Below are 144,179 nucleotides of genomic sequence, written 5' to 3'. Positions count from 1 at the left end.
TTGGTTATTGGATATCTTTTTCATTTAGGAAATTATATTTGACTTATTTCTCTTATGTCGTCTCTCTTGTCCTGAACTTTTGGTACTAAATGGAATCATTTAATTTTCTAGAAAGTTACCTTACAAGAAAACACACCAGGAAAAGATGGTTTTGAGTATGTCTTATCCTGCACAGTCTCTGCACAGAACCTTAAAGAAAAGATCGAACCATTGGAGATTCCTTTCTTGTTCTATAATGGTAAGTCAATAAAGATTATTATATTATATATATTTGTATGTGGAGGCGCAATGGCCCAGTGGTTAGGGCAGCGGACTCGCAGTCGTAGGACGCGGTTTCGATTCACAGACCGGGCGTTGTGAGTGTTTATTGAGCGAAAACACCTAAAAGCCCCACGAGGCTCCGGCAGGGGGTGGTGATCCCTGCTGTACTCTTTCACCACTCTTTCTTCTGTTGGCCTGCTCGCTTAGCCAGCGGGGTGGCGTCATTCGATGGCTAAAACAATGCGAACGCATTGTGACCAGCGATGTGTAACAACATCTGATGGTCTGGTCGGTCACGTGATCACGTGATATATATGTATATATAAAGATTATATATATTATGATATATATTGTGTTTGCTGTACAGAAGGAGTTGGTGCACTCTATAAGAAACCTTTTTGGTATTCTACAAAATGTATAGTATTTGGGAATATTCTTTATGGTGGAAATCTGTTCACTATAAGTCTTAGCCATTTCAAAATCCATCTCTGCAATCTCTGACATTGCTTTTCATTTATTTCTGGTCAACAAGTTCCTGACATATCCTTAGTATCAATCATATATAGTCATCTTGTTCAATCCTGGGACCTTAATACCAATGTAACGAATCAAAATTGTGATTATCTTTAATTATCAACAGGTTTCTTACTCGTTATAACCTGTGTGAGTTTCAATAAATTGAATTTGGTCGAGGGAACGATTTTGTTGAAACAAATTAAATTAAAAGAAAAGAAAAAAAGAGAAGCATTTATTTTGTTGCTAAATTTTGTGTCTTTAGAATTTAATTAAAATAGAATAAAGCCTCAGCTGACTTCTGTCTTAAGTTTAGTTTCCATTCTTCGTGTTTCCATCTTCAGGACAAAATCATCATCAGCAGACTTTCGGTGCATTTACAGGCCTTATATTGGCATTTTGATCTGGTCATTACTGCAACTTTCCTGTGTTAAAACACACAAAAACAACATTGATAAACTTGTGGTGTGTGAATCAGTTGATATCGTTTTGTTGTGCTTTATATGGATTGTTCAGTTTTACACATGTCTTTTTTTTGAAGCATGTCATCAAATAATAATAATAATAATAATGTACCAATTATTGTTGGGTCCTTGGGAACAGTATCAAAAGCAGGTACATGCCATCAGTAATTACTCAGGGTAGGCAGTTGGTAACCTTTATGTAGTAAAACACACAAAAAATAAGTAAAACACGGGTGTGCAACTGAGTTGTAGGTAGATTTACATCTGCCTTTATAGCACATAAAGAAAATGTTCTATGAATGTATGCAGCATGTGTACTATAGCAGTATTATGCATAGCTTAGATATTGAGATTGAAAAGCAGGGACGAATTATGCTTACCTAATCTACAAAATATTATATTTTTTGTATAGTAATCAGAGTAACCTACATAATTTTATTGAATTAAGTACATATTTTGCCATAAAAGGAAAATGATGTTGCTATCAATCTATTTTATGAAGGTAGGTACTGTCTACCTAGGCAGCACATCCCTGATTAGAGGGCATCAAGAGGAATATAAAGGAAATGGGAATAGAATGCCCAGTAGAACTGTTGCAAAAGGTTTGCCACCTTGAAATGGCCAAAATCATCAGGAAAGTCTTAGGTAATGGAAAAGAACAGACAGCGTGGTGCCATATCCTGCAGGCAGCAAGCCTGCTACAAATGCAAGACTCCAAGAGTTCCATCAAAACCTGATCTGAAAGAAATAATATAGTATTATCTGCTCCAAGCCATAAGCATATGATTGTATTTGAAAACTTTTCTGATGATTTTTCAATAAAATCTTTGGCATTGAATGGGGTTATATGTTTGAGGAAGAGAAGTATGCATTTTAATTAATGTGCAGTATGAATGGTGATTCTTGAGAAGAAATTACTCATAACAATGAGCCAAAATTTCAAATCACTTTGTCCCATTCTAAGAACTGCAGGACACATCAGTGCATGGTGCACTCTTGATGCAATGTCTGAAAAAGCTGGTCACAGAACGTTATTTTTTTTTTTTAATCATGGATCTGTACAATTAAGGCTGGCCTGCAGTTAATTAACAATCAGAGATATTCACTTAAATATATGCAAGAGATTTCTAGTCTAGACCAACAGTCGATCGTATCTTAAAAGTACAATGATCATCATCATCATCACATGTCTGGCTTCCATTATATTTTGATAATTAAACATTCTTAGGAATTGTAGAAATAAGTGTTACAATATTTTGTGTATTGTCGAAGTGTAACTAATTCATTGCAGATAAATTTTAACAAGATCTTATATGGATCCCCAAAGATCATATGGGCCCCTGTTGAGAACCCCAGCACTAAATCATTATGTACCTGACTATTTTAGCCCAATTTAAGTAATAAAGAACATCACAAAGGCCACACCCTGCATTAATCTAAAATGTATTGTATTTTTTGAAAAAGTGTTCAGACCTCAACTCATAGAAAATATTCACTGACAGAAAACCTTTGAAAGTATGAAGGAAAGCATTCTCCAACCCTTAATTAGCAAACTTTTATTCTTTCCTAAGTTTCTACTTTTTCATGTTTTAAATCTTTGATTAAGGCAATTGCCACAACTTATCACTGATACAGTCTCTAATTTATAACATTCTTGCATTAATATTGCTGTGAATAGTGGAACTATATGAACAGGCAAGCACAAGTGTAGATGCCTTCCAGTAAAAATATTGATATTATTTTGTGAGTGTGGGGGATAAGTCATTGTCTGTGAGTGGTAATTGATGCTATTAGTGCACCATTGAAAGTGTTGTGGCTCAACATTTGCAGGAAAGACAAGATTTCAGAAGGTTGATGTTACGAGAAGAAAGGACTAGAAATAATGGTTAGGACCAAGTGGAATGAATACAGCAAGAGTGGCAAGAGGTTAGGGGTGGCTGGGTGGCAAGGATAGGAGACAAGCCAGCTCTGAAGAAGAGAGGCATTAGAGTGACATTAGAAAAGACAAAGAGAGGAGGAAGCACGCATGTGGGCCAGAAGGTGGAGTATGTCTGTAAATAATTGAATAACAATTAAGTGGGTAGCTCTTCTCTGAATGCAATCCAGGATATCTGTGTGTGTGTAGATACGGGAATGTTACTCCACTGTAGCCATCAGTTGAGTCTCTAATAAGACAGAGGTTCTCAATGTGAGCAGTATTGCCCCCAAGAAGGCACTAGGCTTTAGTGGGCAGTGAGGTAACATAATTGTACATAACTTACCTAAAGTAAATAATTATATTATACCTGATAAAACTGGTAATGGTTATTAACACAAAAATGAGATCTCATCTGGCACAGAGCAGTGATTAATTTGTTAGGTATAAAGTAAACTTTCAACTTTTGTCTGTATCATTTTTTTATCATTTCACTGTTAAAAGCTTATACAATCCATTTTTAGAGTAAAACTAGCAGTATTGCTCAGGCTTGTTTTCTTTCCAACCCTTTAGAATTGGAATTATTGAAAAGTAAAACTTTTGCATTATGTAGCTTGTTATTCTCTTTAAGTGAACATTTTTCTGGTTGAAATACTCCGAAAAATGGCGACACAGCAGTCAAAAAATCATTAAAAAAAAATAAGGATTTTCATAGAAAAAAAAGCAGCTTTTTGATGCAAATAATTTTTGGTGTTAACAAGGTCCGATTTGAATTTTTTCTTCTACGGAAGGAAGAGCAAGCCTTCTTCTATCATACTCTCAATTTTGGTCAACTTGCGCCGCAGGGTCTCGGAGGAGATAGTGTTAGTTGAAGGTTATCAAACCTGCCATACACAGACAACTTCAGCTTTATATACAGAGAGAGATTTATAAATTATCATCCATGTGAAGTTAGTTTAGTCATGATACCTCACTCACCACTTAGTGGGGGGTGCTACACAAAAAAGGTTAAGGCCCACTGGTCTACTTCTTCACTAAATCCATACATCAGATAATATCCAGAATCCTTTTAATCTCATATGAATACTTTTTTTTGTCTGTCATAACCTTCTTAAATCTACATCTTAAAAAAATAATCTGTCCTACATTTAGCAATAATTTCAGATCATCTTCAGGTTAAGGCTTGACTTGCTTCAAAAAAAAAAAGAAAAAACTCTTCCAGACATGTGCTTTGTTAGAAAAAAATTAAATGACACTGAAACATTTATATGTTTATGCCTAGTTGAACATGTGTAAGCTTGCTCTCTTAAGCTGGATTTCAACTAATATTTGTTCAGAATTAGTTGCAGAGCTGCTCACAATGTTAATCAATAAATTTTCCCCATATAGCTTCGTTACAGTGCACCAGTTATAACGATGAAAACTTAAAGAAAGAAAGGAAATGTAACAATTCCCAGTTACTGATTTGGTTTCCAATGTCAGCTTAGTGTTGTTAGTGGAGTACAATTACAAAGCAAGTGTTGTGAGTTGGGGACTTAACACCTCTCGGCTTTGTTAGAACATTAAAACAGAAGTGCTATGTAACTATGTAACCTGACGGATGCATTCAGAAGCAAGCACACATCACATCTAACAATAGAAGCTAATCACTGCAGTACTGTAAGTTTAGCAAAAGAAAATACCTTAACCCATTCATGCCGATTGTCAGTCCGTTACACACCCGACCGTGTCTGTTGCCAGCGCCGCCCCGACTGGCCTCCGTGCCGGTGGCACGTAAAAAGCACCATCCGTCCGTGGCCGTTTGCCAGCCTTGCCTGGCCCCCGTGCCGGTGGCATGTAAAAAGCACCATCCATCCATGGCCGTTTGCCAGCCCCGTCTGGCACCTGTGCGGGTGGCACGTAAAAAGCACCCACTACACTCACGGAGTGGTTGGCGTTAGGAAGGGCATCCAGCCATAGAAACACTGCCAGATCAGATTAGGCCTGGTGCAGCCTTCTGGCTTCCCAGACCCCAGTTGAACCGTCCAACCCATGCTAGCATGGAAAGCGGACGCTAAATGATGATGATGATGATAACAAATGCTTGACACAAATTGTGACTTGTGTGTGTAGTCTCTATCAAATGGATTTCAATGAAATTCTTGTTTTAGTTATTTAGGTCAAAATAATAGTATCTGAATTTTCAGGCAATTTCATTCACTAGAAAAATTTCAGTATAAATCATCATCATCGTTTAACGTCCGTTTTCCATGCTAGCATGGGTTGGACAGTTTGACCAGGGTCTGGGAAGCCAGATGGCTGCACCAGGCTCCAGTCTGATCTGGCAGTGTTTCTACAGCTGGATACCCTTCCTAACGCCAACCATTCCGTGAGTGTAGTGGGTGCTTTTTAGGTGCCACCGGCACAGGGGCCAGGGGAGGCTGGAAATGGCCACAATCGGTTAGTGTTTTTTACGTGCCACCGGCACAGAAGCCACTCAAGGTGGCGCTGGCATCAGCCATGTACATTGTTGTTGTGAGTTAGTATTAAATATTTTAACTCAAGTAAGCCTCTAGATGGGAATTACCAACTGATTGAATGTCCCTGTCTTTTCAGTCTGTCATTTCCTCTTTATTATTGGGTATTTTATCCTAAAATTTAGGATTTAAATGAATGCTTCTCAATATAAATTGAGAGTAAGGCAACGAGCTGGCAGAATCGTTAGCACACCCGGCAAAATGCTTAGTGGCATTTCATTTGCCTTTATGTTCTGAGTTCAAATTCAACCAAAGTTGGCTTTGCCTTTTATCCTTTTGGGGTCAATAAAATAAGTACCAGTTGAGCACTGGGATCAATGTAATCAACTTACTCCTCCCCCTCCCCTGAACTTGCTGGCCTTGTGCCAAAATTTGAAACCAACATAGAGAGTTTGTTAGAGGAAATTCATACCACTCTGTTGAGTACGTTGAAGACTAATATAAGATATTTTGAATTGTGAGGTGGGGATGGTTTAAATGTCTGTAAATTGTTTTTTTTTATTTATGACAAATAATGAAATGTTCACTCACCCTGCTAAGTGGTAGGTTTGTAAGGTTATGTATCCATTTTCCAGAGTATAATTTCTAAAGAAAGGAGTACAGGTGTTGTCGTTCTTTGCCGTCAGCACGTGTAAACAGCCACTGACTTCGTTGTCTTCCAGTGTCGGTGGTGCTGGCAGGTTGATGGTTATAGGAATGGTAAATGGAACGTCAGTGTTGGGCGTTAGCATCACAATAACACTTACGGAAAGTATGTTGTTCAGGAGAGGGTCTTGGATTTGAGCCGACAGAATGGCGTCTTCACTGATACTAATTACCTGCATTAATCACCAACAAAAAAAAATAAAAGGCAAGACATGCATGTAATCAGTTTATCAGCTGCTCAAATATTAATAGCAAATGTAATATAAGGTACTTTCAGGAAGCTATACTCTATCATTCTAAGGACCACAATTGAGATATTTGCTTGTGAAAACTTTTACTTTTATCGTCTCAAATGCTAGCTAAAGCATAAAAACTTTCACTCACAAAAACTTATTCACACCACCGCAAAGCATTTCATCTCAATCCTGTCTTCTTTCTGCCGCCTAAAACCTCATCTCCCAATTCTCTCTCTCGCTATGTGGTGTCGGTTCTCCCTCTGTTTTCACTGTCTCTCTCTCACTCCCTCTCTCTCTCTCTCTCTCTCTCTCTCTCTCTCTCTCTCTGTATATATCTCACCTTCACTCGCTTCCACAGGCTTAGCAAAATACCGCAGGATGAAAAAACATCAGCTAAGTTCCCGACCTGTTTCCTCTTTTCATTGTTTTTGCAAGCCTTATTATTATTGTATCCCCATCTAATAGCGTTATCGTTGTCTTTCGTCTCAAATGCTAGCTGAAGCATAAAAACTTTCACTCACAAAAACTTATTCACACCACCGCAAAGCATTTCATCTCAATCCTGTCTTCTTTCTGCCGCCTAAAACCTCATCTCCCAATGCGCGGTGCGACCGCCCTCCCACCCCCCACCACCAATACCGGATATCTCTATATTTTGCTCCATCTATACCGGATGTCGCTTGTCCCACCACCATTATAGGTGTCTACTCTTCGAACCCCCCTCTTCAATACGCTATTTCACCATGCATTACCCCTCTGTCGATATCCTACGTTCTACTTGCCTAGAACCTGTCATCATTTCTCTGAACCACCCCTCCCCACTGGTGCTCCCCTATATTTCTGCACCCCCCCCCCACATAAAAAGCACCATCCGAACGTGGCCGATGCCAGACCCCTCTGGCACCTGTGCAGGTGGCACGTAAAAAGCACCCACTACACTCGCGGAGTGGTTGGCGTTAGGAAGGCATCCAGCTGTAGAACACTGCCAGACTAGACTGGAGCCTGGGGCAGTCCCGAGCTCCCCAGACCCCGGTCGAAATCGTCCAAACCGTGCTAGCGCGGAAAACGGACGTTAAACGATGATGATGATGATGATGATGATGATTATATATATATATATATATATATATAACCGTGCCGGTGGCACATAAAAAGCACCATCCATCCGTGGCCGTTTGCCAGCCCCATCTGGCACCTGTGCGGGTGGCACGTAAAAAGCACCCACTACACTCACGGAGTGGTTGGCGTTAGGAAGGGCATCCAGCTGTAGAAACACTGCCAGATCAGACTGGGCCTGATGCAGCCTTCTGGCTTCCCAGACCCCAGTTGAACCATCCAATCCATGCTAGCATGGAAAGCGGACGCTAAATGATGATGATGATGATGATGATATATATATATATATATATGTATATATATATATATATAATTATTGCTTCAGTTAGATTTCTGTTTATATACTGGGGGTTTTTTTCCTTAAATATTTTAAATTCAAATTTCTGATGAAACATTGTCTTGGAATCTCTTCTGGCAGTCTACCCTTTTGAGAAGAAAATCTTTAAACTGAATTAAGTTCTAAAATCTAAATATATCATCATTTATTATTGTTTAAATACTCTGGATTGCCAATTCAGTCTTCATCTTATTCTAAGGAACTGAACATTACAACTGGGGTATTCTGGATTCTTGTTGGAGAGGTTCTTGTTTATAAACCAACTCACATTTGGCAATACCTGTACTGTAGCTGACTTGACCCATCAACAATGTGGTTGTGTGCTTGAAGGATTAGTTTGTGAATCATTTAATTTACTGTAAATGTGGTGAAACAACTGCTGAGTAAGACACCATATCTAGCATTTTTTTTTAATTTGGAGAAGGCTTTTGATAGGATGCCATGCTCAGTAATCTGGTGGTCATTAAAGAAACTAGGTGTAGACGAATGGCTTGCTAGGGTTGTACAATTTATGTATGTGTGTGCAGTTAGTAAAATGAGTCTGCAATACGTTGAGCAATTAATTTGGCATGAAGACAGGAACACATTTAGGTTCAATCCTCATTCATAGTCTTACAGGCCATCAGAGAGGAGTTCAAGACCTACTATCAATGGGAACTCCTATATGCTGATGATTTGGTTCCTGTAGAAGAATTAGAGATGAAATTCCTGGGTTGGAAACAAAACCTCGAACTTGAGTGGCTTCCCTTTTTTTTTTTTTTCAATGATCCCCAGATGTTGCATTTGTCTTTCCATCATATTGTGAATGAAATTTTAAAAAAAAAAAAAAGAGTGGGGCAAATTTATCTTTTGCTTGTTTCAGTCATTAGACTGCAGCCATGCTAGGGCACCACCCTGAAGAATTTTGAACAAATCACCCCAGTACATTTTTTTTTTCAGCCTGGTACTTATTCTATCAGGGTCACTTTTGCCAAACTGCTAAGTTGAGTGATAACGATGTACTTGTCTGACATTGGAAACATTTGCAAGATTTTCTTGTTGTATGTAACCTAATCTGAAACCCTTGAGGTTCTCTTCTAATTCTAAAAGAAAATAGCAACATCTTTGCACAAATTGGATTTTAGATGCATTTTTACACACTACAGAGTGCAGTACATGCTTGTATTGCACACGTTATCGGCTGGCTCTATCCATGATCTGAAAGAATTTATAGGCTCAACAGGCAAATAATTTCATCTTTAGGTCCAGGTTGAACCACCATTATTATTTTGTGAATAAATTTGGTAGATGCAAGTTGTGTGGGTTTCTTTACATCCTTAGAACTTTATTATCATCATCATTTAACATCCGCTTTCCATGCTAGCATGGGTTGGACGATTTGACTGAGGACTGGCGAACCAGATTCCAATCTGATCTGGCAGAGTTTCTACAGCTGGATGCCCTTCCTAATGCCAACCACTCTGAGAGTGTAGTGGGTGCTATTAGGTGCCACCGGCATGAGGGCCACTTTGGTGGTACTGGCAACAGCCACACTCAAATGGTGCTTTTTATGTGCCACCTGCACAAGAGCCAGTCCAGCGGCACTGGCAATGACCTCGCTCGAATAGCAAAAACAGAAACTAATAGAACAAGTACCAATCTTAAATAATCTCTGGGAACAATTTGATTGACTAAAGAATAAAGTTTTGAAAGTGGTGCTATAGCATGGCCATAGTCTAGCAATCTAACTAATCATTCCCTGTTGTGTAAGTTGTTTGAGAATTATCTGAGTACAAAGAAGACAACTGAGGAATGAAATTTTCCTCAAGTGCATCCATGTAGAAATGTCCAGTTAATGGATTATATGGCATCTATTTTAAACAGTCACAAAATTTCATGTATTCTAAAATTGAAGATTTTGAATGGAATTTCATAATCTATAAAAATGTTTCCACTCACCTGCATGATAACCTGTAGGTGTTGTTCCACATTATTGTCACTTGGTATATTTAAAGAGATGTTAGAGTTGTCTGAGGAGACAAACTCTCCTCCGGCCTCTGTTATGCTGAATATCTCTTTAAATACCTTCACCAGACCATGTGCTCTTGGATTGGCCACTGTTGCATTAGAATCACTACAGCCACATGAAATAGTTTCATCAAAGCTGAACTGGACTGTCGGCCTGCAATGGAATTTATGTTTCAGGTTTTGCTTTTAACCCATTTAAAAGAGTTTGGTTAAAGAGTTATTTTCTTATGTCTCTCAGTTTCTCACTTCTAATATAGATGAAGGCGCATGGCTTAGTGGTCAGGGCAGTGTTTCTATACCATATCTTTCTTGTATTTTTTTCATTGTAGTTCAAGTGGTAAATATCATATATATATATATTATGGTTGTTATATTTTTCGATAACGTAATAGGTTAGATAGGATGATGTCTATATTACAATAACCAATAATATGTTGTGCATGTATAGTAAGTAATATTAAGATCATGAAATTAGCATTAGCCTATCTCACTCTTTCTTGCGGAACCCTAGTGTCCCTGAGGAACTCCAGTTGAGAAATGCTGGGTTAGGGTATTTGGCTCACGATTGTAAGATCAAGAGTTCAATCCCCAGCAGTATGTTGTGTCCCTGAGCAGGTCACTTTATTTCCCATTGCTCCTGTCCACTCAGCTGGAAGAAAGGATTTGTATTTCAAATGACCGGCCCCTTCGCATTCTGTGTCACGCTGAATCTCCTTGAGAACTGCATCAAGGGTACACATGTCCATGGAATGCCCAGCCACTTGCCTGTTAATTATTTGACAAGCAGGCTGTTCTGTTGATACAGGAACACTTGTCATCGTAATTAATAGAGTATCAGTTTGTTTGTTTTTTTTCCTCTCCTTCCACTAAGCCTCTCTACTCCAAGATTTCTAATTTAAATGAAACATACTTTATCCTATTGTTCTCAAATAAGATTTCAGTGGAAATCTTTATCTTTTACTTGCTCCAGTCAGACTGCACCCATGCTGGGTCACCGCCTTGAAAAAATTTTTTGTACAACATATCAACATTAGTACTTTTTTTTTTTAAGCTTGGTAGTTATTCCATCAGTGTGTAAGTTACAAGGGTGTAAACAAACCAACACTGATTACCAAGCAGTTGTGGGGGACAAACACAGACACAAAGGCAATCATACCTATCATCATCACCATCATCATTTAACATCTGTTGTCCATGCTGGCATGGTTTTCTACAGCTGGATACCCTTCCTAACACCAACCACTCCAAGAGTGTAATGTGTGGTTTTATGTGCCATTTGCTTGACACTGGGGTGCTTTTATGTGCCACTAGCATGGGTGCCAATTTGCATAACACCGGTATCTGCCACAACTGGGATTTTGCTTGGCTTGGCTTGATGGGTCTTCTTCTCAAGCATGACATAATGCCAAAGGTCTTGGTCATTGCTTCCGTGAGGCCCAATGGTTGAAAGGTGTTCTTTATATATACACACACAACAGGCTTCTTTCAGTTTCCATCTATTAAGTCCACTCACAAGGCTTTGGCCAACCCAAAACTAGTAGAAGATACTTGCTCAAGGTGCCACGCAGTGGGACTGAACCCAGAACCAGGTTGGGAAACAAGCTTCTTACTAAACACCTGCACCTACAATGCTTATATAATTATTTTTCTTTTCACCTTCAAGGTTATATTGTTTCTGAAACTAATCTAGAAATGTAATTATGTACTAATTATCAGAAAAATTCCTGTTTATAACATCTGTTGTACTTACCAGTTGGTATTCCTGTGTTCTGGTTCTGGTTCCAACCAGTCGTGAATGGTCATCATTGCTGGATCATTTGAAGAGACATCACTGGCAATACTGACCTCAATCTCATCAGCAAAACCACTCGTGCTGTCGCTTGTGTGAAGGTTTCGTTTGCTGTCCGTGCTTTTAGAGTAAGCATGGAGCCATTGGCTTCCTCCTCTATTTAAGATTTGCCTTTGATTGGATACATTTGATATGGAGTTGGCATCTGTGTTATTCCATGCCTGAGCCTTATATGATGGCATTGTGTAATGGGTTGTGTCGTATTCTAATAAAGCCGTGTTCTTCAACAATGTCCCCGTCTGGCATTGGAAGCGTTTGCACTGTTTTCTTTTTGTATATTGGTTATCCCCAGTAAAACTTTTCACTGAGGAATATTGCTTTGGAGGTTTCGCTTCGAGGCACTTCTTCTGAATTAAGTTGCTTTCGTGTTTTTTCATAAAGTGTTTCTTTGCTGTGATGAATTCGTTTCTCTGTGAGTTTGTCTCTTGTTCTCCGTTACAGTTTTCTGTATTGAAATATTCCAAACTTGTAATTTGAGGAATATATGGGGGTACGCTCGTTAACCTGTTGTTGCTAATATCCAGTGTGCGTAGGTGTTTTAGTCTTACTATTTCATAAGGTATGGACTTTATGTGATTGTCGTTAACAATCAGGTGTTCCAGTCGTTTCAGCTGATAGAAGCCGTGAGGTAATTGACTCAATCTGTTGTGACTGACGTTCAGTGATAACAAATTCTTCATTTTTCCTATTGTAAAATTATAGATTTGATTGTTAGAAAGATTCAGGTACATTAAACTCGTGAAGCCATTTGGTACATGCTTAATTTTATTTCCTTGAATGTGAAGTATTCTCAGGTATGGCAGCTGCTGTAGAGATGTTGGCACTTCCGTCAGTTGATTGTAACTCAGGTTCAGATACTTCATCTTCTTTAATTTGTTCATCGATAAACACACAGACATTAAGTTATTGTATGAGACGTTGAGTTCTTGCAAGTTCTTCAAATTATCCAAACAAGGTATTATATAAGTCAATAAGTTTCTACTAAAATTTAAGGATTTAGTGTTGCATAACGAGCATATAACTGGAGGAAGCTGCTCAAAAAGATTCTCTGATAAATCTAATTCTTGCAATTTTTTGAGACTTGCCATTGAATTTGGCAGATTCTGTAAATTGTTTTTATGAATGTCGAATTTGCACAATTTATCTAAATAACTAATTTGATATGGAATGTCTTTGATTTGGTTGTTTGCTATTTTGAGGATTTTGAGTTGTTTTAAGAAAATAATGGCTTGTGGAAAAGAGATGAAATTGTTACTAGTGAGATCCAAATACCGCAGTTGGCGGCAGTATGTTATTTCTCTGGGGATGGTCATTAGTCTGTTTTTCTGTAATTGCAAAACACTTAATGATGCTAACATGGCAATGTCACTTGGTAGATATTCCAGAAAGTTCTCTTGTAAAATTAATACTTTGATTGCTGGATACCTGAACACACTGGATGGTATTGCAACTAATCGATGCCTTCGTAAGTCAAGCTCCAAATTACCATTTAGATTATATCTCAGTTGATACCTGATAGAATCCATGTTAATATATAAAATATCAGCTTGTTATAACGTAATGGTACTTGATAAAAGAAGCATTTTCAAATGCCCTGAGGTGAAACAAAAAAATTGTTTGCTCTTCTCAAAATATAAACAAAATAGTGAAAACCAGTCCTACAAAGAAAACTGAAGGAAGCAAATGAGATCTTTTTGTGGGGAGACCCTCAAGAAACGAACTGTTACGTCAAGGGAAAAGCAAAGAAGTGACAAGAAGAATTTCTGTTATGGTGAACAGGATTGTATAAGTGTAAGACAAGATTACGACTGTACACTGTGACTTGTCTGTTTTATCATCTCTTGGTACTTGTGTTGTTGATTCCAAATCAGAATGAAATACTTTAGAATAATTTTTAAAGAATATGTTCCTCAATAACTTTGTTTGATTCACATAGCAATATAAAATGTGTTGTCTCTGGCTAACTTCAGAGTTAATTCCACATTTCTGACGAAAGGTTACAATTACAGTAAATCTTTTTATGCCTGTTCATCTCCTCATTTTTCATTCCAACTTAAACATGAACTTCCCTGTATTCCATAACTTACAATAGTATCCATTATTTCACTGGCAGGTATTATATTTTATTTGGGTCCATATCTAAATTACTAAAACATTATTCAGAAATTTTAATAGGTTTGTTTTAAATAGAGGCACTTACTAAAAAGAAAAATATTGTGAAAACCACAGAAAAACTGGTATTTTGACTACAAAGCATTCATGTCAATTGATTTTAAGATTTTAGAAACTGTTTGTTGTATTGTGTATTTTAGTACTTTGCATTTAGTAAATATTAAAAGAAATAGTCAAACTATTTGGAGACCATTTCTCTATTTTAGTATCATATTGTCAGTTGTAAAGTTTTGCTTGAAAGCTTCATCTTCATTATAATTCCTTGATAAAATTTTTTTTTTAGAATTCTGAAATTGGTTATTGAGATTCTTAAATTTTCATCATTGGTATTAATATTGTTGTATATTTAATAAATTATTATAATTCAGTGTTTCAGGTCACGTATTAGAGACATTCTTACAAAAAAAATTTTAAATAAAACATAATTTTTTCTCTTCATTTCAACTGAATAAAGTAAAACCGATTATTACAGCACAAACTCATCTTTGACATTTGATATTTATCTTCCGTGGACTTGTTGTGGATAATCTATTGTTTCTTTAACATTTGAAAATATGAAATCAACAATGTGTGTGTGTGTGTTGGATGTGTGTGTGCAAAAACCATACGTTCTTACCTCATTCAACTGGTTATTTACTACTCTCAGCATCTGAAAGCCTCCGTCTCTGACAACATTTTTAACTTTAATTCATATCTTGCATTTTGTTTTCTCTTGTACTTTTTAAATTCCTATTTCAACTACATTTCGACTCTCCGTTTATCTGTGTTCCAACTGTTTGCAGTCTCCATGACAATGTCAGCTGAACAATTTGCCAACCAACTTTCCCAGCTTGTTCTGTTTATTTAATCTCACCAGCAAAATAGAAAAAACAAAGCCTCAAATAGGATTACTTGTAATGATCTCCTTACAAAAATGACTCTTATTTACTGGTTCCAGGCTTGTTTGTTTTGACTCACCAAGTGAGAATGGATTTTTTACTACCTCCACACTATTATATTTAACGGATGTAATTTTATTATTGACTTAGGAGAGTTAATAATATCTTTATTGCCCCTTTTTACTGATTTGCCCTTGTAATATTGGTTTCCCTTCGACCCTATCTGACTTCAAAAAAAAAAAAAAAACCAAGGCGGCGAGCTGGCAGAAACGTTAGCACGCTGGGCGAAATGCGTAGCCGTATTTCGTCTGGTGTTACATTCTGAGTTCAAATTCCACCGAGGTCGACTTTGCCTTTCATCCTTTCGGGGTCGATAAATTAAGTACCAGTTACACACTGGAGTCGATGTAATCAACTTAATACTTTTGTCTGTCCTTGTTTGTCCCCTCTGTGTTTAGCCTCTTTGTGGGCAATAAAGAAACAAATATTGGTTTTACATCAAATTTAGCCCCTTAAAAACAATAAACATACTTGTTTCAAATGCTTGACAAAATCTTTTTTTTATTATTTTAGATTCAGATTAATTTATAAAATTATTTCTTCACACGAAATTTTAATTTTTTTTATCTTCTAGATTGCAAGAAGCAATCTCGTATGGCCAGTCTCTCTAAAGAAAGAGATACCATTCAAATTGCTATCAGAGCCTACAAATCAATGTTTGAAACCACAGAACAGCTTATAAATGAATTAAAAAGTAAGTATGCCTTTGTATATAACTGCTAATAACAACTTTCATTTTATTAAATCTCAGAGGAATGTGTCATTCTTTGGGAGGTGGAGTAACATCTTAGATTTCCATTTTTTATGTTATTTCAAGTTCATCATTTATTAATGAATTTCTTGTGATTTAATTTACTCTCAATTAAAGAAGTGAATGTCTTAATGGCATTTGATTGTAGAGATTTTGAATCAAAGGTTTGGATCTGGCATTGTGTTCATTTTCCAACCACTTCGTTCTGGACCTGATATCAAAGTGTACCATTAGAAATGTTGTGAAGGCGGCAAGCTGGCAGAAGCGTTAGCATGCCAGGTGAAATACTTAGTGGTATTTCGTCTGCTGTTATGTTCTGAGTTTAAATTTCACCGAGGTCGACTTTGCTTTTCATCCTTTCAGGGTCGATAAATTAAGTACCAGTTACACACTGGGGTCGATGTAATCGACTTAGTCCCATTGTCTGTCCTTGTTTGTCCCCTCTGTGTTTAGCCCCTTGTGGGTAATAAAGAAATAAGAAATGTTGTGAACCACTGATGGATTCACTGGGAACCTCTAACATTGCTTAGTATTCACAAATTGTGATACAAACGTGGTGTCCTGTGTAGCAGGAAGCATGTGTTGGAGTTTTCGAAGCATAGTTGAATAAGATATTTCCTATCCTGGATAGCAATGCTAGTCAGCTGCAAGCTTTTATCAAACTGCTACAACAAATCACAAAGAGTCAGCAATTATAGTCCATCTTGCTCCACAATTATCTACACAGATTTAGCTGTACCTCCATGTAACACTTATTAACAGCTAAATGCACTGGAAAGGGAAATTGTTCCAAATGTCATGGTCTCAAATAACAAAATTGGCACCCCGTTGGTTACAAAGGGTTCCAGTTGACTTAATCAGCAGAATAATAGCATGCTCCTAAAATTAACATTCAAGTGGCTGAGCCACATTCTATCAGCTAGAAAGACTAGAATAATATCCTTTGGTTTAAAAGAGTAAACCATAGAAATTACCAGGAATATTTCCAAGATTAGAAGCTTCCTCCTCAGAATGCTGAAAAGAGATCATCTTTAGTTATCAAATAAACTACCATATTCTGTTGTACACGGTCTTTTGTCTTCTACTTGTTTCAGTCATTTTGACAGTGGCCATGCTGGAGCACCGCCTTTAGTTGAGCAAATCGACCCCAGGACTTATTCTTTGTAAGCCTAGTACTTATTCTATTGGTGGTCTCTTTTGCTGAAACACACCAACATCGGTTGTCAGGCGATGTTGGGGGGACAAACACACACATATATACATACGCAAGCTTCTTTCAGTTTCCATCTACCAAATCCACTTACAGGGCTTTGGTCGGCCCAAAGCTATAGTAGAAGACACTTTCCCAAGGTGCCACGCAGTGGGACTGAGCCTGGAATCATGTGGTTGGGAAGCAAGCTACTTACCACACAGCCACTCCTGCGCCCTATGTATGTATAATGAGCTCCTTTCAGTTTCTGCTTACCAAATCCACTCGCAAGGCTTTGGTTGGCTTGGGGCCATGGTAGAAGACACTTTCCCAAGGTGCCACGCAGTGGGACTGAACCTGGAACCATGTAGTTCATAAGCAAGCTACTTACCACACAGCCACTCCTACGCCTATTGAACAAATATATAGGCAGAATCTACAATCAGCTAATGACAATCATAAAAGCTTTTATATTACAACAGTCTTCGTCCAGATGTTTATTCCTTACCTAAAATTGATACGAGTTCTTGATCATCATCGTTTAACGTCTGTTTTCCGCGCTAGCATGGGTTGGACAGTTCGACCGGGGTCTGGGAAGCCAGGGGCTACACCAGGCTCCAGTCTTGATCTGGCAGTGTTTCTACAGCTGGATGCCCTTCCTAACGCCAACCACTCCACGAGTGTAGTGGGTGCTTTTTACGTGCCAGGGGAGTCTGGCATCAGCCACGATAGGTTGGTGCTTTGAAATGTGCCACCAGCACGGACGCCAGTCAGGGCGGCACTGGCATTGGTCAGGCGGCGCTGGAATATATTAAATCTCACCTGGTACAGTTTCTCCCTTCTGTATCTAATCATTGTCCAGCAAATTACTGATTCAAAGCTCCAACCAACCAAAAGACCATGGAATCACCATTGAGTGAAATTATTTTCCTTTTGTTTATTACTTAAAAATATCTCGTTTATTTGTGTATAATTGTGATGGTATCTCTTGTGTCCAGTCTCCAACCATGAAGCCAGCCACTTAGAACAGCAGCTACGCATGGAGTTGAAGAAGCAGAACATTCCGCTCGTACAACTTCAGTCAATTGAGCAAATTGATAATCTTCTTCAGACAAGAATGAAAGAACGAGATGAACTGCTCAGCAGGCCACGCCGACTCTGTGGCCTGGCACAAACGCCTAGTGATCCGGAGATATTGGGAAAAGTGAGTTCAACTATTTTTACTTTAATACGTTCAAAACTAAAGCAGTTAGTGTTATTATCCAATAAATTCTTTTCTTTATAGACCAGAAGAGTATTTATATTTACTCCATAAGAAGCATGGGGCCAGTTTTTCTGGATGGGACACTGACCCATCGCAGGATTGCTCATTTCTACAAGCTGAAATGAAGTGTTTTGCTCAAGAACACAACACCTGACCCCATCCAGGAATCAAAACTACAATCTTACAATCATGAGTACTTCAATAATCACTGCACTATACTATAATATTGCATTGTGGAGGCACATGGCCTAGTGGTTAGAGTAGCAGACTCGTGGTCGAAGGATCGTGGGTTCAAATCTCAACCAGATGATGTGTGTGTTTATGAGCAAAGCACCTAAGCTCCACGTGGCTCCAGCAGAAGGTAATGGTGAACTTCTGCTGACTCTTTCGCCACAACTTTCTCTCACTCTTTCCTCCTGCATCTTGCAACTCACCTGCGACCCGTCCAGGTGGGGAACCTATACGCCAAGAAACTGGCCCTTATGAGCCAGGCATGGCTCGAGAAGGAACAAACAAACAAACAAACAACATAATATTGCATTATACTAAGACAAAGACATAACACTCATTCAGTACAATGTCCTGTAGAAGCCTTTCATGAAACTGTTTACCTTAATAACAACAACAACACAGTCTCCAATTTCCTATTTTTCCTTTATTCTATGTAAAAACCTTCAAAGGAAGTGTTAAAATACAAGTTACAAAAAAAAAAAATTAGGATTTCTGACTATTAAGGCCCAACTAATGAGATCACTCTTATTTCTAATATCCATCACATTATAATTTTATATTAGTCATTCAGGTAACTCTTAATTGATAATCTAATGATATTATATCTGGGGTTTTTTTTCCCAGATTAATCTAGTTTTTAAACAAATTTCAATGTCTTTCATAAATGGAGCAAATGTTTTGCTTTTGCTCGACATTCTCAGCTGTGAAATAAAGCTGCTCTGTATGTTTATAGGACAGAGTAACCGAGTCACTCAGAGCATTGTGTCGTGTTAGTCCATGGTTTCTAATTTGACATCTTACTCTCACGAGTTCATCCTTTTATTTCTATCAATTCTTTTGGCAGATCGGTCAGCTTGCAGAACTTCAAGACCATGATATAGCTCGTGTCCTCTCATGGCACATGTCAGCTGATATGGACTGTGTTGTAACTACAACCACTAAAAAGGTATGTTCCACACTTTGTTTCCGTCCTCACTTATTTGATGCAATGGTTTCTAACCTTTATCTGCTTATATCTTTACAAGTTATGAAAGAAATAGTTTACTCTGTTTAGCACTTCATCATTAGCCCTTTAGCATTTAAACTGGTCATATCTGGCCCAAATATTCTTCCTTTTTCATTTTTCAAAGTGGCCGGATCTGGCCTTTCACACCTACCCCACAATGTCATTCTAAAAATTGAAAAAATCAATTGTCTAAATCTTGAAGCTACATGATTAATGCATGATCAATTCAAAACAGTGTGAATAAATAAGTATTACATCTGACAGAATAATCTGTATGCTAAAGAAGGGTTAATTGTTTAGCATCCATTTTTCAATACTGGTGATTAAGGAATGTCTTTATCTCTCCTGAGTATAACAGCTCTCTCTCTCTCTCTCTCTCTCTCTCTCTCTCTCTGTTCTCAAGTTTGTTTCCCAGAAGACTGCTTGTGTCTGCCTACCACAACCACAAAATTACCAACTCTATGTGGTCTTCTATCTCCATTCTACCACCACTGGCCCTAAATAATTAACCACTTTGCCCATTTGTTTAGGCCAGACATTGCACCAAAGAAAGCTGCACACATCTGCCTGGAATTAAATTGCATACTTCTCTATAAAATAATGGCTTTTATTCATCTCCTCAGGCTTCTACACCTACTTTCAACAAACATCTTTTATTTCCGCACATACACTTAGGATCTGACTACACAACCTTTTGTCTTTTGCATAAAAAAAAAATAGTTTTGAGACTCATTTTCCCGCATGTCAGTCATTTGTTTTTCCTAATCACCTTTTCTAATTTACTCACTTAACTCCCCTTATTTTGTTAAATCTTCTCCATCCCTATTTTAACCACCTTTTTCAAAGGGATCCACCATCAGTTGTCAATAACCATTTCCATCTGCCATGTTAATTCCAAGCTCACCCATACCTTGAGATCCAATAACTTGATCTTTCCTTATTGTTTGTCTCAACAGGCCAAAGAAATCTACAACCAAACCAGTGGCAAACAGCAAGTGTTACCATTAGATTCTATTTATAAGAAAACCCTTCCAGAATGGGACAAGTAAGTATTAATAGCTTTTCTAAGTTTGTTTCAAGAGAGTAATCTCAAGTTCAATTCCAGGCAGTGACCTGGATAATAATAATGATGATAATAATAATAACAATAATAATAATAATAATAATAATAACATCGAAAAATACCTTAGGAATGAGAGCACAGGTTTGAAATTTCCCCAAGACACCTGATGAAGGCTGGAGGGTATATCAGCTGTGTGGTGTCAGTGTCCATGCACGACAGAGTGTAAGCGCCCTGAGAGAAATGTTGGGCATTAGAAGCTTCGGATGCAGCGTGCAGGAGAGATGATTGCATTGGTATGGTCATGTACTAAGGATGGATGAGGAGAGATGTGTGAAGAAGTGCCATTCCCAAACTGTTGAAGGAATCCAGGGTAGAGGTAGACCCAGGAAGACGTGGGACAAGGTGGTCAAGCATGACCTTTGTACATTGAACCTCACAGAGGCTATGACGAAAGACCAAGACCTCTGGAGATATGCTGTGACTTTGAAGACCTGGCAAATGAAGTGAGTTCATGGCTCGCAGGATGGCCTGCTGTGCTAACCTTGGATCGTAGAGTGACCCGCTGTTCTTGAGAAGACCTATTGAGTCAATTACATCAACATCAAAATAAAAATTCAAATGGGAATTGTAGTTGTAACCCGTGCCAGTGACACGTAAAAAGCACCATCCAAACGTGGCAGATGCCAGCGCTGCCTGACTGGCGTCTGTGTCGGTGGCATGTAAAAGCACCAACTGATTGTGGCCGTTTGCCAGCCTGCTCTGGCCCCTATGCCGGTGGTACGTAAAATACACCCACTACACTCACGGAGTGGTTGGCATTAGGAAGGGCATCCAGCTGTAGAAACACTGCCAAATCAGACTAGAGCCTGGTGCAGCCTCTATGGTTTCCAGACCCCGGTCAAACCGTCCAACCCATGCTAGCATGGAAAACAGACATTAAATGATGATGAAGATGAGGACAAATATCCGTCAAATGTACATAATTCCTCATCTCTTAAATATAATATCTGATGATGATTTGAAATTAGACACATCCAAAACTAGGTTCCTACCAAAGTACAAAAACTTGAGATTTCTTTAGATTTCTGAGAAATTATTTCATAATTTACAACATTCCATTCCGCAACTGTTTCTAGAATCAAAATTCAAATGAATGGAAACCCACTAGTGCCATATTTTAATGAGGCACCTAAATATTATACTATTTAGCTAAGATTTTAAAGCCCTTTCTTCAAACTACTGATTTCATCAAAAGATTCAAAATTCTGCTCAAAGGTCATTTTTAAGTCTTTCTCTAAATTTCTCTTTGTTTCTTCTCACTTAACCAACCTTTACATACACCTGTGTGTGTATATATCTTCAAAAACTTTTCTGTTGATATCAAAACTACAGATTCTGTAATACATGTGGTTTGCACCGAGAATGTTACCCTTCGAGGCACAAGTCCAGGCAAGGTTGTTTATGGAAGACCAGAAATCGTCCATGCATACCAGCCTCCCCTTCCCACCAGTGTTATCCAAGAGAAAGGCAGAGGGGCCAATACAGCTTGGCACCAGTAATGTTGCAATTCATTTCTACAGCTGAGGGAACTGGAGCAACGTGAAATAAAGTGTCTTGCTCAAGAACACAACACACAGCCTGGTCTTGGAATCGAACTCACAACCTCATGATTGTGAGCCCAGCGCTCTAACCACTGAGCCAAACCAACAAACAGTATGAAATAGGTGGACTCTGAACCAACCTTCACTCCGTACATCGTTTCCTAGCATATAACCAAACAGCCTTTTCACAAATTTCTTGCCCTTGTCTGTAAGCTCATCTCTGCTGCCTAACCTAACTAAACCCTCTACTCCACTCTGAAATATATGAAACATAATCATCATCATCATCACCATCATTTAACGTCCGTTTTCCATGCTGGCATGGGTTGGCTGGTTTGACAGGAGCTGGCAAGGCCAGGGGCCACACCAGATTCCATTGTCTGCTCTGGCATGGTCTCTATGATTGAATACCCTTCCTAATTGCTTTTTATGTGGCACCAGCATGGATGCTTTCTTACATAGCTCTGGCGTGGGTGTTAGTACACGTAGAGATTCCACTTCCCCATCACTCTCATCTTGATACCAGCCAAAAAGACCTCCAAATTATTTTGGTTTAAAGTCTCTCTCTCTCCTCCACTCATTATTCCCTCTCAACTTCTCCAACCACCTACAACTCATTAATCCTAACCCTCCACCACCATGTGAACAACCCAGTGCCTGCAACCTCAGGGTCACACCATTACTGAAAGTCTGTCTTGGCAGTCTCACATTTAAAACCCAACTAACATTACATTGCTGGCCTTCTTTAGGTCCTACTCCGTCTACCTAACCTCATTAGCTACTAACCCTTTACAAAATTCAAGTGAGACTCCAGTGGAATACTGCTCCCACATCTGGGACTGTGCTACTGCTAGACATAGACACCTTGTCTGAAAATTTCTCTAAGAATTAAGACAGTATGTGAAGACAATATATATTGTTACTTTCAATTCAGAAACTGTTTTTTTTTTTTTTTATGCTCGTTTCAGACTTCTACCTCATGAAAAATTCCGACCTCAATGGAAACCTCCTGGGAATCCAGTCTATGCAAGGAAACTTCTTAAATTCAGTCACCAAGAAGAAAAATGTAAATTGGGTGAGTGAAATTACTTAAGAAATAAGTCTTGTTTTTATTTCATTGGCAATGAGCTGCTGCAGTAGATGCTACTTTAATTTATCCTGGTTGAGTAGACCAATGCTCCATAACCTTTTTTCACTTGTGGTACACTTATATTCTTTTCAAAATTTGGTGGCACACCTGAACTAAAAATATGGCAGCACGTAAAAAGTACCATCTCAACGTGGGTGATGCCAGGCCCATCTGACTGGCTCCCATTCCATGGCACATAAAAAGCTCCATCCAAATGTGGCCGATGCCAATACCCACTGCTTGGCTCTCGTGCCTGTGGCACATAAAAAGCACCAACCAAACGTGCCCGATGCCAGTACCCCTTGACTTGCTCCTGTGTTGGTGGCATGTAAAAAGTACCATCCGAATATGGATGATGCCAAGCCTGCCTGACTGGCTCCCATGCTGGTGGCACATAAAAAGCACCCACTACACTCTGAGAGTGGTTGGTGTCAGGAAGGGCATCCAGCTGTAGAAACATTACCAGATCAGACTGGAGCCTGATGCAGCTTCTAGCTCTCCACACCTCAGTCAAACCGTCCAACCCATGCCAGCATGGAAAGCGGACGTTAAACAATGATGATGAAAAGTATAGAAGAAAAAATTATATTCAGGTTACACTGTGGCACACCATTTGCAGAGCACTGGTTTAGACATCCCAGTAAATCCTGTTTTATTAGCAAAATATTAAACAAAAGCCCATTAGTAGTAATATCTCTGCAAAATATTCCCTATGTTCAATAACTCATCCAATTCAGCTATATATCCTTTTTTAGATTATTGGATTATCTTATAATCCCTCTGTGCCTTTTTATGGCACCAGCACCAGTGAGTTTGCCATGCAGCCCAAAAGATTACAAACCCCAGAGGGAGTGGGGGTTAGCTGTATGCTAGGACAGGAGTGGGTAAACGATGAGGGAAGAGGGCCAAACAGGTTGTTGATGAAGAGGATCTGCAGTTGGTTGGTCAGATTTAGAAGAGGGGCTGAGAATGTTTTAGTGGGAGCTCTGAGAAGATGAATAGTGGTGATGAGGTGTGCAGCAGGTGAGCCCTGAAGGTAGGAGGTGAGTGGGGACAGAGGAGCTAGGAGTGTGGTGACGGGAAGGGAGGTAGGGTTGTTGAAGAGGGTGATGTAGGGAGTGGTGGGAAATGACTAGTGATGTAGGAGTTGGGGGTGGTGGGGGGAGGGGTAAGAAGAGAGCAACAGCAGGGTAATAATGGTAAATCAGGTGACAGAGGGAGATGAAGAAAGAAACGGCATGCGGTTGAGTAGACTGCAGGCATTTGAAGAGAGAGAGAGAGAAGCAGTCATAATGCACACGAGATATAATCTGATGGTTCAATGGCAGTGGCAAAGAGAGAATCTTTTATGTATGAAGAATGGGCAACAAGTGAAATGTTTCCCGGTAGCAAGAAAAAGGGAAGTGGCAACTGGGTAGAGGTGCAGTGAGAGAGATGATAGCAGAGGGATTGATATTGAGAGGTGATTGGATGAGGTGCCCATGTGTGTTTATGTGTGTCCACATCATTATTTAACTCCCACCTTCCATGCTGGCATAGATTGGACAGTTTGACTGGATCTGATAAGTTCAAGAGTTGCATCGTGATTGTCATCTGTTATGGTATGGGTTCTACAGCTGGATGCCCTTCCTTATGTCAACCACTTAACAAAATGTACTGGGTGCTTTTTACGTGGCACCAAATAAGTTGTGAAACAAAGAACCCTCAATTGAGGGCTAAAGTATTGAGGGAGATGGCTTTGTACCAGTTGAGAGCTCCTTGTATCTTATAATATAATAATGAAATTACTGTATACAGTGCTCAGGTGCACCACAACTTGTCAAAAGTGCATATAAAGCATAAGAAGTAATGTACAAATGTCTGGGAAGTGAACAGTGTATGAGTCAGATACATGCTTGTGTGTGTATGGAGGGGAGAATATCAGGAAGAATGGAAGTTTTGAAGGATGCAGTGCTCCAACAACTAACAACTGATGCCGGCAGTTTGTTCCATGCTTCAGCAACTCTTAGCATGAAAAAATGTTTCCGAAAGTCATGGGAGCTGTGCTGTTTTCTGACTTTGTAAACATGTCCATGGGTGTTAGATGGGTGGAGTTTGAAAAGGTGCTCGGAATTATTGTTTGTAAGATGGTTAATAATTTTATGGGTGTCTGCCAAGTCAGCTGCCAGACGTCGGAGTTTCAATGTATCCATGCCCAGAGAAGTAAGGCGTTCAGAATATGGCAAATGCCTGATGGAGGGTATTCTCTTGGTTGCATGTCACTGTAAGGATGTAAAGTGGTCCCTAAAGAAGAGGGGGAGTGTGTGATGATTTCAGGCAAGGTAATGAGAGGAACACGTTTATAGTTGTGAGAGGGTGGTAGTGGGGAGAGAGAGGGGTCAAAATACATTCCTTGAACCCATCTTTGTTCATATTTGAATTAATTGTTCTGTTTTGTGTTTTTGTTCAGTGTTTGGAATGCTGTTGGGAGATACAATGTTCTTGGATTCTTTAGACTATGCGAATTCCTACAGACAAGAGGTGAGTCTTTTATAAAATTACAAGAATTTTTAACCCTCTTCTAATTATTTGGCTGTTGAGACAGTTTAACTGTCTTTGTTATAATACGAAAAATCTCACACTTGAAGAACTTTGCTATATAATAAAAGATGGAAGTTGCATAGAATTAATTTTGCCTTTTTTTGTGTATTCATCCCTTGTTTCTGTTTCCTTCTTAGGTTGTGAAGTTTGCCCATTGCCCAACCATTTTGACAAGAGATGGAGATCGTATCCGCAGTAATGGCAAATTTGGAGGATTAATGAATAAAGCATTGCCTTTAGATAAGCTACGTGGAGCAGTGTTTGGTGAACCCCTACCAGTTGCTTACCATGCAATCTGCACACAAATTGGTGAGTTTATACAGTTGTCTCCCAACAATAACACCATGGTGATGCTAATTACTTTAATTATAAATGACTTTCATTGTATTTTTTGAATTGAGTTATTCTGCATTGAAACTGATGCAAACATTGTAAGGTTTTGGAAGTTGAACCTTTGTGGCTGTCCCACTATTATATACGACTAGTTCCTGTGGAGGGCCCTTCATTAGGCCTTGGGCACAACAATGACACTTCATGCATTGCGTACATCATCATCATCATCATCATCATCGTTTAACATCCGCTTTCCATGCTGGCATGGGTCGGATGATTTGACTGAAGACTGGCAAGCCAGTAGGCTACACCAGACTCCAATCTGATCTGGCAGAGTTTCTACAGCTGGTTGCCCTTCCTAACGCCAACCACTCCAAGAATGTAGTGGGTGCTTTTACGTGCCACCGGCACAGGGGCCAGTCAGGCAGTACTGGCAATGGTCATGCTCAAATGGTGCTTTTTATGTGCCACCTGCACAGGAGCCAGTCCAGCGGCACTGGCAACAACCTCGCTTGAATGATTTTTCCCATGCCACCAGCTCAAGTGCCAATGAGGTGACATAGGTAACGATCATGCTCAAATGGTGCTTTTTACGTGCCATCGGCACGGAGGCCAACTTGTTGCTCTGGCAAAGATCACACTCATATGGTGCTCTTAGCACTCCACCAGCACGGATGCCAGTCATCGAATTTGATTATATTTTATTAAACTTGACCAATATTTATCAAGCAATGAACAATTTTCATCCAAACAATGATATAATTTGTCGACTTGGAACTTATTGCAAAGCTGCATGATAAACAACGGTACCACCACCACCACCACCTCTGCCATACACCATTCAGCCTTTTTGTGAGGGTAATAGTGTGAGCTGCAGTTGTGATAGAGGTGGAGGCGGCAGTGAAGATGGTGGTGGTGGTCGTAGCTGAGGCGGTCAGGGATGATGGTGATAGGAAGCAATGTGAAAGACAATGGTGATGGTGGTGAAGGGGAAGGTGGTGATGTCTATTGAAACTTTTGTCTTGCTATTACAGATACACTCCATAACTACCGGGCTGCTGTGAAGAAGCGCCAGAACTCTGAGACTGATTTAGTTGAACAGCAAAGAGCAATGAACAATCCTGAGATGAAGATGAAGATGAAGGAATGTTCGGAAGCAGAAGAAAGACTACGAGTCATTGAACAGAAATTAGGTTAGTCACGTAACATTCACAACAACAACAACAACAATTGTTATTCTGTTGTAATTAAAAAATATATCAAACGTATCAGAATGGTTGGCATTAGGAAGGGCATCCAGCCATTGAAACGATGCCAAATCAAGCTGGAGTCTGATGCAGCCTTCCAGCTTTGCCAACCCTGGTCAAACCATCCAACTCCAGCCATCATGGACGATGGGCACTAAATGATGAGGATGATGATGATTGTTGACACCACAAACTACTTTTGAACTCTGGACTAAAACTCATCATCATCATCATCATCATACGTCCGCTTTCCATGCTAGCATGGGTTGGACGATTTGACTGAGGTCTGGGGAACCAGATGGCTGCACCAGACTCCAATCTTGATCTGGAAGAGTTTCTACAGCTGGATGCCCTTCATAACGCCAACCACTCGGAGAGTGTAGTGGGTGCTTTTATGTGCCACCGGCACGAGGGCCAATCAGGCAGTATTGGCAACGGCTTTGTCACAAAGCCAGCAATTTCAGCAGGTGGTGGGCGGGAGTGGGGTGCTGATCAATTACATCAGTCTCGTTATTCGACTGGTACTTATTTTATTGATGCTGAAAAGATGAAAGGCTGCATTGACCTCAGTGAAATCTGAACTCAACATTATGTTGATATGCATTTTGCCCAACATGCTAACCACTCTGCCAAGCTCACTGCCTTAGATTATTGCAAATATTGGCTCAAGGCCAGCAGGTTCGGGGAAGGGGTTAAATCGATTACATCAACCCCAGTGCTCAACTGGTACTTAATTTATTGACCCCGAAAGGATGAAAGGCAAAGTCAACCTCAGTGAAATTTGGACCCCAGAATGTAAAGACGGACAAAATGCTGCCAAGAATTTTCCCCAGCCTGCTAATGATTCTGTCAGCTCTCCGCCTTCACTCTGATCTAAATACTGCAATACATTTCTTGCAGCCATTGCTGATCCTTAGTTCTAAAATGAGTTACTGTTGACCAAGGGAAAGATTAGGGCACAATGCCTCCTATTTATTGATGAAAGGGTTAATCCATATTTTCTTAAAGTGCATTTCGAGACAAGAGAAGCCCAACTAGAAATGAAGAAAATGAGTTGGTGGGCTTCATTCATTGCTTTTGGGAATCAATATTAATGTTTGTGGGTGGGGTATAATTTCTCATTAAAAAATATTCCTAAATCAAAGTTGGTTGTTATAAACAATCAGTTGTTGTTTAAACCAAGCCGTGTCTGGCCCAAATGTTCTACTTGTTTTTATGTTCAGACTGGCCAGATCCAGCCTCTCACACCTACCATACCATGTCATTCTAAAAGTAAGCAGTCACGTCATTGAAATCTTAAAGCTACAAGATAATGCATGATTAATTTAAAGCAATATAAATAAATAAGCATTACATTTGATAGAATAATCTGAATCATCATCTTTTAATGTCTGTTTTCCATGCTAGCATGGGTTGGACAGTTCAACCGGGGATCTGGGAAGCCAGAAGGCTGCACCAGGCTCCAGTCTGATCTGGCAGAGTTTCTACAGCTGGATGCCCTTCCTAATGCCAACCACTCTGTGAGTGTAGTGGGTGCTTTTTACATGCCAGGCAAGGCTGGCAGCAGCCACGATCGATTGGTGTTTTTTACGTGCCACTGGCACAGAAGCCAGTCAATGCTAAAGTTAATTAGGTTCTGTGAAATACTTGTATTCTTGCTTTCGTTGGATGAAACCATAATTACTTTAAAAACTATTAATTAATCTTAACAGTTATTTCATTCCTTTATGAATTAATATTATTATTTCTGTTGTCATTTTTTTTTCAGGTATGTGCCTTGCTCAGTCACAATCGTCAGGAATGACTTCAAAAGGAAAATTATACGAACACTATGAGACTCCAGTGAGCACCAAAAAGCCTCGTTTGTCAACATCCTCAATTCCTTTCAGTGTCGATACTGGTAATGTTGAAATGTCATCTCCTGCTTTGAACGGCACCGGAGCTGGTAAATCCCACAATATTATGAATAACAGTGGAATGGCAAGCAACTCGGGGGCAGCGGGTGTCTCGACGCCGACCAACAATAACTTTGCTCCCACGCGACAGAGCAAACGCATTGCTTCCATGACACCAGTCACCTCAGATGATGGTAGAAAGAGGTTGCGTAAGACCTGAGCCGCTCCTTCTTCATATTCTCCTCACCATTATCAACCAACCATCATTGGATTCCCTTTTTCTTAGATCAAATCTGAATAGTTTCATACACACCTCACACACAAGACTCTGGAACTGCCTTTCTTCCCCCATCACCTCTCTTTAATTTTTATTTCTTTCTATTTTACTACATCCCAACACACACACACACACACATATATACACATATACACACATACACATTCAGACACACAAATCAACTTTATTTTATTTTCCCAAGACTATTTTTGACTGGTAACTGTTAAGTACTTGGGCCCTGTTTTTGAATTTAATTACCTACATCACTCCCTCACTTTTAGTAAAGTTATTTACTGCAGTTTTGTTGTCTTTCTTTCTTTCGTCTCTCCTTCTCCCTACCTCTCTCTCTCTCTCTCTCTTTCTCATGTAATATAAACATCAGATTCTAAACTTTTCACTGTTAAGGTAAGAAAATATCTGTTTCTTTTTATTACGTCTACTTATTTCAGTTATTTCAAATTTATTGTCCATTGTTGTGCCAAGGAGAAGTTGACCCCTTTTCTGCATTTTAATATCACCCACACTTAAAAAGCTATCCTCACAATTTGTGTGCAAGGTTTCCTTTTTTCCTTTGTTTTGTTTTGTTTTTTTGTTCAGTTTTTTTTTTTTTTTTTCCATTCCACAAACCATTTTTTTGCCATGTATTAGTTCCTTATGGAACCAAGTATTGTAAATACAGCTTTTCAGACTATTTCGATTTGACTTGTTAATTTGTTTCATTCATTATTCAACATGACATCAATCATCAACAGCCTTTATTCACCTTTCTCAATCTACATGTGATAGACTTACAAGATTCAGCTCCGTATTCAACGGAGTCTGTTACTTAACAAACTTCATACAGTATTTTGACATCCACATTTTTAGTGCATAACAAACACTAAGATAATCATAAAAAATAAACTGGTATTTGTAAAAAAAATAAAAAATAAAATTTTCAGTTTAATACCTGACAGATGTAAACTCATTTATTTTCTTTCATATAAAATATGATAGTTAAAGAAATAGCTCTGAAGATGCCTTTTGAATTTGATAAGTTGTTTTCGATAAAAAGCTAAATTTTGAACAATTTAGAAATTATTTTTCTTTGGAGTAAAGATTGTTTTGCCAACATAACATGGCAGTCCTGGTTCAGGACGAATGTGGAGGCACAATGGCCAAGTGGTTAGGGCAGTAGACTCGCGGTCGGAGGATCGCGGTTTCGTGTGTATTTATTGAGCGAAAACATCAAAAGCTCCACGAGGCTCCGGCAGGGGGTGGTGGCAGCCTCTGTTGTATAAAAAAATACCGTCCAACCCATACTAGCATGGAAAACGGACGTTAAGCAATGATGATGATGATGTTGCTGTAATTTAGCCCCAGAAGACATTGTCTCCAGCTGGCTATACAACAGCTGGAGACAATGTCTCCTGGGGCTAAATTACAGCAACATTCGTCCTAAACCAGGACTGCCATGTTAAATTCGCAAAACAATCTTTACTCCAAAGTACTGTTACTGAATATCTCTTGTTTTGAGATTTACAAATAGTAATTTTCTGGTTTTTCTTTTTGTTTTCCACTTCTTTTCTTCCCATTAATTGTAATGTTCTAGTTTTCTTAATCAGCTTGAATTAAAAATTGAAACATCCTGTCATTCTAGTTAAGTTTCTCTTTCAAAAAGTCATCAACATAGTCTAACTGAATTCTGTATGAAAGCTTTCTTGTATCCTTTTGCCACAAGACGTATCTGAATGAAAGTGTTGGTGAGGAATTCCATGGAATATTAGAATTCAGACTCTGTTGGTTCCTCAAGTAACTTTCGGTACTTTCTGGTCCTAAAAAGAGCTTTAATGAGAGAGGATGAAAAATGTGTAGAAAATAGGAGCAAACTAGATAAAAGATTCTGATAGAAAATGGGAAAATAGACACTAAAATAAATACCTATTTCTTTTACTACCCACAAGGTGCTAAACACAGAGAGGACAAACAAGGACAGACAAACGGATTAAGTCGATTACATCAACCCCAGTGCGTAACTTAATTTATCAACCCCGAAAGGAGGAAAGGCAAAGTTGACCTCTGCGGAATTTGAACTCAGAACGTAACGGTAGACTAAATTATATATCAGTTGAGCACTGGGGTCAATGTGATCAACTAGGCTCCCTCTCCAAAATTCCAGGCTTGTCCCAGGTTTAGCTCCTCTACAGAAAGAACTGTAATTTTAAATGAACAATAATCTACTTCAGTGTGTCAGTTTGTGTGATATATTTGTGTGTGAGTGTGTATACATACATACAGGCATACATACATATAAACATGTATAGAAATGTGTATATTTCTGTACATGTATACATTTCTTATTTTGTTTGTATATGCATGTGTGTTTGTGTGTGTTCTTTTATTTGTTTCAGTCATTTGACTGCGGCCATGCTGGAGCACTGCTTTTAGTCGAACAAATCAATCCCAGAAATTATTCTTTGTAAGCCTAGTGCTTATTCTATCAGTCTCTTTTGCTAAACCACTAAGTTACAAGGTGTAAACACATCATCAGTTGTCAAGCAATAGTGGGAGGGGACAAACACACACACACATATATATACGACGGGCTTCTTTCAGTTTCCATCTACCAAATCCACTCACAAGGCTTTGGTTGGCACAGGGCTATAGTAGAAGACACTCGCCCAATGTGCCACGCAGTGGGACTGAACCCGGAACCATGTGGTTGGTTAGCAAGCTACTTACCACACAGCCACTCCTGCACCTATATATACATATATCTTTTCCTTATTTCAGTTATTAGACCATGGCCATGCTGGGGCACTGCCTTGAAGAATTGTACAAATTGAACAACTCAACCCCAGTACTTGGTTTTTTTTCTTTTTATCATTAAACCTGGTACTTATTCTGTCAGTCTCTTTTGCCAAACTGCTCAGTTAAGGAGGCATGAACACGTCAATGCTGAACTGAGAATTATGAATTAAAAATATCTTTTATTCACTCTTAGACTTATCTTGGAATACTTTAAGTAACTGGATGTAGCTTTCGATTTATCACCCTTGGAATACACTCACACACATTTATTATCGTCATCGTCATCATTTAGCTGGCATGAGTTGGTTTGACAAGAACTACCAACTCAGAAGACTACAACAAGCTCTGCTGTCTGTTCTGGCTTGCTTTCTACAGCTGGATGCCTTTCCTGATGCCAACCACTTCATGGAGTGAACTGGGTGCTTTTTATGTGGCACTAGCAGCAGTCAGGTCACCAAAACCCCTTTCAACTGGAGGGAACAGTATTGAGGGACAGAAATGGCATATTGCATTAGAAGAGGAGATATGGCGACTTCAGATGGAGAGAGAGACAGATGATGAAAATGTGACAGGGAGGAGGCTGGGCCTGTACACCAAAATTACAGGAGTGGTGTATATAGTGAAGTGGCCCCAGGATCGGAGAGGGTGAGTGGGTAGGTAAGTTCACAATACAAATACACATATGAAAGGGATAAGATTTAAAATTACTCTATTTATGTTTCTCACAGGCCAGGGAATTAGTTATAAATTGGGTTTAAAGTATAGAAGAGTTTCACAAACAGAATACAGGCATTTAATCCTCAATTCATCAAATCTCTCTATATATAAAGTTGAAGTTGTCTGTGTGTGGCAGGTTTGGTAGCCTTCAACTAACACTACCTCCTCCGAGACCCTGCTGCGCAAGTTGACCAAAATTGAGAGTATGATAGAAGAAGGCTTGCTCTTCCTTCCGTAGAAGAAAAAATTCAAATCGGACCATGTTAAGACCAAAAATTATTTACATCAAAAAGGTGCTTTTTTTCTATGAAAATCCCTATTTTTTACGATTTTTTTTACTGCTGTGTCACCATTTTTCAGTGTATTTCAACCAGGAAAATGTTCACTTAAAGAGAATAACAAGCTACATAATGCAAAATTTTTACTTTTCAAAAATTCCAATTCTAAAGAGTCGAAACAAACCCGAGCAATGCCGGGTGATACTGCTAGTTTATTAATAAATGTGATCTGAGCTCATTAGCAACATTTTCATACAATAAAGATTGTACCCACAGAAATTGCTAACACAAGGCTTAACATATCTAGTAATAACAGGAATTCTTGTGTTGCTTTTGATGCATGGGGGGGGCCAACAGCTTGTTAGACTATCTTCACAGAGTGTTGGTTTCCAGTCATGAAAGTGTGGGACTAAGCACACCTTTCGGAAATTCTGTTGGGAAGTTGGTGTAAATGTTTGCCACAAACACAGTGAACAATAAACATTACCATAGGTTTTTCTGTTAGTTCTCCATCTCCAGGATTTGTTAAGTAATGATTCAAACTCCTAACCATTCAGTTAAGTATCACGAGTGAGCCACCACAGTTTCACAGGATTGATTTATAAATCAATCAATCGGCTGTGGCATGATATGGCTTCACAGGCGTTCTAGTATTTATCCTCTTGTCGCCCAATTTAAACTAATTGGTGCCTAATTCACCAGGCAGATGACCACCAGCATTCAGACTTTTGCACAGACAACTCTGCATTCAGACAGGCTGATTCTGAAAATTGACCCAATGTCCCATTGGTAGCTTTCTACAGACTTGACAGTTTTCTCTCCTCTCAATCAGCAAAATATATTATTGTCTTTCATTGTAAATAGCCAACACCAAATATGATGTCCAGCAACAAATCTCTATATATATAAACGGCAAAATGTCTGTCTGTGTGTGTGTGTCCTTTATACAAATCCACAATTTTTCAGTTAGAGGGCTCACACTTTCTATGGTCATTCAAAACCGTCCAAGGGTGGTCATGCACATCTTTACATTTCCCCAGTCACCCCGCAAATCTCACTATATATAAACAGCAAAATGTCTGTGTGTGTGTCCTTTATACAAATCCACAATTTTTCAGTTAGAGGGCTCACAGTTTCTATGGTCATTGAAAACCGTCCAAGGGTGGTCGTGCACATCTTTACATTTCCCCAGTCACCCCTCAAAGCCATTAAAAAATCAATAGAAGTGACTTTTTCGTGAATTTTCTATCCAAAACCCAATCAAAATACGCAAACTTGATACGCCAATTGAATACCAGCTAGCTGTATGTGATTGGTCGGAGATTTGGACAGTACTCGCATGTATGTGCGCACGCCCGCAGCTGTATATGCATGCACTAGCACTATGACCCGGTGTTGCTGGGTCATAGTGCTAGTATTAAAGTAAAATGTCTTCCAAGTTTACTTCAGTCATTGTTCATGCAGCCAGCAACAATATGCCACACATACGCTACCACATGGTAATAAAGCCATCTGTGGTGGATCACATGTTTAAAATGTATCATCAAACACGAGCAGCAAACAACCCCATGGCAGCTGCTTTCGACACATTGTAGAGTCCAGCACAACTTGGTAGGCTAAATGTGCACTTTGGTATCAAACCAGAAGTTTCTAGGTCCATCATCATCATTTAATGTCTGCTTTCCATGCTGGTATGGGTTTGACGGTTTGACAGGAGCTGACCAGGCAGAAGGCTGCACCAGGCTTCTGTATCTGTTCTGGCATGGTTTTTACAGCTAGATGCCCTTCCTAACATGAACTACCCTGCAGAAAACTGATCAACGGACTGATTGAGTAAAACAATCAATGAACGAACCTATAATGATTACTGGAAACAGCTGTTAGTCAAATTTACTACAATAAAAGAATATGACCGTTATTTATACCTTGTCCTTTATATATGATGATGATGATATATATATATATACACACACACATACATACATATACACACACAAATTATATGTACGTATCTATATATATATATATATATATATATATATATATATATATAGGCATCCGTGTCAGTGACATGTAAAAGCACCAACTGATCGTGGGTGCTGGTAGCCTCCCCTGGCCCCTGTGCCGATGGCACATAAAAAGCACCCACTACACTCACGGAGTGGTTGGTGTTAGGAAGGGCATCCAGCTGTAGAAACACTGCCAGACCAGAATGGAACTTGGTGCAGCCTCCTGGCTTCCCAGACCCCGGTCGAACCATCCAACCCATGCCAGCATGGAAAACAGACGTTAAACGATGATGATGATGATGATGACATCATACATTGTACCCAGTGCAAGCTTTGGATACATACAAGGTGTAGCAGTATCACAGGAAGGCAAATGGAGAAAAGAGTACAATACAAACAGGGTGATATTTTTTCAAATGCAACATTGCTGTTAGAACAGCAGAGATATTGGGTAAATTACCCTTACAAAGCAGAAAAAGTTGTCAACAACCAGCCATGGGATTCGAACCCATACCCCACAAGACACTGGCTGAGTGCTTTATCATTAATCTAAACTACCCATTGACAACTCATCCGCCAATTATAGATATTAAATAGCTTAGTGAACAACCACATGTGTATCATAAAGGTCCATGGAAGCAAGGGATGCCATGCTTACCTTAAAAATTATAGGAACAAAATTGAAATTATTTATTTTTCATAAGATTGTTCTTCTAATGTTTTCCAAAAACGGTGCCAATTCGCTGGAACTTGAATCATTCGTTGGTAGAAACAGTTGGTGAATATCATGAGCAACTTGCTGATTTATTCCTAAACATCATTGATAATTCGAGTAAATGGGACACAGAAAGCTATACCTATGCTCAGGTGTTGTAATCTAATTTACAAAATTGTGAATTCAATTTTTTGTTTACACTAATGCAACATTTGACATCCTCCAGAAAAAAGAAAAAAAACATTTGACATATCCTACTGTAATTCGTAAAGTAAATGAAATTGTGAAAGTTTTGAAAGAAAAAAGACACATGAATTTTCTAAATTTTGGGCTAACTTTGATGGTATTTATCCTCAAATGAAGAAAAGAAAAAATACGTTTGAAACAGAAGATACAGGCAGCTGTTGTACAAAATTATAGATTCAATTTGCGAGCAAATTGAGTTACGATTTCAAAATTTAAATGAATTACATTTTTTAGTGTCTTTTGATCCAATGAGACAAAATAACGACGTCCAGGAAACATCTCTAACTTGCCTTAACCCTCTAGTATTTAAACCGGTTGTATCTGGCCCGAATATTCTACACATTTTATGCTCAAACTGGCCAGATCCAGACTCTCACACCTACCCTGCGATGTCATTCTAAAAATAAACAATTACATCTTTCAAATCTTGAAGCTACAAGATAATACCAGATTAATTTTTTAAAATGTAAATGAATAAGGATTACTTCTGACATATTAATTTGAACGCTAAAGGGTTAAACATTCTTTTGGAGATTATTTCGACAGCCAAAAGTTAAGAAGCGGACTTACTGCCTTTGTACAAAGATGCTGAACTAAAAGGAAAATCCATTCAAGATTTACTTTACCTTCTGTATAATAGTGGATTAGAGGAAGCTTTGCCCCAGTTAACGAAGCTTTCTGCTACAGTGGATCGCTCCTTTTCATACCTAAGGAGAATTCATAGTTATACGAGAAAGGTTGAGCAGTTTAGCTCTAACTGGCTTAGAAAAAGCCATTTTAAAAATCATTAACCCATCCGTTACTGTATTTCTTTTGAGATGCTCTGTGTTTCTTTCAATCAATTTTAAATATAACAAAGAATTTAGTAAAATAACTTAGCTATCATTAAGCTAGTGTTAGGAACATAAATTGTGACTAAGGTTTGGTGGAAGATTTTAATTCAAAAATTATGGAAACAAGACATTTGTACTCAGTGCCAGAGTCGGTTTCAGCCGGGTTGGTAACAAAAGGGTTAAGAACGATACCTTCTACAATGATGTTATCGACAATTTCAACAAGAGAGACGGATTGAATTAACATTTAAATAAAATGGGTAAGTTTTAATTGTGTATTTTTTATTTTAAAAATAGCTGTATAATATGAACTTGTTAATTTGATTCAAATATCTATGTGACTGAAAATTTTGGTCATTGCTTCCCCAGCCAGAAAGATCACCACACACCTCTCATGTATGTGTGTGTATATATATAAACAAACTTACATTTGTTTTTATTGGAAGGATGAAGGGTTCAAGGATGCCAAAACAACTCTTTCATGGAGAGTTAGCTAAAGGAGAACGACCTCCACATAAACCAAAAAAGAGGTATAAGGACTTGCTGAAGGCTTCCTTAAGAGATGCTTGCATCTCTCCTGACACATGGGAAGGCATAGCTATTGATCGTAGCAGGTGGAGAAGGTTTGTTCATGAGGGGACAGCTACTTTTGAGAAATTTCGAGTTGCGCTTGAGAAAGTAAGGAGGGATGTCAGGAAGGGTGTCGCTGTTATACTTCCAGATGGGAAGGGTTTTCCTATGATGCTGACATACAGTGTCTGTGAAAGACCCTGCCTCAGTAAAGCTGGACTCAAGAGTCATCTTCGTAGTCATAAAGCGAGACGGATGAGTGACAACCTGGCCACTGGTGGTAGTGTAACACACCATACTAATCATATGTGGAAGAGAGTGTAATTCGGCCGGTAAAGTCTTAGCTGTTAATTCTGTACAAGACATTGTAGATCTTTAGCTGGGCTAAAAAGTCACATTCAATCACAGCACCAATAACAGTTAAGCTCCGTGCAATGGCCATATTCGATAACAAGGAGGCAGCCATCATATATATATATATATATGTATATAAACAAACTTACATTTGTTTTTATTGGAGGTATATATATATATACATACACACGTGGTTATTCACTAAGCTATTTAGTAACTAAAATCCTCAGATGAGTTATCAGTAGGCAGTTTAGCTTAATGGAAAAGTCCTCATCCGGTGTCTTGGGGGGTGGGGGGTCAACTCCCATGGCTGTTTGTTGACAACTTTTTCTGCCTTTTAAGGGTAATTTCTGCTGTTCTAATGGCAATGCTGATTCGAAGTAATATCACTTCCTTGTTTAAAAAGCACTACTGACCTTACCTGTGCTTATGCCACGTAAAAAGTCCACTTTGTTGAGTGGTTGGTGTTAGGGAGGGCATCCAGCTGTAAAAATCCTGCCAAAACAGTCACAGAAGTCTGGTGCTGGCTTCTGCCTGGCCAGCTCTTGTGAAACCGTCCCACCCATGCTAGCATGGAAGGTGGACGTTAAACGATGATGATGTTTGTATTGTACAATATACATTCAAACACTTCTAATAAAAACAAATGTAAGTTTATATATATATATATATATATATATACACGTACACACATGGAGAAAATAGCCTTTATGTGTGTGGCAAATGTGTAGGTACTGAAAGCTCTAAAAATGCAAACAATAGACTCTCAAATGTTCAGGGGGATCATTAGAAGTGTTAGCTTTTGTTACTTAGGAGACCAAGTTAGCAGTGGAGAAGGAAGATTTGAAAGTGTAGTTGCTAGAATAAGAATAGGCTGAGAAAAGTTCAGAGAGCAGCTACCTTTGTTGGTAACTAAGGGCCTCTCCTTTAGGGTGAAAAGCAGATTGCATGATGCCTGTGTACATGCGGCTGTGTTACATGGTAGTGAAAGCTTTGATTACAGAGGACTTGCAAAGGCTTGGAAAAAATGAAGCTAGCATGCTCCACTGGATGGGTAATGCCAGTGTGTATACATGACAGAGTGTATATGATTTATGAAGAAAACTGGGTACAAGAGGCATCAGGTGTTGTGTGCAGGAGAGAAGACTGTGCTGGTTTGGTCATGTGATGCGTAGGGATGAGGACTGCAGCATAAGCAAGGGCCAAGCTGTAATTGAGGAGGGATTAGACCCTGGAAGACTTGGGACAAAATGGTGAGCAAAGATCTTCAGATGCTGGGCCTCCTTGAGGAAATGACAAGGGACTGGGAATTATGGGAATGTGCTGCTCTTGAGAAGACCTGTGAAGCTAAGTTAAACCGCTGTCATCCATACATACAGACTTGTCCTTTGCAGGTACTGAGGCCACATTAAAATGCTCTCATGTTGGTGCTGCATAAATACACCCATGCCGGTGGCACAGGAAAAGCACCCAGCACATTCTGTTAAGTGGCTGGTCTTAAGAAGGGCATCCAGCCATAGAAATAATGCCACAACAGACATCTTCATCTGAGAGTGAAGGAACTTCTCCACAAGGTCATACCACCCAGTGCCATATTCCAACACCAGTAAGACTGGTGGAGATTTCTCCACCTGTACACTGGCAAGGAGGACAGACACATTAACCTCAGAATGGTTTGGATAGTTAGGATCCAATGAGTTAAAGAATCAGATTTTGTTCCAATGTCTCAGGTTCTGTGTGTAGTTTATACACCTGGATACTCTTTCTAACTGTAACCACTTCTTTACAGGGTCACAAGGTGTGTTTCTTGTGGCTAAAGAGACCCTTCAGCAAAGCAGAAGATTAGAAGATAGAGTGGCCACCTGTAAACTGTTGAGAATGATGGAAGGAGTAGAAACAGTGTGTGGATGGAGTGGTGCCACAATGGGAGGTAACAGTAGAGGTGACATGACCAAGGAGTTGCAGAGAAGAGAGCATGGAAATAGGAGGTTCAACAGGAGTGGGAAGAAAAATGTCAGAATGTGAGGAGAGAGAGTAAGAGAGGCAGTCAGGTCTATATTGGAGGTGAATGGTGAATGGGACGATGACAAAAAATGATGGATGGATGTCAATTGGGAGTAGATTAGAAATGAGAGAAAGTGATGAATAGCAGTACAGAAATAATGATATGAAATAAGGGCTGTACAGGCCCTTATACAGAGATGCCGTTAGTAGGGTTAGGATTTGCAATAAGTATAGTGAAGAATTCCGGGTAGGTGTCCACCAAGGATCAGCCCTCATCCCCATCTTATTCATCATAGTTCTCCAGGCAATAACAGAGGAATTCAAGACAGGTTGCCCCTAGGAGCTCTTCTATGCTGATGGCTTGGCCCTCATAGCAGAATCACTACCAGAACTAGAGAAGAAATTTCAAGTGTGGGAGCAAGGTTTAGAATTGCAGGACCTTAGAGTCAGTGTTGCAAAAAACAAAGTTCTAGTAAGTAGGAGGGCTCAATCTGTAGAAAAGGTGTAGGTAGAAATTCCATAAGATGTACCCAGTGTAAGCTATGGACACATAAGAGGTGCAGCAGATGCACAGGGGCAATAAACACCACAGATGCTCAGAAAACAGATTCCATCACACACCAGGGGGAGAAACTAGAAGTAGTTGATAGCTTCTGCTACCTAGGTGACCAAGTCTGTAGTGGGAGTGGATGCTCAAAGAGTGTTACCACTAGAATAAGAATAGCCTGGGTAAAGCTCAGAAAGCTTCTACCCCTACTGGTGACAAAGGACCTCTCGCTCAGAGTGAAAAGTAGATTGTATGATGCATGCGTGCAAACTGCCATGCTTCACGGTAGTGAAACATGGGCTGTGACTGCTGAAGACATCCGTAGGCTTGAAAGAAATGAAGCTAGCATGATCCGCTGGATGTGTAATGTCAGCATGCACACACGATAGTGTGTAAGCACCCTGAAAGAAATGCTGGACATAAGAAGCATCGGATGTGATGTGCAAGCGAGATATTTGCATTGGTATGGTCATGTACTGGACGAGCAGAGCTGTGTGAAGAAGTGCCACTTCCAAACAGTGGAAGGAATCCGGGGTAGAGGGAGACCCAGGAAGATATGGGATGAGGTGGTGAAGCATGACCTTCAAACGTTGGGCTTCAAAGAGGCATTGACAAAAGACAGAGACACCAGTGTCGCATAACCAGCCCACTCAAAAGTACCTTGAGTTGTAGGACGACATTCTGTGCTTGAGGAGACCTATTGAGTCAAGTACATTAACATCAACATCAAATCAAATTACAATCAAATGGGAATTGTAGTTGTAACCCCCGTGCCAGTGGCACATAAAAAGCAACATCTGAATGTGGCCGATGTCAGTGCCGCCTTGACTGTTTTCTGTGTCGTGGCACGTAAAAAGCTCTGTCTGATCGTGGTTGATGCCAGCTTCTCTGGCCCCTGTGCCAGTGGCACGTAAAAAGCACTGACTACACTCACAGAGTGGTTGGCGTTAGGAAGGGCATCCAGCTGTAGAAACACTGCCAGATCAGACTGGATCCTGGTGCAGCCTCCTGGCTTCCCAGATCCCAGTTGAACCATCCAACCCATGCCAGCATGGAAAACAGATGTTAAATGATGCTGATATATATGTATCTGCATTGACTGTACATAAGATCCAATTTTACCAGCGTTTAGTCGAGGAGGCATGGAGTTCATAAGTCAGAAGTTCACTAAGTATAAAAATCAATGTGTACCGATGCATCATATCTATATATATATATATATATATGTATATATACTCTCTCTCTTTTACTCTTTTACTTGTTTCAGTCATTTGACTGCGGCCATGCTGGAGCACCGCCTTTTAGTCGAGCAAATCAACCCCGGGACTTATTCTATGTAAGCCTAGTACTTATTCTATCAGTCTCTTTTGCCGAACCGCTAAGTGACAGGGACATAAACACACCAGCATCGGTTGTCAAGCGATGTTAGGGGGGACAAACACAGACACACAAACACACACACATATATACATATATACGACGGGCTTCTTTCAGTTTCCGTCTACCAAATCCACTCACAAGGCATTGGTCGGCCCGGGGCTATAGCAGAAGACACTTGCCCAAGATGCCACGCTGTAGGACTGAACCCGGAACCATGTGGTTGGTTAGCAAGCTACTTACCACACAGCCACTCCTATGTATATTAGTTGTTGCAATATAGAAAATAACTTTTTATAGTTGTTTCTTGTACACAAGTTATTTGTAGATCTCCAGTCCATTCTGTACGATAGTTAGTAGTTTGTTTCATCTCTGTGACTACTAGAGAGAGAAAGTAATAAAGTCTAGGTAAGTAGAGATTGTGATAATTCTACTTTTGCACATTCTGTTGTGCCTGGGGAGAGTCATTTTCTTTTTGTGCCTTATAATTTAACTCACTCACTGGTAAAATTTCCACTTCTTATTTTTATTTTCCCAACATTTTTGTTGCATCTTGAGAGTCAAGACTATTGAAAAGGTTGCAAAACGCAACAAAAATTTTAGGAAAATAAAAATAAGAAAAAAGTGGAAATTTTACCGGTGAGTGTGTTACATTATAAGGCCCAAAAAGAAAATGACTCTCCCCAGACACAACAGAATATGCTTCAACACACGAACTCATATAAAGAATCTTGCAAACCAAATCCAAAAACGAAATACTTTCACACATTAATCAGCATACTAAGACAACTGTACTCTTTGGGTCGATGCCAAGTGAACAAAGATGTGGACTGATATTTGGTTGTGTATTCATATTCTTCATTACTAAATTAGGTCAAAGGATTTTTCCTCTCTAATCTGCTTTGACCACTGGATGACCAAGTGGTCAGTTTTAACTCATAAATTTCTTGGAGTAAGAAGCAAGAACAATTGGCATGGAGAACTTGTTTGAAACTGTGAACTTGATTCTGAATCTTGGCTTAGACATTTGGTAGATGTTCGCTATGTATATATTTCTGGATATGGCAGCAAGCTGGCAGAATCGTTAGCACGCTGGGTGAAATGCTTAGCGGTATTTCGTCTGCCGTTACATTCTGAGTTCAAATTCCGCCGAGGATGACTTTGCCTTTCATCCTTTCAGGGTCGATAAATTAAGTACCAGTTACACACTGGGGTCGATGTAATCGACTTAATCTGTTTGTCTGTCCTTGTTTGTCCCCTCTGTGTTTAGCCCCTTGTGGGTAGTAAAGAAATAGGTATTTCGTCTGCCACTACGTTCCAAGTTCAAATTCCGCCGAGGTCAACTTTGCCTTTCATCCTTTCAGAGTCATTTTTGCTTCAAACCATACAGATCTGCACAGGGACTGAATAGTCATCTGGAGAGTCATGAATGGAAAGTTAGAAAAGCCATTGACAATGAGGAAGCACAAACTGATGGCAAGCATCTCTGAAGACAGAACAATCACCATATATGTATGTGTATGAGAAAAATAAGACACTTCAAATGTATGTTAGAAAATAATTCAATAGTCATATATATATATATTGGCCTGCTCGCTTAGCCAGCGAGGTGGTGTCATTCGAAGGCTAAAACAATGCGAAGTGCATTGTGACCAGCGATGTGTAGCAACATCTGATGGTCTGGTCAGTCACGTGATCACGTGATATATATATATATATATATATATATATATATATACTAGCAGTATCGCCCGGCGTTGCTCAGGTTTGTAAGGGAAATAACTATAAAGCATTTTTAGAGAGTTATAGCCAAAAAATAGAAAAAAAATGGAAAAAAAATTATGGTAAATTTTTTTTGAGAGTTAAAAAAGGTGGAGTTGCGTCCCCTAGACGGTCTGTGGTTTGGGTTTCTGATTCTCGAACCCATGTCGAATTTATCGATTTTTTTCAGAACTGGGGGAACTTTTCAAAACTTTCGCTGCGTTAGTTTTGAATTATGACATTGGGCTATGTGTGTGTCAAGTTTCATCAGAATCGGTTGAAAGCCGTGGTCAGAGTGAGGGTACGAGAAAACAGACACACAGAAAACGCACAGACAAACTGCCGTTTATATAGAGAGAGATATATATAACAGGTGCAGGAGTGGCTGTGTGGTAAGTAGCTTGCTTACCAAACACATGGTTCCACATTCATTCCCACTGCGTGGCACCTTGAGCAAGTGTCTTCTACTATAGCCTCGAGCCAACCAAAGCCTTGTGAGTGGATTTGGTAGACGGAAACTGAAAGAAGCCCGTCGTATATATGTATATATATATATATATATGTGTGTGTGTGTGTGTGTGTGCGTATGTTTGTGTGTCTGTGTTTGTCCCCCCCCCAACATCGCTTGACAACCAATGGTGGCGTATTTACGTCCCCGTAACTTAGCGGTTCGGCCAAAGAGACCGATAGAATAAGTACTAGGCTTCCAAAGAATAAGTCCTGGAGTCGATTTGCGGGGCACAATGAGTAATATTTGCTGCATTTTTTACTTTGAGAACAAATACATTTTTTAATAACTGTTCGCTATTTTACAAAAACTATATCAGCTGAGCAAATGACTTTCTCTAAATGCATTAAAAAGCCTATGACATATTCATAAGACTATTTCAGGAAATTGCCTCTGCTTTCTTTGAGCAAATAAAAGATGAACTTAGGTGAGGCAAAATGAGTCAGCTAAGACAAGGTGAATTTGCCTCTCCAGTTCTAAGAATTACATTCGGAAAACAACTCATACACATCGATATCCATATTTAGACATCAGAAAGATAAAAAAAAATGTAACAAAGATTGGTACTATTTAAGAAGAGTGGTCCCGGTGCGCGCACTCGCGCTAGCTAGGCGTGACTAGTCGATCCTTAATTTGTGTTTTATTTACTTTGTTTAAAAAAAATTTTTATTTTGTGTTTTATTTACTTTGCTAGGTAGTCGATGTAAGATCGACTAGTCACGACTAGCTAGCGCGTGTACGCGAGTGCGCGCACCGGGACCACTCTTCTTAAATAGTACCACAAAGATTTAAAATATCTTGGTCAAATGAAAGAAGCTCGTGGGAAAATGGCACATGATATGAAATTGACAAAACTCTATAGCTTCTTTACGCGCTCTTCGAGCGGCTCTCTTCCCAATATATCTACGCACCGTGGCAGTTAAAAGAAAGAAATTATAGAAATTAATCATTACTCATTTTGTCCCACTTTAGGCACCACTTTTTGAAAATTGAAAATTAGTAAAGTTAGACATTAGTGTGGCGGAAAAATTTACTTGAAATCCAACAGAGAAAAGATTATTTATTGTTAAGCCTCAAAATTTATTCTGATATTTTATTAGCAACCACATTTCAATTGGGTCAAAGCCGAGGGAAAAATTGCTTGAGACAAAAAGTACCTGTCATCTGTGTTTCAAACTCTCTCAACTTCAATAATAATAACTAAGCTGACCAGTTTTTACTCCCAAAGAGGATGCGATAGTAGGGGGGGAATGGTGCAAATACTTGCAACGTTTCAAACGAGAAGAGAGAAAATAGAGAAAAGTCAGAAATTACTCATTTTACCGTACTTGACCATTTTGCTCCGACCCTACATAAATACGTATATATTGATCCGGAAATAAGTCGACCTGCTTACACCCAAGAATATGTGTGGACCCGTCCATCTGTTCTGCAATCCAATTTTACCTCAAGGAAGAACGTTATATTATATTATATTATATTTAATGAATTATTAATTTATTTATTTATTTGTGTAATTGTTTCGAGAATAAATAAGTCAACCTGTTACAGCTGGTGATACGAATGGACTCGTCCACCTGTTGATTAATACAGTTTTTTACCTGAAGGAGAAGAAGTAGGTCAGAGTTTAAAGAATTACAAATATGGCGGGCCGCACCTTGTTTACGTTGAGTTGCATTTGTATAACTTGTGGGTTTTTATGTATGTTCGTGGCCTTTGCTTCTCCTTACTGGATCAAGTCATGGACCCGTGTACACAGCCCCATGGCAAACGTGGGTCTTTGGCACGTTTGTCTTTCGGGTTACATCAAACCTCGAGACCCAACTATGCATGCCTATGTTGGCTGTTGGTGGATTCACTCAACGGTATTTGACGATGCCAGCTATAACATTATGCCACGTAAGAAAAATGTTTCTATGTCTCTTTATTTTCCTTTGAATTACTATTTTCGTCTGTCAAATACAATTAATGGTAATTAATGACTCTAATTAATTAGGTGGCCAATGATCTTTATCATCAGTTCTGCCCTTCATTTCGACGTTTTGGCAATCAATATATAAAAACACATCCAGCTGTATCCCGGCGATATTTAAATATCCGATCTTGGGGTTATCTATTTTATGAATAATATTTGTATAAAACTTATTAAAACTCCCAGTTTCAAAGTTTTTTTCCTACGTTTATGGAAGAAGGCAATTTCCAGGTTGTTTCTAACTGGGTGGCCAGAACTTGATTTCCGTTTCTCTAAATAACAAATGTTCACGAAAACTTTGAAGGAATTTTTTTACGATATTTACAAAATCAAAACAAATTGGTAAAAGGTAATTTTATTAAATGTCTTCAAGCTCAACGAGGAAAGATAAATTAGATAATTAAAAAATTAATTGATTGAATAAATATTGAGAGGACATTATGATGAATGCTTAGAAGAAGCATATTTCCGACGCAATTAAGAGTGCGTGTACACACACAGGTACATAAATACAGACAAGAATTATTTGAAAGAGAAACAAAAGCCAATTATTGTTTACTTTTGATTTAAGAGGAAAAGAAATAGATTTACAAGTATTTAATTCGAAACGTCCTTTAAAATAAACATTAATTAGATGTTCTTTGTAAATTAACAAAAGTTTGGAAAATACGCAAACTTCCTTGTTGTTGCTCCAATTAGTCAAACCACAGAAATTCAAAATTGTACGATGGAAACCTTGAGTGCTCAACATCTTTTTAAGGTTTCTTGTAATTCCATAAACATTCGATTATTCTGTGCGCTGATCTCTTCCTTGCATGGATTGTGTTGTATATAGTGAGAATTTCAAATATAGAAAGAAAGCTCAAAGTATTGGAAACTGTATTACCAAATGCAATAACACCGAAAGATCAAAATTCCAAATCTCGAAATATTGTTGGGAAAAATAATTAGAAAAACGGTTTTAAGACTGTAATAGTTCTGAAAAGGAGTTTATCTGAGAAACATTAAAGGCGTAACTTCGGTATAGGTACCGGATTCATTTAAAAAAAGTGCTTTATATATGTATATATGGGGGGTTAGGAGTGGGAGAAAAGGGTTTCTGGCGATCTTTCGTCTCTAGTAGACCTTTCCGTCGATTTCCGTAAAAAAATATTTTTTTTTACATATGGGCTTGTGGGAACTTTTGAAGTAATATACATACATATACACCGAGTAAAAAATTTCAGTTATCTCTTTCTTTCACACATTAATCTCTCTGTCTCTTCACACACACTAACAGAAGCACTTCACTTACACAACATACTGTCTGTCTCCCACACCCCATCAAACACACACACATGTACGGTAACTTCAAAAGAACTTCCCTCGTCATAAAATGGCTTTCTCTTAGTCTCTTTCGCTCTCATTACTTCAAAAGTTCCCGCAAGCCCATATGTAAACAAAAAAAATTTTTTACGGAAATCGACGGAAAGGTCTACTAGAGACGAAAGATTGCCGGGTTTCTGTTATCTTCAGAAATGTAAACAAAGCTACTTACGGTACCTATACCGAAAGATCGCCTCATTAAAATAAATTGACCTTTAGTGTTTAAACCGGCCATATCCGGCCCAGATATTCTAAATGTTTTATATTCAAACTGGCCATATCTAGCCTCTCACACCTAACCTACATTGATATTCTTAAAATAAACTATCACATCATGGAAACCTCAAAGCTATAACACAATGCATGATTAATTCAAAACAATTTGAGTGAAAAAGTATTACATTTAACAGAGTAATCTGAACACCAAAGGGTTAAATAATATGCATTTACTTTTTAAACAGTATCTGTGGAGTTTCTCCAGCTGTTTTGAAAACTTTGAGATGGTTGCAAGTTTAGAGAGAACTGAAATATATCATTTCTTTTGAAATTGTATTTTGCTTGGAACATTTGATTCTTTGAGACTTTGTGGAAATTCCCCCTAGATAGTATTGAATTCCTTTGTTAGACATTTCTTTCCTCTTTTACCTTGAGACTTGTTATCCATTATTTTTTTCCACTTCGAGTCAAGATGTAAACAATCTTTACTGTGGAATGAAATTTAAAAAGATAATTTATCCGTAATATTATTTGGCAATTGTACGACTATGTTTGTAAAGCTTCAACAAATCTTAATATGAAGCAGTCCTTCATTACTGTATTTATTTTGAGATGCTCTGTGTTTCTTTCAGTTACTTTAAATATAACAAAGAATTTAGTAAAATAATTTAGTTATCATTCAGCTAATGTCAGGAACATAAATTGTGACTAAGGTTTGGTGGAAGATTTTAATTTAAAACTTATGTAAACATGACATTTGTACTCAGAGCTAGAACCGGTTTCAGCCGGGTTGGTAACAAAAGGGTTAATTTTTGATATCAGCAAAAAGTTTGTGTGGTTAGACTTGAATTTGCAGTCCTAGTGATTGAAATATAGTTGCAGATTCACTGAGCTGTGGATTCTTTAAAACAACAACAAAGAAAAACCTGTCAGTGACAATGACAAAGGCATGCGTGGTGTGGCCGGATGGTTTTGTAAGTTTATTTTATAACCATTTGCTTCTGGATTTGGTCTCAATGCATAGCGCTTTGGGCAAGTATGTCTGCTACTGCTTGAGTCAATTAATGCCTTTAGTAAAAATTGATAGCAGGGAAACGATACAGAAGCTGATTTCTTGTGTGTGAGTTGGCATGTTTATACCACTTAAAAATAACTACTGGAGTCAATGTGTTCAACCAAACACTCGAAGATGATGTCCCAACATGTTCTCAATCTAATAATTGGTAAATGAATAAAAGAATACTTTTGCCGTACTTAATTTTAAATATTTATTTATATTATAGTTTCAGCAATTATGATATTTACAAATATTGTTGACTTGGTCAGTAAAGCCAGACTCCTGCTTATCCTTTATATATATTTGTGTATGATTTATTTACTTATTTAATCATTTCTTGAAGGCAGTAGATGGGTTCTAACCAAGAAACAAATGCTCTATCATTGCAGTTTGGATAATAACAGGATAATTTTTACATAGTGAACTTGATGAAAGTTTTGTATATTTTAACTGTTCCACTTATAGGCTATATCTGTAAAGTTTATTTTAGCCAGTTTCTTGCCTCTCCGGATTGTCATTTAGACATTTCCTAACATAACTGAGTGTACCAATGTTTATTGGTATGAATGTGAATTTATAATCAGAGTAGATGGTGCTGGTGCCACATAAAAAGCACTGGTGATGGTGTTGTATAAAAAGCACTAATGCTGGCACCACATAAAATGCACCCAGAACTCAGCATCACCTTACAGGCACCTGTGCCAGTGGCATGTGTAAAAAGATTTGAGCAAGGTCGTTGCCAGTACCGCCTGACTGGCCCTCGTGCCGGTGGCATGTAAAAGCACCCACTACACTCGCGGAGTGGTTGGCATTAGGAAGGGCATCCAGCTGTAGAAACTCTGCCAGATCAGACTGGAGCCTGGTACAGCCATCTGGTTCACCAGCCCTCAGTCAAATTGTCCCGCCCATGCTAGCATGGAAAGCGGACGTTAAACGATGATGATGATGAACACTGTAAAGTGGTTAGCATTAGGGAAGGCATCCAACTGTAGAACTTGTGCCAAAACAGACAATGGAACCTGGTGAGGCTTCTGGCCACTGCTGCTCCTTTCAAACCATCCAACCCATGCCAGCATGGAAGTTGTACATTAAATGATGATGAATAAAGAAACTGTAATTTTCAAAATAGTGACCCATAAATTTTCTTCTTCTATTTAATCTTTTATCTTTCGCTTGTTTCATTCATTAACTGTGGCCATGCTGGGGCAGAATTACCCCCCCCCCAGTACTTATTCTTTTAAAAGCTGGGCACCTATTCTATTGGTCTCTTTTGATGAACTGCAACGTTACTGGGATGTAAACACACCAACACCAGTTGTCAAGCAATGATGGGGGACAAACAGATACAAAGACACACATATGAGCTTAGTAGTATCAAGGAAAAATTGCAGTCAGAGATGATGATGGCTGGTAGACGTGTCTTCAGGAAGAAATTGGGCAAAGGGCAGTGATGCACGGTGCTTTTTGTCATTGGGTTTGCTGTCACTCTGACCATACAACGACCAACCTTAGCATTACTCAAATTAGACTTACAAACTGTGAAGTGTTTGGTGTGCTAACAACACCAAAATTCAACCTGGCTCAAGTTTCTGACTTCTAAAAGTGTTTTATTAGTTTTGAAAACAAATTAAGATCAAAGTTATATCAAGATATTGTGAGAAAAAGATTATTCTCTCTTTTACTCTTTTACTTCTTTCAGTCATTTGACTGCGGCCATGCTGGAGCACCACCTTTAGTCGAGCAAATCGACCCCGGGACTTATTCTTTGTAAGCCCAGTACTTATTCTATCGGTCTGTTTTGCCGAACCGCTAAGTGACGGGGACGTAAACACACCAGCATCGGTTGTCAAGCAATGCTAGGGGGACAAACATAGACACACAAACATATATACACACACTTATATATATATACATATATACGACGGGCTTCTTTCAGTTTCCATCTACCAAATCCACTCACAAGGCATTGGTCGGCCCGGGGCTATAGCAGAAGACACTTGCCCAAGATGCCACGCAGTGGGACTGAACCCGCAACCATGTGGTTGGTTAGCAAGCTGCTTACCACACAGCCACTCCTGCGCCTATTATTGTAAAAAAAAAGTTAGTTTTTAGTTTAGGAATTTAAAATTAATCTAACTGTATGTGTAACCATGCTGTCAAAGCTGTTGCACACCCTTTGCCATTCTCCCATTATCCCATTCTCCCATTATCCCATTCTCCCATTATCCCATTCTCCCATTCTCCCCTTATCCCATTCTCCCATTATCCCATTCTCCCATTCTCCCATTATCCCATTCTCCCATTATCCCATTCTCCCATTCTCCCATTCTCCCATTCTCCCATTATCCCATTCTCCCATTCTCCCATTCTCCCATTATCCTATGATCCATCTGGTACCATATGATACAATGTGCTGTGAGGTGTGCAGTGTTATTTCGGGACACACGCCACCAAATTTCGAGCAGGAGTTTAACAAAAGTTTTTCTTTGTGATTAAATTAATGAGTCAAGTTCATATTTATTATGAATTTGCCATTTTTGATGGTTGTGCAGTGCACACCTAACACTCTCGGAATCTACGCCCCTGGCAAGGGGCCCTTTTGTGCATCATCATCATTGTCGTCATCCTCTATTTTCAATGCTGGCATGGGTTGGACAGCTTGATAGGGGCTTAGCAAGGCCAGGAGCCACAGCAAGCACCATAGTCTGTTTTGGCTTGGTTTCTGCAGTTGGGTGCCCTTCCTAACACCGACCACTTTACAGAATGCCACCAGCACCTGCAAGATCACAAATTAATTTATTTGTCAAGACAAAAACCCCTTGACTGAGTATGGTGGAGTGTAGTACAGCTATCAATCACAATGTTTATCAAATTATAAGGTCTCACCACTTACACGAGAAGCAAGGGGCATTCCTACCCCATTTTTCCATACAGTACCTCTTGGTGTAGAATACAATGTCTAGCAGATATGGTTACATCATCATCATCATTCAGCATCTGTTTTCCATGCTGGCATGGGTTACATGGTTTGACTGGAACTGGTAAGCTGCAGAGAGGCACCAGGTTTCAGTCTGATTTGGTTTGGTTTCTATGGCTGGACGCCCTTCCTAATGCCAACCACTCCAAGAGGATAGTGAGTGTCTTTTACGTATCACTGACCACAACTATGGTTTCACTTGGCTTTGACATATCTTCCAAAGCGCAGCAAATTGCCAAAAGTCTTGATCACATCGCCTCTGCCAGATTCAGCATCTGAGGATCATGCCTCACCACCTCGTTCCATGTCTTCCTGGGTCCACCTCTTCCACAGATTCCCTCCGAGGTTATAGATTTATATTTAAGACTTAGTGAGTGAAACTTGTCTTCCATTCCCCCATCTTCTGAAAAAGTCTAGTAACAATAATTTCTGTGAGGCTGTGACTGCCAAAAAACGAGGAAGCTGCTACATGGTCACTTGACTTGCTAAAAATAGTAGTCAACTCTCTCCCAGATGTCTTTAACCCTTTCATTACCAACCCAGCTGAAACCAGCTCTGGCTCTGTAGTACAAATGTCTTGTTTACATAAATTTTGAATTAAAATCTTCCACCAAACCTTAGTCACAATTTATGTTCCTAACACTAGTTTAATGATAACTAAGTTATTTTATTAAATTCTTTGTTATATTTAAAATAATTGAAAGAAACACAGAACATCTCAACAGAAATACAGTAATGAAAGGGTTAAAAAAAAGCTTATCCAATACATTTCATTTTTGAATTTGGTTTGCAAGAGTCTTGACTGTTGAAAAGGTTGCAAGACGCAACGAAAATTTTAGGAAAATAAAAATAAGAAATAAGTGGAAATTTTACTGGTGAGTGTGTTACATTATAAGGCACAAAAAGAAAATGACTCTCCCCAGACACAACAGAATATCCAATACATCATTCTCAATTAACATCTGTTTTCCGTGCTGGCATGTGTTGGATGGTTTGACAGGAGCTGGCCAGGCTGGTGCAGCTCTCTGGCTGACCAGTTCCTGTCAAACTGCCCAGCCCATGCCAGTACGGAAAATGGACATTAAATGATGATGATGATGATGATGACTTCTACGATTCTGTCCTTATGGTTTGATGTTTTATAAATGCATTTATTACATTATACTTTGAAAAGAAAGGCTATCAATCTGTTGTACATTTGTTGCTTTATATTTTCAGACTGGTTCCGAGCAGTGCAGGCTTTCGCCATCTTCACACTTCTCTGTGATCTTGGTTCGCTTCTTCTGATTTTGCTCTATTTGTCCCCCTACACCACTGAAACGGTCTACAAAGACAGGAAAATGAAGCTTTTCATTCTCAACTGTGTTCTCAATGGGATTGCAGGTATGTACTTGACATTTATTAATAAAATTTGAATTTCTGAGATTCTTTACACTGTTCATTCTTATCTGTCACCTTTGCTCACAAAACTGCATGTGTGTCTCATCATCATCATCAATTAACATCCATTTTCCATGCTGGCATGGGTTGGACAAGGTACAATGGCCCAGTGGTTAGGGCAGTGAATGGCAGTCGTAGGATCACAATTTTGATTCCTAGTCCGGGCGTTGTGAGTGATTATTGAGTGAAAACTGTTAAAGCTCCACAAGGCTCCATCTTAGTATGCTTGTCTGCACAGGACCCTGCTCCACCTCCACCCGACCTGTTCTGTCAAGCATTTCCCCCACATCTCTTCCCCAGACACTCTATCTATGGTACCACTCAGCTGCTGTTATCACCAGAGAGCAGAAGTGGCACATACCACATCCCCTCCCTTTCGGTTATCTCCTCCCCGCCTCATTCAACCACTTCCATCTCATTATCTTCCCTGCTCACTATTTCCACCAATTGTCTCCTTTCTATTTCTCAAGCCTTTGTTCTCTCCACTCTTCTATACTACATCCTTAACACTTTTACACTTTGTCATACACACACACTGACATTGCACATTCAGCAGAGCATATTAACTTCCCTTCTTTCTAGCCCTTGCATGTCCTCTGCTTTTATGGCCCAAGTTTCTCTGCCATACCCTATAGCCATTCATACACAAGCATCATACAATCTTGTCTTCCATTCTGCAGGTGATATCTTTTGTTGCCAACAGAGGTAATGGCTCTCTAAACCTTCTCCATCTTCTTTTAATGCTAATACCTATGCTTTCAGGGCATTCTTCTCTACTGCTAATTTGGTCACCTTCATAACAGTAACTATCTACTACCTCTTAAATGTCCTCTTGGATATTTAAGGAAATCTGCATCTTGTGTGTTGTTGTTGTTGTTTGTTCCTTCTCAAGCCATGCCTGGCTCATAGGGCCGGTTTCCCAGTTTCATTGACGAATAGGTTCCCCACCTGGATGGGACGCCAGTCCATCACAGGTGAGCTGCTAGATGCAGGAGGAAAGAATGAGAGAAAGTTGTGGCAAAAGAGTCAGCAGAAGTTCGCCATTACCTTCTGCCAGAGCCATGTTGAGCTTAGGTGTTTTGCTCATAAATACACACATTGCCCAGTCTGAGATTCAAACCTGTGATCCCTTAACCACAAGTCCACTGCTCTAACCACTAGGCCATGTGCCTCCACACTTGTGTGTTCTTAGTGTCTATTATTTCTGCACATCTGTCACACCCACAAAGTCTACTTTCTCTGTTAACCTTCCTGTGATTCCACTGCATCTGTTCTATGTCCATAGCCTACCCTAGATGCACCATAAGGAATTTCTACCTACACCTTTTCTACGTTTGAAACAAAGCCATTTTCATGAAGAGATTAGCAATTTGTCTGCTTACCTGGTTACTGGTGCTTTGGTTTTTAAGTTAACCCTAAGGCCCTCCAGTTCCAGTCCCTGCTTCTACACTTGAAATTCGTTCTCTGATTCTACTATAGATTCAGCTATAAGAGCAAAATTATGTATATAGAGAAACTCTCACAGGCACTCGGTCTTAACCCTTTCATTACCAACCCAGCTGAAACCGGTCTGGCTCTGAGTACAAATGTCCTGTTTTCATAAGTTCTGAATTAAAATCTTCCACCAAACCTTAGTCACAATTTATGTTCCTAACACTAGTTTAATTATAACTAAGTTATTTTACTAAATTCTTTGTTATATTTAACGTAACTGAAAGAAACACAGCATCTCAAAATAAAAACAGTAACCAAAGGGTTAAACTCTTCTGTTATGGCCTGGAGGACTGGTAAATAAGAGAGGATGAGAACTAAGCTCTGGTGAACTCCTATTTACTAAATTTGTCTTTATATTCATTACTTTCACCTTATTGATAATACTTTGCACCTGACTTGGACAGCTCTCACCAGCCGTTCATCTGCCCCCAGCTTCTGCAGTTACCTTACTAAAATGAGAGCATGAGTAATACTCTTTGGTACGAAAGAAAACAGCCTAATTAATTAGGCTATCTTCCTAATTAATTGAGCTATAACCCTTTTTGTAACTTTCATGACCTGGTTCGATACCGCTGTACATCTTTCTTTTACTTATTTATGACTTTTCTGGAAGCTCAATATTTATATAAATAATAGAACTTCCTCGTATATTTTGTCAACTCTTCTATGAAGACACTTTCAAAGTTCTAACACATTAAAATTAATATTGTTTATGAATTTGTTTTGCAGGATTTCTGATGTGAAACCATTTGTTGAAACAGATGTTGTTATATTTTGGGATGGTCGTTTTTTTTTTCTTTCTATTTTATCTTGCCAAATAAACACAGATAAGGATACACATCTTAGAAAGACAGAATGGACTGAGCAGAATAGGAGGAAACAGGTTGGATGGAAAGGTCGCGCTGAAGAGGTCACAGGTGTGTGACAAAAGATTTCCAGACAAGGAACTTAAGATAAAATAAGGACAATAATAAACAAATAAAGAATGAATATATAGTGCTTTGGTTTATTTGGCAAGAAAAGAAAAAATGACCATCCTGAAATATTGGGTTGTCCGGAGAGTTCGTGCCGATTTATAGTAGCTTACCTTTCGACTTATTTTAGAACATGGTTGAGTCCATAAAATAGGATTTGGCTACATCTCCATTTAGAGCACAGTTTAAGCTATCTTTTGACCTGTGTTAATTCTGTAACCCTTTAAAATGGAAGATAAGAAAATGTAATGGCAAGTATTTATTGACCTTTTTCTTTCGTTTAAAAATCGGCAAGAACTTTCCGGACAACCCAAATATAACAATATATTGATGATTTTCTGTTTATAAATGACTTTGACAATATCTTGTGAAAGATATTCAGAACTTACTCTTAAATCTCAATTATCTATTTTTGCAGCTGCCTTAGTCTTCATGGATTCCTTGATCTTTGCCCAGATGTCCATTGACCCCAGCTGGATGCCACGGCCCTGGATGAACTATTTGTCCTTTTCCTATGGTCTCAATGTCCTCTCTGGCTTCTTCAGTGCATTTGCTTGCATGTTTCTCTTTTTGATGATTGATGTTATTAAAACTTACCCTGAGAAAGAACCATCCAAAGACAACAAATTAGGTTTCCACTAATTACTGCCATCTGGTGAGGAATTCTTTTCTTTCTAAAAGTTTCAACCTTGCTTTTACCTTAATTTTCTCACAGTGTTCTTTTTCGAATTCATTCCTGTATATCAGAGTGTTCAGGCTAAATTTGTCAGTTGGCTGGTGGCACATAAAAAGGACCATCCGAACGTGGCCGTTGCCAGCGCCGCCTCGACTGGCTTCTGTGCCGGTGGCACATAAAAAGCACCATCCGAACGTGGCCGATGCCAGCGCTGCCTTGGCTGGCTTCCGTGCCGGTGGCACGTTAAAAGCACCAACCGATCGTGGCCGATGCCAGACTCCCCTGGCACGTAAAAAGCACCCAGTACACTCGCGGAGTGGTTGGCGTTAGGAAGGGCATCCATCTGTAGAAACACTGCCAGATCAGACTGGAGCCTGGTGCAGCCCCTGGCTTCCCAGACCCCGGTCAAACCGTCCAACCCATGCTAGCGCGGAAAACGGACGTTAAACGATGATGATAAAACGAAAACACAATATCCAATCCAAAAACTAAAAGTATTTAAAAAAAAACCAAAAAACTATTCAGTAGATTATGCAGAATAGTCTTAATGGTAAAAATTTCAATTCCTTGGATGACGTAAAAAGATACCTTGATGAATTCTTTGCCATGAAATCACCTCAATTCTGGGAAGAGGGTATTTTCAAGTTAAAGGAAAGATGGAGGCGCATTGTGCAACAAAATGGTTTATATTTGGTTCATTAAAAATGTAACAGTTTCCCCAACCAAGCTGTCCTCAGCTTCCACCACAGCCTCAGAACCTGGCACTTGCATTCCTCACTAAGTTCCTGGGAAGATCTTTGGAAACCACTTTGATCTCAGTCACCAGATCGGCCTTGACATTTCAGGCAGAGTGGTTGGTGTCTTTCTCAACTGTGCTCTGCACATAAGTAATCCACGGGATTACAATCTGGGGGATTAGAAGATCAGGAACTGGAACTGGTGAAGTTGTAGGAATTCTCTGACAACCACTTCTGACTTTCTGGAGGTATGGCACTGAGATGAGCCCTACTTCCATACACATGGCCTTCCAGCAGCAATCCTCTCCAGCCAGGGATTGACCACAGTCTCCAGCAACTTCACATAGCCATCTGAATTGAGCCTGAGGCCCTGTCCTGCAGTTGTTAGATGAATTCTGGCATGCAGACACAGTCAGAATGCCTGCTGTGTCCCTTCCCGCTGGTCACAGCTTCATAGTCTCCATTGCAGCTGTCCATGTCACATCTTACAGCCTTTAGGGACCACAGGGCATTGAGCAGCAGTCATGATGTCAGCATTTTGATACCCACTACAAATCCTTCCTCATGATACAGGTAACTCCTTTCTCAACATTCAAATGGCTTCCAGTCCTCCATGTCAGCTAACTTTCTCTCAACTACAACTTTAATCTTTTATGCTCTCCAACGCCATTGACTTTTCTTCAGTACATCAAGCTGTCCCTGAAAAAGAGGGAGACATAAAAAATTGTCATATTTAGCCCAAACATCTGTATTCATAAAAACAATCATTAGTTTTATATCTAAATGTGTGAGAGAGAGAGACAGCGACATAAATAACAATTCCTCTGCTGTTTTGAGAAGTTCTCTTGGAAGGATAAAAGCCATGTGTCACCAGCAGAAGGCTGAACCATTCTAGTGTATGGCTGCTAACCACAAAAATGATTGTTGTTGTTAAGCTTCAAGCTAACCCTGGCTGGTCAGGCATTTAATTTACCATATCTATGTTTTTAAGAAATAGTGCATCCTAAATTACACCATCCAGTGTGTTTTTTAAGATATTTGAGAGATAGTTGACTACTATTTCTAGTAAGTCATGTGTCCATGTAGCAGCTTCCTCATTGTTTTGGCAGTCACAGCCTCACAGAAATTATTGTTACTAAACTTTTTCAGTGGATGGGGGAATAAAAGACAAATTACACTCACCAAGTCTTAAATATAAATCTGTAACCGTCTCTGACAGACATTATATTCTGCACCAAGAGGTCCTCAGTGGGAAGATGGAGTGAGGATGCATCTTGCTTCTTGTGTAAGCAGTGGGACCTTATAATTTGATTTATATTTTGATTGAAGACTATATCAAAATCCTGTTATGGGTAACATTTAAATATTGAATAGGAGTGGCTGTGTGGTAAGTAGCTTGCTAACCAACCACATGGTTCCGGGTTCAGTCCCACTGCGTGGCATCTTGGGCAAGTGTCTTCTGCTATAGCTCCGGGCCGACCAAAGCCTTGTGAGTGGATTTGGTAGATGGAAACTGAAAGAAGCCTGTCGTTTATATGTATATATATATATATATATATATATATGCATGTGTGTGTGTCTGTTTGTCCTCCCAACATAGCTTGACAACCAATGCTGGTGTGTTTACGTCCCCATAACTTAGTGGTTCAGCAAAAGAGACCGATAGAATAAGTACTAGGCTTACAAAGAATAAGTCCATGTGGTCGATTTGTTCGACTAAAAGCGGTGCTCCAGCTTGGTTGCAGTCAAATGACTGAAACAAGAAAAAAAAATAGCAGTTTTCCTAGACAGAATATCTGGCCGACAAGAAAATTTGGATAAATTCATATTTTATTTACTGATTATTTCTCTCAGAATCAGGCCATCAACATAAGACTGTTGTGAAATATTCTGCACAATCAGCAATTTGATTCTGTTAACCCAGAGGTTCTCAACATGGGTGGTACTGACCCCAACAAGGTGCTGGTCATATTGAAGGGAGAGTTAGGTTTTAGGGAACAGTGAGGTAACATAATTGACATAGTAAATTTTGGTAGATGGACCGGATGCTGAATGCACTTTAGCTAAAGGACATGAAGCTGAACAGACTAGATGCTGTTCGGCTTTATGTCTTTTTGGCACTGTGTTAGTTCAGCTTCTTGTCTTTTGGCAAAAGTGCATTTGACATCCTGTCCATGCACGTAAATTTTACAACGGCCTGCTGTGGATCATAGAGTGACCCGCTGTTCTTGTGAAGACCTATTGAGTCAAGTACGTTAACACCAACATCAAATGAAAATTGAATGGAAATGGTAGTTAAAACATCCGTGCTGGTGACATGTTAAAAGAAAAGCACCGTCCGAACGTGGCAGATGCCAGCGCCGCCTAACTGGCGTCCATATAAGTGACGCGGCCGTTTGCCAGCCTCGCCTGGCACCTGTGCTGGTGGCACGTAAAAAGCACCCACTACACTCACGGAGTGGTTGGCGTTAGGAAGGGCATCCAGCTGTTGAAACACTGCCAGATCAGACTGGGCCTGGTGCAGCTTACTGACTTCCCAGACCCCAGTCAAACCGTCCAATCCATGCTAGCATGGAAAATGGACGTTAAACAATGATGATGATGATAAAGCTAGTAATGATTATTAAAATAAAATGAAAGGTAAGTATATATGATGGCTGAAGACATGCTTGAACAAGAATAATTCATTTTCAATGTTATATTTCTGGGTGGAATAGTACAGTTTAGGCATGCAGTCTTGCTTGTTTTTTTATTTTATATCTTGGGATCTCCATTTGAGTAAAATGTATTAATTATCATCCGTGTGAAGTTTAGTCATGATATCTTATTCACTACTTAGGTGGGTGCTAGGTATAAGAAAAAAAAGGGCCAGTACAAAAGAAAAAGGGGGAAAGAACCACTATTAACCTAAAGGTACCCCATTCTGTGGGTACCTTTGACATTCACTTAATCCTTTCTACCCTAGGCACAAGGCCCAAAATATTTGGGGGTGGAGGGCCAGTGGATTGGATCAACCCCAGTATGCAACTGGTACTTAATTTATCGACCCCAAAAGGATGAAAGGCAAAGTTGACCATGGCGGAATTTGAACTCAGAATGTAAAGATGGACGAAATACCGCTAAGCATTTCACCTGGCATGCTAACGTTTCTGCCAGTTTGCCGCCTTAATGACTCTCATAAAATTAATGACATGAAAATATTGTAATAATCAAAATATAAATCCTACTTCAAGTTTTTCCAAACCTCATTCTGTGATGCACTTGGACACATCATTATTGATATTTCATGAGTGTCATTAGGTGTTTCAGGTCTTTCAACAATCAGACACCTTTACCCATCATTAATCAAGCCCTGGCTACGAGGGTCCAGTTAGCAGTGCCTTGGTAGCACTGTTCCTTCCAAACTCACACTTCCTGATTGGCAGTCATTTTGAGGCAGCCTCTGCTGTCTCCAATATCAACTTGATGGCCTTCCACCTATTGGCCCCAATCATGCTCAACATTTTGTAAGTTTTGCAAAGGGCCTGGACTGCAAACCTTTTGCATCTCACCTGAGAAGGATCACAATCATCATCATCATCATTTAACGTCTGCTTTCCATGCTAGTATGGGTTTGATGGTTTGACTGAGGTCTGGTGAACCAGATGGCTGCACCAGGCTCCAGTCTTGATCTGGCTGTGTTTCTACAGCTGGTTGCCCTTTCCTAACGCCAACCACTCCGAGAGTGTAGTGGCTGCTTTTACGTGCCACGGTGCCGGTCAGGTGGTACTGGCAACGAGCTCGCTTGAATCTTTTTACACCTGCCAGTAAGGCGATGCTGGTAACGATCCCGCTCGAATGGTGCCTTTTTGAAAGTAGAAAATTATGTAGTTAATATATTTAATGAAGTCCTGTTATTTTTTAAATAATTTTTTTTGCCTCATTTTAATGTTTTTCTAATGGTTTTATATTTTTCAGCATTTATGATGAATCAGTTAACCAAAGGACTAATTAACATCTTAAAATTTCATTACGAGTTTGGCATGTTCTTACAGATGATGTCTGTCAACTTTGGACAATATTTTTTTACATCAAATTTTTTATACATTTATTCTGAGAAAACATTTGTCTTGGATGTCAGCAGGTTGCCTTGTATTATAAACTGAAAATGCTGTGTTATTCACATTTTTAATATTATCATCCATTTTTGTTTTCTGATTAAATTTTAATCTAAAACATTTTATAATCTAAAGTTAGATGCTTATAGATAAAATTATTTGTTATCTGTAAAAAGTAGCTAATTAAGCGGTTATTCATAAAAACTTCTTTCAATATTGATATCATCGTTACATGTCCAATTATGCTTTTTGATTATATTATAACAATTAAGTTTGTTGGATAGAAAAAGGTTTCTAATTGGTTTTAAAGTTCTGAATATTATTGTGCCTTAACCACTGCTGATCCTTTACCAATAAAACCAGTGGAATGTTACAAGAAAAGGTTTGAAATGTTTGTTCCAGCAGGTTACAGTCTGAGTTTGAATCCTGCTGAGGCCATCTTTACCTTTCATCCTCCTGGGGGTCAATAAAATAATAATCCAGTCAAGTAATGGAGTCCTTGTTATTAACAAACTCCTTCCACTCAAAAATCGTTGACCTCGTGTTATTATTAAAGGTGGCCAGCTGGCAGAATGGTTAGCATGTTCGGCAAAGTGCTTAGCAGCATTTTCTCTGTCTCGATGTCCTAAGTTCAAATTCTACTGATGTCAACTTCACCTTTCATCCTTTTGTGGGTCGATGAAACAGGTACCACTGTCAATTACATCAACTAACCCCTTCCCCCAAAATTTCAGGCCTCGTGCCTATAGCAGAAAGGACTATTATTAGTATTATTATTATTATTATTATTATTATTCTAATTTAGTCGGCAAGTATTGTATCTTGAGGCTTGGTGACAACAAGTCTCCTCAAATCTCAAGAATCTTCGTCAGGATTCTTTCAGAATATAGGATGGTACTTTTCTGCAGGTCAGCAATGCGAATTTTAATTCCAATCTTTTTCGGTCTTTTAGAGCATTTTGGGAGTTGAACCAGGTCCACCAGTTACTACCAGGGCTGTGGAGTTGAAACAAAAAAAATTTGGCTCCACGACTCTGACTCCACAACCCTGGTTACTACTGGAATAATTGCTGTCTTGGTCTTCCACAATCTCCTCAGCTCTTTGGATTGATCCTGATATTTTTCAATTTCTTTGGTATCAACGCTGAGGAATTGGAAAAACCTATGATCTTACACTATGTTTATTTTGTCCTCTGTAATTGTATCTGGTCTTCTTGCTTCAGTAGTATGATCAGTCTATATGGGAAAATCTCACAAGATCTTGTAATTTTCATCATTATTATTATTATTTAGTTCCTACTTACATTCATTTCTGAACTATTTTGTATGTTATTTGGAAAATTTTGCATTCATATATTTTTAGAGAATTAAGTCATTATATATATAACCAAAAATGAATGTATTTTATAATCACCTTAATGTACACAACTTTGTCTATTTTTCAAAATAAAGTTTTATAAAATCTAAATTGCTGATTTTCCTTCCATTTTATTATCTGTCTATCTATCTATCTATCTATCCGCTCAGTCGAAGTCGACTCTCGGTTACTCGTTGGATCAGTATCCTCCAGTCAGTTCTATCCTGGGCCGCTTCTTTCAGATTGGCTATGTCCATTCTGGTATCACTCTTGATGGTGTCAAGCAAGCGGGTTCTTGGTCGGCTTCTTCCTCTCTAGCCACTGACCATTCCAAGCATGATGTCCTTCTCCAGGGATTTTCTCTGCATAATATGACTGAAATATGCCAATCTATGCTTGGTGATCCTAGCTTCTAGCGACATTTTCAGTCTTATCTGCTTAAGAACTTCTCCATTGGTGAGCCTCGCTGTCCATGGAATCCGTAAAAGTCTTCTCCAACACCAAAGCTCAAATGCATTAATTCTCTTCTGGTCAGCTTTCTTTAGTGTCCAGGTCTTGCATCCATATCGGGAAGACAATTGCATTCTCCAATCTGCATTTGGTAGCGAGTCTGATGTCTGTACTCTTCCAGACCCTGCTCATGCTGACCATTGCCTCTCTGCCTAGTACTAACCGCCATATTATTTCTGGAGTGCAGTCACCATCTCGATTTATTTTGGAGCCAAGTAAACAACACTTAATATAGTTTTTTGAATCCCTTCTTTCTAAAATCAACAACTGCTGATGTCCTTTTGATTTTCTTTGTTACTGATTTAATCTGAAGCAAAAGTTTGCCTCCAAAAGTTCAGATTCTTTTGTATTTTAGCATAAAATATTTCTTTGCACAGTTGTAATATATTTTCTGGGAAACTTGTTACAGTTTCATATTCTGAGGAATCCAATTAATATTTTTACTTTAAGGCCATGAAATAAAATGTAACTCATTTTACTCATCAGAAAATGAATAGCTTCATTGCTATGAAGTCCAGCATGATCATTATCATCATCAAGTTGCCTTAGAAGCCAAGAACCCTCCTGTCAAGTTGCAGCAAGTAACCTTAGATGCCGGGAACCCCACTAAGTATCCTAGCTGTCACTAATAACACTGATTTTTGCCGCTGTACTAAACTGGGTTTTATGCCTATTTCCTCTATCTTTAGGGATAGTTCCCAATGCACCTATAGCTCCTGGGATACACTTTACCTGCACTTTCCATAGTCTCTGTAATTCAATAGCTAGATCCTGGTACTTTGCTATTTTTTCTACACTTCTCATATTAACCCATGAAGTCCCACTGTCCTATAAATAGGACACTAAATGAGAACATTAAATAAGCTATATTACATTGTGTCAGTGTCCTATTTATAGGACACCAAGCATTTCCATTTCTACTTGAAGTAAAAGAGTTTTAATAATTACTTTTTTTATTTTAATCTATTTTCAATCATCTGTAAAAATTTAAAAGTAATATTCAGAAATCTAAGTTTTCTGGGACTTAATGGGTTAATTTTTTCATCATTTGGGACTGTAAAGTCAATTATCTGGCACTTTCTATTCTACTACACACAAATCAGGCCTTCTAGCTTCTATTAATCTGTCAGTCTGAATGCTAAAGTCCCACAACGTCTTGTACTTCTCACTTTCTAGTACTTTACTAGGTTCATGTTCCTACCATTTATCAGTATGTTCAAATCTTAGCTTTCTACATAATTCCCAGTGGATTACTCTCCCTAGACTGTCATGTCTTTTCTTGTATTCTTTCTGTGCCAGCATGCTACATTCACTTACTATATAAGTAGCACTTTCCTCTTTTGATTTGCACAATCAACATTGGGAATCAACTTGGTTTTTGTCTATTTTGTCTTTTATCCAATTAGTCCTTAATGCTTGATCTTGTGCAACTACTAACAAACTTTCTGTCTCCCTCTTCAGCTTTCTCATCTCTAGCCATAACCATGTCTCACTACTATTTACTGAAACTATCTTTGGAAATCTACCATGCAACACCTTCTCCTGCCAGTCACATAATTTCTGTTCTTTTTCTGTTTTTTTTGTTTTTTAAGTCCATTTGGTGTTTGGGTTTCCCTATGTCTTGCTGTAACTCTAGCAGTTTTTAATAAACTTTTTTCACTATTACCTACAGAGGAGTCTATATCTACTGTAGCTAACTCCACACAGTCTTCCAGTGACATTAACCTTCTTCCACCTTCCCTTTTAGGTGGGTATAATCTTGCTATTCCTGCCCTTGGGTGGAGTCCTCCATTCACATTGAATTCCTTCCAAGTTCTGTTTAGCTTTACTAATTCAGTTTTCGTCCAATCTACAAAAGCTTTGAGTATCTAAGTAATGATACTGCCCAAGTATTTACAGCTTTCACTAGATTTGGACCATTTAGTTTTGACTTCTTTAGCTTCCTCACCCTTCTGATGTACTCCTCAATTTTCATTTTCATTTTTGTAGTTAGTACTCTGTCAGATTCTAATACTCCTGGATACCTTCAATAATTTTTAATGTCTGGCCACCGCTGTTGACTACCTGTCCCCTTCTCATGACTAATATTGCACACTTGTGGAGGCGCAATGGCCCAGTGGTTAGGGCAGCAGACTCGCGGTCATAGGATCGCGGTTTCGATTCCCAGACCGGGCGTTGTGAGTGTTTATTGAGCGAAAACACCTAAAAGCTCCACGAGGCTCCGGCAAGGGATGGTGGTGATCCCTGCTGTACTCTTTCACCACAACTTTCTCTCACTCTTACTTCCTGTTTCTGTTGTACCTGTATTTCAAGGGGCCGGCCTTGTCACGCTGAATGTCCTCGAGAACTATGTTAAGGGTGCACGTGTCTGTGGAGTGCTCAGCCACTTACACGTTAATTTCACGAGCAGGCTGTTCTGTTGATTCGGATCAACCGGAACCCTCATCGTCATAACCGACGGAGTGCTTCTATTCCATTCCACACTTATCTATGCCAAATTCCATGCCTGTATCTTTGCTGAAGAGTCTGTATTAAGGAATCTTTTTTTCATTCTTTCTAAAATGCTTCAGATCATCCATGTAGAGCAAATGGTTAATTTTTTCCTTACTATTTCAGAACTTACACTCTGCTTTTTCCTTCCTTAATACTAAACTGAAGGGGATCAAACATAGAACTAATACTAAAGGAGGCAATGAGACCCCCTGGAAAATTCCTCTCTTGATATTAACTTTCCTTTAAGACTGTGTCACCTGCGTAGAGATCTACTTTCCATTTCTTCTATGCTAAAGCTAATTAATTCTCTTACATTGTCTGCTATACTGAACATACTCAAACATTCACTTATCCATGAGTGTGAGATCATGACATAGGCTTTTCCTATACTCTATCCATGCTGTTGTTAGATTTTTTTCTTTTTAGCTTTTACTTCGTTTAGTACTGCTTGAACCTCAAATCACAGTTTATAATCTCAAACAAAGAAGAGATGCATCGGATAATGCAATGGCATGCACACAAAACACATTTTCTGGGTTTTAAGGCTTTCAATTGGAAACTTGGGAACCTTGATCTTAAGAGTAACCCAATGAAGAAGGGAGATAACTCCTTTGGTCTTAAATCATCATTTACGGCATAATTTTTCACCACTGTCGTTATTTTGATATTTTGTGAATAATTAAGGAATATTTGTTGCACTTTGGACTTCTTTTGAATAAAAGGCTTTATAAACGAAAGGAATTTACAAGATTTTGGTTTTAGGAAATATATAACGTATATTTTAATTAAATAAGAATATTCCTTCATGCAGTCGATATTTGCATAAATATAATTTTCAATTATATAACAAAATGAAAGTCATCATTTCATAGTTATAATTTTTAGAATTAAAGTTAGAAACATTGAACGATTTCCAAACGTTTTGTATAATAAAATGAAACACTTGACGTTATTACGACATTGCAATCCCGGTTTACGCTAGAACTTCCGGTTAATGACCGCGTTGGCCCAGGATTTTCTTTTCTGGGATTTTTTCTCTTTTTATTTGATTCACGAAAATCAACTCCAAATTAATTCCTCGGTGAGTTCTTTCTTCTCCATTTCTCCAGGTTCCTCTCCCACGTATTGTTCGTCTCATATCTTTTACCTCCTCCGTCACTTTATTCCACTCACCTCCAATTAACTTTCAATTAATTTCTTTCCTTAATTAATTTATTTCACTTTTCTCGTTTAATTACATTTTCAGGCAATCTTTCGTCTCTAGTAGACCTTTCCGTCGATTTCCGTAAAAATTTTTTTTTTTTTTTACATATGGGCTTGCGGGAACTTTTGAAGTAATGAGAGCGAAAGAGACTAAGAGAAAGCGATTGTATGACGAGGGAAGTTCTTTTGAAGTTACCGTCCAGGGGAAGCATTGATGTACATGTGTGTGTGTTTGATGGGGTGTGGGAGACAGACAGTATGTTGTGTAAGTGAAGTGCTTCTGTTAGTGTGTGTGAAGAGACAGAGAGAGTAAGGTTAATATAGGGCGTAACAAATATCAGAAAATCAAAAAAAAAATGTGTGTAATAGGTGTAAAACAACTTCCTATGAACGAATATGAAAAAAAAATGCCCGCACGCGAAAGGGTGGTGGGGGAGAGGCCTCGGAAAATTCACATCGGGAAGTTCCGAAAGCGTCTGAGGGGCTGACCCGGGCACCAAAACAAAAAAAAAATAGTGTAATTGGTGTAAAACTACTTGTTCTAAACGAGTATCAAGAACACACACTCACACATGAATCATAAACTCCGTATTTCGCAAAAAAATAAAATAAAGAGAAGAAATTCTGGAAAAAGTGAAGAAATGTTGGATCTCATTCCTTGGTTAAAGCTATTTTAAACATTAAATTTATGCTTTTCTTTGAAATAGTTCAGATATATGCAATTCTTCTCACTTATTAAGATGCATTTATCAGAAAAAAGAGACAGAAAAAATTATTATTTTGTGTCAATCCTTCCCTAATTATCCTTTATTAATTTAGTTTTGGCGTGTATTTTTTTCCCAAATTTATTTTTTCACCTTTACAACACTGTTTAGTAAAGCAATTAATTATCTTTATAATTTGCATATTTGACTTATTAATCAAAATTCTCTAGATGTAATATATACGAAGTAATGCATCCTTCATTTATGTGTTCCGTTTTGTATTATGCATGCGTGACTGTTTGTATGTAAGTGTGTTTAACTGTGCACATGAATGTGAATATTAAAGAACATATTTATTTACTATGATTGTTATTTTCAGAACAAATAAATCTTTTGGCTGTTATGTTATTGATGTTATTATTATTGCTAGTTAAAGGGTGGTGACTTGGCTGAATATTTTGAGTCTTGTAGTATGTAGTTGTGTTAGTCAATATTCTGAGTTCAAATCCAACTCATTTCTTTATCATCATTATCGATGGACCACTCAAAGAGGTATGTATACATTATCATTTTCGTAACATAATTTCTGTAGTATTTCAAGATGTTTCTGACACATATTTTGATTCACATGGCGGAGATCCAACATTTCTTCACTTTTTCCAGAATTTCTTCTCTTTATTTATTTTTTTTTTTTGCGAAATACGGAGTTTATGATTCATGTGTGAGTGTGTGTTCTTGATACTCGTTTAGAACAAGTAGTTTTACACCAATTACACTATTTTTTCTTAGTTTAAAGGCCGTGGACTGAAGATGTGAAATTTCCGAAGCCTCTCCCCCACCCCCCTTTCGCAAGCGCGCATTTTTTTCATGATAGTCGTTTAGAGCAAGTTGTTTTACACCTATTACGCTGTTTTGTTTTTGTTTTTGTGCCCGGTTCAGACGCTTTCGGAAATTCCCGATATAAATATTCCGAGGCCTCTCCCCCACCCCTCTTTCGCGAGAGCGCATTTTTTTTGTCATATTCGTTTAGAGCAAGTTGTTTTACACATATTACACTATTTTTTTTCTGTTTTGGTGCCCGGGTCAGCCCCTCAGACGCTTTCGGAACTTCCCGATGTGAATTTTCCGAGGCCTCTCCCCCACCCCCCTTTCGCGTGCGCGAATTTTTTTTTTCATATTCGTTCATAGGAAGTTGTTTTACACCTATTACACACTTTTTTTTTTTGATTTTCTGATATTTGTTACGCCCTATATTAACCGAGAGTAATGTGTGAAAGAAAGAGATAACTGATTTTTTTTACTCGGTGTATGTGTATATGTATGTATATTACTTCAAAAGTTCCCGCAAGCCCATATGTAAAAAAAAAAAATTTTTTACGGAAATCGACGGAAAGGTCTACTAGAGACGAAAGATCGCCTATTTCTCTTCTGGATCACATTTAAATTGTTTTATCGCTGTTAAATTTTTGGCTAAATTTCGATCCTTTCACTCGCCCGATTTTCGCGTGGAATTAAGTACCCTGACCTCCTAATATGCTGCAAATCCCTTATTTTTGTTCGGACAAAAGGGGTGGGGTGAGAAACCGGACCCTTCCTATATCCTGGAATTGGTACTACTAGCGAACAGTTCGAATGAATCGACCCCAGTACTTAAGCCTGGTACTTATTCTGTTAGTGTCTTTTGCCGAACAGCTAAGTTACAGGGACGTGAACGCGCCAACGCCAGTTGTCGAGCGGTAATAGGGGACACATTTGTGTGATGGACTTGTTTCTGTTTTCGTTTACCAAAATCACTCAGATGACTTAGGTCAACCCAACGCTATAGTAGAAGATACTTGCTCAAGGTGCCACGCAGTGGGATTGAACCTGGAGCCTTGTGGTTGCCCATTTCGATATATAGGGGTTGGACAAAATAATGGAAACACCTAGCATCAAAGCATCATAATTTTAAAATATCTATAAAACCGTCAAAAGCTTGTTTATTTTTTTTTTTTATTTATTATTAGTGTTGCTTAATATGTTTTGCTAACATTGCTGTTTCTTTTCAGATATCCTCAGAAAAAGGTAATTAAAATGACAGATCTGTCGGATTTTCAAAGAGGTCAAATTGTTGGTGCTCGTAGGGCAGGTGCTAGCGTATCGAAAACAGCCGAAATGTTTGGTGTATCAAGAAATACTGTCTCAAAAATAATGACAACCTTTGAGAAAGAGGAAAAAACCTCCTCATTGAAACAAAGCTCCAGAAGAAAAGCAAAAATTTCTGATAGGGGCCGTCGGAATTTTCTGCGAATTGTTATAAAGAGTCGCAAAAGTACAGCTCCCAAAATTACTGCGGAGCTTAATGACAACATTGAGAAACCAGTCTCCACAAAAACTGTCCGCCAGGAGCTACACAAAGCCGAACTTCATGAGAGGGCTGCAAAGCCGGATGTTACGAAAGGGCAGTGATTGTATCTGGTTTCCTTGCTTCAGTAGTACGATCAATCTATATTGGAAAATCCCACAAGATCTTGTAATTCTCATTATTCCAACAAAGGAGAATGGAACATAGTACCTCCAAAAAAGAAAAGGAAAAAACAAAAAGATTTACAGGGGAAGCACGAACAAACAGTACTTCCCAACATCAACAACAACATCAACAACAACACACACTCACAACAACAAACAACAACAACAACACTTTCGACACCACTACTGCCACTACCACAGACACAAACAAACACAGACACAATTACAGACACGATTACAGCAGTGAATACAAGAAACCAGAAACTGGTTGAGTATTTGAAAAACAAAACAAGCACAAACATTACAGATTTCATAATACCTACACACAACACACCACCAGCACACATTCTCACAATTAAAATAAACAAAACAGTTTACAACGAAATAAAACAAATATTCCCTAACGATGTGGGATCGTTAGGGAAAAGTTTCTCTCAGAAACTTTACAAAAATATTATTGAAGCACCCGTGCAAAAGCACAAGGGAGCCACCCCCACCACCAACAACAGTAAGTAGAGCCTTTTTTCTCCTTTTTTTTTTTTTTTCCCTAACTTTTGAAACATGGCAAATCTTAGAATCGGTTGCTTGAATGTGAGAGGCCTCGGGTCACCTTGGAAACAGGGTCACCTGTTAAACGACCTGAGGTTTCATGATGTGGATGTAGCAGCCATCAGTGAAACCAGGCTCTCCGACCCGCAGGAACTCGCAGCCCTTTTCGGTGGATACGAGATATTTCTATCTCCGTGTCGGCCGGGAGCGGGCGGTGGTGGTACTGCGGTGTTGTTTCGGAAGGGCCTGGACCTGAAAATAAGGACAGTCTTCTTGGATCCGGAAGGTAAGTTGGTGGTCCTCGACGTGGACGGTAGTGACGGCGGTGCTTTCAGACTGCTGGCTGCCTACGCTCCGACAGGAGCAGGGCAGTCGGATTATTTCAAACATCTGGAAGTTTTCCTGGGAACGTCACGCACTCTAGTACTAGTTGGGGATTGGAACGCTGTCTTAGACGAACGTTTCGATCGGGTGGGCAGGGGAGCGTCTGATAGGAGAGGGGGAGGGTGCAAGAGCCTCGCCAACCTACTCGGCCGCTTTCAGCTGTCCGACAGGTTTCGACTAGACCCCGAATGTGCCAATGTGGACTTGGACAAACCGCATCGGGTCGTCTAGATCGTACTTAGATAGAGTGTTTTGTAGGCCCGGATAAGGACAGCGTAGGTGTCCACAATTCCACCTAGTCGAATATACGGACCACAAATTAGTGATCTGTACTGTCGACTTAGATAGGCTACATAGACAGGGACCCGGCTACTGGAAGCTGAACGCGTCGTTAACGGCGTGCAAAGCTTACAGAGACCGGATTAGTTTACTAGTTAAGCGGGCGCTCACGGGGGCAATCATCAACAACAACTGGTGGTTTGCCCTCAAGAGAGCAATTAGAGTAGAGTCGATTAGGTATAGTAAGTCTCTAGCTATTGAACGTAGGAAGAGAGAGCGGGATTTAGTTAAGAAACTAGACGAGGCTCTTGACACTGGCATCGCGACCGACGTGTTGGCGGCAAGGTTGGCCCTCGACCAACACTTCGACGCCAAACACGAAGGCTGCGTTGTCAGAGCTAAGGCACGTTCGCTAAGCGGGGAGGGGACTAGAGCCGCTCGATGGGCCCGCGTGGCGGAGGCGAAGCGAGGCAACAGAGCAACCATTCGGTCTTTGGTGGACCAGAACGGGCGCGAGGTTACCGAACCGAAGCAGATTGTGACGGTGCTTCAGCGGCACTTTGCTCAACTGTTTGGGACGAGCGGTGGAACGGACACCAACGGTACAGACTTCGGTGTGTACCTGGACGGACTGCCGCAACTCTCGGACAGCGAGGCAGAGTGCTGCGAAGGACCGATATCTGCCTGGGAAGTACAGGAAGCGATGAAGAGTTGCACGAGAGGTAGATCGCCGGGTTTGGATGGTCTGCCCTACGAGCTTTACTTTTCAATGCCAGACTTGTTTGCGGACCTGTTGGCAAACGTCTACTGCAACTGGCAGCAAAACGGGAGAATTCCTGCTTTTGTCTGTCGAGGGGTGGTGGCTTTGATAAAGAAGGACCCAAACAAGGGGGACGTTATAGGGAATTTCCGGCCCATCACTCTGCTCAATGCAGAGTTGAAGATTTTGGCCAAGGTGCTAGCCAAGAGATTGGCGCTTGTCGTGGACAAGCTGGTCGGCGGGACGCAGACATGCGCCGTGCCGACCAGGTCGATACACGACAACCTCCATCTCATGCGCTACATCATAGAGAGGGTGGGTAATGACGCTGGCGCGGGTGGGGCTTTGATCAACTTGGATCAGAGTAAAGCCTTCGATAGGGTCGACCATCGGTACCTGGCAGCTGTCCTCAAGGCAGCCGGCTTCGGTCCAGTCTTCCGCGGGTGGATCGCTGCTTTATACAGCAACATCTGCTCGGTGATACGGGTAAACGGTCACCTTTCGGAACCGTTCGACATCTCGCGTTCGGTCCGCCAAGGATGCCCTCTCTCCTCCCTCTTGTACATTTTGACTCTCGAGCCATTACTGCGCAAGTTGGAGGCTTTGAGGGGCATCCCGCGCGATCTAGGAGGCGGAAACAGCGTGTCTGCTTATGCCGACGACGTCACTGTGCTGGTGTCGAGCCACAGGCACATTGGCCTGATTGGCGAGACGCTAAACCAGTACGAAGCGGTGACAGGGGCAAAGATTAACGCGGAAAAGTCTGTGGGCTTGCAACTGGGCACCTGGAGAGGCAAGCCCATGCCGTCCAACAGCGTCGTAGGGCGCTGGACCGACGGACCCGTTAAGCTGCTCGGGGTCTGGTTCGGTCCGGACCTCCAGGTGGATAAGAACTGGGAAGAGGTGACGAGCAGGGTGGCACGTCTCACCCAGAAATGGGCCGAGAGGAAGCTGTCCCTGAAAGGTCGAGCGGAGGTGGCGAATGCGTACATCGCATCCGTCATCTTTTACCGCTTGACCGTCGTCCCTTGTCCCGACCGCTGGTTGGCCAAGCTGGTACGCCTGCTCTTCGACTTTTTGTGGAAGGGTCAGGTGCCACTGGTCAGGCGATCCATCTGCTGTCAACGACCGCTGAACGGAGGCCTTGGAATGCCGTGGTTGCTGTTGCGCAGACATGCGCTCAGGCTGCGGCATCTCAAGCGCTTCCTAGACGGTGAACAGGTGTGGTCGTCTTTTGTCAGACGCGATTTTCCGCAGCTCGTCTCTTTGACGGAGCTGCAGACCTGGATCAAACGTAGACCGAGAAAGGGCGCTTGGCACCTCGAGTGCCGTCAAGCCCTCTCCGCCCTCCGCCAGGCGGGCAATGCGGTCGGTTACAGCTCCACTCTAGCGTTCTGTAGAGGGTTAGTGGAGGAAAAATGCGACGACGTTCTCGGGGAAACTCTAGGCGTTGAAGACGACGAACTGAGCGGTCTGTTCGGGAGTACTTTCGGGCCGGGGCCGATGGATAATTTCCAGAGGTCTCTCGCCTGGCAGTGCTACCGAGGGGCTCTGCCTGTTCGAGATAAACTCTACCGGCACGGAAGTGCCGTCAGCCGGGCCTGCCCGAGGTGTTGCCAGGACGACGAACCGTTCTGCATGCACTCGTCCAGTGCCCGAGTATTGCTGAACTATGGGTTTATGTCGAACAGCTACTGTCATGTGTAGGACGGATCCGACTATCGGCCGAATCCATAGTGAAGATTGCCCCGCCGACCTCCTTTAAGAAGGAGGGCGAGGCCGTTTTCTTGTGCCTAGTGGCTGTGGCGAAAGGTGGTATGGTGGACCCGTTTGAAAGGGCTAAAGTCAGACACTTTCCGCTTTGGTCAAGGCCTCATCAACTTTTTCAAGTTTCACTTGAAAAGGAAGATGAGGTTAGAGAGGAAAGTGCTGTCCGACAGCAAGTTTTATGAAAGGTGGGTGAATTGTGCGAGACTGGCCTGTATAAATGGACCAGTTCTCAGGTTTCGCCTGTGATTTCAAAGAAAAAGGTAATGTAAAAGGAGAAGAAAGGGGACTCTCTACACCCCCTTTTTTTTTTTTTTTTTTTTTTTGACCAGGCTCCCGTTGGCTTTTGTAGGGTTTTTTCCACCGGGAACATTTCGAGACGTCTCCCCCTTTTGGGAGTTTTTCATTGTTTTTAATAATCATTGCTTTAAAGTTTTTTACACGGATTTTTTTTAACAAACGGACAAAACCCTTTGTAACCTTTCGTCCTGTCTTGTCCCTTTATGTAATCATGCGTGTCAGCCCTTGTGGCCAATAAAAAAGAATTGATTATTATTATTATTATTATTATTCTTTCCGACGCTGATGGACGTACGTGAATCAGCTCCGTGAATTTGACACCAATTTCATTGGAAATCTATTGATAAGTTTTGATATTTTTTAATATTTTTGTAGCCAAACCGACCGGCTTCTTGCGGAGCTCGTCGGTTGGGCGAAATTTTGCCCCATTCGGTGTGAAATTACTGTTTATCCATTTGAAATTGACATTTTTTGCACACACACATTACAAAATGGCATTGAAACGAGCTGCTGGCTCTTCCCTCCTTCTTACAACACCCCCTCCACAAGAACAAAAATTAACGTCACGGGTTACGAACAACCCATTTCAGGCCGTAAAAGGCAACAGAGCTCCTCCTTCCGAAACGGAAAGCACGCGCACCGTTCGAAGGGAGAATGCTAGTCGGGACGTCGCGTTCGACGTCACTCTTGATTTCCCCCCTCTGCCTTCAACAAGTGATGCTGTACCGAAGGGGGAGGAAAAGAAACTTTTTACAGACAAACACAGACAGGAACCAACAAAAAAATGTAAAAGTCTCTAACGATTTTGCTTCTGCTGCGAAGCAAATTTCGGAAGATGTAGAAATAACAATGGAGGACATAAAATTGGCACAAGATTTGTTGAGAAAGGAGGGAAACAGTGTTTTCCTCAACACACCTCAACAACTCATACATGAGACAATATTCATACAAAAAAACAATATTCTATAAAGTTTTCGAAAAGAAAACCAAAAGATTGTTTAACGCCACACCACAACAATTAGAAATAGCTCTGAAGCCCATTTGGGGCCAAAAGAGCTATGTGACAAGAGGGAAGCGTTTTGGAACCATGGAGGTTCGCTTCCCAACAGAGGAGCTTGCAAGGGCGAACGCCATTTCGCCCTTGCAAAATGAACATTTGTTCCTCGTCCCGACGTACCTCGGGCGTAAGGTACAAAAAATAACTATTAACACAATACCCCCCGAACAGAAAATCTCATGGCTAGTGGCGGCTGTCCTCTATGGCATAGAGGACACTGCCACTATTCTGAATGTTCGGAGGGTACGAGAAAAGAACTGGTCAGGCATGGGTATTCAACTGCTGGTACAGATCCAGCAGGAAAACATCAATGCCATACCTGACTTTGTCATCTTACTGGATGGGACCAGGCTAAATGTTACTGTAGAGGGGCGAAAGCCAAAATGTTTCCTCTGCAGTAGCGAAAGCCACCTGAAAAGGGACTGCCCCATTCAGAAAAAGAGGATGGAGGAGTACAATAAGAGGAAGCAACAACAACAACAGAAACAGCACGAAACACCAAAAGCTGCCACACCACCAACACCATCACCAGCACCAAGACGAACAACAACACCACCTCCAACAACAACAACCACCACCAAACCAACACCGACAACCACCACCAAACCAACACCGACAACCACCACCAAACCAACACCGACAACCACCACCAAACCAACACCGACACCAGTACCTCGAAGGTCGATAGCAGCGACATCAACAGCAACAGGAGCAGCAGCACCAACGATACCGGCGGAACCAAAAACCTTTCGTCCTGCTACTGAAGCAGACCCCTCAACCATTCCTTTGCCGGATGAAGAGTCGGATTGTGCGAGCTCTGATTCCAACAAAGGAGAATGGAACATAGTGCCTCCAAAGAAGAAAAGGTGGAAAAAACAAAAAGATTTACAGGGGAAGCACGAACAAATAGTACTTCCCAACATCAACAACAACATCAACAACAACACACATTCACAACAACAAACAACAACAACACTTTCGACACCACTACTGCCACAGACACAAACAAACACAGACACAATTACAGACACGATTACAGCGATAAATACAAAAAACCAAGAACTGGTTGAGTATTTGAAAAACAAAACAAGCACAAACATTACAGATTTCATAATACCTACACACAACACACCACCAGCACACATTCTCACAATTAAAATAAACAAAACAGTTTACAACGAAATAAAACAAATATTCCCTAACGATGTGGGATCGTTAGGGAAAAGTTTCTCTCAGAAACTTTACAAAAATATTATTGAAGCACCCGTGCAAAAGCACAAGGGAGCCACCCCCACCACCAACAACAGTAAGTAGAGCCTTTTTTCTCCTTTTTTTTTCCTAACTTTTGAAACATGGCAAATCTTAGAATCGGTTGCTTGAATGTGAGAGGCCTCAGGTCACCTGTTAAACGACCTGAGGTTTCATGATGTGGATGTAGCAGCCATCAGTGAAACCAGGCTCTCCGACCCGCAGGAACTCGCAGCTCTTTTCGGCGGATACGAGATATTTCTATCTCCGTGTCGGCCGGGAGCGGGCGGTGGTGGTACTGCGGTGTTGTTTCGGAAGGGCCTGGACCTGAAAATAAGGACAGTCTTCTTGGATCCGGAAGGTAAGTTGGTGGTCCTCGACGTGGACGGTAGTGACGGCGGTGCTTTCAGACTGCTGGCTGCCTACGCTTCAACAGGAGCAGGGCAGTCGGATTATTTCAAACGTCTGGAAGTTTTCCTGGGAACGTCACGCACTCTAGTGCTAGTTGGGGATTGGAACGCTGTCTTAGACGAACGTTTCGATCGGGTGGGCAGGGGAGCGTCTGATAGGAGAGGGGGAGGGTGCAAGAGCCTCGCCAATCTACTCGGCCGCTTTCAGCTGTCTGACAGGTTTCGACTAGACAACCCGAATGTGCCAATGTGGACTTGGACAAACCGCATCGGCTCGTCTAGATCGTACTTAGATAGAGTGTTTTGTAGGCCAGCGGATAAGGACAGCGTAGGGTGTCCACAATTCCACCTAGTCGAATATACGGAGCACAAATTAGTGATCTGTACGGTCGACTTAGATAGGCTACATAGACAGAGACCCGGCTACTGGAAGCTGAACGCGTCGTTAACGGCGTGCAAAGCTTACAGAGACCGGATTAGTTTACTAGTTAAGCGGGCGCTCACGGGGACAATCATCAACAACAACTGGTGGTTTGCCCTCAAGAGAGCAATTAGAGTAGAGTCGATTAGGTATAGTAAGACTCTAGCTATTGAACGTAGGAAGAGAGAGCGGGATTTAGTTAAGAAACTAGACGAGGCTCTTGAGACTGGCATCGCGACCGACGTGTTGGCGGCAAGGTTGGCCCTCGACCAACACTTCGACGCCAAACACGAAGGTTGCGTTGTCAGAGCTAAGGCACGTTCGCTAAGCGGGGAGGGGACTAGAGCCGCTCGATGGGCCCGCGTGGCGGAGGCGAAGCGAGGCAACAGAGCAACCATTTGGTCTTTGGTGGACCAGAACGGGCGCGAGGTTACCGAACCGAAGCAGATGTGTACGGTGCTTCAGCGGCACTTTGCTCAACTGTTTGGGACGAGCGGTTGAACGGACAACGGTGCAGACTTCGGTGTGTACCTGGACGGCCTACCGCAACTCTCGGACAGTGAGGCAGAGTGCTGCGAAGGACCGATATCTGCCTGGGAAGTACAGGAAGCGATGAAGAGTTGCACGAGAGGTAGATCGCCGGGTTTGGATGGTCTGCCCTACGAGCTTTACTTTTCAATGCCAGACTTGTTTGCGGACCTGTTGGCAAACGTCTACTGCAACTGGCAGCAAAACGGGAGAATTCCTGCTTTTGTCTGTCGAGGGGTGGTGGCTTTGCTAAAGAAGGACCCAAACAAGGGGGACGTTATAGGGAATTTCCGGCCCATCACTCTGCTCAATGCAGAGTTGAAAATTTTGGCCAAGGTGCTAGCCAAGAGATTGGCGCTTGTCGTGGACAAGCTGGTCGGCAAGACGCAGACATGCGCCGTGCCGACCAGGTCGATACACGACAACCTCCATCTCATGCACTACATCATAGAGAGGGTGGGTAACGACGCTGGCGCGGGTGGGGCTTTGATCAACTTGGATCAGAGTAAAGCCTTCGATAGGGTCGACCATCGGTACCTGGCGGCTGTCCTCAAGGCAGCCGGTTTCGGTCCAGTTTTCCGCGGGTGGATAGCTGCTCTATACAGCAACATCTGCTCGGTGATACGGGTGAACGGTCACCTTTCGGAACCGTTCGACATCTCGCGTTCGGTCCGCCAAGGATGCCCTCTCTCCTCCCTTTTGTACATTTTGACTCTCGAGCCATTACTGCGCAAGTTGGAGGCTTTGAGGGGTATCCCGCGCGATCTAGGAGGCGGAAACAGCGTGTCTGCTTATGCCGACGACGTCACCGTGGTGGTGTCGAGCCACAGGCACATTGGCCTGATTGGCGAGACGCTAAACCAGTACGAAGCGGTGACAGGGGCAAAGATTAACGCGGAAAAGTCTGTGGGCTTGCAACTGGGCACCTGGAGAGGCAAGCCCATGCCGTCCAACAGCGTCGTAGGGCGCTGGACAGACGGACCCGTTAAACTGCTCAGGGTCTGGTTCGGTCCGGACCTCCAGGTGGATAAAAACTGGGAAGAGGTGATGAGCAGGGTGGCACATCTCACCCAGAAATGGGCTGAGAGGAAGCTGTCCCTGAAAGGTCGAGCGGAGGTGGCGAATGCGTACATCGCATCCATCATCTACTTGTCCCGACCGCTGGTTGGCCAAGCTGGTACGCCTGCTCTTCGACTTTTTGTGGAAGGGTCAGGTGCCACTGGTCAGGCGATCCATCTGCTGTCAACGACCGCTGAACGGAGGCCTTGGAATGCCGTGGTTGCTGATGCGCTCAGGCTGCGACATCTCAAGCGTTTCCTTGACGGTGAACAGGTGTGGTCGTCTTTTGTCAGACGCGACTTTCCGCAGCTCGTCTCTTTGACAGAGCTGCAGACCTGGATCAAGCGTAGACCGAGAAAGGGCACTTGGGACCTCGAGTGCCGTCAGGCTCTCTCCGCCCTCCGCCAAGCGGGCAATGCGATCGGTTTCAGCTCCACTCTAGCGTTCTATAGAGGGTTAGTGGAGAAAAAATGCGACGACGTTCTCGGGGAAACTCTAGGCGTTGAAGATAACGAACTGAGCGGTCTGTTTGGAAGGACTTTCGGGCCAGGGCCGATGGATAATTTCCAGAGGTCGCTCGCCTGGCAGTGCTACCGAGGGGCTCTGCCTGTTCGGGATAAACTCTACCGGCACGGAAGTGCCGTCAGCCGGGCCTGCCCGAGGTGTTGCCAGGACGACGAAACCGTTCTGCATGCACTCGTCCAGTGCCCGAGTATTGCTGAACTATGGGTTTATGTCGAACAGCTACTGTCATGTGTAGGACGGATCCGACTATCGGCCGAATCCATAGTGAAGATTGCCCCGCCGACCTCCTTTAAGAAGGAGGGCGAGGCCGTTTTCTTGTGCCTAGTGGCTGTGGCGAAAGGTGGTATGGTGGACCCGTTTGAAAGGGCTAAAGTCAGACACTTTCCGCTTTGGTCAAGGCCTCATCAACTTTTTCAAGTTTCACTTGAAAAGGAAGATGAGGTTAGAGAGGAGAGTGCTGTCCGATAGCAAGTTTTATGAAAGGTGGGTGAATTGTGGACCAGTTCTCAGGTTTCGCCTGTGATTCAAAAAGGTAATATAAAAGGAGAAAAGGGGCCCTCTACCCCACTTTTTTGACTAGGCTCCCGTTGGCTTTTATGGGTTTTTTTCCACCAGGAACCTTTCGAAACGCCTCCCCCTTTTGGGAGTTTTTCGTTGTTAAATATTTTCATTGTTACACTGTTGTTTACACGGATTTTTCAAAAACGGACAAAACCCTTTGTAACCTTTCATCCTGTTTTGTCCCTTTATGTTTACCAATCATGTGTGTCAGCCCTTGTGGCCAATAAAAAGAATAAATTAGTATTATTATTATTCTTTCTTTCCAAGACGACTTACGTGTGTAAAGTGGCTCAGTAAGTTTTGTGCCAATTTGATTGGAAATTTCTCTAAAAGTTTTTACATTTTTTGATATTTGTGTGGCCAAGCCAACTAACTTCTAGCGGAGCTAGTTGGCTCGGCAAAATTTTACCCCATTGGGGGTAAAATTACGTTTTGAAATTTGAACATTTTGAAAATTATACACATACATTTCAACAAACATGGCTATGAAGCGAGCAGTCAGCTGTTCCTTTCTCCCAACACCACACCCTCCGCAAACACACACATTGTCAAAAACGTTTCCAAACCGCCCACTTCTCTCCATAAAAGGCAACAAAGATCCTCCTTCCGAAGCTGAAAGCACGTGCACTGTTCGAAAGGAGAAAGAAAACCAGGACGTCACTTTCGACGTCATTGAAGATTTCCCTCCTCTTCCCTCCACCAATGCTCCGGTACCGGAGAGGGAGGAAGGGAAAGCTATGACTAACATAGACACAAGCATGAACAAAAGAAATGTCATCTTAAAAACGTGTCTTGCAAGGAGATAGATGTTTATTTAGATAACTTAGAATTGTCTAATTATAAGCAACATTACATAAACAACAAACTTTCTGATTTCAAGATCTAATTATGCTTAAAAACCAGCAGAAATAATGGTGTTATGTAGTTCCACCTCTGACAATATTTTCTCCTTTCTTCTCATTCTCTTTCGCCATCTTCGCATTCTGGAGAATATTGTTTTGCGGTAATTGCCTTGCTTTCCTCATTCCATCTTTCTATCTTTTACTTGCTTCCGCCATTAGGCCGTGGCCATGCTGGGGTACTACCTCGAAGAATTTTTAGTCGAATGAATCGATCCCAGTACTTAAGCCTGGTACTTATTCTGTTAGTGACTTTTGCCGAACAGCTAAGTTATGGGACGTAAACGCACCAACGCCGGTTGTCGAGCGGTAATAGGGGACACACTTGTGTGTGATGGGCTTGGTTCTGTTTTCGTTTACCAAAATCACTCACAAGACTTTGGTCAACCCAACGCTATAGTAGAAGATACTTGCTCAAGGTGCCACGCAGTGGGATTGAACCTGGAGCCATGTGATTGCCCATTTCGATATAAGTGTTTATTTTATTGAACCTGAAAAGATTAACTGCTAAGTTGATTCTGATTAGATTAGATTAGAATAGAATTCAGAGCACAAAGGAATTAGAGGAAAAGGTATGGTACATGAAACTAAAATCTTTCTAAAACTAAAGCGTTATTGATTAAAATTTTTTTTTCTTGACCTTTCAGAATTGTCCATTTTGGTCAACTAGGATCACATTTGAAATACAAATATGAGATCTCGTTCAAGGTAAATACAGCTTGAAAAGCTTTATTTCCTCCTGTGTGTTTTTGGTTCAGTGCATGAGTTAGGGTTCCTTAATTGATTTACCTCTTTCTGTACTTTTTATGTGGAACCAGCACCAGTGCTTTTTAATAATTCATGTATGTTATATTTTGTATTTGTATTGTCATAAAAAAATGATTCATTGTAAAAGACTTCTATTTTGTGCAGTTCAGTCAACTTCTCATGCAACAACGCATTAACATCCCCACATCTCTGTTCTGGAACAAAATCATTACAGGATTGAGGTTTTTTTAACTTTAAAATCTTCAACAAGATGTTAAGAGTTAATAAATCTCAGGGAATCATTTTAATTTCAGTTTGAGGAGGTGAGCATTGTCCATAGCCACTGTGGGCTCTCCCAAACTGGAAAGCTCCATTGGGTGTCTCCAGAGAAGATGTTATGGAGTAGTTTATTTCCAAGCATAGAAGATTAGGCGAAGCGTTTAGTGTGAGATTTCCAAGCAAGACACTGTGTGAGTGTTAACTGTACTTGTATTGTAGTGATACACAGCTTGCTAGTGTTATATAAACAGCCAAAGCAACAGAGTTCACTCTGCATTGAATGGAAGTCTGATCACTGCTGTGTGTCAGGGGAGGAAGGTTTGCTAATTACTTAGATTCTCAGCAATTAAAGGAGGTCACAAACATCATCATTTAACGTCCATTTTCCATGCTGACATCGGTTGGAAGGTTTGACAGGGGCCAATAAGCCAGGGGCAACGTCTGATACCTGTCTGGTTTGGCATGTTTTTTGTGGCTGGATGTCCTTCCTAACACCACCACTTTACAGTGTGGACTGAGTGCTTTTACGTAGCACTGGATGGTAGCATAGTTTCAATGGCTGGATTTTTATATTTTTATGATTCTATAGACCTTGGTGCAAGTTGACTGGGAACCAGAGGCCCACCAAAATTGTTACCAATTGGGTCCTGCACCTCCTAAGGCCGACCCTGTATATATATATATATATATATATATATATATATATATATATATATATATAAGGTCATTGTACAGGACAAGGTGACCAACACTGATGTCCTAACTCATGCTGGCCTCTCTTCCATGTACACCTTGCTGAGACAATGTCGACTACACTGGCTAGGCCATGTTTGCTGTATGGAGGACAGCCGAATCTCAAAAGACATTCTCTATGGAGAACTCGGAGCAGGACAGAGGAACAAGGGCTGCCTGCAGCTGAGGTGCAAGGACGTGTGCAGCAGTGACATGAAGGTGCTCAACATCGACATCAACTCCTGGGAGGACCTGGCAGTGGGCTGCACCAGGTGGAAAAGCACACTTCTCAAACAGCTACGGATCGGTGAAGAGAGGCTGTTAGCTGCAGAAAAGTGAGCCCAAAGTAACGGATCGACAGACCAGAATCCACACACAGATGCGACCGAGACTGTCATTCTCGCATTGGTCTCCATAGCCACAGGAGGCGCTGCTCAAGCCGAGCGGCCCGACCTGGACAATAAATGGACAGACGTGATACCCATGGTCAGCCATGACCGAAGGTGGCCTGAGATACATAATATATAGCAATCTACAGGATCAATATATTAGCTATCCATGCATATTGATGCATTAATATATTATTAAACAACTGCAGATTAACCAAAGATTAACCAAAGATAAATATTTTCTGCTGAAACTTAACATCATATTGATAAGGATTTATTTTACAGACAAGTGTGATATAATTTGTTTAAATAATTTTCTTCCGACAGGAACAAGAAGAAGCAACAAATGTCATCTTCAAGATCAGACGTGGACCTGGATCCAGCATCGGATGATGATGTATGTTAATTTATATATTTTTATTCTTGTGAGCATATTGCATATTCGTTATCTGATAATAGTATTTTAAAATCAAAAATTCAAAAATCAAAATCGATCAACATGAATGGAAATTGTAGCTGTGATACCAGTGCTGGTGGCACATAAGAGAACCATCCGAACGTGGCCGTTGCCAGTGCCGCCCTGACTGGCTTCCGTGCTGGTGGCACGTAACAAACACCATCCGATCGTGGCTGTTTGCCAGCCTGGCCTGGCCTCCGTGCCGGTGGCACGTAAAAAGCACCATCCGACCATGGCCATTTGCCAGCCTCGTCTGGCACCTGTGCCGGTGGCACGTAAAAAGCACCCACTACACTTACAAAGTGGTTGGTGTTAGGAATGGCATCCAGCCGTAGAAACATTTCCAGATCAGACTGGGCCTGGTGCAGCCTTCTGGCTTCCCAGACCCCAGTTGCACCGTCCAACCCATGCCAGCATGGAAAGTGGATGCTAAACGATGATGATGATGATGATGATGAAGAATGGTGAATAGAGGTACAACAGAGTTGCATTTATAGTTTATAGAATTATGTACAAAAGTCAGGAAAGTGAACAGTGTATGAGTCATGATATACATGTGTGCATGCGTATGGAGGTGGGGGGATATCAGGTGTAGTTTTGGCGAATTTCAGGAAACATCATTTAATGTCCGCTTTCCTTGCTGGTATGGGTTGGACAGTTTGATAATAGCTGGAGGGCTGCACCAGGCACCAGTCATCTTGTTTTGGCATGGTTTCTACAGCTGGATGCTCTTCCTAACACCAATGTACTGGGTGTTTTTATGTAGCATCAGTACAGGTGCACTGCATGTGGCATTAGGCATGGGTGCTTCTACATGGCACTGGCATGTAAATTTCTTCTCATTTTGCTTAGATAATTTTCTGTGATTCTCACTTACAATCATCATCATCATCGTTTAGTGTCTGCTTTCCATGCTAGCATGGATTGGACGATTTTGACTGAGGTCTGGCGAGCCAGATGGCTGCACCAGGCTCCAATCTGATCTGGCAGAGTTTCTACAGCTGGATGCCCTTCCTAATGCCAACCACTCTGAAAGTGTAGTGGGTGCGTTTACATGCTACTGGCACAAGGGCCAGTCAGGCAGTACTGGCAACAGCCAGGCTCAAATGGTGCTTTTTATGTGCCACCTGCACAGGAGCCAGCCCACCGGCACAAGTGCTAGTAAGGCGACGCAGGTAACGATCATGCTTGAATGGTGTTTTTTATGTGCCATCGGCACGGAGGCCAGCTTGTTGCTCTGGCAAAGATCTTGCTTGTATGGTACCCTTAGCAAACCAATTTTATTTGTTTGTTGTGGTTTGTCTCCAGGAATGTTTCTGTTTGACCTTCTTCTCTTTTTAAATTATATTTAAAAAAGGTAGGCCTACAATTTATTTACATATAGTGCTAGTGGGGCGCTAAGAGCAGGCATCCGTGCTAATGGGGCACTAAGAGCACCATCCAAGTGTGATCGTTGCCAGAGTGGCTAACTGGCTTCTGTGCCGGTGGCACATAAAACGCACCATTTGAGCATGATCGTTACCATCGTCACCTTACTGGCACTTGTGCAGGTGGAACATAAAAAAACATTTGAGTGAGGTCGTTGCCAGTACTGCCTGACTGGCCCCCGTGCTGGTGGCTCGTAAAAGCACCCACTACATTCTCAGAGTGGTTGGCGTTAGGAAGGGCATCCAGCTGTAGAATCTCTGCCAGATCAGATTGGAGCCTGGTGCAGCCATCTGGTTCACCAGTCCTCAGTCAAATCGTCCAACCCATGCTAGCATGGAAAGCAGATGTTAAACGACGATGATGATGATGAAAAAGCAATGGTGATCGTACCACATAAAAAGCTGTGGCCATGGTGTCTCATGAAAAGCACTGGTGATGGTGCCATGTAAAAAACACCCAGTACACTTTTTAACGAGGTTGGCATTAAGGAAGAGCATTAGAAACTAGGCTGAAAACAGACTATGGAACCGGGTGTGGTCCCTGACCTTGCCAGCTCCTGTCCAGCCATCCAACCAATGCCAAAATGGAAAATGGACTTTATATGATGATATATAGGCATAGTTGTACGGTTAAGATGTTCACTTCCCAGCAATGTGGTTTTGGGTTCAGTGCCATTGCAAGGCACCTTGAGCAAGTGCCTTCTACTGTAGCTCCAGGCTGACCAAGGCTTTGCAAGGGATTTGGGCAATGGAATTTGAAATATTCAACTTAGCCCCACCTGTGAAGCTGCTGGCCCTGTGTCAAAATTTAAAACCAGTATTAAAGATGAAATTAATAGATAGAAAAGAATTATACCCGTAACGAGACTGTTACTGTTCACTTTATTGGGGGATTATATTCTTCTCTACAGTTTTATGTAGCATTTTCATGGATTGTATTTTCCAGGAATATCAGAAAACCTTGAAAGCAAAGATACCTGGGTATGTGCCTCTTACACCTGACGAGATTTTTGATGCTTTCTACCGAAGGCCAACCGATCCATTATTGAACCTTTTCAAGGTAAAGCCTGACATTTTGTTTCATGTTTTTTGTTTTACGTTTTTTAATTTTTCATCAAATCAGAAGTTGAAGTCTTTTTTTTTTTTTTAAATGTTTTACATTTTCTCTGCCTAAAAGCAAACATGAAAGGAATACAATGAAGTCGAGTATCTTTGAATTGAATATTATCATTCGAGCGAGGTTGTTGCCAGTACCGCCTGACTGGCCCTTGTGCGAGTTGTTGGCATTAGGAAGGGCATCCAGCTGTAGAAACTCTGCCAGATCAAGATTGGAGCCTGGTGCAGCCATCTGGTTTGCCAGACCTCAGTCAAATCGTCCAACCCATGCTAGCATGGAAAGCAGACGTCTGGGTAAAAAATTGTATACGGTTAATCTTATGTAATCATTACATTATTAACCATCTTACAAACAATAACTCTGAGCACCTTTTCAAACTCCACCTGTCTAACACCCGTGGACATGTTTACAAAGTCAGAAAACAGCACAGCTCCCATGACTTCAGGAAACATTTTTTCACGCTGAGAGTTGCTGAAGCATGGAACAAACTGCCGGCATCAGTTGTTAGTTGTCAGAGCACTGCATCCTTCAAAACTTCCATGCTTCCTGAGATTCGACAACACTACACCTGATTTTCTCCCCTCCATACACACGCAAGCATGTATCTGACTCATACATTGTTCACTTCCCAGACATTTGTACATTACTGCATATGCTTTATTCGCACTTTTTGACAAGTTGTGGTGCACCTGAGCACTGTATACAATAATTTCATTATTATAACAGTCACTGAAACATTTATAAGAATAGGAAGGGCATCCAGCTGTAGAAACTCTGCCAAATCAAGACTGGAGCCTGGTGCAGCCATCTGGTTCGCCAGTCCTCAGTCAAATTGTTCAACCCATGACAGCATGGAAAGCGGACATTAAACGATGATGATGATGTTATAAATCTATAATTTAAACATTCACTTGTCTTGTACTCTATGACTTCTATTGCTGATGAGTCTCCAGTGAAATAACTCAAATTTTCTTCTCAGTCATCGTTTTGGAGTGTAATGCAATATATGGAGTTTTATGTTGTGTACTTAAATATAAGCATCACACACACACACATGTGCCAGATTCAGAAATGTTCCCTTAACCACCTACACTTCAACTCACCTCTCACAGTTGTCACCTTTGCTACTCACACCTCAAGTAACCTTTTCCTACTTTCCTCTAAGTGACCATCTCATTGAAATACATTCTTTTTCTCTCCATTTTTTTGTTCTCTCCTCATCTATTCTTTCTGTTACAAAAGCATTAGCTTGAAACACAAAAGATTTTCCATTTATTTTTACTGAGCGTAAAACTAATAGACATTTTGTGTTTATTTTTGTTTTACCTTGTCTTCATGTCATCTATAATTTTTGTACTGTGTGTGTGTATATCTATCTATATATGTCTTCTTATGACTTGATATTTCAGAGTAAAAAAATTGAGATACTTGATGTAGAGACAAAACCTGGTGATCTATCTGATGAACTGAGAACAGCCCTGGGCATGCCAGTCGGTCCAGTAAGTTATTATAATGTATTCATTTATGTATTCCTACATATATTTATTAACCAATTTCTATTTTTCAAGAGTCTGTTTGTAACAATCCAACTTATCCCATTATCAAGAGTATTATTTTAGCTTTTGTGCAGCTGCAGTTCAATTCTGATTAAGTTGGCTCATTAATTACAGCTTGTTGGTCAAATGATTAAGTGCTCCTTCAAGCTTTATTCTACGTCATTTCTTTCCTTATCCATCTTCTTCCTTGTTCTCCTCCTTTCTCCCACCTTTATCATACTCTCTACCTCATCATCACACCTTATAACTAGAAAACTATATTGAAATGTGCAAAACGTTGAACCTTTTTCTTTCTTTTTTAAGCTTTGTATTCATTCTATTGTCTTCTTTTTTTGCCATTTTGCCAAACCACTAAGTTAAGGGGATGTAAACACATCAACACCAGTTGTCAGATGGTATTGGGACGGCGAACTAGCAGAATCGTTAGCACGCCATGCGAAATGCATAGCCATATTTCGTCTGCCGCTACGTTCTGAGTTCAAATTCCATCAAGGTCGACTTTGCCTTTCATCCTTTTGGGGTCGATTAAATAAGTACCAGTTACGCACTGGGGTCGATATAATCGACTTAATACATTTGTCTGTCCTTGTTTGTCCCCCTCTGCGTTTAGCCCCTTGTGGGTAGTAAAGAGGAGGACTGACCGGGACTCTACTTGATGGGTCGTCTGAGAGGACCCAGGAATATATCAACAACTGTGCATGCCCCACCATCTGACCTTCAGTACTTATATATATATAAGGACATATAGACAACACATTCTTTCAGTTTCTGTCTCCCAAATCCACTCACAAGGCTTTGGTCGGCCCAAGGCTTTAGTAGAAGACACTTGCCCAAGGTGCCATGCAGTGGGACTGAAGCCAGAACCATGTGTTTGGGAAGCTCTCCTTAAACCTGGTTCTTCTCCTGTCAGTTTCCTTTTGCTGAACTTGAGGATGTAAACAAACCAACACTGGTTGTGAAGCTGTTATAGAAGACAAACACAAGGGGAAACACACACACACACACACACACACATTCTTTTATCGTTCTGAGCCATTGCTCTTTGGTATTATATTCAGGTGCAGATGCCCACCTACTGAATGTTCTGAAGATTGTATTTCATCATCTTTTTTTTTCTTCCTATTTCAGAATTCAGAGAAAGTTCGCCCGCCATGGTTTATTGCTATGCAACGATATGGACCTCCTCCATCCTACCATTAGCTTCCTAGAATTCTTTATTCATGAACAACAACAACAACAACAACACAAATAAATCTTTCACAAACTTTACAACTGACAGACTTCATAATTTTTGGTGACCTTCCTTGTTAATTATACATTTCCTGTGTCACTGACATTCTACTTCCTTTACCAACAAGGTTTTCAACATGGGCAGTATTCCCCACACCCAGGGAGCCCTGGGCATGTCAGGTATGTTAGGCTTTAGGGGGCAGTGAGATAATATAATTAACATACTAGATTTTACCTGTAGTAGTAATTCAGTGTGGAGTTTCAATTTCTGACTGAGTAACAGAATAAATTTGCAGTGAGTCAAAGAGGGGATTTGTGACTTCTTTTCACTAACATGGAACTTGATGTAGAAAATTTAGGTAGATCTCATCAGCCAAATCTCTCCTAAAACAAACGCTTTCATCAAAAGAAAGACACAAATTTACAGTTTTTCAGGAAGAAAAAAACCCAAAAACTATGCGATGGGTCTGCTGTATCAGAGGCAAATCTGGGCTAAAGAAAACACAGACAAACATACTTCACTTGAAAGATTATCTACTATAAATAATACTAAAAAAGTTGACAGTATATTTTTGAAGTTTCATTCCCTGGTAAGACTCCCTGTAATTTAAAGTGTGTTCAGGGAGAGTTGCCTCCCTTAGCTAAAGACCTCAAAATTATGCGGCCTGACCTTGTTTTTGAAGTTATTTTGTAGTAAAAAAAAGTTGTGCAAAAAACATCTCTTTTACTTGTTTCAGTCATTTGACTGCGGCCATGCTGGAGCACCGCCTTTAATCGAGCAACTCGACCCCGGGACTTATTCTTTTGTGAGCCCAGTACTTATTTTATCAGTCTCTTTTGCCGAACCGCTAAGTAATGGGGACATAAACACACCAGCATCGGTTGTCAAGCAATGCTAGGGGGACAAATGCAGACACACAAACACACACACGCATATATATATATATATATATATATATATATATATACATATATACGACGGGCTTCTTTCAGTTTCCTTCTACAAAATCCACACACAAGGCTTTGGTTGGCCCGAGGCTGTAGTAGGAGACACTTGCCCAAGGTGCCATGCAATGGGACTGAACCCGGAACCATGTGGTTGGTAAACAAGCTACTTACCACACAGCCACTCCTGCACCATACTGAATCTTTTGAAACCTCATGCGTCAAAATCGGCAACCCAGTTTTCGAATCCATAAGGAACATGCACACACACACACGCACACAAACTCTGTTTTATTATAAGATTTTGATCAGCTTTGAGGTACTTTGGGGTGGCGTCATTCGAAGGCTAAAACAATGCGAATGCATTGTGACCAGTGATGTGTAACAACATCTGATAGTCTGGTCGGTCACGTGATATATATATATATATACACACACACACGTGGAGAGAATAGTCTTTGTGTGTGGCAAATGTGCAGATACAGTAAGCTCTAAAAATGCACAGACAATAGACTCACTCAAATGTTCAGGGGATCATTAGAAGTGTTAGCTTTTGTTACCTAGGAGACCAAGTTAGCAGTGGAGAAGGAAGATTTGAAAGTGTAGTTGCTAGAATAAGAACGGGCTGGGCAAAGTTCAGAGAGTTTCTACCTTTGTTGGTAACTAAGGGCCTCTCCTTTAGGGTGAAAAGCAGATTGCATGATGCCTGTGTACATGCGGCTATGTTACATGGCAGTGAAGCACAAGCTTTGACTACAGAGGACTTGCAAAGGCTTGAAAGAAACAAAGCTAGCATGCTCCATCTGATGGGTAATGTCAGTGTGCATGTGCGACAGAGGGTAAATGATTTAAGAGGAAACCTGGGTACAAGAGGCATCAGGTGTTGTGTGCAAGGGAGGAGACTATGCTGGTTTGGTCATGTGATGCGTAGGGATGAGGACTGCAGCATAAGCAAGGGCCAAGCTCTGATTGTGGAGGGATTAGACCCAGGAAAAATTGGGACAAAATGGTGAGAAAAGATCTTCAGATGCTGGGCCTCCTTGAGGAAATGACAAGGGACTGGGAATTATGGGAATGTGCTGCTCTTGAGAAGACCTGTGAAGCTAAGTTAAACCGCTGTCATCCATACATACAGACTTGTCCTTTGCAGGTACTGAGGCCACATTAAAATGCTCTCATGTTGGTGCTGCATAAATACACCCATGCCGGTGGCACAGGAAAAGCACCCAGCACATTCTGTTAAGTGGCTGGTCTTAAGAAGGGCATCCAGCCATAGAAATAATGCCACAACAGACATCTTCATCTGAGAGTGAAGGAACTTCTCCACAAGGTCATACCACCCAGTGCCATATTCCAACACCAGTAAGACTGGTGGAGATTTCTCCACCTGTACACTGGCAAGGAGGACAGACACATTAACCTCAGAATGGTTTGGATAGTTAGGATCCAATGAGTTAAAGAATCAGATTTTGTTCCAATGTCTCAGGTTCTGTGTGTAGTTTATACAGCTGGATACTCTTTCTAACTGTAACCACTTCTTTACAGGGTCACAAGGTGTGTTTCTTGTGGCTAAAGAGACCCTTCAGCAAAGTAGAAGATAGAGTGGCCACCTGTAAACTGTTGAGAATGATGGAAGGAGTAGAAACAGTGTGTGGATGGAGTGGTGCCACAATGGGAGGTGACATGACCAAGGAGTTGCAGAGAAGAGAGCATGGAAATAGGAGGATCAGCAGGAGTGGGAAGAATAAAGTTGTCAGAATGTGAGGAGAGAGAGTAAGAGAGGCAGTCAGGTGTATATTGGAGGTGAATGGTGAAGGGGACGATGACAAAAAATGATGGATGGATGTCAATTGGGAGTAGATCAGAAATGAGAGAAAGTGATGAATAGCAGCACAGAAATAATGATATGAAATAAGGACTGTACAGGCCCTTATACAGAGATGCCGTTAGTAGGGTTAGGATTTGCAATGAGTATAGTGAAGAATTCCAGGTAGGTGTCCACCAAGGATCAGCCCTCATCCCCATCTTATTCATCATAGTTCTCCAGGCAATAATGCAGCAATGGATCACAGACTGGCAACTGAAACTGGCTGTGGACAAGTGTACCACCATGCATTTTGGGAGAAAAAAACCCTGCGTCCACATACTCCCTCCACAACACTGATATCAAGAAATCCTCTTGCGAGCGTGACCTAGGCATCACTGTCAGCAGTGATTTGCGTTGGACAAAGCATATCTCTAAAATTGTCAAGAAGGCCGAGGGTGTCTTGGCATCACTCAGCAAGACTTTTGTTAGCCGCTCTCCAGCCATCTATTTAAAACTGTATACAGCTATGGTACGACCACACTTGGAATTCGCATCATCAGTTTGGAACCCCTATCTTGCTCAGAACATTGACCTCCTGGAATCTGTCCAGAGACGTGCAACCAAACGCATACCCTCCATCAGACACCTACCATATTCTGAGCGCCTTGTTTCCCTGGGCATGGATTCACTGAAGCTCCGGCGTCTAGCGACGGACTTGGTGAACACCCACAAGGTTATCAACCACCTCACCAACAACAACACTGAACACCTTTTTGATCTCCATGTGTCTAACACACGTGGACATGCCTACAAAGTCAGAAAACAACACAGCTCCCATGACTTTCGGAAACATTTTTTCACGCTCAGAGTTGCTGAAGCATGGAATAAACTGCCTGCGTCAGTTGTTGACTGCCATGACACTGCATCCTTTAAGGCCCTCATGCTTTCCGAAATCCGCCGAAACTACACCTGATTATATATACACTTTAGATGAGTTGTAGTGCACCTGAGCACTGTACACAATTATTATTATTTATTATTATTATAACAGAGGAATTCAAGACACCCCTAGGAGCTCTTCTATGCTGATGGCTTGGCCCTCATAGCAGAATCACTACCAGAACTATAGAAGATGTTGGGGGACAAACACAGACACTCACACATATATAGATACATATATACGACGGGCTTCTTTCAGTTTCCGTCTACCAAATCCACTCACAAGGCTTTGGTTGGCCCAAGGCTATAGTAGAAGACACTTGCCCAAGGTGCCACGCAGAGGGACTGAACCCGGTACCGTGTGGTTCATAAGCAAGCTACTTACCACACAGCCACTCCTATGCTTGTAATATATTTCCTGAGAAGCTTGTTACAGTTTCATATTCTGTGGAATCTCTTTAAGACTCTAATTAATATTTTTACTTTATGGCCATGAAATAAAAATGTAACTCATTTTACTCTTTGGAAAATGAATAGCTTCATTGCTATGAAGTCCAGCATGATCATCATCATCACCATCGTCATCATCACTTAAAGCCTTGTCTTCCATGCTGGCATGGGTTTGACAAAAGCTGGCAGGCCAGAGGTCTGTGTCGAGCTCTACTGTCTGTTTTGGCATGCTTTCTACAACTGGATGCTCTTCTTAACACCAACCACTCTACAGAGTGCACTGGGTGCTTTTTTTCGTAGCACTGGCAGGATCATGAAGTAACTTACAAGACAAAGTCTCTTTAACTGGGGGAAGGTGGCCTTGTGCCAGTTGAGGAGAGGCTGTGGAAAAGATATAAGGATAACCCAGTTGGAGATGGTGAATTAGGGCCCCTAGGTAACAAATTAGCTACATCTTTTCTACATATGGAACAGGGCCATTTACCTTGGTCTCTGCTAAGGTAACTTTAAGGCCCTTTGATTCCAGGTTTTGCTTCCACACTTGGAATTCCTTTTCTAGTTCTGTTACAGATTCAAGTAATAGTTCCCATGAGCATCCTGTCCTAAATTCCTCTTTTATGGCTCATCCCTAGCTTCCTCATGTAGCCTAATTCTTTTTCTCTGCAACCTTCATCACCTGGAGTAAGCAGACCTTCTGTAATTACTTCTTTCTAAGGCATTTCCCTTACCCTTATAGCAGCTGACCAACATGATGAAAGCTTCTTCACCGATGGGATCCAAGCATGGCAACACCGATGGAAGAAGTGTGTTGATCGCAAGGGGGATTATGTTGAAAAATTAGCCTCATTTGGTTACATTCTGTGGGAGCATCTTGGTCAGCCTTTTTGCATTTCAGCCGACCCAGAGTGGAGAGACATTGAGTAAATATTCTCAATCATTGTCAGTTTCTAGTGCGAACTACACAATGTTGTGTGTTTTATAAGAGAGTGATGAAGTTAACATATCCTTCTACAGTAATATGTATCTATTGGGTTAGAATTTGAATGGAAAATATGTTGAGAAAGTCAGAGTAGAAAGCTAGAATAAAAGGGGTTGAAATTAAGAAAAAATTCATAATATTTCTGTATTTGGGTTTATTTGTAATAGTTGTGGAATGCTCTTCCCCCTTTCCGTAAAAGTAAGAAAAGCTGTTCCCACAGCCACTACATAGCTGGTATCAGTTCATCATCATCATCGTTTAACGTCCGCTTTCCATGCTAGCATGGGTTGGACGGTTTGACCAGGGTCTGGGAAGCCACGGTCTGCACCATGCTCCAGTCTGATCTGGCAGTGTTTCTACAGCTGGATACCCTTCCTAACGCCAACCACTCCGAGAGTGTAGTAGGTGCTTTTTATGTGCCACCGGCACAGGTGCCAGGGGAGTCTGGCATCGGCCACAATCGGTTGGTGCTTTTAACGTGCCACTGGCACAGAAGCCAGTCAAGGCGGCACTGGCATCGGCTTCATATCCAATAAATAATTATTAAGGTTGAAATATTTAAAACTTTTATATTAACTGTAGTAAGAAAGAACTTAACCAACATATTTCTATGAGCCACATATGTGAACAGACAAATAGCCAAGGTTTGGCCAACCCTGGCATAAATACCAGTAAGAAACAAACGGCCGCATCAGATATTTTAAGCATCTCGGTGGTAGTAGAGGGCAACTGGAAGTTCTACACCTCTGTCTTTTCAGAATTACTAAGTACAAGCATACCATTTCCATCCAAACTTGCTTCTCTTGCAACATACCTGCTGAGCTTGAGGAGACCTATTGAGTCAAGTACATCAACATCAAAATAAATATCAAATGGAAATTGTAGTTGTGATACCTGTGCTGGTGGCACGTAAAAAGCACCAACCGATCGTGGTCGCTGCCAGTCTCCCCTGGCACCTGTGCTGGTGGTACATAAAAAGCACCCACTACACTCATGGAATGGTTGGCGTTAGGAAGGGCATCCAGCTGTAGAAACACTGCCAGATCAGACTGGAGCCTGGTGCAGCCTCCTGGCTTCCCAGACCCCGGTCGAACCGTCCAACTCGTGATAGCATGGAAAACGGATGTTAAACGATGGTGATGATGATGATTTCTATGAGCCACATATGTGAACAGACAAGTAGCCAAGGTTTGGCCAACCCTGGCATAAATACCAGTAAGAAACAAATGGCCGCATCAGATATTTTAAGCGTCTCGGTGGTAGTAGAGGGCAACTGGAAGTTCTACACCTCTTTCTTTTCAGAATCACTAAGTGCAAGCATACCATTTCCATCCATCATACTTCTCTTCCACAACATCTTGACTCTCTTTGATCCACAGCCAAGCATCCTGGAACACCTTGCAGTGTATGACAGTGGGACACCGCTTCCTTTCTGCTTCCCTTTTAGCCACCTGATACAGTTCTTCATTAACCCTGTTTTTCCATTCTTTCCAAACCAGTGCCTTCTTATTTCTGACCCCGTCAACCTTGCCATTCCACCACCATGCTTTGCTCCAACCACAGATTTGATTTGTCAACTTCAGTGTAAGTTAATCCCTAAGAACTTACAGTTGCCCTCTTCATCATCATCATCGTTTAACATCTGCTTTCTATGCTAGCATGGGTTGGACGAATGACTGAGGGCTGGCGAACCAGATGGCTGCACCAGGCTCCAATCTTGATATGGCAGAGTTTCTACAGCTGGATGCCCTTCCTAATGCCAACCACTTTGAGAGTGTAGTGGGTGCTTTTACGTGCCACCGGCACGGGGTCCAGTCAGGCGGCACTGGCAATGACCTCACTCAAATCTTTTACACATGCCAACGGCACAGGTGCCAGTAAGGCGATGTTGGTAACGATCTCGCTCGAATGGTGTCATATGTCTCTATTTCTTCCTCCTCACCAAATGCTTCATTTTGAACAATTCTACATCTCTCACCATTCGAAGGATCCTTCAGCTTCCATAACTTCCTTTTCTGTATGAGTTTGTGTCTCTGGGTCCTTCTAGCCCCCCCCCCCACTAGGTCGGAAGCCAACATTCTTCACCTGATAAGTGATCCGGTGGCTAGCAGGCTTCAGACTTTCAAACCTAATCCTTTATTTGACCCACAGGGGTACAGTTTTCATTTTGCTCTCTGCATTTTGTGACACTTTTGCCTCAGTTGATTTTTTTGTAAATTACCTTATGGCCTTGCCTGGAATTGAACTCAGAACCTCTTAGTGCACTGCATTAACCAATATCTTTACTTACTATACTATGCCTGTGGGCAGTGATAGAGGGAATTCTTGAGACTTATAAACCTAATTCTATGTAATCTGTTGTAAAGTCAATACCACCATGACCGATATCCAAACTACAGTGGAGAAGGCTAACCACTGGATTTGGTTAAAAAGAGACGATGAGCGATGGCTAGAAGGATATTGAGCTTTATTTGATAACCAGCTGATCTAGCAAGCAGGGTCTCATATCAGTGAGGGGGTGGGGGCTCGTGTGCATTGATGCCGTCAAGAGGTAGGCCCCGAAACGGCACGCATTCTCTCCTGATGACCCCATACACTTGCTGGAGTTTTTGACTGGTAGCACTTGCATGTGCAAGTTGTTTGCAAGACACATGTTGTAGGAACTCTGAAGAGAGGAGGTAGAATAAAATTGAGGTGTTTTTATGGGGTGTGGGGTAACAGGGAGAGCAAGGCATGAGAAGATCCACAAAAGGTGGAGAATGAAAGGTACAAGAATATGATGGGAAAATGCAGGTATATTTGCAGGTGGAGTCAGTATCTTGTGTTGGGGCACATTTTGATATGGATGGAAGAAGAATGGATTTTTATGTCCCTGTGGTTGTTGTAGCTCTGAATTTTCCATCAGCCACATCATTACAAAAATCTGGGTTGCTTCTTTCTGAGCCAAACCACACTATATATTCAGTACAGCTAACCCCACAGACAACAGATGATGGGTGGTACCTAACTTGGGCACTGGAACAACACAAATGTAATGAACAGATGGCAAAGGAGAGACACCAAAAGACATTTCTTCTTTGTAACAAGTGGTGAACCCAATGGGATCTTAGCCACTGACAACAGGAGGAGGACATGAGACTAGACACAGAAGAGAGCAGCAAAAGCAACCAATGGAATCTTAGCCACTAACAACAGAAGGAGGACATGAGGCATGAAACCAGACACGGAAGAGAGCAGCTGAAGGAACAACTGACCAGAGCGCTGCGACAACACAAACAATGGACGGATGACAACAGCAACACATATTGCCCATCTAGCATTTTCACAGCTACTACTATCACACCAGTCCAAGAAGAATAATCTCCAAAGTGTCCCAATGTTTTTTCATTTTCAGTAAGGACATTATTTTTTTTATTTATGATAAGAATAAATATATTTTTTTATAAAAAAATCTCAAATAGATTTCAGTGTTCTTTCAGTAAGAGAAGAAAAACCATGAGTTTCCTGGTTTGAACTGTGTCATATCTTGAGGCGGCGTCTTTTTGCCTTCAACTCAAACCTTGTCAATGAAATAGAGTGAAAAGGAAACTGCTTGATGCCCTGTTCAAAGGTCTGGCCTTGCTCATACTGTCAAGCTGATTCTCACTGAAGAATTGTACTATGGGTAGACATGCCTGTGGAGTACTCAGCCACCTTTGTGCTTATTCAAGGAGTAGATTGGACAGTTAGATCAGTAATTAGCCGACCTTGCCATGTAAAAAGCACCCAGTTCACTCTGTAGTATGGTTGGTGTCAGGAAGGGTATCCAGCTGTAAACACCATTCCTAAACAGACAATGGCGCTTGGTGCAGTTGTTTGGCTTGCAAGCTCCTGTCAAGCCATCCAACCCATGCCAGCATGGAAAATGGATGTTAAATGATGATGATGGAAATACATGTGTGTATGCATACACTCATTTATATTCATATGGAAGCGACCCTCCTGAAAACGACAATCCAAATGAAGCATACTTTAAAAACATTTATCACCTGATGGTTTGATTCCCTTTTAAAGATTTGTACAAAACAAAAACAAGAGATATGTTTGGCGACCCCCGGCAGGACAAGTGAGACCATAACCCGTGGCCTCTACCTGGGATGTAGCCAGCCCACTTATGCATACCTTTCCTTCTTGGGACACAAAACTCTGCTTGCAAAGACCTGTTGAGGCAAGTGAAATCGAAATCGAAATCGCTCAAAAATCAATGGAAGTTGTAGTTGTGATACCAGTGCCGGTGGCACGTAAAAGGACTATCCAAACATGGCCATTGCCAGCGCCGCCCCGACTGGCCTCCGTGCCGGTGGCATGTAAAAAGCACCCACTACGCTCATGGAGTGGTTGGCGTTAGGAAGGGCATCCAGCTGTAGAAACACTGCCAGCTCAGACTGGGCCTGGTGCAGCCTCCTGGCTTTTCAGACCCCGGTTGAACCGTCCAACCCATGCTAGCATGAAAAGCGGACATTAAACGATGATGATGATGATGAGGGGACCAAAATCTTTAAAGGGTCATAATTCAGCCCTGATGCTAGGGTGTAAATGTAAACTCAACCAACTCCCGGAAAGAAAAGAAGTGTTCTGTAAAGGATTTTGCTTTGTCAGAAGAAATCAGGTTGTTCTTGGTAAAAGAAAGAACATGATGTCCCTGAACTTAGTGTTCCCATTTTGATATTCAATCTTACATTCCCCTCTGATCTGACGGACCTCTAGAAAAGACTGATGCACAATGGCTCAGAATATGAAGTTCTAATTTTAGATCTGCATGCAGTAATATTTTTTTAAAAATGGAATTCATGCATTTTGCTTCTCCACTGCCCTTGCTAGAGTTTGTGAAGCTTCAGTGTAACACCTTACCATAACAAAAATATTGGGTCATCCCATAAATAATACGGGTTTTTCAATTGCATGAACTAAAAGTTGGAGGGGGACAGGATAAACTACCTGCATCAACTTGCTATAAAAGCAGGTAGTAATTTTACCTTGTACTTATTCTTAGTGCAAGTTTTGAAGAGTGCAGTTCAATTTTAACACTTATTTTTTCAAAGCTATAATGGAAGTGACAAAGGAGCATATTCGGCATATTTTGCTTTATGAGTTCAATAAAGGCAACAACACAACGGAAAGTGAGAGGAATATTAATGGAATATATGGGAATCAGACAATAAGCATAAGCCAGTGTCAACGGTGGTTTCAGAAATTCCAAGCCTGAACCTACAGCCTAGAAGATGAGTCTTGACCTGGAAGATTTGTAGAGCTCGACAAGGATGTCCTGCAAACCCTGGTGGAACAAAATCTCATTGTAACTGTTGAAGAACTTGCAGAAAAGCTTCAATTTGGTCATTCAAACATTCATTGACACCAGTGCTTGAAGGAAAACGACCATCTTTGGTTTCAAGATGAAAGGTGCTCTTCCATCAGGATAATGCTCAACCACATACAGCAAAAATGACATTCCAAAGGCTGGAGCAGTTTGAATGAGAAACATTGCCCTACCCACCATACTCGCCAGGCATTTCCCCCATCTGATTATCATTTATTCTGCAAAATCATTTAAACGGAAAAAATATGAATTTTGTTGACAAGGTCAGAAAAGTACTAACAGCATTAAAAGTGGAGTAGTGTAAAAACTAACACTTCCTTTTTTCTGAGCTGAGATTTGAAACCAAATCTAATAATAATAATAATAATGAAATTATTGTATACAGTGCTCAGGTGCACCACAACTTGTCAAAAGTGCATATAAAGCATATGCAGTAATGTACAAATGTCTGGGAAGTGAACAGTGTATGAGTCAGATACATGCTTGTGTGTGTATGAAGGGGAGAAAGTCAGGTGTAGTTTTGGCAAATCTCACGAAGCATGGAAGTTTTGAAGGATGCAGTGATCCGACAGCTAACAACTGATGCCAGCAGTTTGTTCCATGCTTCAGCAATTCTTAGCGTGAAAAAATGTTTCCGAAAGTCATGGGAGCTGTTTTGTTTTCTGACTTTGTAAACATGTCCACAGGTGTTAGACAGGTGGAGTTTGAAGAGGTGCTCAGAGTTATTGCTAGTAAGATGGTTAATAATTTTATGGGTGTCTAAGGATTCTTGCTCGTCTGATCCACCACTGGCCAAACAGGTGTGAAAGAAATTTCTTTGTCCTGTCAAAAAGTAATGGATGGATTTCCCTTCGACCTACAACTTGAGCCATGTCATTCAAGGTTCAAGCGGACAGGAGGCAACCTACATAGGTAGAAATTGTTCCTGTGGTATGTCTGTCCTTCTAGCTGTCATGACCATTATAAATACAGCAATCCGTCAAGAGATGGTGGAGACAGCCATCACCAGGCGAACTATCAAGTAACTTGCACCGGTCAAGCAGCCAACCACATATTCAACATCAACGACCCAACACAGTAGTAGTCGCAGAACATAAACGGACACAACTGAATGACCAACGCACACACAGACACAAAACATGTCTGGTTCTACCTCATCACATCGACACAGTATTTCTCCTGTTTATTTGCTTCTTCAGTAACTCAAAACAAGTTGGTAATGTCATGTAGTGAACAAATAAATGTAAGAGTTGATTAAATAAATTATTTCAAAATCAATCTGAGGCTTTTCCTTTGTTTTACTTTGATGTCCACATGCCTTTTACCTCTGCTACCTCAACATCTTTTGCTACACCATTTCCCACTACATTTTCTTTCGTGCCTGTTTGGCCAGTGGTGGATCAGAGAAGCAAGAATCCTTCAATTTGGTTTCGAATCTCATCTTGGAAAAATGAAGTGTTAGTTTCTACAGCCTCTTATGCCCAGCATTTCTCTCAAAACGCTTACACTCTGTCATACATGCACACTGACATTACACATCCAGTGGAGCATACTGGCTTCATTTCTTTCAAGCCTACACATGTCCTTGGCAGTCACAGCCCATGTTTCACTACTGTGTAGTATGGCTGTTCACACACAGGCATTATATAATCTGCCTTTTGTTCTGAGAGAGAAGCACTTTGTTACCAACAGAGGTCGGAGCTCTCTGAATTTTGCCCAACCTATTCTTATTCTCACAGGTACACTCTTGGAACATCCTCCCCTGCTACTGATATGGTCACATAGGTAAAGGAAGTTATCGACTACTTCTAGTCCCCCTCCATCCGGCATTTCATTGTCCATTTTCTGAACATTTATAGCGTTGATTGTACCTGTACACCTACCACACACAAAAACTAATTTTCCTGTTAACTTTCCTTTGATATTGCTGCACCTCTTATGTATCTATAGCTTACACCAGGTACATCTTATGGAATTTCTACCTACGCCTTTTCTACAGATTGAGCAGGTCCATCTACCTGAAGGGATTTGTGATTTGCCTGCTTTCCTAATTACTAAGGCTTTGGTTTCTGCTAGGTTAACTCTGAGGCCCTTCTGTTCTAGAGCTCTATCATTTTAAAACTGGGACGGCACATATGAGTTGTGTAGACTGTGAGATGTGTCTTAAAAAGCAAACTGAATAGCGGGGAGGAATGACAGTTGAATTGCTTTGATTAAAAGTCAACCAGATCAGAGCTGACATGGCAGTAAACAACAATGAAAACAGCGATGAACCTCAAATCACAGTTTATAATCTCAAACAAAGAAGAGATGCATCGGATAATGCAATGGCATGCACACAAAACACATTTTCTGGGTTTTAAGGCTTTCAATTGGAAACTTGGGAACCTTGATCTTAAGAGTAACCCAATGAAGAAGGGAGATAACTCCTTTGGTCTTAAATCATCATTTACGGCACAAACCTTCATTACTGTCGTTATTTTGATATTTTGTCAATAATTAAGGAATATTTGTTGCACTTTGGATTCTTTTGAATAAAAGGCTTTATAAACGAAAGGAATTTGCAAGATTTTGGTTTTAGGAAATATATAACGAATATTTTTATTAAATAAGAATATTCCTTCATGCAGTCGATGTTTTCATATATATAATTTTTAATTATATAACAAAATGAATGTTATCATTTCATAGTTATAATTTTTATAATTAAAGTGAGAAACATTGAACGATTTCCAAACGTTTTGTATAATAAAATGAAACACTTGACGTTATTACGACATTGCAATCCCGGTTTACGCTAGAACTTCCGGTTAATGACCGCGTTTGCCCAGGATTTTCTTTTCTGGGATTTTTTCTCTTTTTATTTGATTCACGAAAATAAATCCAAATTAATTCCTCGGTGAGTTCTTTCTTCTCCATTTCTCCAACTTCCTCTCCTACGTATTGTTCGTCTCATATCTTTTACCTCCTCCGTCACTTTATTCCACTCACCTCCAATTAACTTTCAATTAATTTCTTTCCTTAATTAATTTATTTCACTTTTCTCCTTTAATTACATTTTCAATCTGCAACTTTATTTATTTCTCTCCTGGATCACATTTAAATCGTTCCTTTATATCGTTTTATCTCTGTTTAATGTCTCAAAATAATACAAACAAATCCAAACCTGTTTTTAATCTTAATAATTACTAATTACAATTAATGCAATCATTACCATAATTACTAATTTATTGTTTTAAATATTCAAACGTTGCACAAAACACTTCCAAATTTCACAGTCCTCCCTTAATTTTTCTTCTTTTTGCCTCTCTTTTCCCTTTTAAATATTATTATTATTTTTCACTCCCACATTTTCCCTTTGGCCACAAATCATTGTAAATACACCAAAAACCCATCACACTTCCACTTATATCTCTATTTGTTATTGTCAACTCGGGTTTATTATCCTTATTTTAATTATATTGATCTACTGTTGTTATATCATGTTCATTGTTTATTAAATTTTAATTAATTTTATCAGTGAATTTGGTGAATTTCGAAGAAATGGGAGAATGCATAAAAACATGGTTTTGATTACTGACACAAAATGGAAACCGGAATTTTGTTTACTTTTGGGAGGCAAAATAATGTCATCTTAAAAACGTGTCTTGCGAGGAGAGAAGTGTTTATTTAGATAACTTAGACGTTTCTAATTATAAACAACATTACATAAACAACAAACTTTCTGATTTCAAGATCTAATTATGCTTAAAAACCAGCAGAAATAATGGTGTTATGTAGTTCCACCTCTGACAATATTTTCTCCTTTCTTCTCATTCTCTTTCGCCATCTTTGCATTCTGGAGAATATTGTTTTGCGGTAATTGCCTTGCTTTCTTCATTCCATCTTTCTATCTTTTACTTGCTTTCGCCATTAGGCCGTGGCCATGCTGGGGTACCACCTCGAAGAATTTTTAGTCGAACGAATCGATCCCAGTACTTAAGGCTGGTACTTACTTTGTTAGTGTATTTTGGCGAACAGCTAAGTTACAGGGACGTAAATGCACCAACGCCAGTTGTCAAGTGGTAATAGGAGACACACTTGTGTGTGATGGGCTTGGTTCTGTTTTCGTTTACCAAAATCACTCACAAGACTTTGGTCAACCCAACGCTATAGTAGAAGATACTTGGCATGGTTTCTATAGATGAATGCCCCTCCTAATGCCAACCACTTTACAGAGTGTACTGGTTGTTATTTACTTGGTATTGTCACCAGTGCTTTTAACATAACACCATCACCAGTGCTTTTCTATGTGGTACCAGCACTCATGGAGAACTGAAGGTGCCACGCAGTGGGATTGAACCTGGAGCCATGAGGTTGCCCATTTCGATATAAGTGTTTATTTTATTGAACCTGAAAAGATTAACTGCTAAGTAGATTCTGATTAGATTAGATTAGAATTCAGAACACAAAGGAATTAGAGGAAAAGGTATGGTACATGAAACTAAAATCTTTCTAAAACTAAAACGTTATTGATTAAATTTTTTTTTTTGACCTTTCAGAATTGTCTATTTTGGTCAACTAGGATCAAATTTGAAATACAAATATGAAATCTCGTTCAAGGTAAGTACAATTTGAAAAGCTTTATTTCCTCCTGTGTGTTTTTGGTTCGGTACATGAGTTAGGGTTCCTTAATTGATTTACCTCTTTCTGTAGAAAGAATGGGCTGGACTGCTTGACAGGAACTGGTAAGACCAGGGTCAAACAATGATGATGATGAAGATCAAGAGCTGCACCAGGTTCCATAGTTTGTTTTGGCGAGCTGGCAGAAACATTAGCATGCCAGGCGAAATGCTTTGTGCTATTTCGTCCACCGTTCTGAGTTCAAATTCCGCCGAGGTCGACTTTGCCTTTCATCCTTTCGGAGTGGATGAATTAAGTACCAGTTATGCACTGGGGTCAATGTAATTGACTTAATGTCTTTGTCTGTCCCCTCTGTGTTTAGCCCCTTGTGGGCAATAAAGAAATAAGAAATAGTTTGTTTTGGCTTGGTTTCTAGATCTGGATGTCCTTCCTAACACCACCACTTTACAGTGTGGACTGAGTGCTTTTACGTAGCACTGGATGGTAGCATAGTTTCAGTGGCTGGATTTTTATATTTTTATGATTCTATAGACCTTGGTGCAAGTTGACTGGGAACCAGAGGCCCACCAAAATTGTTACCAATTGGGCCCTGTACCTCCTAAGGCCGACCCTGTACATATATATATATATATATTATATATATATATATATATATATATATATATATATATATATATATATATATAAGGTCATTGTACAGGACAAGGTGACCAACACTGATGTCCTAACTCATGCTGGCCTCTCTTCCATGTACACCTTGCTGAGACAATGTCGACTACACTGGCTAGGCCATGTTTGCTGTATGGAGGACAGCCGAATCTCAAAAGACATTCTCTATGGAGAACTCGCAGCAGGACAGAGGAACAAGGGCTGCCTGCAGTTGAGGTGCAAGGATGTGTGCAGGAGGGACATGAAGGTTCTCAACATCGACATCAACTCCTGGGAGGACCTGGCAGTGGGCTGCACCAGGTGGAAAAGCACACTTCTCAAACAGTTACGGATTGGTGAAGAGAGGCTGTTAGCTGCAGAAAAGTGAGCCCAAAGTAACGGATCGACAGACCAGAATCCACACACAGATGCGACCGAGACTGTCATTCTCGCATTGGTCTCCATAGCCACAGGAGACGCTGCTCAAGCCGAGCGGCCCGACCTAGACAATAAATGGACAGACGTGATACCCATGGTCAGCCATGACCGAAGGTGGCCTGAGATACATAATATATAGCAATCTACAGGATCAATATATTAGCTATCCATGCATATTGATGCATTAATATATTATTAAACAACTGCATATTAACCAAAGATTAACCAAAGATATAACTGGATAAATATTTTCTGCTGAAACTTAACATCATATTGATAAGGATTTATTTTACAGACAAGTGTGATATAATTTGTTTAAATAATTTTCTTCCGACAGGAACAAGAAGAAGCAACAAATGTCATCTTCAAGATCAGACGTGGACCTGGATCCAGCATCGGATGAAGATGTATGTTAATTTATATATTTTTATTCTTGTGAGCATATTGCATATTCGTTATCTGATAATAGTATTTTTTAGATTTACTTGAAGAATGGTGAATAGAGGTACAACAGTTGCATGTATAGTTTATAGAATTATGTACAAAAGTCAGGAAAGTGGCCAGTGTATAAGTCATGATATACATGTGTGCATGCGTATGGAGGTGGGGGGATATCAAGTGTAGTGTTGGCGAATTTCAGGAAGCATGGAAGTTTTAAAGGATGCAATGTCTCTGCAACTAGCAACTGATGCAGATAGTTTATTCCATGCTTCAGCAACTCTGAGTGAGAAAAAATGTTTCTGAAAGTCATGCGAGCTGTGCTGTTTTCTGATTTTGTAGGCATGCCTACATGTGTTAGACACATGGAGCTCAAAAAGGTGCTCAAGGTGGTTGTTGGCAAGATGGTTAATAATAGAGAGAGAGGGACAAGTGTCTTGATGTAAGGGAGATATTTGGCTACCCCAGTCGGAAGAGAAAGGAGAATGGTGGGTGAAGATGTATCTGGGCGTATCTTCAAGTTGCAAGAAGGTGAATGAAAGAGATGTGGTATGGGTGGGTGAGCAAGTTTTCTTTTTTTTTGAGACAGCATTCACCCGGGGTGGGTTGAGCTGGCTTCATTCATCCTCAATGCTGCATCTCTCACAAACGCCGACTAGTGTGAGAGGCAAGTAGAAGATGGATAGAGGGAAATAGAGTGGGTAGTGAACATGGGTGGGGGTATGGTCATTTATGAATATTTGTTGGAGGTAGCTGCGGAGATGGTGTGAAGTGAGTGGGGAAGGGGTGATACATGAAAGAGGTGCAAATTGTTAGGGGTGAAATCAGATACATAAGGTGGGAGGGAGCAAGAGAGAGGTAATAGGGGCAAGGGAGCCATTTGCAAAATGAAGGTTGTATAGCAGAGGGGCAGGAGAAATTAAGGAAGGAAGGGATGATACTGAGAGTTTGTGGGGAAAAAAGGAATAGGTTCCAGGGAGTGTGAATGGCAAGGATGGAGAGTGAGAAATATGCAGTTCCACTCTTATAATTACCGTAGTTGAATGAGTAGTGATGGAGGGGATCGGTGTAGCAGTTGAAACTATTAATAGCAGTGCCCTACCATAACTGCAGTTGAAGGAATAAAACAAGTGAAAGAATGCAAGAATTTCTGCTGGAAACCAAAAGTGGCAGATGTCAAGATCAATCCTAAAAGTGGCAAAAGACTGGAACCTGTGACCAAATATAAACAAATGAATGACAACAATTAATACATTTTTGTTTCAACGTTTGTTTTCAGATAAAATATTTCCCATCTTGTAAAACATTTTATTTTCTTTTAAAATAACAAAATGACTGTATTAGTAACTAGCAGTATAGCCCAGCGTTGCTCGGGCTTGTTTTCTTTTCGACCCTTTAGAATTGGAATTTTTGAAAAGTAAAAATTTTGCATTATGTAGCTTGTTATTCTCTTTCAGTGAACATTTTTCTGGTTGAAATACACCGAAAAATGGCGACACAGCAGTAAAAAAAAATCGTAAAAAATAGGGATTTTCATAGAAAAAAAAGCACGTTTTTGGTGTTAACATGGTCCGATTTGAATTTTTTCTTCTACGTAAGGAAGAGCAAGCCTTCTTCTATCATACTCTCAATTTTGGTCAACTGGTGCCGCAGGGTCTCGGAGGAGATAGTGTTAGTTGAAGGCTACCAAACCTGCCATACACAGATAACTTCAGCTTTATATATAGAGAGATTAGTATTTTTATTTCTAATCATTAATTTCATGACATTTTCTTTTTTTTCTTCAGGCTGGTCCTTCTGAAATGGATGAAGAACTTCAACAAAAAGTTGTTCTCCAGCAACAGATGTTGGCCCTTCAACAGCATCAGCAGCAAGCTGCAGCAGCAGCGGCTGTAGCAGCCGTCATGTCCCAGCAAGGACCACCACAACCACCATTACCACAACCTCCACCGCCTCCACCCTCCGGCCCCAACGCATCACCTGCTGGTTCTGCTGCCGGAGGAGAATACCTTCAATTGATGGAGAAAGTTCAACAGCAGCAGCAATTATTGGAGGCTGAGAAACAGCAACAGATGTTAATAAAACAGCAACAAAGGGTAACTATGAGAATCCTTCATCATCTCATGATCCATAAACCTCCACAAGAAGGGCACCTGTGCTCTGCTTAAGTTTGATATCAGCATCTCTATTTTGTGCTTTGTTCTTAGTAGGAAGGGTAAAAATCAAAAGAATTGGCTTTATGAAATGTTTAAGAATTGATGGCAGTTATGTGTGTTGTGGTTGGTCATGGGGGGAGACACCAGAATGGGAATATTAATAGATATACAGAAGTTATGATTGAGTACAAAGCATGAAGAGAGATGAAGACTATTAAGGATCATTGAAAGATTGGCTTTCTGTGGCCGTTGCCAGCCTCGCCTGGCACGTAAAAAGCACCCACTACACTCACGGAGTGGTTGGCGTTAAGAAGGGCATCCAGCTGTAGAAACACTGCCAGATCAGACTGGAGCCTGGTGCAGCCTCCTGGGTTCCCAGACCCCGGCTGAACCGTCCAACCCATGCTAGCATGGAAAAGAGACGTTAAACAATGATGATGAGAATGGCAGATAATTGTAAATACTGAAACTTTTGCAAGTGAGGAATGTAGTGGGTGCTTGGTCTGGTTTGATAGGGAGTGACTTCAGGGGGAGTAAAAAGAAGACTCAGAAGCAAAAAGCAAATAGAAAGAAATTAATGAATAAAGTTTGCCTTTGAAGGGAGTTGGTAGAAATCATTGTCATCATCATCATCATTTGTTGCCTGTTTTCCATGTTGGAACAGGTTGGACAGTTTGACAGGAGCTGGCAAAAGCCAGGATCCACGCCAGACTCCACTTGTCTGCTTCGGCCTGGTTTCTATGGCTTGATACCCTTCCTAATGCCAACTACTTTACAGAATGTACTCAGTGCTCTTACATGACACTAGCACCAGTGCTTTTTGGGTGTTAGGGAATGACATGTGGGTTGGGAGAGAAGGTTGACAGGGCATGACCCCTCCTGGACAAGCATTACCAAGGTGGTACTAAAGAGATTTATGATAATATTTAAAATTGGATATGAGGACATTAATGTTTCATGCTATTGGTTTAAATTTGAATACTTGCACTTCCAGTATATTTTTGTGTTCCATTTATATTCAAGAGTTAACCATCTTGTTACCATATTTCTGTTGAGATGCTCTGAGTTTCTTTCAATTAATTTTAAATATAACAAAGAATTTAGTAAAATAACTTAGTTATTATTCAGCTAGTGTTAGGAACATAAATTGAGACTAAGGTTTGGTGGAAGGTTTTAATTCAAAACTTATGAAAACAAGACATTTGTACTGCAGAGCGAGAGGCGGTTTCAGCTGGGTTGGTAACGAAAGGGTTAAACCCCCTCACAGCGTGTTCATGTTAGTCTTTGGTGAGAAATTTATTTGCTTTGTTAATGGTTTTTTTTACCATTTTGTTTCCTAACAGATGATTCTAGATCAGCACCAGGCAGATGAAGCAGAGATGATGCGCCAACAACAACTGGCTATCATACAACAACAACAAGAGGCTGCACAGAAAGAAGAGCAACAAAAATTCATGCATCACCAAATGCAATCAGGTGACCACCTCTCCTTTAATTCAAGGTTTTGCTGTTTTTGGTTTAGTTCTTTATGTCTTTGAATTGATATCATTTAAAAGACAAAATAACGTGACACCGGCACAGGTGCTTTACGTGTTGCACCAGCATGGGTGCTTTATACCTGGACTGGTAGGAGTGCTTTTTATGTGGCACCAATGCATAAGAAATTATTATTTAAACTATTAATACATGTAAATGTTAATATATTATTATGATAAGGCGGCGATCTGGCAGAAATGTTAGCACGCTGGGTGAAATGCGAAATATTTCGTCTGTCTATACGTTCTGAGTTCAAATTCCGCTGATGTCAACTTTGCTTTTTCATCCTTTCGGGGTCAATAAATTAAGTACCAGATACGCACTGGGGTCGATGTAATCAACTTAATCCCTTTGTCTGTCCTTGTTTGTCCCCTCTATGTTTAGCCCCTTGTGGGCAATAAAAAAAAAAAAGAAATATTATTATAATCACTAATAAAATATCTGATTTTGTCTCTTGCAGCTCAAATGATGCCTATTCCACCTCCACCACCCCCTCAAAGTTCAGAAAATCAGCTCCCCCCTCCACAGTTTGTGACCCAGGCTAGTGGTCCACCTCCGCCACCGCCTCCACCGCCACCACCAACGTCGGGATTGCAGCCACCAGGTCCTCCACAGAGCATGGCACCACCACCACCTCCTCCCCCTTCCCTTCAGAGTATTCCTCCACCTCCACAAGGCATTCCTCCTCCTCCGCCCCCACAAGGTATCCCACCCCCACATCAGGGAGTCCCTCCTCCTCAAGGAATGCCACCGCAACCTCAGGGCATGCCACCTCCGCCTCCACCTCAGATAGCGGCCACCATGACCAACCAGCCTCCGCCCCAGCAACAGAATATTCCCCCGCCTCCACCACCATCACTACAACCGCCTATGTCTTTAATGACCAGTCAGCCGAATGTACCGATAGTTTCTTCTACGTCCACCTCGGGCAATTCAAGCAGTGCAAATATGATTGCAGGTCAGTCTAACATGGGAACTCACACTACGACAGCAATAGATACAAAATCTCAGGTAAGTCTGAAATTTCCACTTTCAAGTTCCTTTTGAGTTTTGGGCCCCATGAGGGCAAAGTGGCTGAGTGTCTTTTGAGTGTTGGGCCTTATGGGGCAAAGTGGCCGAGTTCCTTTCAAGTGTTGGGTTTTACAGAAGCAATGACCAGGACCTTTGGCATCATGTTGTGCTTGAGTAGAAGACCCATCAAGCCGAGCAGAATCGCAGTCGTGGCAGATACCGGTGTCATGCAAATGGCACCTAAAAAGCACCCATTACACTCTTGGAGTGGTTGGTGTTAGGAAGGGCATCCAGCTGTTGAAAACCATGCCAAATCAGACTAAAGCCTGGCGCAGCCTTCCAGCTTACCATTCCTGGTCAAACCATCCAACCCATGCCAGCATGGACAACAGACGTTAAATGATAATGGTGATGAATACTCTCCCTGTCACGCACAACATATACTAACGATTTAATTAGAGCCATGTGTCATTTGGGTCTCATAACTTAAATATATTACTACACAATGTATTATTGGAATGGAGCTGCGGATCTGATTTCAGTCCTGAATTGGGTGGACAGCAACTGCAGAGTTGTTCATCAGAAAATGACTCTAAAACATGTTTATAAAGAAGAGTTGTTTGCTTCATATTCCTCATGTGCCGATTCTGCCCAAAAGAAAGGAACAAATAATACAATGTGGCTGTAGGCGCATTGCTAGTGTGTGTGTGTGTATTTTTTTTTTTTTTATGTGACCGACCAGACCATCAGATGTTACACATCGCTGGTCACAATGTGTTTGCACTGTTTTAGCGTTTGAATGACGCCACCTTGCTGGCTAAGCAAGCAGGCCAACAGAAGAAAGAGTGAGAGAAAGAGTGGTGAAAGAGTACAGCAGGGATCACCATCCCCTGCCGGAGCCTCGTGGAGCTTTATGGTGTTTTCGCTCAATAAACACTCACAACACCCGGTCTGGGAATCGAAACCGCGATCCTACGGCTGCGAGTCCGCTGCCCTAACCACTGGGCCATTGTGCCTCCACGTGTATGTATATATATAACACTCCTGCACACGTCCTGTGAATGTGTTTCTGTGTTATGCTTTTTACGGATGTGTATGCACTTTCACTGTTAGAAGTGTATGTGTGTATGTGTGTGTATTTTTCATATGTATGTCTGTGTGTATGCAAGGGTTTTTTTTGTTTTCTGTTGTCTCATTTCATCAAAGGTTGTAAATTTCTTTTCTCTGTTGATAAAATAAAGTACAGAATTTTTCTGTCCTCTGGGTTCCAGAGCCCAGAATTGTACTGCAAGGATTTTATGCAAGAAAGATTAAAACACTTCTGTTGGGGTATAATGGAGTGTTTTCACAAAGCTTAAGGAATACACTAACAGATAAACAGATTCTGAACTTCCACATTGTATACGAGAATCCCTTACTATTTATTATTTTTTTTTTGCTTTCTTTCCTTTTACATTGACAGACTTCTGAACGACAGCAGAAAGAGATAAAATTGCCCCAGGCTTTGGAAAAGATTCTCGCTTTTATGGATGTACGTGCTCAGGAAATAGGTGCAGTATCAGAAGATATGGATAAAACTGGTAAGAGCTTTGAATGTTTTCAACACTATCATCACAGTTCAGTGTACCAGTAATACGTACAGGAAAGCTGTTGAGTTTATTATTACAACATTAGATTTTAGGTGAAATCTGTTTGTCTATTGATTGATTTCATATCTTTTAATTGATTACATCGGAAGTTGAATATCAATAATTCTCTGATCGAAATGTTTATTGCCACCTTTCTGCGTCAAAAGTTGCTAATAATAATTGTAATAGTCTTTTTGATTTGTTAATATAAGAGATTGTTTTAGCAACTAAATGCATCATCATCATCTAACATCCATTTTCCATGCTGGCATGGGTTGGACAGTTCAACCGGGGTCTGGGAAGCCAGGCGGCTGCACCAGGCTCCAATCTGATCTGGCAATGTTTCTACAGCCGGATGCCCTTCCTAATGCCAACCACTCCATGAGTGTAGTGGGTGTTTTTTACGTGCCATTGGTACAGGGGCCAGAAGAGCTGGCATCGACCACGTTCAGGTGGTGCTTTTTGCATGCCACCAGCATGGAAGCCAGTCAAAGCAGCACTGGCATCGACCACATTCGGATGGTGCTTTTTACGTGCTACCGGCACGGGGGTCACAACTACAATTTCCATTTGATTTGATTTTGATGTGCTTAACTCAATAGGTCTCCTCAAGCATGGGATGTCACCCTACGATCCAAGGTACTTTTTGAGTGGGCTGGTTATGCAACACTGGTGTGGTTACAGCTGTGAACTCTATTTGCTGGGTCTTCTCAATCACAGCATACCTCCAGAGGTCTCTGTCTTTCGTCATTGCCTCTGTGAGGCTCAACATTCGAGGGTCATGCTTCACCACCTCGTCCCATGTCTTCCTGGGTCTCTCTCTACCCCAGATTCTTTCCACATAACCTATTAAAAAACAGAAGGATTCTTTTGTGATTTATCTTATTATCAGGGCAAAATAAAATATGTGCTACAACATATCTCATGATGAGAGCTTAAGTGATTAATGAAAAATAGTTTCTAATATTTTTTGGAACACCTTTATTTTCAGAAGTACCAGAAAATCAAATCAGAATCGCTGATGCTGAAGAAGAGGATGATGAGGAAGTTACAAGTATATCTGTTACAAGTGCAACTCTAAATGATGCTGATGAGGAAGATGACGATATAAAAAGTCAAGATAAGGCAAAAGAGGTTAGTCCTATGCTTCTAAATTTATATTTGACAATGTATGTCTAAATCTACAGCTAATGCTGGATTGAGTATGGCACATGTTAGATTTTGTGTAGATGTCATCATTGACATCATCTTTGTTGTTTAACATCTGCTTTCCATGCTGGCATGGGTTGGGCAGTTTGACTGAGGACTGGCAACCCGGGAGGTTGCACCAGTCTCCAATCTGATTTGGCAAAGTGTCTACAGCTGGATGCCCTTCCTTATGCCAACCACTCCATGAGTGTAGTGGGTGCTTTTTACGTTCCACTGGCACAGGAGCCAGTCAGGCAGCACTGGCATCAGCCATGCTCAATGGTGCTTTGTATGTGCCACCAGCATGGGTGCCAGTCAAGAGGTGCTGGCATTGGTCACACTTGAATGGCACTTTTTACATGCCACCGACACAGGTGCCAGTCAGGTGACACTGGCATCAGCCATGCTTGAATGATGTGTATATAATCCAAAATAGTCACATGCAGCTTAATAAATAATTAAAAAATGCAAGCTGGCAGATTAAAGCAGAAAACAGGTTTTGCATGTGGCACTTGCTCAGGAATAACAAGCACTGAAAGCTCATGGGAAATATATATTCTGAAATGGTCAAGAAGATGTTCTGAAAGTATAGTGGTACCTTACGGCTAAGGCTGGCTCCTCATCACTCCTCTCATCTTTATCTTTCGTCACACATCTATGACCTCTTCAGCGACACTTTTCGTTTCTGTGTGTGTTCTAGCTTCACTTAGTCCATTCAGTAGACAGGTGTTAAATAATAAAATGACAGTAATAAATATGCAAAGAAAAAAAAATATGTGTGTGTTTATTTGGCCAAAAGAAGTTAATAAAAGGACCATCTCGAAGTACAACAATATCTGTTTCAATATGCGATTTCACATCGGGAATCTTCCAAAACGAATTGATATATACACACACACACACACACAGAGGCATGGCTGTGTGGTAAATAACTTGCTTACCAACCACATGGTTCCAGGTTCAGTCCCACTGTGTGGCGCCTATAGTCTTCTACTATAGCCAACCAAAGCCTTGTGAGTGGATTTGGTAGGTGGAAATTGAAAGAAGCCCATCGTATATATATATATATATATATATATATATATATATATATATATATATATATAATGTATGTGTGTGTGTATATTTGTGTGTCTGTGTTTGTCCCCACCAGCATTGCTTGATAACTGATGCTGGTGTGCTTATGTCCCCGTAACTTAGCAGTTCAGCAAAAGAGACTGATAGAATAAGTACTAGGCTTACAAAGGATAAGTCCTGGGGTCGATTTGTTCGACTAAAGATAGTGCTTCAGCATGTCCACAGTCAAATGACTGAATCAAATAAAAGAATATATATAGGTATGTATATATGTGCGTGTGTGTGTGTGTATGTGTGTATATATATATATATATATACATACATACATACATACATACATACACATACACACACACACACACACATACATACATACATACATACATAGCCAGACAGACAGACAAAGCCATATTTCCCTTTTAATGCAAGAGACCTTTTCTGTCCCTAAGCACTATTCCCATCAGTTGAAGGGTTATGTCTTGCAAGTTACTTTGTGACCTCATTGCTGCTGGTGACACGTAAAAAGCACCCAGTACACTCTGTAAAGTGGTTGGCATTAGGAAGGGCATCCAGTCATAGAAACCATGTAAAAACAGACAGCAGAGCTTGGGGCAGCCTTCTGACTGTGCCAGTTGCTTTCGGACCATCCTGCCCATATTGGTATGGAATACAGATGTTAAGTGATGATGATGACAACAACTAGGTAGGTAGATATGATGGGGTGTGTGTTCATAATTGTATATTTATGTATATATGTGTTTATTCTAATTTTTATTTCTTTATTACTTTAACATGTATTTGAATACATTTTTCATGTTTAATACTTGAAAATCTCATTTTTTTTTCTATATACTTTTTTTTTTACATATTAAAGAACAGGATAAGAAAGAAGAAGAAGAAAAAGAAGAATAAGAAGAAACATCCAGAATTCATGCAAGATGCAAATGACTTAAAGAAAAAACCTGCTAAAGATGATGAAAATGATCGCAGTGTGGAAATAGAGTAAGTACAGATTTCATTCCATCTTGGATTTTTGGTTGAATTAATTTTAGTTTATAGAAATAATTCATTTCTAAAACTTTCTGAGAGATTTATGCAGTAGCAGCACGATAAAGTGATAGAATGTTGTCAACTTAATGTGACAGTCCCATGAAAGGGAAGAATACTACTGTTATTTAGCCCCAGTGAATGTATTTCACTTGAAATATATATGTTTTCAAAGGTGGATAGGCATCGACAGCTATCAAGCCATGCTACTCCAGTCTGATGAGGAGCAAGGACTCTGAAACTAGTCTCTGGATGCTGACTTTGCTGGGTGGAGGTGCTTGTCTCCACTTTGAAAACATAAGGAGACAGGAAATGAGTCAAGTCCAACAGGAAACAGTGTTTCCTAGGGTTAAATAACAGTAACATTCTTCCCTTTCATGGGACTCTCACATTAAGTTGACAACATGCTGTCACTTAATTTTAGTTTGATATTAAAGATTAATTAAATTAAGTAGGTAAGTCAAAAAGTTTCCCCCACTTTCGCCGCATAACTTTATTTAGGTCAGTCACACTGCTTTCAGTGCTTCCATGCTGAAAGGGGCTACTTTTGTGGTCATGTAACCGTGGTTTGACCTTGACCACTCCAGTTTTCTTCCTTGTGTTACAGAGTAAACATGGCCACTCTGCTGACAGGGTGCACTGAGGCAGAACAAGAGATCAGTGATCCAATTTCTCTGGTCTTAAGGCGTGTCAGGGACTGAAATTCATTGCAGTACAATAAGGGGACAGCTCTCTGCCATGTAGAGGTATGTATGAGTGGATCAAGAAGTTTAAAAATGGCTGGACGAGCATGAAAAGAGAGAGCAGGATGTTCATCAACTCCACTGCTAACATGAACACTCAACTAGCTCAAGAGATGGTTCTGGTGAACTGACGAATGACCAACGATAAAGTGCCAAGTTCACTGTAAATTATTCATGGTTCTACTTGCGAAATCGACCACGACAAGCATCACTTCTATAAAGACTGTGCAAAATGGGTGACTAGAGAGCTTACTGAAGTACACAAGTACATTGGTGTGGAGCTCTGTCAATGCTTACTTGATGGCTACAACAATGAAAGTGAATTTTGTTTGGAAAGAATAGTCACAGGAGATGAGACCTGGGTCTCATCAGTTTGAGCCAGAATCCCGAAAAGACAGAATGCAGTGGAAACACCTGGAATTGCCATCGCAAAAGAAATTCAAGACTTGATCTTCTGCAAAAAAAGTGATGCTGTTTTTTGGGTTGCAAAAAGTCCTATACTGGAACATTACCTGGAAAACTAGTCTGCAGTCACTAGTGAAGGCTACAGTGAAATGCTGGCCAACAGACTGAAACCAGCACCAAACACTGAGGTCTGTTGTCAAAGCAAGTGTTATTGTTACACAACAATGCATAGCCACAACATTGAACAGTCGGGTTTTGAGTTGCTGGAACACCCTCAGTTCTAACAACAGGTTATTAGTATCCTTATGACTAAGCATAATCATTATATAGGCATAAACTATGGTAGACACAAGTTTAGGTCGTTGCCAGTGCTGCTGGACTGACCCCTGTGCCAGTGGCACGTAAAAAACACCATGTGAACATGGTCGTTGCCAGTACCACCAGACTGGCCCTCATGCCAGTGGCATGTAAAAGCACCCACTACACTCACGGAGTGGTTGGCATTAGGAAGGGCATCCCAGCTGTAGAAACTGCCAGATCAGATTGGTATCTGGTGCAGCCATCTGGTTCGCCAGTCCTCAGTCAAATCGTCCAACCCATGCCAGCATGGAAAGCGGACATTAAACGATGATGATGATGATGATGTTCCTACATACATTTCACCATTATGGTTGTTTGGAACTCTGCTTTGAGTGGGTTGATGAGGCTCAGAAATAATGATCCCAAGAAGGCGAAGCATACCATGTTTCCATCATATCTGGTGATCCTGGGGGTTGTGACCTCACTTCTCTCAGGATCACTGCTACTATCTGCATCACATTGCTGAACATTGGTGGTCAAGCTCCGGATCAAATAGGTGGGTGGGTGGTGAGGAAGCATATTCCGGCAAGACTATAATCCACATGGCCACCACAACTCAATGTTGCTGGTTGAACGTTTTACACAATCATGTAACTCTCAACAGGTGGGGCAGCCCAGTTGCTATCATCATTGGAAGAGGGGCATGGTGTAAAGGGCTTAGTGGGGATTGTCATGGTGAGTGATGTGGATGGCAGGCACCTGACCCTAGCATTTCGTCACTTCTGGGGATAGGAACACTGTTTCTTTCATGTTTTTTTTTTGTTGAACCATGTGCCATTTTTCTAGAAGTATTGTTTCTTATGGCGCATTCCATAAGCATTGTCAGTATGCACTTCAGATATGAAATTGATAGTCAGGAAACGATAATCTTAACAACCTGTCTTAAACATTTAATCTTATTGTATAGTTCATAAAAAAGATGTATTTCATTTGTTACTTTTATTGGTTGTCAATAATTTTGGGTACGCACACATTTTGTTGACTCTATTTTTTTATTTTATTTTCAGGTATGTACAAGAACAGTTAGATATTGGCCACTTTGATGTTAACTACCATGTTTTTGCAAAGATATTTGAGAATTTCAAGGTATGTATTAGGATTTAGGAAGTCATATGAAAAGTATTTTACTAATTTTTGTTTTATATTGCACAATATTTTCATGTTTGAAGACAAGAATTAACTTCCGAGCAACATTTGCAAAGCCCACAGCAATTGCAATCACATGAATGTTTACAGTGAAGGAAGAGTTGTGATTTTATTTCCTAATATACTGTATTTGTAAGGTTACACTATACTTTATAAATAAATTACAGCTGGAGACGAATTGTTAAGCATTTGCAATAAAGTTAAAGCAAAATTATTTAGACTTCTAGGTATGCTTTGATCAAATTGGTGTATGTTGGGGCAACATTTGTTCTCATTACAGCCCTAGATATTTATTTGTAAATGCTGATATCAATGTTGAAAAATTATGTTGTAGGACGAATTTAACTTGTATGAAATTAATCTTTTTTATGTTTTGTGTGAGATTACAAGGGTAATTTAGCTGTTAAAATATATCATTTGCTTTAAAAAATGTAATTTGTTCATAGTCATCACTTTCCAAAGCGATCTTCTATTTTGTAAGCTTAATCCTAATTCTAGAAAAACTGATCTTTTCTGCTTTGATTTTATATTCAAACATTTTTTGAAGTCAGAGTTGCAATTATTTTGAGTTTCTTTACCAAAAATGAGTTTTACCAAAAATTGACTTCCACTCTTCAGCATTCAGATTTCTCTGTCAGATGTGATGCTTTCACATTCACATTGTTTCGAATTAATCCTGAATTATCTCAAAGCCTCAAGAGATTGATGTGATTGTTTATGTTTAAAATGACATTGTAGGGTTAGGGTAGGTGTGCGCGGCTGGATTTGGCCAGTTTGGACATAAAATAGAATATTTGGGTCTGATATGGCTGGTTTAAATGCTAAGGGGTTAAAACGTTTTGTTTGGTTTTTTTTTGAATTTCTGGAATAATGAATGTAGTTGTATAATTCTTATCATTTCTATATTTTCCATAATTTGTTGTTTTTTTTTATTTCTTCTGAAGATTGCAGATCCTGAAAAACCAAAAGATTTCCAAAGACCAGAAGAAAGAAGAGAAGAGGAAAAAAAACCTGAAGAAGTCCCTATAAAGGCTCGAGGACTCATTATAGATGATGATGAAGTGAGTTACTTCCTCCCCTTTTTTTTAATTTTTTATTATCACCGTTATAGCATTCAGTCTTTATTGTAGGTGGCAGCAGCACCATTGTTGTTTTACGTTCATACCATATGCTGATATGGATAGGAGAGTTCAATGGGTTGGTGGACCACGTTTTCGTATGCCCTTCCTTATATCAACTGTTTTACAGATTGTACAGGCAACACTGGTTTGGGTGGTTTGTTGAGGGTCCAAGACGGGTCTTATTGGAGTTAGGTTTTTTTGTTGAAAGAGGGTGGTTGAGGAGACAATAACTGAGGCACCTTTTCCTTCTTTGGACACTAAACTCTGCTTGCGAAGACCTGTTGAGGCAAGTGAAATCAAAATCAAATTTGATGACTGGCATCAGTGCTAGCAGGGTGCGAAGAGCACCAAAAAAGCACCATACGAGGGCGATCATTGACAGAGCGGCTAACCGGCTTCCGTGCCAGTGGCACATAAAAGGCACCATTCAAGTGCGATCGTTACCCGTGCTAGTAGGGTGCTAGGAGCACCATACGAGCGTGATAGTTGCCAGAGCGGCTAACTGGCCTCCGTGCTGGTGGCACGTAAAAGGCACCATTCGAGTGTGATCGTTACCAGCATCGCCTTACTGGCACCTGTGCCGGTGGCATGTGTAAAAGGATTCGAGCAAGGTCGTTGCCAGTACCGCCTGACTGGCCCCCGTGCCGGTGGCACATAAAAAGCACCCACTACAATCTCGGAGTGGTTGGCGTTAGGAAGGACATCCAGCTGTAGAAACCCTGCCAAATCAGATTGGAGCCTGGTGCAGCCATCTGGTTGGCCAGCCCTCAGTCAAATCGTCCAACCCATGCTAGCATGGAAAGCGGACGTTAAACAATGATGACGATGTTAGGGGAGGGAGTAACAGGAGTGTTAGGGATCAGATCGTATCAAGAGTTAGTGAGACGGGGTGATGTGAAGGTTGAGTAGAAGGAAAAGCATTGTTACCACATCCTTGTACATGGATGGGTGAAGTACTGCATGAATGAAAGATAAAAGATGGCTAATAGAAAGGAAAGGGAAAAGTAGAGTCAAGGGGTCGTTGAGAGATAAGGGTAGTGGAGAAGGGTTGGGTAGGAGGTGATTCAGTGCTACTTCAGGTTATGGTTGGGGAAAGTGGAGCATCATCATCATCATTGGTGCATAGATGGAGAGATAAGGTGGTAGTGATGGTGATGGTGGGTCAGGATCATCATCATTTAATGTCCGCTTTCCGTGCTGGTATGGGTTGGACAGTTTGATAACAGCTGGCAAACTGGAGGGCTGCACCAGGCCCCAGTCATCTTGTTTTGGCATGGTTTCTACAGCTGGATGCTCTGAGTGTTTTTATGTAGCATCAGTACAGGTGCATTCCATGTGGCATTAGGTATGGGTGCTTTTACATGGTGCTGACACATGGCACACTGGTATGTAAATTTCTTCTCATCTTGCTTAGATAATTTTCTGTGATTCTCACTTACAATGAAGTTTTTATATTTTATTTGTTTGTTGTGGTTTGTCTCCAGGAGTGTTTCTGTTTGGCCTTCTCTTTTTAAGTTATATTTTGTTGTTAACCCTTTTGTTACCAACCCGGCTGAAACCGGTTCTGGCTCTGTAGTACAAATGTCTTGTTTTCATAAGTTTTGAATTAAAATCTTCCACCAAACCTTAGTCACAATTTTTGTTCCTAACACTAGATGAATGATAATTAAATTGAAACACAGAGCATCTCTAAATAAATACAGTAACAAAAGGGTTAAATTTATTTAGGTGTTTATCTTTTTGGCTGTTGAATAATTTCATTGTCAAACGAATCAAGTTTATTCAACAGAACATTGCATTATTTCTCTAACAGGACTTAGTGGCTGACGACGAGGTACCAAAGTTATCAAAGAAGAAGTTGAAGAAACTCACTCGCTTGAGTATTGCACAATTAAAACAGGTAAGTTTTCAAGGTTTCTGTGATGTTTGGTAACTTATAAACTTATAAATTGTACCCTAAGAAAAATTGCTGTGCCCGTGCACCTTCCAAATTTTACCTGACTAGTGAAGTCAATGCAATTCATGATCAGCTGAGACAGGGAGGTGTATGTTCAGGCCTGTAGTATGGGGGGAAAGAAATTGTTTCTATTGTTGAGCATATAATGAGCTGAAGGACCGGTCACATCAAAAAATGAGATACACACACCCCAGAAAATGAGACACATACATAGACGTACACACACCAGAAGGCGGTTAGCTGGCAGAAACGTTAGCACGCCGGGCGAAGTGCTTAGCGGTATTTTGTCTGCCGTTACGTTCTGAGTTCAAATTCCACCGAGGTCGACTTTGCCTTTCATCCTTTTGGGGTCGATAAATTAAGTACCAGTTACGCACTGGGGTCGATGTAATCGACTTAATCCCTTTGTCTGTCCTTGTTTGTCCCCTCTAGAGTGTACCCCCCGAGTGGGCAATAAAGAAATAAGAAATTGAGAGATGCACATACAAACACGGTAACGCATAGACATGCATACACATCCAATCACACACATGTATAAATATAAAAACACTAAAGCATATTAATGGTTTCTGATTGTTGAGAGCATTTTGCAGGGAGGTGGGATTTATGTTGAAAGACGGAGAAAAAGGACAAAAGAAGTATCCAGAACATTTTTACTCTTTTACTTGTTTCAGTCATTTGACTGTGGCCATGCTGGAGCACCGCCTTTAGTCGAGCAAATCAACTCCGGGACTTATTCTTTGTAAGCCCAGTACCTATACTTTCAGTCTCTTTTGCCGAACCACTAAGTGACGGGGACGTAAACACACCAGCATCGGTTGTCAAGCAATGCTAGGGGGACAAACACAGACACACAAACACACACACACACACACATATATATATATATACATATATACGACAGGCTTCTTTCAGTTTCCGTCTACCAAATCCACTCACAAGGCATTGGTCGACCCGGGGCTATAGTAGAAGACACTTGCCCAAGATGCCACGCAGTGAGACTGAACCCACAACCATGTGGCTGGTTAGCAAGCTACTTACCACACAGCCACTCCTGCGCCTCTGATCAATATCCTTGACTTCTGTTTTAAAAGCTCTCTTTCTCAAAATGGAAATAACATTTTATGTATTTTCTTTTTTTTCTTTTTTTTTTTTTTGTCTAGCTTGTGTCAAGACCTGATGTAGTGGAGATGCATGATGCCACAGCTCAGGATCCAAGACTGCTTGTACAACTCAAAGTAAGTTGTTCTTTATTTGAAATTTATTGGCAACTTTATTCTTTGCCACCTTGTACACTTGAAAAGAGGAATGTCTTTTGTTTTGTTTTTTTTTGTTTTGGTTACAAAAAATACATAATGATATTTTTTTTTAGAATTTTTTGAAAATATTTGGGTTTAATAAAACAGGATAGTGTATGTATGTGTGCACTTTATGCAATTGTCATTCTCCATGTGCATCATACGGCCATCCCAGCACACTCTTCTTCCTTGCACATTGTATCTCATTCTTCTTGTACATCAACTTTATGCATCCAGCAGAAGATGCTCTCTTCATTTCTCTTTACTCTCACAAATCCTCTGCATTGAAAGACCATGTCTCCTGTGTTTCTTGACCGGATGTGATCATTGAGCTTTTTCTTCTTACCATAGGCTAATCGTTGAGAGGATGTTGGTGTTGCTTTGGCAGAGGCTTGCCCTCTCTGAGTGCTTTTGTTTACTTTGGTTTTTAATTGAAAAAAAAAACAAAAAAAAGAACGAAATTTTGCAATGAAATGAATGATAAACCCAGCACTTCATCTGGTAAATGAGCAAGGCCTAGACTCTTTACAATTGAAGAAATTATTGGTGGCGAGCTGGCAGAATCGTTAGCATGCCGGGCGAAATGCGTAGCCGTATTTCTTCTGCTGTTACGTTCTGAGTTCAAATTCCGCCGAGGTCAACTTTTCCTTTCATCCTTTCGGAGTCGATGTAATCGACTTAATCCGTTTGTCTGTCCCCTCTGTGTTTAGCCCCTTGAGGGTTGTTAAGAAATAGGTATTTATTCTTTGGACAAAGATTTTTACTCTTACGCAGACAATTAGAATAATTTGAGCAATCAGACTGGTGAAAGTGATGAGGAAAGTAAAGATTCGGGTGAACAAAGACTATAGTTCAGAGAGAGGCCTATTATTGTGATTCTCCTGAATTTTTTTGTGATTGACCTGTATTAGTTGGCTTGCAGTCATTCATCTTGAACGGTATACACAACTATTTATTTTTGTCAGCTCAGGAGCCCAGGTGGAGGGTAAAGTTAGACAAGGACTCAGGTTTGAGGGGGTTAAATTTACTATTCTTTGTTATAGTTCTCCATTGTTCAACCCTAATAATCATCTTTAAATATCTGTAAATGATTAAAATTTTATAATTGCTTTATCTAATATCTTTTGAGTGCAGTCTAATTATAATTGTTTCATGAAGTTATTTGGTTGGTAAATTTAATTGTTGGATTGGATTATATTTACTGTTCTTATATTTTACGTTTGTTTTGCTTCAGGCTACCAGGAATACGGTTCCAGTCCCACGTCATTGGTGTTTTAAAAGTAAATACCTGCAAGGAAAGAGAGGTATTGAAAAGCCACCTTTTGAACTACCAGATTTTATCAAAGCTACTGGAATTATGGAAATGAGAGCTGCTCTGGCTGAAAAGGTAGGACCAATAAATTATTTACATATAGTGCTAGTGGGGTGCTAAGAGCAGGCATCCATGCTAGTGGGGCACTAAGAGCACCATCCGAGCGTGATTGTTGCCAGAGTGGCTAACTGGCTTCCGTGCCGGTGGCACATAAAACACCATTTGAGCATGATCGTTACCAGCGTCACCTTACTGGCACTTGTGCCAGTGGAACATAAAAAAACATTTGAGTGAGGTCGTTGCCAGTACCGCCTGACTGGCCCCCATGCTGGTGGCTCGTAAAAGCACCCACTACATTCTCATAGTGGTTGGCGTTAGGACGGGCATCCAGCTGTAGAAACTCTGGCAGATCTGATTGGAGTCTGGTGTAGCCATCTGATTCACCAGACCTCAGTCAAATCGTCCAACCCATGCTAGCATAGAAAGCAGACGTTAAATGATGATGATGATGAAAAAGCATGGTGAGGGTACCACATAAAAAGCACCCATTACACTTTCTAACGAGGTTGGCATTAAGGAAGAGCATTAGAAACCAAGCCAGAAACAGACTATGGAACCTGGTGTGGGCCCTGACCTTGCCGGCTCCTGTCCAGCCATCCAACCAATGCCAAAATGGAAAATGGACTTTAAATAATGATGATAATAGGCATAGTTGTACGGTTAAGATGTTCACTTCCCAACAATGTGGTTTTGGGTTCAATACCATTGTAAGGCACCTTGAGCAAGTGTCTTTTACTGTAGCTCCAGGGCTGACCAAGGCTTTGCAAGGGATTTGGGCAATGGAATTTGAAATATTTGACTTAGCCCCACCCATGAAGCTGCTGGCCCTGTGCTGCCAAAATTTAAAACGAATATTAAAGGTGAAATTAATAGATTGAAAAGAATTATACCTGTAACAAGACTGCTACTGTTCATCTTTTTGGGGTTATATTCTTCTCTACAGTTTTATGTAGCATTTTTATGGATTGTATTTTCCAGGAAGACCAGAAAACCTTGAAAGCAAAGATGCGTGAGAAAGTGCGTCCTAAACTTGGCAAGATTGATATTGATTACCAAAAACTCCATGATGCCTTCTTCCGATGGCAAACCAAACCCAAATTGACCATTCATGGGGATCTTTATTACGAGGTAAATTCTGACATTTTTTTTCATGTTTTGTTTTTCGTTTTTAAATTTTTTTATCAAATCAGAAGTTGAAGTTTTACATTTTCTCTGCCTAAATGCAAACATGCAAAGAATACAATGAAGTCGAGTATCTTTGAATTGAATATTATCATTCGACCGAGGTTGTTGCCAGTGCCGCTGGACTGGCTCCTGTGCAGGTGGCACATAAAAAGCACTATTTGAGTGTGGCCGTTGCCAGTACTGCCTGACTGGCCCTTGTGCCAGTGGCACGTAAAAACACCCACTACACTCTTGGTGATGTTGGCGTTAGGAAGGGCATTCAGCTGTAGAAACTCTGCCAGATCAAGATTGGAGCCTGGTGCAGCCATCTGGCTTGCCAGACCTCAGTCAAATCATCCAACCCATGCTAGCATGGAAAGTGGACGTTAAACGATGATGATGATGTTATAAATCTATAATTTAAACATTCACTTGTCTTGTACTCTATGACTTCTATTGCTGATGAGTCTCCAGTGAAATAACTTAAATTTTCTTCTCAGTCATCGTTTTGGAGTATAATGCAATATATGGAGTTTTATGTTGTGTACTTAAATATAAGTATGACACACACATACACACACACATGTGCCAGATTCAGAAATGTTCCCTTAACCACCTACACCTCAACTCACCTCTCACAGTTGTCCCCTTTGCTACTCACACCTCAAGTAACCTTTTCCTACTTTCCTATTAGTGACCATCTCATTGAAATACATTCTTTTTCCCTCCATTTTTTTTGTTCTCTCCTCATCTCTTCTTTCTGTTACAAGAACATTGGCTCAAGACATAAAAGATTTTCCATTTATTTTTGCTGAGCGTAAAACTAATAGACATTTTGTGTTTATTTTTGTTTTACCTTGTCTTCATGTTATTTATAATTTTTGTATTCTGTTTGTGTATATCTATCTATATATGTCTTCTTATGACTTGATATTTCAGGGTAAAGAATTTGAGACACGTCTAAAAGAGAAAAAACCTGGTAATCTATCTGATGAACTGAGAACAGCCCTAGGCATGCCAGTTGGTCCAGTAAGTTATTTTAATGTATTTATTTATGAATTTCCTACATATATTTATTAACCAATTTCTATTTTTTGAGAGTCTCTTTGTAACAATCCAACTTTTCCCATTATCAAGAGTATTATTTTAGCTTTTGTGTAGCTGCAGTTCAATTCCGATTAAGTTGGCTCATTAATTACAGCTTGTTGGTCAAATGATTAAGTGCTCCTTCAAGCTTTCTTCTTCATCATTTCTTTCCTTATCCATCTTCTTCCTTGTTCTCCTCCTTTTCCTCACCTTTATCATACTCTCTACCCCATCATCACACCTTATGACTAGAAAACTATATTGAAATGTGCAAAACCTTGAACCCTTTTCTTTCTTTTTTAAGCTTTGTATTCATTCTATTGTCTTTTTTTTTGCCATTTTGCCAAACCACTAAGTTAAGGGGATGTAAACACATCAACACCAGTTGTCAGATGGTATTGGGATGGCGAGCTAGCAGAATCGTTAGCACGCCAGGCGAAATGCATAGCCGTATTTCGTCTGCCGCTACGTTCTGAGTTCAAATTCCGCCAAGGTCGACTTTACCTTTCATCCTTTCGGGGTCGTTTAAATAAGTACCAGTTACGCACTGGGGTCAATGTAATCGACTTAATCCGTTTGTCTGTTCTTGTTTGTTTTCTCTGTGTTTAGCCCCTTGTGGGTAGCAAAGAAATAGGTATTGGGACAGACACACACACACATGACCAAGCAGTTTGAGCTGATGCATCCAAATTATACAAGTAACAAGGCACATCCCTGAGCAGAGTGGTTGATTGGATACAAAATCCAACCGATGGTAACCCATAATCCTGCAAAGCACCCTGGTGGCTAAGGAGTTCAGGTGTAATCTAAGGGCCCAGGAAAGTGTCCAAGTCTCACAAGTATAGAGCAGGACAGGGAGGACCAGAGGGCTGCAGATTTTCCAAGTCAGACCCTGGTTACTATGTTCTCCTCACTGAGGATCTGGCTGGGTTGATGGCTTGTGTTGTTGACTACATTCCACATGGTCATTGCAGATGAGGAGGTATCTCACAGAGGTGAGGACTGACCAGGACTCTACTCGATGGGTCGTCTGAGAGGACCCAGGAATATATCAACAACTGTGCATGCCCCACCATCTGACCTTCAGTACCTATATATAAGGACATATAGACAACAGGCTTCTTTCAGTTTCCGTCTACCAAATCCACTCACCAGGCTTTGGTTGGCCCAAGGCTTTAGTAGAAGACACTTGCCCAAGGTGCCATGCAGAGGGATTGAACTCAGAAGCATGTGGTTGGGAAGCTTTCTTAGACTTGTTGCTTCTCCTGTCAGTTTCCTTTTGCTGAACTTGAGGATGTAAACAAACCAACACTGGTTGTGAAGCAGTGATAGAGGACAAACACAAGGGGAAACACACACACACACACATATTCTTTTATCGTTCTGAGCCGTTGCTCTTTGGTACTATATTTAGGTGCATAAGGCTGCGATGTGGCAGAAACGTTAGCATGCCGAGCGAAATGCGTAGCCATATTTCATCTGCCATTACGTTCTGAGTTCAAATTCCGCCGAGGTCGACTTTGCTTTTCATCTTTTTGGGGTCGATAAATTAAGTACCAGTTACGCACTGGGGTCGATGTAATCGACTTAATCCGTTTGTCTGTCCTTGTTTGTCCCCTCTGTGTTTAGCCCCTTGTGGGTAATAAAGAAATAGATATTCAGGTGCATATGCCCTCATACTGAATGTTCTGAAGATTGTATTTCATCATCTTTTTTTTTTTTTTTTTTTTTTTTTTACCTATTTCAGAATTCAGAGAAAGTTCCCCCGCCGTGGTTGATCGCTATGCAACGATATGGACCTCCTCCATCCTACCCAAATCTCAAGATCCCTGGCTTGAATGCACCAATCCCAGAAGTATGTATTAAACTTTTTGTTGCCTTTCGAGATTTATGCACAACCTTCTTTTTTCCTTCTTCATGGTCCTTCGATAGACCTGAACGACTGGATTAGCTTCCTAGAATTCTTTATTCATCAACAACAACAACAACAACACAAATAAAACTTTCACAAACTTTACAACTGACAGACTTCATAATTTTTGACGACCTTCCTTGTTAATTATACTTCCCTGTTAATTATACGACATTTCCTATTTCACTGACATCCTACTTCCTTTACCAAAGTGGTTTTCAACATGGGCAGTATTCCCCACACCCAGGGAGCCCTGGGCATGTCAGATATGTTAGGCTTTAGGGGGGCAATGAGATAATATAATTAACATACTAAATTTTACCTATAATAGTAATTCAGTGTGGAGTTTCAATTCTGACTAAGTAACAGAATAAATTTGCAGTGAGTCAAAGAGGGGATTTGTGACTTCTTTTCACTAACATGGAACTTGATGTAGAAAATTTAGATAGATGTCATCAGACACAGGAACATCACTTATTCGCAATGTACAGAGGAGGAAATTTATAACTTATATCTTTCATCATCATCGTGCATTATTGTGCAAAATTGTCCGAGAAAAAGTTGTTGTTTTTTTCACCACAACAAAACACACACACACAGAAGTGTCTCTGTCGTAACTTGAGCTACTACAAATAGCAACCAAATCTCTCCTAAAACAAACGCTTTCACCAAAAGAAAGACACAAATTTACAGTTTTTCAGGAAGAAAAAACCCCCAAAAACTATGCGATGGGTCTGCTGTATCAGAGGCAACTCTGGGCTAAACAAAACACAGACAAGCATACTTCACTTAAAAGATTATCTGCTATAAATAATACTAAAAATGTCGACAGTATATTTTTGAAGTTTCATTCCCTGGTAAGACTCCATGTATTTTAGAGTGTTCAGGGAGAGTTGCCTCCCTTAGCTTAAAGACCTCAAAATTATGTGACCGGACCTTGTTTTTGAAGTTATTTTGTAGTAAAAAGGAGTTGTGCAAAAAATCATCATTACTGAATCTTTTGAAACCTCATGCGTCAAAATCGGCAACCCAGTTTTCGAATCCATAAGGAACATGCGTGCGCACACACACACGCACACAAACTCTGTTTTATTATAAGATTTTGAACAGCTTTGAGATACTTTGTAAATCTCATTACAGAGAAACAGTTTATGAATAAAACTATTATAATTGTTATTTTTTAATTACAGTCATGTTCATTCGGTTATCATGCTGGCGGTTGGGGTAAACCTCCTGTTGACGAATCAGGCAAGCCATTGTATGGTGATGTTTTTGGTACCCAAAGTGGAGAATTCCAGGTAAATATCAGGTTTCTTGTATTTTTGTTTCCTTTATGAAACCGTTATGTCCGTTTTCTCATTTCTCATTCTGTTAACAAATGTTAGATAAGAAAAGGGATTAACCCATTGGTGCCCAAATTTAAAAAATTTAATTTATTACCAAAAATTTTTTTCTATACAACTTTATCTGATGCTAAATATACAAAGAAAATTTTTTATTACAATATTTGAAAGACATTCCAGTCTTGATGACTAACTAAAGGTATCTCAGAAAAATACAGGTGTTGCAGAAATATGATGGATTATCTTTCTGGTCCTTAAAAGAGGACCACGGGTACTAATGGGTTAATGTTCCTCAAACAACTGTTGTCTCAAAGTTCCTTGCATTTTTGTTAGAAATCTCTGACTGATTTATATTCAAATATTTCTTACCCTTTAAGCACTGATGATAACCAGAATCTCCTAAGATAGTACTATAAATACCATATCAAATTAATCATACAGTCTTTAATAATAGAAATAAATTTCATTGAAAAATGGGTTTGATAACAAATAATTATTAGAAACAGAAGTGGTATTAATGGCAAAAGGTAATATTTATCCCCACTTAAAAATAGATGCACTTTTAGAACACAGAATTCTGTGATACTTTACTATGAGGGAATCTCTCAGTTTTGTGGTGCTTGTAAGCACTCTTGTTTATATCACTAGTGGGAGGTAAATCAGCTGCCATCACCACAGCTGAGACTACCGGATAATGTGATCTCACCCTTCCTTGGCCTTGTCAATGGTAGATCCTCAACTGCTGGGAACAACAGCGATACACATAGAATCTTTGTGCCTAAACAGGCACTGATGTTGTGAATAGCCAGTAGGCTTATTAGAAAAAAATTATTAGAAGTTGTATCACAAATAACTTCTTAAATGCAGTTTTAGCTACTTTTTCTGATGAGCTGTAATACACCTGAGCACCGTATACAATAACTTCATTATTATTATACTATATTATTTAAGATTGCTTTGTGCAGTATCAAATACAGCGTTTGGTAACTCTGCTAATGGTGTTGTTGATATATGATAGATGTTCTAAATGTATTAAAGTGGCAGAAATGGCTATGGCCTAGTATAAATTACTTTTCTTTATTTTATATCTAGCCTAGAAAATTTTCTCACAGAACACAAAGTACAATCTTTGAGTCAATTCTATCAGCCGTACTCCTTTCTTGTAATTGTGCACATGATAGATTCTTTATGGATTTATAATAGTCAAGCAGATAAGGTGTTGGTCATCTGAGATTTTATTCTGTTGCTTCATCTGGTGCTGGTACCACATATTATGCCCCTGTGCTTGTGCTATGTAAAAAAAACACCCAATGCACTCTGTAAAGGGATTGGTGTTAGGAAAGGTATCCAGTCATAGAAACCATGCCAAAAGAGACAATTGGAGCCTGCTGTAGCACCTGTCAAACTGCCAGAATGGAAAATGGACATTAAATGATGGTGATAATGGTTATGATGATGCTCTTTCCAAATGATTAACATGTGGATTGATGCTAAAACTGAATCTCCTTAACTTTATAATATGTAAGTTACCAATATGCTGAAAACATCAATGGTATTTTTTAAGGTTAAGGAGTATTTTGAATGTAAACAAATGATCTTTTCTTATATGTATATATATTGTATCACAAATAGCTACTTAGCTACTCAGCCATTGAAGAATTGATTAGATGCAGGTGTAAGCGCCATCCAACCAAAATGCAAATATATGGGAAACTACCACCTGTATCATCTCTTGTGAAAGGTAGGAGAGTCCAGTTTGCTGGACATTGTTGTAGAGCTGAAAACGAGGTAATATCTACTCTTCTTCCCTGGAAGCCATCTGCTCGCGATACCAGAGGGCGCACACTCTCCTACCCTGATGTAATCTCCAGGGACACAGGCATCCAGCAACAGGACCTCCGTAATGCTATGATGGACTGTGAGGTCTGGCGTAGCATGGTAAATTCCATTGTCTCGACCACAGTCGAACAATGATGATGATGATGTGTGATTAAAAAGCAGTGCTCCAGCATGGCTGCAGTCCAGTTGTTACGAGTGATTAATGTATAAATTGTCGATACTTCTCCAACAATTACCTGTGATGATATTCAAGCAGAAAGAACCGTTAGAGTTCATCCAAGTTTTCTCTTTTGTTGTGTTTCAAGTGTCAGGGATTAACGTTAGGGTTAAGGGAGAATAAATAAAGAAAATCTGATTATTTGAATTATTTCTATGTTTATTAAATTAAAAATTTTTTTTTGTATACCAGACTATAGTTTCTGAAGAAGAAATTGATAAGACTCATTGGGGTGAATTGGAATCAGAGTCAGAATGTGAAGAGTCAGAAGAAGAGTCTTCCGAAGAAGAATTAGACACAACAGGGCTTATAACCCCTGGTGCCGAGGGGTATGTACCTTGTTTCTTAATTTACCTCTAGTGAATGTTGTTCGGTTTTCTTTTTTGTTTTTTGTTTTTTTGTAGTTTGTAAGAGGAGAAGGGGCAGCTTAACCCTTTAATGTTCAGAATACTCTTGTTAAATGTAATGCTTTTCCACTCAAATTGTTTTGAATTAATCCTGCATTATCTTATAGCTTTGAGGTTTCAATGATGTGAATATTTATTTTTAGAATGTCAATGTAGGTTAGGTGTAAGGGGCTAGATATGGCCAGTTTGAATATAAAACATGTAGAATATATTGGGCCGGATGTGGCCGGTTTAAACACTAAAGGGTTAAATGTATTTGTACATTAGGGTCCGCATTAAAATAAAATGTTGAGTGCAGAAGGGGAACGAGAGCTCTGCCATCACAGGACACGGTCTGATGGAAACTTCCAGTCTAAGCGAGCAGGGATTAATGGAACACAGGCAACTTAGTTTGGAGGTTTTTCGTTCCAGACCCAGTCAAAAGATTGCAAAACATTCTTTTGATGGGGATGAAGAAGATCGTTGTTTTTGGTTACGTTTTAATAGTTTCAGATTGATGAGAATTGAATACATTCCTTGCCAAGTGTAGTTGGATTAGAACTGGCAGAGCTGTGACTCAATGCTGACCTGAAGTACCGAAGGATTCTGGGTAGAGTCTATTGATTAATGCTAGCTTCATTCAGCAGTGGTTCTTGAATCACCCAAGATCAGCAGTTACTGGCTGAGTAAAAACTGGGTCAGGGAGTTCATCATCATCATCATCGTTTGATGATGATGATAAACTGGGTCAAGGGGTTCATCATCATCATCATCATCATCAAACGATGATGAAAAGATTGGTAAAAGAACTGAATCTAAAACTTGCAATTGTTACAATATGAAGCTCACGAGTAAAAATTGGTAGTATTCCAAATTTACAGTTAGATTCTTGGTGTTTGGCAGCAAATTAAACTTCCATTAAAATTCACATAATGGTTTGGATCTGTAGATATTTCTGTTGTTTTCTAGCATTGTACATTGAATATAAACCAGTTTAAAAAAAAAAGTTTTTTTAAATTGATGGAAATATAAAACATTAATGAACACAATCTCAATTAATGAATCACTCTATTTATTTCAGATTAGTTACACCGAGTGGAATAACGTCAGTTCCGATGGGAGTGGAAACACCTGACATGATAGAACTGAGGAAGAAGCGTATAGAAGATGCAATTGACCAAGGTGGTGACACACCAGCTCTTTATACAATTCTGCCGGAGAAGAAAACCAATGTTGGAGCAAATATGATGGGTTCGGCTCATATATATGATATGTCTGCTGTATGTATAAGTATTAGCATTATTCTAACCTTGCTTAACTATGGACTGCGCTTTGACCCTTTCGTTACCAACCTGGCTGAAACCGCCTCTGGCTCTGTTGTACAAATAATGTCTTGTTTTCATAAATTTTGAATAAAAATTTTCCACCAAACCTTAGTCACAATTTATGTTCCTAACACAAGCTTAATGATAATTAAGTTATTTTACTAAATTTCTTTGTTATCATCATCAGAGCATCTCAACAGAAATAGGGTAACAAAAGGGTTAAAGTCACCATGATATTTTTAACCCTTTCATTACTAACCTGGCTGAAACCGGCCCTGGCTCTGTTGTATAAATGTCTTGTTTTCATAAGTTTTGATTTAAAATCTTCCATTAAGCCTTAGTCACAATTTATATTCCTAACACTAGCTTAATGATAACTAAGTTATTCTTTGTTATATTTAAAATTAATTGAAAGAAACACAGAGCATCTCAACAGAAATACGGTAACGAAAGGGTTAAATGTATGCATGTCAGACTAAAAGTTTGTTATAAATAACCTTACCTTGCTTAACTATTTAGCATTCAGACTACTCAGTCAAGTTTTGCCTTCGTTTAATCATGAAGGTGCATGGCTTAGTGGTTAGGCTATCTAACCACTAAGATTCAATAAAGGAAAGTACCAGTCGAGCACTGGTCCAATACTTATGGATTGACTAACCGTCTCCCGTCAGAAATGCCAGTGTTGTGCCTAACTTAAAAACAATCATTTCAGGAAGACTAGCAGACATGTTACTTTGAGATGGAATCTTCACTACATTAGTCATTAATCTTGCTTTTCCTTCACCACTCACATATTTTGAATTCGATTTCTGAATGTTAACTACATCATCATCATCATCAACGTTTAACGTCTGCTTTCCATGCTAGCATGGGTTGGACGATTCTGAATGAGGGCTGGCGAACCAGATGGTGCACCAGGCTCCAATCTTGATCTGGCAGAGTTTCTACAGCTGGATGCCCTTCGTAACACCAACCACTCCAAGAGCGTAGTGGATGCTTTTTACGTGCCACTTGCACAGGGATCACAACTACAATTTCCATTGATTTTTGATGTTGAGTTTGTATTTGTTAGAACTTTAACGTGGATGTGATTATTCCCATTTATTCGGTCGATGCTAATTTTGTTTCTTTTTATGTTGTTTAGGTAACTGGAATGCCGACTCAGAAACGGTTTGGTGAAAAGGGAGGAACTGAGGCAATTGAAGTGGCTTTGAATCCTGAAGAATTGGATATGGACAGTGCAGCAATGCAAGCCAAGTATGAGCAAACCATGCGTGAACAACAGTCTCAGTTGGAGAAGGAAGATTTGACAGACATGGTTGCTGAACATGCTGCCAAACAAAGGGTAAGAACCGACATCTTCATTTTCTCGATAATTGAAAAATTCTGAAAAGGAAGAAAGAATTCAGTTTAGAATTGTCAAATTTTATCATCATCATCATTTAACATCCATTTTCTATGCTGGCATGGGTTGGACAGTTAGACCAGAGTTGGCTTGCCGGAGAGCTGCACCAGGCTACAATTGTCTGTTTTGACAAGATTTCTACTGCTGGATGTCCTTCTTAATGCCAGTCGTTTTACAGAGTCTTTTGGGAGTTTTTTTTTTTACATGGAACCAGCATGGGCGCTTTTCACCTAGCACTAATACAGGTGTTTTTTATATGGCACCAGCATGGATGCATTTTATGGGATGCTGGCGTGGGTGCTGCTTTTGTGACACTGGCCCATGTATTTTTTACATGGCACCAGCATGGATGTTTTTTATGTGGCACCAGTATGGGTGTTCTTATGTGATACCAGCACAGGTGTTTTTTATGTGGCACCAACACAGGTGTTTTTTATGTGGCACCAGTATGGGTGTTCATTTTATGTGATACCAGCACAGGTGCTTTTTTTTTTTGTGGCACCACCACAAGATCAAATCATACAGGTTTTCAAGTTATGTTCAGATTGACTGGTTCTAAGTTACAAGTACCATATTTTAACATGTATAAGGAACCCCCTAATTTTGGGGGCTAAGAATTTGGAAATAAGGTTTTGTAAGGGATTATAATACTATCCATGCATAAAAAAAACTTCCATATTTTTTAACCTAATTTTTAACAAAAAGGGGTTTCTTATACATGTTAAAATACAGTACTTTGATTATAGTTTTAATCTTATGGAGTTAATTAATTGAAACATTGGGGTAATTCCCAGAAGCCCTACTAGTAAGACAAGATGGAAAATATTAGAATTACATTAAGATTGTTCACTTGCAAATTGCCAAAATATATATATATATATTTAACCTGAACTAACTAGATGTAAGGGGAAAAAAAAGATAAGTAATAGTAAAACAAATGTTTTGTGATATAGAGATAAATGTCTGATAATAGGTTTTAGAGTTTTGTTTTGGGGGTGAGGGTCGTAAATCACTTCCTAGTTTCTGCGGGGGAGGTTGAAATTTGATATTATTGTGATGAGTGGTCAGTCTACATCTATCCATCACTACAGGTTTATAGCTTTAAGTTTATAGTATGTATGTGCGTGCATATACACACATACATACATACATACATACATACACACAGGCGTATGTACGTACATACATTCATGCATGCATGCATACATGCGTGTATACATACATACACACATACATATGTACATATATATGACGAACTAACTGTTACTTTCTCGGATGCAGCACGGGTTTTTGTCAGTGAACAGGTCGCGGATTTTAGCGACAAAAATATTTTGACAAATTAAACTTAAATGTTGCAGTGAATCGAATGGCTTTTGTGTATTTCTTAAATGGCTTGCAAACACCTTCCACGCTGCAATTGTGGGATTTCTTTGTAAAATTCTGAAAATAATAAAATTTTTTCTTTGTTACTTTTAGAAACGGAAGCGGCAGCAACAAGACAGTGGAAAAGCCAAGAAATATAAAGAATTTAAGTTCTAGGTGTTTGACGGAAATCGCCTGTGTATTTTTTATGTCCATCATTTCCCCATTATATTTTTGTTATTGTATACAAATAAATGTGATGAGAATATTATTTTTTATATTCATTGTGTAATTTCTCCAACTCCAGCCACTTTGCAACTGGCTCCAAATTACCGTGTTTACTTCTTATAGATAAAGGTTGTCACCTTATCGCATGCAGTTGTTTAGATGCTTTACCATCAGCCACATCCTGGCAAAGAAAATATCTGCAGAAACTCATACTGCCATTCTTTCTCTGTAGAATCTTCAAGATTCATACCTTTCATACATATTTAGTCGTTTCTAGGACTTTGGCAGAACGGTTGGCATGCCTGACAAAATGCTTATTTCTTTATTGCCCACAAGGGGCTAAAAAAGGGGACAAACAAGAACAGACATAGGGATTAAGTCGATTACATCAATCCCAGTGTGTAACTGGTACTTAATTTATCGACCCCGAAAGGATGAAAGGCAAAGTCGACTTCAGCGGAATTTGAGCTCTGAATGTAGCAGTAGATGAAATACCTATTTCTTTACTACCCACAAGGGGCTAAACACAGAGGGGACAAACAAGGACAGACAAACGGATTAAGTCGATTAGATCGACCCCAGTGCGTAACTAGTACTTATTTAATCAACCCTGAAAGGATGAAAGGCAAAGTTGACCTCGGCGAAATTTGAACTCAGAATGTAACAGCAGACGAAATACCGCTAAGCACTTTGCCCAGCGTGCTAACGATTCTGCCAGCTTGCCGCCTTGCCTGACAAAATGCTTAGCAGTATTTCTTCCTCTGGCCGTATTCCTTAGCTGCTTCATCACAAGACTTCTCACATTCACTTCAATGCCCTCTATTGTCAATTTCATTTATATGAAACTGGGACCTTCCACATATGGCAGACAAAATACAGTTTTTGTACAGCACATATCTTCATTTGTTCTTAATATCTGTTTTGCATTTTTTTTCTTCACCTTACCTTCAGTAGACAGTATTTTCAGGGGATCTTTTATTCCTAAAGTTACCAGAACTTCAAAGATAATTAGTTGTGCTGTCAGTAAGGAATGTAAATATTTTGTGGTGACAAGTGATTTCAAAAATCTGACCAAAAATATGTAGAAATACTCTAATGGATTATCACTCATTGCCAGAGCAGCTAACTGGTTTCCGTGCCGGTGGCACGTAAAAGGCACCATTCGAGCAGGATCGTTACCAGCATCGCCTTACTGGCATCTGTGCCGGTGGCATGTGTAAAAGGATTCGAGCGAGGTTGTTGCCAGTACTGCCTGACTGGCCATCGTGCCGGTGGCACGTAAAAAGCACCCACTACACTCGGAGTGGTTGGCGTTTAGGAAGGGCATCCAGCTGTAGAAACTCTGCCAGATCAAGATTGGAGCCTGGTGCAGCCATCTGGTTCGCCAGCCCTCAGTCAAAATCGTCCAACCCATGCTAGCATGGAAAGCGGACGTTAAACGATGATGATGATATTATTACAGATAAACGGTGTTTGTAAATCATGATCATTGAAGCATGATGGCAGGTAAATTCTTGTATCTCGTAGGGTCTCCACAGTTACAACAGTCTAAATGTTGAACTAGTTACCACACTTGCGATGTTCACAGGGATATTCTTGCTTCTCCCTCAACACAGATTCTGCTGTCATAAATAAAAGAATGAAGAGAACCAATGGAATCGGTTCTCTTTGTTGGACTGTCTGTTCCAATGCAAACTTTTAATAATAAACATATGACAATCACACACGTGAACAATTTGATGAGATGTCCACTAATAAGATGACAAGACATTTCTCTAACTAAAATCAACTACCTTATCCTATTTTTAATGTAGGCAATCCCGGTAGCCTGTCACCTTGCTACTGTTGTGATATGGCAGGGGAATTGCTACCAGGCTTGTTATGGTCATCTAAGATAAAAAAATGTTTGGCAAAGTTGCGTACGTTAGATCATCATGGAAGACTACCAAGGATTGTGTGGCCTAATATTTGTAGCAGCTCAGTGGGCTTTATCATCATCATCATCGTTTAACGTCCGTTTTCCATGCTGGCATGGGTTGGACGGTTCGGCCGGGGTCTGGGAAGCCAGGAGGCTGCACCAGGCTCCAATCTGATCTGGCATGGTTTCTACAGATGGATGCCAACCACTCTGTGAGTGTAGTGGGTGCTTTTTACGTGCCACCGGCACAGAGGCTAGAGGACGCTGGCAATGTCCACGATCGGCTGGTGCTTTTTATGTGTCACTGGCACAGGGGCCAGAGGAGGCTGGCAATGGCCACGATCGGTTGGTGCTTTTTACATGCCACCGGCATATTATTCATTTGTAGGAAGTGTTTGATGTTGAGCCTTTGTCTCTATTGAAGATGTAATTCCTTTAAGCCATCTTTTTTAGAAAGAAAAAGAATATAACATCATCATGACATAATGTCTGCTTTCCATGCTGGTATGGGTTGGGATGGTTTGACAGGAGCTGGGAAGCCAGAGGACTGCGCCAAGCTCTGCTGTTTGTTTTGGCAAGGTTTCTATGACCGGATGCCCTTACCTAACACTGACCACTTCACAAAGTGTAGTGGGTGCTTTTTACATGGCACTAACACAGGTACTTTATACATACCACCACAATGGGTGCTTTTTTACTTGGCACCAGCAGCTGGGGTCTTGCAAGACATGGACCTCTCGGCTACAAGGGAGTGAAGGCACCATGGCTGCAGAGGGCATGCCTGTATGTATGTATGGCTGGATGGCCAGGATAACAACTTTTAAAATTAATTTAACAAGTCAAATGAACTACAATAAAATTTTTTAAATGATATTAATAAATGAGTGATTCAAGTTTTACTTCATTAAGTCTTCAGTTTATAAGAAGAAGCTCTTCTTCCCCGGTCGAACCGTCCAACCCATGCTAGCATGGAGAACGGACGTTAAACGATGATGATGAATTAGACCCCTTCTGGTGGTGTGAAAAGGCTCTGAGTACAGGTCAATTGTAAAGTAATTTGAGGGCCACTGTGTGCATGCTGGCCCCAAGCAACACAGTGCTCGAACCCATGCCAGATGTTCTGGCTGATCTCCATCTCAAGCATCTGGACCCTTCGGAAGATGTTGGGGGTTTCCTAATCCCCAACAGTTGACTGCATCCAATGGTGATGTGGCTGCCACTCTGGAATCCCTATGAGCAGCATTGGTGGAGTAGATGGCCTGTGACCCGACAACCTCAGAGGTTTGATCCCACCAAACTCTGCTGAGGCAAGAGTATGTTTGCTTTTGTCCTCTTTGTATGGATTACCTTCGCCATGCCCAACATCTCTTTTCAGCTACTCTGATTGCGCTGGAGAAGAAGGACAGATGCTTCCATCCAATAATGTTGGGCAATGTCCTTCCACAAGTTGTAGCCAGGATAGCATGTAGATCAATCAGGGATGACCAGAGCGAGGCACTAAGCCCTGTCCAGTTGTAAATGAGAGTTAAGGGTGGATGTGAGACCGCAGCCCATACAGCCCGAGACTACATACAGTATGCATCTCCTGCTGAAGCTGGGCATAAAAAAAAAACACCCCTTTTATTTCCTGTTATCCATCATCATCATCATCGTTTAATGTCCGCTTTCCATGCTAGCATGGGTTGAACGATTTTGACTGAGGGCTGGCGAACCAGACGGCCGCACCAGGCTCCAATCTTGATCTGGCAGAGTTTCTTCAACTGGATGCCCTTCCTAACGCCAACCACTCCGAGAGTGTAGTGGGTGCTTTTACATGCCACCAGCACAAAGGCCAGTCAGGTGGTACTGGCAATGACCTCGCTCGAATCTTTTACACATGCCACCGGCACAGGTGCCAGTAAGGCGACGTTGGTAATCACACTCGAATGGTGCCCTTTTACGTGCCACTGGCATGGAAGCCGGTTGGCTGCTCTGGCAACGATCATGCTCAGATAGTGCTCTTGGCACCCTACTAGCAAAGGCATAAGTGCCAGTAAGGTGATGCTGGTTATGATTACACTCGAATGGTGCCTGTAAATCAAATGCCAGATGAAACTTATGAATTTATATGATGTATTTGGCAAACCTTTGCAGATGCAGAATGCTGTCCCCTATACCCCCATTTCCTCTTGCCACCCTTTCCTCACCCTTACAGTGGACACATTGAAAGGTAGGTCTGGTGAGATTGTTGAGACACTTGAACGAAGGCATGTAGATGTGTGTTGCATTCAAGAGGGAAGCTGGAGGGGTGTGTGGCTTCTGCCAGGTTCCTCACAGGCAAAGAACATGGGTAAAAAAAATCTGTGTAGGCGCAGGAGTGGCTGTGTGGTAAGTAGCTTGCTAACCAACCACATGGTTCCGGGTTCAGTCCCACTGCGTGACATCTTGGGCAAGTGTCTTTTGCTATAGCCCCAGGCCGACCAATGCCTTGTGAGTGGATTTGGTAGACGGAAACTGAAAGAAGCCTGTCGTATATATGTATATGTATATAAGTGTGTGTGTATGTGTTTGTGTTTGTCTCCCTAGCATTGGTTGACAACCGATGCTGGTGTGTTTATGTCCCCGTTACTTAGCTGTTCGGCAAAAGAAACCGATAGAATAAGTACTGGGCTTACAAAGAATAAGTCCCGGGGTCGATTTGCTTGACTAAAGGCGGTGCTCCAGCATGGCCGCAGTCAAATGACTGAAACAAGTAAAAGAGAAAATAGTAATAAGGGTTAATGGAGTGGGCATATTTTTGTTTATATTCAGCATTATGATGTGCTTCTGCTGTAATTGTTTTGAACAAGCTAAGAGGTGGGAGCGGGGAATGTCTAAAGGTTTTGTCTCCTGGGCAACACTGTTACTAGGTCCACTCTGTTCACAAAAATCATTAACAAAAACAGTTTTCAAACTTTTGATCCACAAAATCTATTTTCTTTGTTGCTGTCGGGATCGCTGGTTTCACTTTCGGAAATTGAAATATCCTATTCATAATCCCACACCGTGTGGTGCTTTTTTTCTCTTTGTGTTCATCATATATTTTACTTGCCTTTTTTCCCCACTCGTGTCTTCAAATTCTTATTCACTATTCGACAACATGAAGCTGGTTTTAAAAATTTTCAGAAAAACAAAGAATAAAAATTTAGAAAAATAAATTTCTAAACATTCACAGAGGTCAGATGTCATGCTAAATAAAAGTTGGATACTGTAACTGAATTGTTTACAGATTGACATCAAGTGTTTTGTGTTTTCTGGGACGTACTAACAATGTTTGTGCTGAAGATATCATTTAAGTATGAATAAGTTATTTCCGGTGTGAATGGGCAAGTTGGTAATATAAGCTAATAAAATTCTTTGAGTGGGTTAGTAACAAAAGACTTAGTCATGTACTAGAGTCTTCTACCATCTGGCAAATGTTTGCATAAACCTTCGTCTTCTCTGGTGCTGATAACAATCTTTCCACCCTTCCATTCAAATCCACAATTTCATGGATAAAGTACAGTTGAAATATTTGGGGTAGGCAGCAGCGACAGGAGGTTGAGTGTCGTAAGCGTACTTTTGGGAGATAAATTCATTGAAGTAGTCAGAGTGACTGATTGGATAGTTAAGTTGAGACTAGTCTTAGATAAATCAACAGTTACCCTTATCTCTGTATTTGCCCCAAGTTCTTTTCACTCTACATCATCATCGTTTAACATCCGTTTTCCATGCTAGCATGGGTTTGATGGTTCGACCGGGATCTGGGAAGCCAGGAGGCTGCACCAGGCTCCAGTCTGATCTGGCAGTGTTTCTACAGCTGGATGCCCTTCCTAACACCAACCACTCCATGAGTGTAGTGGGTGTTTTTTATGCGCCAGGGGAGGCTGGCAAATGGCCATGATCGGTTGGTGCTTTTACGTGTCACCGACATGGACGCCAGTCAGGCAGCACTGGCACCTGCCGCGTTCAAACGGTACTTTTTACATGTCAACGGTACGGGTATCTCAACTACAATTTCCATTTGATTTTTATTTTGATGTACCTGACCCAATAGGTCTCCTCAAGAACAGCGGTTCACTCTACAATCCAAGGTTCGCACAGCAGGCCGTCCTGCGAGCCATGAACTCACTTCGTTCGTCGGGTTTTAACAGTCACAGCCTATCTCAGAGGGTCTCGGTCTTCGTCAAGACAAATGACAAATTGATTATCTTGACCAGTGAGTTCAACCGATATACTGGACAGCACTCCTATGGATCTCATGGGGCACATGGAGGTTACAGCTTTGGTTCCACAAATGAGGAAGGTGTAGGCTACTGGAGTTAGCTGAATATTCCTAATCTTGTGGGTTCATGGGTGCCAGTGCCACATAAAATGCACCTGTGCCAGTGTTAGGTAAAAGTACACATGCTGCATAAAAGTACCCGGTACACTGTGTAAAGTGGTTGGCATTAGGAAGGGTATCCAGCAGTAGAAACTATACCAAAACAGACATGGAGCCCAGGTACCTCCTCAGCTGACCAGAATTTTGGTCAAAGGAATTGGCCCCCAGTACTTTGCTTTCCATTGTTTTTGAATCGATAGGTAAGTACCAACTGAGCCAAGTGGTTTAGTGGAATGTCAGATGATAAGTGTTATGGTATCTCCATGGTCTTGTGTGGGGTATGAATTCAGAATCCAAGACAGACCACCATTACAGAGAAGTAACCTCTTCTGGGTGAACTAACAAAAAAGAAAAAAAAGATACCAAACTTGTAAGTTTACTTTCTTATTGAGCGTAAATATCAAAGAGCACAAAGGGGTCATGAGATAACTACCTTTCATCTTTTACTTCTTTCAGTCATTAGACTGTGGCCATGCTGGGGCATTACCTTAAAGTTCAAGTGTGGCCGTTGCCAGTACCGCCTGACTGGCCATTGTGCTGGTGGCACGTAACAAGCACCCACTACACTCTTGGAGTGGTTGACGTTAGGAAGGGCATCCAGCTGTAGAATCTCCACTGGATCATATTGGAGCCTGGTGCAGCCGTCTGGTTTGCCAGACTTCAGTCAAATCGTCCAACCCATGCTAGCATGGAAAGCAGACGTTAAAGGATGATGATGATGAATTTTAATCAAATGAATTGACCCCAGTACCTTTTAAAAAATTTTGTAAAGCCTGGTTCTTATTCTATTGGTCTCGGGATGTAAACTGTCAAGCAGTGGTGGGGGATAGGCACACACACACAAATACACGATAGGCCTCTTTCAGTCTCCATCAACCAAATCCACTCACAAAACTTTAGTCGACTCAAGGTTGTAGTAGAAGACATGCCCAAGGTTCCCTACAGTGGAATGGAACCAGGTGGTTGGGCAGGAAACCTCCTACCACACAGCTGACGAGAAGACATTGAATAGCCTTAAATTCTTGTACGGACTCATTCTGTCCACCACCTTTTGCTCCTTACCTCTCTTGCTATGCTTACAACTTACTCTGCTTTTTGTGTTTCCATCCCTCATGTGTCACTACCACCTCTTGGACATGGAACTTGTGTGACACTGTGAAGTTAAAATATAAATTTATAAGTTTATAAGTTACAGTCATTGATTTTTGATTTTTTAGCAAATATCTTAATATTTTTCTATTCCTTAAAAGTTTCTATTTCTTGCAAAATAAATAAATAAATTAAGAGACACATATTAATGCTGTTATAATTGGACTTAATTTGCCTTGTTGAAATTTTTAAGGATAGAAATGTCATAGAAGAACCATTGATATTTTTTAAAATTCTTTTTCTCCTTAGTTGGCTTCAGTAGTGTTTCCAAAGTTAATAAAAGTACTTTAGTGGTAGTCAGGGACTTCTATATATATATATATATATCATCATCATCATCATCATCCTTTAATGTCCGTTTTCCGCGCCAGCACAGGTTGGACAGTTCGACCGGGGTCTGGGAGCCAGGGGCTGCACTAGGCTCCAGTCTGATCTGGCAGTGTTTCTACAGCTGGATGCCTTTCCTAACGCCAACCACTCTGCAAGTGTAGTGGCTGCTTTTTACGTGCCACCAGCACAGGTGCCAGGGGAGTCTGGCATCATCCACGATCGATTGGTGCTTTTAACGTGCCACCGGCATGGAAGCCAGTCGAGGCGGCGCTGGCATCAGCCACGTTCGGATGGTGCTTTTTATGTGCCACCGGCACAGGTATCACAACTACTATTTCCATTGATATTTATTTCGATGTTCATGTACTTGACTCAATAGGTCTCCTCAAGCACAGCGGGATGTTCTGGTATCCAAGATACTTTGAATGGGCAGGGGCTATGCAGAACTAATGCAGGAAGCAGCCCGGGTCTTTGCAGTCACAGCATATCTCCAGAGATCTCGGTCCTTCGCCATTGCCTCTATGAGGCCCAACGCTCTGAGGTCATGCTTGACTACCTCATCCCATGTCTTCCTGGGTCTACCTCTCCCCCTGATACCTTCAACTGTTTGGGAGTGGCACTTCTTCATACATCTCTCCTCATCCATCCGCAGTACATGACCATACCATCGCAAGCGTCGCTCTTGCACACCACATCTGATGCTTCTTATGTCCAGCATTTCTCTCGGGGTGCTTACACTCTGTCGTGAGTGCACACTGACAT

The 144,179-nt window shown here is 40.5% G+C and overlaps 5 protein-coding genes across 9 annotated transcripts in view; 4 read left to right on the top strand and 1 right to left on the bottom strand.

Annotated features, from left to right (window-relative positions):
* Positions 1–30,484, top strand: part of LOC115209208 (structural maintenance of chromosomes flexible hinge domain-containing protein 1) — a 101,371-nt gene extending 70,887 nt beyond the window's left edge. For all 3 annotated transcript variants that reach the window (XM_029777461.2, XM_029777459.2, XM_036500832.1), the window contains 10 exons: positions 112–238; positions 15,544–15,663; positions 17,908–18,113; positions 19,249–19,350; positions 20,367–20,455; positions 23,043–23,149; positions 25,653–25,723; positions 25,921–26,092; positions 27,151–27,309; positions 29,132–30,484. In XM_029777461.2, the coding sequence (XP_029633321.1) occupies positions 112–238; positions 15,544–15,663; positions 17,908–18,113; positions 19,249–19,350; positions 20,367–20,455; positions 23,043–23,149; positions 25,653–25,723; positions 25,921–26,092; positions 27,151–27,309; positions 29,132–29,478 (1,500 nt within the window). In that variant the 3' untranslated portion in view covers positions 29,479–30,484. The remainder of the gene's footprint in view (positions 1–111; positions 239–15,543; positions 15,664–17,907; positions 18,114–19,248; positions 19,351–20,366; positions 20,456–23,042; positions 23,150–25,652; positions 25,724–25,920; positions 26,093–27,150; positions 27,310–29,131) is intronic.
* On the bottom strand, positions 989–13,603 carry LOC118762390 (leucine-rich repeat protein SHOC-2-like). Of its 2 annotated transcripts, XM_036500833.1 has the most exons (4): positions 11,761–13,603; positions 9,942–10,164; positions 6,201–6,487; positions 989–1,199 (listed from the first exon to the last, which is right to left on the bottom strand). In XM_036500833.1, the coding sequence occupies exons 1-4, from the start codon at positions 13,383–13,385 to the stop codon at positions 1,115–1,117; spliced, it is 2,220 nt and encodes a 739-aa protein (XP_036356726.1). In that variant the 5' UTR covers positions 13,386–13,603; the 3' UTR covers positions 989–1,114. The 2 variants fall into 2 exon arrangements, with proteins under 2 accessions (XP_036356726.1, XP_036356727.1); XM_036500834.1 differs by lacking the exon at positions 6,201–6,487.
* Positions 30,485–45,835: 15,351 nt separating the features above from the next.
* On the top strand, positions 45,836–62,403 carry LOC115209918. Its single transcript, XM_029778520.2, has 4 exons — positions 45,836–46,143; positions 53,050–53,214; positions 56,158–56,394; positions 61,110–62,403. Exons 1-3 carry the CDS (start codon positions 45,888–45,890, stop codon positions 56,379–56,381), a joined length of 645 nt encoding a protein of 214 aa, XP_029634380.1. The 5' UTR covers positions 45,836–45,887; the 3' UTR covers positions 56,382–56,394; positions 61,110–62,403.
* A 4,128-nt stretch (positions 62,404–66,531) lies between these two features.
* Positions 66,532–88,743, top strand: LOC115209326 (splicing factor 3B subunit 2-like). The gene is made up of 6 exons (XM_029777683.2): positions 66,532–66,689; positions 81,418–81,478; positions 83,245–83,314; positions 85,748–85,861; positions 87,328–87,417; positions 88,603–88,743. Exons 2-6 carry the CDS (start codon positions 81,462–81,464, stop codon positions 88,672–88,674), a joined length of 363 nt encoding a protein of 120 aa, XP_029633543.1. The 5' UTR covers positions 66,532–66,689; positions 81,418–81,461; the 3' UTR covers positions 88,675–88,743.
* A 13,251-nt stretch (positions 88,744–101,994) lies between these two features.
* On the top strand, positions 101,995–135,682 carry LOC115209325 (splicing factor 3B subunit 2). 2 transcript variants are annotated; one of them, XM_029777682.2, is made up of 22 exons: positions 101,995–102,079; positions 103,722–103,782; positions 105,227–105,296; positions 107,115–107,423; positions 108,827–108,959; positions 109,480–110,030; positions 111,493–111,610; positions 112,650–112,792; positions 114,798–114,925; positions 117,486–117,564; positions 118,569–118,685; positions 120,559–120,645; positions 121,866–121,940; positions 123,235–123,387; positions 124,351–124,500; positions 125,476–125,565; positions 127,370–127,477; positions 128,725–128,832; positions 131,126–131,262; positions 132,401–132,599; positions 133,789–133,989; positions 135,526–135,682. In XM_029777682.2, the coding sequence occupies exons 2-22, from the start codon at positions 103,766–103,768 to the stop codon at positions 135,586–135,588; spliced, it is 3,036 nt and encodes a 1,011-aa protein (XP_029633542.1). In that variant the 5' UTR covers positions 101,995–102,079; positions 103,722–103,765; the 3' UTR covers positions 135,589–135,682. The 2 variants fall into 2 exon arrangements, with proteins under 2 accessions (XP_029633542.1, XP_036356724.1); XM_036500831.1 differs by lacking the exon at positions 101,995–102,079 and adding an exon at positions 102,987–103,038.
* The last annotated feature ends 8,497 nt before the right edge of the window (positions 135,683–144,179 follow it).

This window comes from Octopus sinensis, linkage group LG3 (genome assembly GCF_006345805.1).
Source record: "Octopus sinensis linkage group LG3, ASM634580v1, whole genome shotgun sequence".
NCBI classification, from domain to species: domain Eukaryota; kingdom Metazoa; phylum Mollusca; class Cephalopoda; order Octopoda; family Octopodidae; genus Octopus; species Octopus sinensis.
Note: the sequence above shows the minus strand (reverse complement) of the source record. Positions and strands in the feature narration are given on the sequence as shown.

Bases quoted from the DNA above. Each gene is read 5' to 3' on its own strand.
- LOC118762390 (XM_036500833.1), bottom strand. From the start codon at position 13,385: ATGGATTCTATCAGGTATCAACTGAGATATAATCTAAATGGTAATTTG. The intron at 6,488-9,941 runs GTGAGTGGAAAC...TGATTAATGCAG, and splicing joins ACCTACAGGTTATCATGCAG to GTAATTAGTATCAGTGAAGA. The intron at 1,200-6,200 runs GTGAGTGAACAT...GTTTTAACACAG, and splicing joins CAAACCTACCACTTAGCAGG to GAAAGTTGCAGTAATGACCA.
- LOC115209918 (XM_029778520.2), top strand. From the start codon at position 45,888: ATGGCGGGCCGCACCTTGTTTACGTTGAGTTGCATTTGTATAACTTGT. The intron at 46,144-53,049 runs GTAAGAAAAATG...TTATATTTTCAG, and splicing joins CAGCTATAACATTATGCCAC to ACTGGTTCCGAGCAGTGCAG. The intron at 53,215-56,157 runs GTATGTACTTGA...CTATTTTTGCAG, and splicing joins TGTTCTCAATGGGATTGCAG to CTGCCTTAGTCTTCATGGAT.
- LOC115209326 (XM_029777683.2), top strand. The intron at 83,315-85,747 runs GTATGTTAATTT...TGTATTTTCCAG, and splicing joins ATCCAGCATCGGATGATGAT to GAATATCAGAAAACCTTGAA. The intron at 87,418-88,602 runs GTAAGTTATTAT...TTCCTATTTCAG, and splicing joins TGGGCATGCCAGTCGGTCCA to AATTCAGAGAAAGTTCGCCC.
- LOC115209325 (XM_029777682.2), top strand. The intron at 112,793-114,797 runs GTTAGTCCTATG...TACATATTAAAG, and splicing joins GTCAAGATAAGGCAAAAGAG to AACAGGATAAGAAAGAAGAA. The intron at 121,941-123,234 runs GTAAGTTGTTCT...GTTTTGCTTCAG, and splicing joins GACTGCTTGTACAACTCAAA to GCTACCAGGAATACGGTTCC.